We start from the raw sequence: 144,179 nt of genomic DNA, 5'->3' as shown, positions 1-144,179 counted from the left end.
TTTTGGGTGGAGAGAGGGCAAACGCAGCGACACGGACGACATGGGCAAGGTCGGATCTGAAAGTGCAGATTTTAGTAAAGTGAGAGGTGTCACTGCGGTGCTGCGGCCACGTGGCTCGCCAGCATGTATTTGGGATGACCTTCCCATTGTTCGTGAGCAGAGGCTGCCCTGCTCCTGGTCTGGGCTGGGTCTGTGCCCGCGGCCAACCTCATCAGACACTCAGCTACTACCTATCCATCTTCCCTCATTGTGCACAGAGGTGACAGCTGGCATTCAGCTGTTTGTAAAAGGCCTTTAAAAAACACGCAGGGCCTCCATACTCGGCTACATTAAAGTAATTAGCTGCCAAACTAGTAGAAAGCACCCCCCACCAAGTGCCAGCAAGACTGCGGATTGAAGTCGGCATCCTGTTTGACACATCTGGGCAAGGGAGAGTAATGAAAACAGCTGCTTCTGTCCATATGGCATCCAAAGGCTGGCAGCGTGGCGGTGTGCTGTGCCAACCTTAGGCAAATTATCCATCATTAATCCCGGGATCTGACCAGCATACGAGTTGCTGCTAATCAAAACATCTGGGGATGGTGGCAGAAGAAGGGGGGAGGTCTCACTTGAAAGGGACGTATTTTGTGAGTGGAGTCAATTCAAGGCGACTGTTCAACAAAGCACCCTGGGTAGATTACAGGTGCGATATCTGCAGAAAAATAGTGGACAAAAGAAGCACCGAAGATCTGAATTATTCTAAAGTCTCTGAGAAAATCTATCATGTCTCTACCTCATTTTCTCTATAAATAATAAAATGCGACCGTCAATGTTTGCGATTTAACAAGGACCCAACATGACTTTTAAATGTTGTTGTTTTATAAAAATCCTTACACTACAAACATTCAGCTAGAAAAAATCAATTCCCAGCTATTCTGCAAATTGCCCTCACATTTGTTTCTGCATTTGTCTATTGTGTGTCCTTTCCGCTCATAGGCTAGCCTGTTCAAAACCAGCCTTCAAATTCCCTCAGAAAGTCAGTGACATTAAAATGTCCTTTGATGTGCCTTCCCCAAGCAGGGAGCACTAACAGTAATAGTGATTCTGTCACTTAATGCTTTTCCGGGGATCAATAGCTCTTAAATGCTAAAGTGGGACAATTAAAAATAAATAGGAGGTTGCTCTAGTCTAAATCAGATTATACATTGCTGCCCCTAGCAGGTCCTCAAAAGCACAGTATGCCTCCTCAGTGAGTCATCTGCACAGCACCCTGGTTTGTGACTGATGCATATGTAAGTGAGGATGAATTGGAAAGACACAGCTTGTTTTTTTCTTTTCCTATCAGAGGCTCTTTCAGTCAATACAATCACTTCAGATGAAAACCACTAATATAAAATATTGCGTGTTAAAAAGGGCACGCTACTTATATGGTGTATACAAATAGAGATTAACAAAATGCAATTAAAATCAGAGAAACCCCCCAAATGGCAAAATAATGACATAGCTGAGATTTATATTGGCTTTTGAGGATCCGTCAGCCTGAGCCATGGCAGCAAGGTCGCAGGTTGGCTCCCAGCTCCCCTGTGGCTGCTGCTGTAATGTCAACTCTGGCAGTAATACAGCTGTAACTGGAGGCAGAGCATGATAGGAAGCCGCTCCTGACAGACATGACCAAACCCAACACAATTAGCCAGTGACAGCAGGTGCTGCCTAACTCTGTTGCGTTAACACGTCTCAGGTTTCCTTGTAATGGCCACAAAGTGATCCTAACTTTCAATTAACACATCCCCTGCCTCCGTCGCCCCGGCCAGCCACTCATTTCCACATCCCCGCCATTAGCTGCGTGGGAAGCGCTGCTTTGGCACAGGCGAGCTCTGTGCATGCTGACTGTGAGAGGCAACAGTTTTCACAAACAAAGACACTCATGTCCTCGCAGATTCTCCCTTTCTTACACACACACACTCACACACACACACACACAACACAATCACACAAATAGCACTCCATTCTTCAAAGTTTTAAACAAACACCATTCTTCAGAGTTTTACACCACAGATTTGTAGCCACTAAGGCTTTAAGAGGCTGAATATCAGTCTCTGTCCAGCATAAAGGGGAAGTACTGATGTTACCACTCCAGACTAAATCAGGATAAATGGCTGGACCCTCCAGGAGAAGACAAGGCGGAGGCAGTGCTGCTAAGTGCACAAACACACATAGCGCAGACACCTTCTCACACGCAGGAAGAGCTTCATCTTCATTCAATAGTGCACTATCCATCACTTCATGTGACTCCACAACAAAGGCCCTTTGCGGACCACATAGCTGTCTGCGAAGCATCTCTGTGACACGGTGCCGGGGGAATTACATGGCACAAATGACTGCTCAGGTAAGGAGCGGTTTGCTTTCCAACAACAGTCTCGTCTTTAACTCGCTCTCTGCTCTCCATCAGAGCTGAATGAAGAAGTGCTCGGCTTTGTCATTTGAGTCTATTGACCTTTAGTGATTCACTGGCAGGCTGTACCTGAAACAACGGACAAGAGGTGAAGGGTTTGGGCCTAACCTACACACCAACATACACACAACACCCGATGGGTGACGCAGCTCTATAAAGTGTCATTTGCCTTGTCAGCCAGCAGAGACACCATCCATATGGATGCACACGCATCCTCTCTAGGTCACACGTGCTGCGCCTGTGGACGGAATAGCAGATGACCATTTGTGATGCAAGTTCACTTTCTGTGATGGATATCTTTTGTTTATCATCTTTTATAACAACATCTCAATTGAATGGCTCTGAAATGAAGAAATGCTGATATTTCAAACTGACTTCGCCGTGTGACATGTTGCTGTTAAAATTTACATGTATAAGATAATCCACCACGCTGATATTAGAAAAGCATTCTGTCTTACACTTAAACTGATCCACATTTGCCACACGCAGTGCATGTGTGGTGCATAACACAGTGAGCTAAGCCTGGTCTCAGAGGTACGGTACCCAGTAGCACTTGCCATGCGGGCTCTATCACAGTTTCGACCTTGTTTGAGGGGCAATGAGAGTCGTCAGGAGCTCCCTTAACTTCTCAGGGACTCAGTAAAAATGAAATGTCCCTGCAGAGGCTGAATAAACACATGCTTTAGAGAAAGTTGTGTGTAATTTGCTCTTTGCCATCTTAACTGTAGTTATTACTATTTTAAATGGATACATCTGTCTATGTGAAGTCTTTCATTACCTCCACTCATTACCAGCACATCACAGTGCTCCCCAAGGACACGCCTTTTACGTGCTCATCCGCTGATATCCACTTTAATGTTCTGAATGCGACGCTTGTCTCTAAACAAATATGTCTGAAGCAATTAAAAAGTATCACCTCGCAAACAGCCCCCCCCCCAAATGGTATGTTTTACATCAGCTTTTCTCCTACTGTCTGGAAAACATGTGCAGTGCTACATGTTTGACCTCACTTTAAACTGCATATCTGACATGAATAGATTAAAAGTAAAGGCTTGCTTTTGATTTCACGTGGAAAATATGTGAAGTTCAAAACGATGTTTTGATCAATAAACTTGCATTATCTGTGTATTGCGTTTCAGTAGATATACAGGCGCTGTGGGTTTCAGCTATGTTTTGTAAACATATTTTACAAGCTACAAGCCAGGCTCATTGAATGGGATATAAAATGGTCCCAACTTGTCAGCTTGTACTCAATATAGTACTGAAAACAAAAATGCACACGCAAAAAAAAAGACATCTGAAAAATCTGTGAACATTTTGCAAATGTATGCACACACACAGACTTTTAAGCTGGATTTATTCTCTGCATTGTGCTTTTGCAATGACAAATTCTAAGCAGCTGAATACACGGTTCTTTTTAACATGCACATATCCTCCATCAATGTCAAATATAATCCAGCATGCTGTAAACTCATGTTATTACAGCACAATCTCATGTATGTCCACTCTGTATTTATTTCTTTCTTTGCACTATATGTATTGCTTACAATGTACAGAAACACTTGTATATATTGGTATATTATATACATTTTCTTTATGTTGTTCATTATTGTTGCATTTTATATACATTCATATATACAACTATTTTTTCACCTACAGTGCTTGTGTCAGTGTAATAGTTCCGTGTTTATTGGATCTACCTTTGTTCAGTTTTGTTGTCCTTGTTTAGCTGTGTGTGTAAATCTGTCCATATGTTTAATGGAACTGTTTGTACCATCGAGAGAAACTTGAGTCAAATTCCTTGTGTGTTTACGCATAGTCGGTCAATAAAGTTGATTCTGATTCTGCAGAGTTATGCTGTATCTAAGGCTACATGTGAAGGCTCCAAGGTTATGGAACAGGCTACATCATAGTCACCGTGCACCTCTTCTTGAATGTAACTGCATGTCGGGGCTATGCTGGTCATGTGGAGAGCTGTGGTTTGTTGGCATTGCCTGCTTGTGTTTTCTCCTCCAGGCTTCTGATGCCAGTGGAGATTGTTGAATGTAAAATCCATTTTCAGCATTAGTGCTCTAATGTAGGTTTGGATACTAACTTTTATGTTCACTTGTAAATAAGTGGTTTAAATAAATTGTTAAATTGGGGAATTGTTTGTTCAAGCGTGAGCTACATGACTTTACTCCAGTTTTAGAGAATATTTGATATTTCTTAAACCTTTTGTCAACAGATGTATTATTTGTTAACAGAGTGTGTAGTTTTTACTCATTTCTTCATATTTGCTTCCTGAACCATTGCACTCCATCAACTATTCTCTCAAAGCCAAAGAGTTTCTCTAAAGCTGTATTAGTCTTGTGATGTTATATTGCAGGTAAAGATCAGAGGATATGGAAATGCAGACCCGTGAGAACTGAATCTATGAATGCGGATGGGCCACATTTAATAGGTTACATTCACAGGCACTGAGTAGGTGCAGATCTTAAAGTTCCCTTTTGTGCAGATGTCCATACTTTTTGTAATCACAGCTGAAAGCCTTCTAACCTGAACGCTATACCCCACCATGACATCAGACGTGTAAACAGCGTGCCTCGGACATGCTGCCATGCTCAATAAAATCCAGGTCAACACCAATACCAGTTGAAACTAAAAGTAGCGAGAAAGGTCTCGAGTTGTGCAAGTGGACAGAAATATGAGCCTCTGAGGAATGTAAGCGTTTTAGAAGTCATGAAAAAAATGCAGCTGTTGCTGATGAAATCAGTTGGTTCCAGACCTTATTTACAGGTCAGAGTTGACTGAGATGACAATTGTGTAGCATAGGCCTGCGATTTAACATGTGACTGCACTTAACATAATTACATTTTGAAGGTGGCTTTTAGTTCATATTTACTTTTGAGATTGTCACTTGAGTACAGTCCAAAGTACCAAATGGCTGTGTTTAAAACCAGGAGAGCATGTTGGAATTACTTAGGTCAGTTGCAAGCAATTCAGTCCTTGTGTCTTCGTGCGCACCTTACCCTTGATTTTTGGGGTGAATTACGGGCTTCCTTTTGAAAATATTTTCTCAGTTTGTTTGATATTGTTTGCACAGCTGTAATACTCAGTTGCACATACCTGCTGGCAAATGGTTTCCCTGTCTCCTCTAATCCAATGTCTCATGGAAGTCATTGGCTGTGACACAGCTTTGATCCAAAAAGTAGCGCTGATTCATGTGGTGTTCAGGGGGTAGAATGGGATTGTTGTGGTTTGTGGGTGGATGTACTCTGAGCAGTTACAGTAGCCACTGAGTGGTCAACGTTATGGTTGTAATAGTAACATTCATAATTTGGGGAGAATACAGTGACATGATGCAATCCATAAGAGCCGACGTCTAAGTGCAATATGTAACATGTTAATGGAAAATTAATCAAATTTGCTATGATATAAATTTAAAAAATAAAAACTCAGAAGACAGTTTTTTTTTTTCTCGTCTTGTTCCTCCATGAATGTTTAAGCTTCACTGTGCAGAAGGATGTATGTGCAGAGTTGTCAGAGAAATTTGTCTGTCTTTGTCTGTTCTCATTGAAAATCCTGGTCCAATACTCAACCCACAAAATATTCAACTTACACAACCCTGATGTTGTGATGATGAAGCTTAAAGCTTCAAGGGGACGAGCACTGATAATAAGAAGTAGAAGACATCTTGTGTCGAACAGTTAATGTCTGGAAATGAAAAATAATTACATATTCATGTAATCTGGAATTTTAAATGACGGAGAAGGAGTAGATCATCATTAGATAGATCGTATGTCTGGAGGACATCTTTGAGTTTTAGCTATGTTAACGATAATAGTGTTGGGCAAGTATTCAAATTTCTTATCAATTACTCACTGTTTATTACTCATTGAAAAAGTAATTGCACCAGTAATTACTCAGTAATTACTAACAGATGTTAATTACATTAATGTTACACCACTCTTGTTACTGCACAGCACAAACAAAGACCTCTAAACAACACCAAATCCCTAAAACCCACATGAAACATATCCTGTATTTAACATATGTAGAAATTAATAATTAGAAAGCCAGCTAGGACGACACAACATATTTACTACAATGACAATCACCTTCTTTCCCTGCACCAAGCTAACATGTAGCCTAACAGAGCAGTCTGCAAACTGAATCCAGAGAACTCAAACTGGTATCAGCCCTCCAATAAAACCTCCAGGAACGTAGAAGTAACACATTTCCAGTGAGATAACGCTGCAATATACTGCATCATTTAGACAACGGCAACACTTGCACATGCATTCTGATTTTAGCTCAAAGTTTCTTATAAGCTTATTTCCCTGCCATTCTTTTGTCTTTCTGGAGTGCATTTTCATTAGAAACACGTATTTATGCAGAATGGGCTTGTGGGTGCTATGACATATCCACCAATAACCTCTTGCTGTCAGGGAATTGCACCTCGTTGGAAAAAAGCCTGATGAAATAAATGCTGGCTGCTGACTCCTCCAATTTCACGGCACTCCTCATTGTCACCCCGAGTGCCTTTCCGCAGATTGAGATATTTGCAAACTGTCATCTCCCATAAATAGCTGTCTGGTCTGATGCTGCCGGTGCCCCTCTAACTCTGATTCTGAGAAGCTTTGGTGCACCATTTCCTCATCCTCACCGGTTAGTCTATTAAAAGTCAGAGCTGCTGCAAAAAAAGCAGTGACAGTGGCTGACGAGTGATGGAGCAAATACCCTTTTAAACAACACACAAGTACTCACATAGCTATGTACATACCCTTCCTCACTTCATACCTAGTGCTGTCACTCACTTCCCACGACTCCTTATCTGACATGCTGCAATCTTTGAACTCCATTAGTGGAAGCAAATCCCTCTCCCTGTCTTTGGGATAAAATGGGCTTTGGCATAGTTCCATGCTGAGATTAAAAGTTGTCATGTCTTGTGTGGCCACAGAAGCAGAATAAGTTTTCACGGCTCTTTAGGATGTTATCTGGCAGCTCATTATTTCATGCACATTTCCATCTGTATCAGATATAGAAGAGATAAGAATGAACTAATTTTATATTTTCTGGATTACAATGTCATAAAAACTTGAACACCATGAATTTTGAGATTTTCTCCAATTTTCCACCCTTTACTGTCCCAGCCGTTTTTGCTTCCACTCTTCAAATGACAAATGGAAAGATTTTGATAAGGCCAAAGCTGGGATGTTTATAACTCTATGAAAGCGCATACACCACATACGTTTAGCAGCATGATTTGCAATCATATGCCTGAATAAATGCCATGTTATATTGTGCTGTTTATCCTCTGATAGTAACACCTCAGTTTATTGGCAACTGTTCTGGGAACATAAAAGCCCACATGGAACTAATGAGAAGACGTGGCAAGGTAAATGTACAGCCAATGACGAATGGACTCAGTTTGCCAAAGGAATCTGTACATACAAACAGCATGAGGCTAATTGAACCTTACGAAGGGCTGGAAGAGTGTGAATCCTAAAGCATATTTATTTGGCCATACTCTTTTCTGAGGGCCTCATTAGTAATGGCACTATTGAAGCTGAGCAGAAATACAATACTGTATCAAATATGGCAGAGGAAGTTAAAAACAAGGTTAATGAGAGGTTTAACAAAGCACCATAAAGCCATGAAAAATAAACCATAAAAAGCTGCTTTTGCGACCATTAAAACGGTCGTTCTTTCCTGCTTTTCCAGCCAGTATCTCACTGTTACAACAGGAAATGCAGACAGGCTGTTAGGCAGCAACAAAGGCCTTTATGAGCTTAGTTATTACCACTGCTGGCCCACTTTTAATAGCCATATGATCCACCCAGCACACAATGGGCTGTGCCTGATAATATCATAACCAAGTATTTACCATGGAGCCGTTTAAGATTTCCCAGATAAAGCTGAAACACTAGAGCCGCAAATTTGTTAATATCATTAAAAGATGTTACCAGTAACTGAAGCTGAGAGAATATGATCCCTCAAGGCCTCAGTCTGTGGAAATAATTTATAATGTAACAGCTATAAAACATGTATAAGTTATCAAGTTCAAGACCTGTCCCAGTATCTGAAGGCTCTCGTTACACATGGCACTGCCTTTAATACAAGTGGTAAAACAATTAAGGGAAATGGATTTTTCCACTGCCTGCATGTCAGAAAGTGGCCTCCCAAGTCTGTCACAAATGCTCCAATCAGAGTAAGTAAAAGTAGTCATTGAGCACAAGTCATAAAAACGTATTTCACTTTTGTGCATAAGCAGTTTTTATACCTTCTGGGTCAAGGTAGACAACACATGTCTTATTGTAGATTTACCACATGCATTATAAATACAGTGTGTGACTAAGGGTCAAGCATGCAAACATATTACATGTTCTTAAAATGCAGCACAAACATTAATGGAAGTGGTGAAAAGGACCAACATTTAACCTATCACACAGTCAGGGAACAGGGAGCTTGTGTCAATACAAATAGTTTAAACCCTGCCATAAATTAAGTGCATATCTGCACTATCGTCGTATGTATAATACCCATCTGCTTTGTCTAAGGTGACAGTTGTGTGAAACAAATTAGCTACAGCAAATGGGGCATAATGGCCCCGCAGAAGAAAGAAGAAATGGATGGTCATTGAAGCTGCCATAGTGTTTAGTATCTCCTTTATTGTATTCACAGTGGTAATGTGATATGTCACACTGTTGCTAATACACTTCTGTACGCTGTCATCTGGCTGTAATGCTTATCAGGCCTGTGTTGATGATTTGCCCTCTTGTCAGGGCCAATTATGCTTGGATGTGTCATGGTGGCAGGCTGTGTGACTGCTATTACTGGTGCAGGGGGATGACGTGAGGCAGTCTGTCCTCTACACCCAACCCCAGGTTAGCAGGTGCTGCAACTCAGTCTTCCCTACAGCAGGGCGATGTAGGGCGAGAACCCATTTTCAGGTTGACGTTAGCGTGGATTGTTGAATCAGTAAAAATGTATTCTTCATGCAACTGGATGAATCCTTGGCTGTTGTAAAGATCACTGTTTCATCTATTGGCTATACTCTGTCCACATGGCCTTGCCTCCAAAGTAAAGCTATGAGAGAAGAAGAAAACACACGAAAAGAAAAGCATAACTGGTTATTTAAAGCTTTTATTGTGGAGCAATCTGTTGCAAAAGCAAAAATAAATAAATAAATAAATAAATAAATAAAGCTTTAAATGCAGGTATACATGGGCAAATTCTCATTCGGAAAAGCTAATCATATTTCTGACCTTAAAAAGCTCAAAAATAACATGGATGAAACCATATGTGACATGAAATGTTCTCTTTTATTTCACGTTTGATTGAAGTTACACCAGTATGCAACATCTGCCCTTGGCTTTCATCAGTCGGTCACCTGAAAATACCTAAATACATCCAGTGCAATGCAAGCATTTCAAAAAGGTATTTCATTTGATTAAAATTCTGTTGCAAAATGATATTTGCCAGCTCTAATGATTCTTGCCATCAGGGCGAGGATATAGGACATAAGCTGTCAAGTCTACGTTGGAACTTCGAAGGTGTTGAATTGCTTTTAGACCATGATAGTCAATTCCTGGACTGGGACTTTGTAGTGTTTCCCTTTAAGCTTTGTTTGGTTCAGAAACAAGACAGTTTCCCAAAATAAAACTCCTCTCAGTGACCTTCCCTTTCCACTGAGTAGTGCAAATCCCCATTCTCTCTGCCAACAAGGACTCATTACTCCCTGTTTTAAAGAGAGCTTTCTGGTCCAGGAGGCCTCATTACAGCTGGAAAAGACACCCATGGGACATGCAAGGAAAACAGTGAAGACCCCCCCTTGAGTAATAAGCCGGCAAACTTCTACACAAGACTCAGTGAAGAACTTACAAACTGTAAAGCGAGCAGCCCCCCGCTGTTCCATAGGAAAGGTGTCTTTGAGGTGTGCGGATTGTATGGCTCAGTAGTCAGGAGAACTTCCAAATGCTCACAAACTGATTAGTGCTGCACATCGGTTCAACACAGCAAAGCAGATACTTTGACACAACTGATGCCTTCACTGTCAAACACTACTAAGAAGAACATACTTTGAAGCTTTCCTTTTAGCCAAATGTCACCACTAATATGCTGTTTCTGTCCTATCCAATTGTCAGAATAAATTAAGAGTCCACTCATTGCATTAGCTTCATTAGTAAAATAATCTCCCTGGTGAAAACAAAGACAGATCTCTTTGATAGCAAATAACTATACGTGAAAAAAGCACCGTCTTTGCATCTGAAACTACAACAATTGTTGCAACAAGAAATTTTAGAAGGAGTTATTTTTAGCTGGTGTCTATTGAGTGACCTTGTGGGCAGGACTGAAAACACAGCTGCTCATTTCTTTGGACAAAAATGTTATCTGAACTAATAAACTTTGGACAGTAGTTTACTTTAAGAGAAACATTAAGGGACCAATAAAACTCACAATTGAATTTTCCCACAAAGTCTTGCAGACGTTTTTGTTTCAATATTGCTGCAAGCTGTGATTCCCACGTGAAAGGCATCAGCGAGCTGCCTCCTCCTGTCACTCACTGCTAAGGACAGAAAGCCCGGTACGTCAATGTTATGACCCCACGCTCCAGGCAAGTGTATCCACCCACAACCAACTCCATAGTGTCAGTTACATAGTCTGGACCTGATCACCATACTCACTCTTCTACTTTGGGCCACTGAGCAAAATAAACATATAAAATGTACTTGCATTGTGAGGAAGGAAGCTGACAAGTCTTTCCATGTTTCTTGCAGATAACTTCAGCCTCGTAGAAAGAGCTACTTTGCGTGCATTCACAGAGACGTACAGGCAGTCGTTTTGTGTTTCACGCCTGGCAATGAAGATTTCTGAAATTAAAAAAAAGAAGGGACTGTCAACCTGTTTAAAGGCAGAAGTCGGTGAGTCTGCCTCTCAGAATCTGATCAGTTTTGGATGACTTCAGTGTCTACAGAGGTCAGCATTCCCAGCAGTTAACACAGTGGCAGATGGCATCTCCATAAGATTTAGTAACACATGTCAACTGAGGCTCCCTTAAGGGAGCTACCCGGCCCATTTATAGCATCAACTTCAATCTCTCCTCCCTGTAACAACAGAGAGGTGACTGCCGCTTGCGCTCCACATGCAAATGCAACATTCCTTTTTTTCTTCGCTCTAATGCAACCGATATTTATAGGCTCGTCATACTTTACGCTATTCATTTAGTGATGAATCTTTTCTACATATGCAGGGAAATATACATTGTTAATTATATTGTTTATCACCATTGTATTGTATTTTACTGTATATTCAAGGAACAGAGGACATCTTGTGCTGTTTAAGCGTCTGTTCTTTATAAAGGACGACAGCCAGTACAGAAGGTAGAAGGAGATGAAGTTAAAACTTAGGAATTACACTGGTGTACAGAGAGTATTGTGTGACAGCCGTAAAGCACAGTGCTTTACATGCTGGTCTAAGGTAGATTATCTGTGAAATTGTGCACAGTTAATGCATACAGCAGTGCTAAAATTTCTGGCTGTTATCTGCATCATTCACGATCTACAAAAACAGTTAAATGGCTACAAAACACACTTAAAATAATTATTTACTCTTGGTTGACACATTTGAATTAATAATTTGAAATCATCTATGTATAATTTCTCACAAATGCACATAAAAATAATTCAACTTCCATTTTTACATTTGAAACTTTAACCCATCCATGCCTACAGTACAGATGTGGTTTGTTTACGCTGGGTAATAATTGTGTTTCTGACACTGAGGTGCATTGACTGGAAGCAAGTGGCTCTGCACACGAGCCGAATCCACACACTTCAACAGGTAGTGTTGAGTCATAGGGGACTGTTTATTGACAGGCCTTTAAATGTTCAAGTCGTTTTAATTGATCAACCCCGGAGCTTACAGGCTGCTAGTCGGAGGGTGCAGGGGAGCTGCAGGGCAGGAGAACTTAAGAGCCATTAGGCACAAGTGAGTGCACAGTCGTTGATGTGAACAGATTATTGTGGCCGGTCAAGCCTTAAAGAACACTGATCACAGTGATTATCTTTTCACCCGGAGCACTCAAAGTGCACTGACACTGGCAAAACATTTAAGAGATGTCCAGAATGAAGTGCAACTGGAGAGGGTTCCTCTCACCAACACGGATCAATCTGCCATGGCCTACAGGGGTAAGTGGCTTGTTGTTGACAGGTCATGTTAATTTTGCTAAATTTATTAACCCATGAGGATATGATGCCTACTGCAGGCCAACAGCATTACCACACATGTGCCTAACCGGAGTAAAAAAAAATACTTCTGTGCTTTGATTTCTGCTTGCAGGCGAGCTCGGAGTTAAAATAATTCATCCTGTAACAGAAGGTTCAGCAGTTCAATGCCTGCAGCGTAGCATGTCCAATCTGCCATCAGCCGTCAGATATGTTCTATCCTTTATGAAGAGGCTGCATTCATATCTACATTGCAAAGCAGATAAGAATGTTACCTAAAGGCAAGAAAAAGAGAAAAAAGTGAGGATTTCTACAGTTGGCTGTCCTTGAACTAAGATATATTTTTAAAGTCACCACAGTCAAACAGTAATCTTAAATACTATATGTTGATGCATGTTACACATTGCTTTTACCACACCTATCATTTTAAGTCCCGATGCTCTGATGGAGGACACTGTGAGTTATTTCTGTAATAAAAAACAGCTTTTTGTTTGCTGTGCTGTCAGACTTTTTGTTTATCGATACCCATAGCAAATTCTGTTTGAGTGACAGAACATTGCAAAATGCCAAAGTTGGAGAGAGCTTTCAAGTGGAGGGAAATTGAGTATGCAAGACTGACACTGACTGATTTAGCAAATGTCAAGCAGTTATCTTGAGCAACAAGAGCCACAATCATAATCGGAGAGGCTCACTTTCAAGTAGCTGTTGAAAGAGGAGATATTTAAAAAAAAAAAGATGTTTCATCTACTTTCCCGTTCTGCCTGCGTCCATAATTCTGAAGATTTCTGCACTTCTGTTTTCATAATGATAGATATAACCTTGATATTCCAGATTCCTTGAATCACATGACTGGGAAAAATATCTGCACAAACTTTGGATGCCACTGAGAAAAATGTGCACAACACCATTCTTAGTGTATTTGAGCTGTCACTGAGCTGTCAGAGTACAGTGATGCTGACAATTGATTCATGTGCAAATGTCTCCGCTCCCCGGATGGCAGTCAGAGTATATAAAACTCACTTTTCCCTCTGTGAGAATGACAGGATGCAGTGAGTCAAGACAACAAAGCTGTCACAAACAGCTGTCTGCACTGACAATTATCAGATTTATTTATTGACAACGATCGGGCAGAACCACTTCATGAAAAGCATCGTCTGACGACAGGGACATCCTCTCCTGTTAGACAGGATGGACAACTATGATAATACACTGCACACTTACACTGATAGGATGTTGTCAATCACCTCCTCTTTGAAAGGCTATAGACTGATGGCTGAAAAATTCTTTGAGGCACTCCTTCATTACCTTTCACCATCCTCTAAGAGGAGAGAGCTCCCAGTCAAGTCAACGTGAAGTAGCAGATAGCGAACTGGGTCACGGGAAAATAATGGTCATCTAAGTGAATTCAGTGAAAAATAGCCTCAATAATGAAGATCTACTGTGTTAAGCACATAATGATCAAAAGGCTAACACCATTACAGACCCAGACTCACCTCAGTGTCATATCGGCCCTCTGAGGACAGCTATACATGCATCTCAAGAAACACAGAGTGTAGGCCACCCCCCCCGAGTGGCTTATGTACTTCTGGTCACAAATGCAGTGCCCTGCGGTTAATTTAATGATCTCTCTATCGAAAAACCTCCTCTGAAAGGTGAGAGTAATAGTACTTGTAACCCTACTTGTTTGGCGGAGAGCATGTGACTTGGCTGTGGGGGACATGTTTTAATCCTGGCGGCCCGATAGCACTCGCCTCTATCCGGAGGCAATGGCCCTTCATGTCTCATCATTTCTTTGCTGTGCCCCACTGCTACCCATTACATAAAGAGGCTGCACTGTTTGTTCACTGCTGTAAGTGTCAGACCTATCTGAAGAAGTTCATTTGTATTAGTGGATGCACACAGCATGCTCTGACACTCTCTCCTTATGGGATGGATGTATACTGAGGGCCACCAGCTGATTTGGGTAACAAGGTTTTCCAAAGAGCAAATATTTGACTTGAGGCAGCTTCCAAGTGCTGCTGAATAAGGAGTATGTAATGAATAGTATGGTATTGGAGTTTGGCATTGTGTCATGATGCTCCTTGTGGCAAATCCTACTTGTCCAGATAATGTCAAACATTGTAATATGTCCAATGATAGCCAGAATATTCAGCTACAAGCAGGACATGTAATTACTGAATCCAAATATCTGTAAACCATCACTCCTTAATCTTTATATATTTAAATTACAACAAGTGAAAAACACAAAGAGTTTAATAATAATTTTGCTGATCACCGCTCCTTTGATAATTCATTTGCCATCTGTTCCTTGGAAATGCAGTACAAATACTTTCTAAAATTAGTGGTCATATTATCATCATATCCTGTCCCGGTCTAAATGCTAGTCAAACAATGGGAAACAAAGACAGAGATGTGAGATTTAATTTCATTATTCAAATCAGAAAAGCTGCAGTGTAATTGACATAGCAGTTCTTCGCCTGAAAAACCCTCTTCAGTGGAGTTATCACAACTAAGAATATTAGTACATAAAGCCTAAATACAAAACAACTTTGCTTACAGTATGTCTTCAAAAGCACCACCAGTTAAGCCACTGATAGAAAATTAGTGTTGTATTGTATTTTCAGACTTAATTGCTTGAGGAAATGTCAGGCATGAACTGTGCTATAATGTAGAGCATCAGCCGCAGATAAGATGTCGTTTAGCCCTCCAGCCCATCAAACGTGCAGTATCTACCAGGTTACATTTTCATTGTCTTGAGGATGCTATAGTCACCTGTAGTGGCAGATAACTGCCGCAGGGCTGACACCGAGAGCAGGCAAACTTTTGAATGTTATGCTGGACCTCCTGCTCAGCCGAGGCACACAAGTGAGATCTAAACAGCCTGAGAGGATACGGTAATGCTCCGAAGCCCACATAGAAGCAGGAATTATGCCTGTGGTCTGAAGTATACGGGCCATTTTGTGTCTGAGTAATCGTGTGTGCTCGGAATGCTAATTTAGAGTGTTGGAAGTCTAACTGACATTTTTGATGCATATTCCTAGATCACAAGCAGCTGATCCGTCCTCACTGTCAAGCACATATTCACGTCCGCACGACTGTTCCAACATTCCCAGTCTGAGAGGAAAAGAGCTTTTCTTCAACTTTTTCATTTTCTTCTCGCACATACATGCTGTCACGGCAGAATTTGACGCTTTCCGCTTGCACATTTTCATTATGTGTCTTTGAAAACTATGAGTTTAAAAGAATCAGTGTCAAAAAAAAAACCAAACCAATAAAAAACACATTTTCACCCTGAAATCGCTTGATGGGATGTGAGAATCGACGGCCATAGCTATAAATCACTGTTTGTCCTGACCTTTGTCTTGTGTTAATTATCTTATTTAAGAATCTTTTTCTGATTTTCACATAAAACAAGGCAACCACATTAAACAGAAGTTTAGTTCTGCTGCTGCAATCTTGCATTGTCTGGTACAACCAGTGAGAAGACGTTTGCCATACGCCTGAATTACATGTCTGCTCTGCTTGTTCCACTGCTGTATCGTATTTTACTGTGTCACAAATACAATTAGTAAAGTAGTAAAAAGATGCAAATGCATTGACTTTTTTTTTTTTTTTTTGTTTCATGTTTTGGTCAGGTTTCCTAATGATGACTGACTAGAGAATTTTGGGAAATGTAGAAAAGTTAAATATGGATTTTTTCTGCAAATACTATTATGCAAAGTATATATGTATATATGTAGCCGTTAATAACATTAATGATGGCTTTGTTCTATTCATGTGTTCTAGTGAGTCATGACAGTGAGCCATCATGAACAATGCATGGACACTGAACCTGACGCAGAATTCAGCCACCTTTACTTTTAATATTTCCGTCTGTGCTCTTCCTGCTGTGACGTGTCAACATGTCCTGAAAAAGGCCTGTTGTTGAGAACAGAATCTCCACTTTTACATACATCTTGTCTGCCTTTTGACCTCACTGCATGACGATTTCCAGAGTTCTGTAAAAGGTTTGCATTTGAGGGTGAATTAATTAGGATACATGATGAATCTGGGGGTATGATTGTCTCCTGTGGGTGATGTAGATGGAAAATAAAACAAAAATAAACACCTCCAGGACATACATACATATACATGTGGTGCACCTTCTTCACACCAGACATTTACCTTTACTATGAGTGTCAAACAGCACGGTAGTCCGTGCTCTACTTAAGAAAGTTTGCAGTGGCAGAGAGAGCTTAGTACATTTATTACATTGCACTTCAGTGACTTTCGTCTACAGCTATATGGATCGGTAAACAAATCATTCTCAAATTATGCCGGGATGGCTCATTTTCTTATTGAGTCCCAGGTGCCGCTATTTTAATCATTACCTAATTGTCTGGCCGCTCAATCGACAGCATAGAGGCCTCCCACTCTGATTCTGCTGACTCTGGCAGGGCCTCCAAGATCTGGGTTAACCTTTCGATGTCCATTGACGCTCTACAGGCTGATGATGATTGATCGAGGTGGCCCTTGCTGTTAGATAATACCTAATCAGCGTTCAGAGTAATTTGTGTAAATGAGACCTCATTATTGATGGTAGGCAACTTTAGGAGCTTTCATGCTCGCTGAATCTAAACAGAGATTGGATCAGCAATAAAACTTTGCTTTGTGCCTCCTGCATCTCCTGCTTGAGATTGAGGGCAGGCCGGCTGGTTGAACTGTTGAATGGCAAATAAGTGGGAGAAGATGAGTTGACAGAGTGCACATGGAGAATGAGAAAAAAACACATACTATACTGTGCTACTACAAGGCTATAATACGTTGAATGGGTTATTCTCACTATTTAATTCTGTCAATACGATTATCATGCAAAACAATAATAGCAATATCCTCATTAGGCAAATAATGCTCATCTGTGCTGCCTGGAGTTTTCTTTTCCCATTTACATATTCCTCATAATATGACTTAGATTTGCTCCTTCTTATCTTAATTGAGCTATCTGTGATGAACCAGGGGAAAATAATTTCCCTTTCCATAAGACGACTTACTCTCAGAAACCATTCTGTCAGCACCCTGGTGAAATAAGTCCAAGCAGGGTATTAAAATGATAATAGAGCGTGTGGGTGCTTGACAAGCCGTCCATGGTGGAGATTATGAAAAGTAACTATTATATTCAGCTCTTTACAAATTTCAACTCTGGTGGAAATGACTGCCAAAAGACAGACAAAAGTCAGCATCTGGACAGCCGTGCCCATGGATAATGAGCCTGGATTGGATACACACCATTATAATCATATACAGTACCAACAATTACCTTTTGATAAAAACATCTGTCCCATCAGCTGGTTGACGTAGCTCTAATTTTAGCGTTTTAGGTGCTGCTCATGGCAGCATTTTCAAATCAAAGTGAATGCTTCAGGTGCTGCTGCTTCTCAGATGTTGATGTTGGTGGATGGATGGTTGCCCCAAGGACATGGCCCAGTCCTGGCCCCTATAGATGGAGCTCTGCCCCGCCAGTCACAGCACAAGGCCCGGGCTCTGACATGACGACACCAGGCCTTGATGATGATTGATCATGTTGTTTTCTTCATTACTTTAAACCCAATCAGTGCTTGCTGTAATTTGAGTAATGATGGCTCATTATTGGCAATTGCAGAGTTTAAGGGCTTCTTTATTTTACCCCACCAGTGGACCCTTTGGGACAGCATTAAAGGATCAATGATTTTCCTCTTTTTGCATACACATTATTGGCTTGGAAATCCTATTTCAAGTGTGAAGTTCAGATGAATGGCCTGTAATGTATACTAAGGATGGCTTCGTCAATGCACAACACTTGTAAGAGACAAGTAACCAGTGCTACTTCCTGGGAATTATGACAATAAAACATCATTTACTGAATTTGAATGAGAGAGCAGTGGGTCATTGCACTGACTATGATAATCTTGTCCTTGATTCGATCAATACATAATAAATGAGGTGTATTGTGTTAACATACCAGTTAGATAAAGATGCATACTTTTAATCTCATTTCAATATAATTAAGGTAAATGGACTCTAACTCAATATGGAAATACAAAATTTTGGAGTGGTTTGGGCCACTTAATTTCAGAGGTCTTAATGAACAACTCATTAAGCATACAACACTTCAATTATGCTGATTACTGAGGCAGATGTACTTACTTTTAATAATTCAATTAATTATAGACTTGTGTACCATCATATAAAAAACCTAATTTGATCATTTTCTTCAAACCTGAGGCAGACATTTTACCTGTGCTGTATACTTGAATGTGAATGTTACATCATCTTTAAAAGTTTTTAAACTTGCTCATGTTAATACTGCCAGACACACTGTTTTATGTGATTTAGTAAAGATATATCTATCGATCTATTGATCTATCTATACATACACAAGATTCTACACGTTATAGACAATCACCAGCTTAAATTGAAATATGCTTTGCTTTGCTGCCACCTTGGACCTCTTCAGTCAGTATGTGGCCCTTAAAAACACTGTATATTGTAATGCTTGATGTTCAACACTTAAATGGAACATTTTACAGCGACAGTAGATCACCAAACCATAATACTGTCATCATTATTTTTCATGGTCTGGAAAGAGTCTTTAATATTTGTGCAAACGCTCGAGAAGTCCATATTTTAGCCTTTAGCTTATGTTTGATTTTAGTCATGAGCCAGAGACATTTCAAGGCATGAGCTGATCAAAGTGCAGAGAATAAAAATACATTGTAAAATGACTCATACGACAAATACGACATATATGCATATGTAGAACATTAATACACCCGTTTCTGATATAAAGCAATAGTCATACTCATGTTATAAATGAAAATCTGTGCGTTCTTTCTGCTGCAAGGTTCTCAACTTTCTCATCATGGTGTTGCCTGAATGTGTGACTGCGTAAACGAAAACATAATTTGTTCACAGAGCTTCATGTGTTTCGAGCTCCAGCTGGATGTTTATAAGCTTTGACACACATTTTGCGTCGCTGATAATCAGCTATTGATCCCAACCATACAGATGTGACTGTGAGAGACAAATAATCAAATCTCGCAGTTATTAAAAAGGATATGCAAAATATGAAATATGACAGCTTAATTAAAAGTGTGCTGATTACAAAGTGTAATGACATTGTGCTGTGATAGAGAAGGACACCTGAATATCACCACTGTTAATATCTGCAGAATATAAAAAAAATAGCATTTCTAAAGCTGGATGCTGCAGTTGAACACTGTCTATATAGTGGCAGCAAAGTCTAAAGGCATGTCTAAATGAAACTGTTTCTGAGGTAGATTGGGATCATATATTCTTAGATGAGGGAACCAAGGCTATCTGACCTTTGTAATAAATACTGTGCAGGTGTTTAACAAAACAATCACAGCAAAGACCATTTCCAATTTCACTCGATGCCAACAATCAATCATAGATCCAAAGATGGGACATAGCAATAAAGGCACCTGCACAACCATTAATGAGCCTCCCCGGTGCCTGGGAGACACAGATGCTGAGAGAGACCCAAGCAAGGGAATTGTAAAGAAAGGTCATGCCACAACTTTACACAGTCTGATCAGAATCAATACAAAATTTGGACATAGAATATCAGCAGCCCACCAGGAATCAGTGTCAGAGAGGGTGATTAATCATGCTAACAGTTTATTATTACTCCTATTACTCTTAAGGTCACAGCATATGTGCACAGGGCATTTTCACAGCAAAACAAATATTGAAATAAAGCATTGTGTGCACTGAACTATTTTCATATGTTGTTTCTTGAAAGTGTTGCACTTCACTTTGATGCCACCATAATGACCCTACTATCACACGCTGTTATGAAATTCACTGCATAAAAGAATGCTGCAAGGCACATGAAAGAATCTACAGCAAGTCTATGAAGTCTATAACAATTCTTGTTTGTAGCCTTGACAATGTTGATCCTGTGAGGCACTAATGCCCTGAATTAGAGCAGATGAATGGGCCACTCTCCTGGTCATGACAGGGTTTCACTAGCCATCTAGTCTCTCCCTTTTCATCTTATTCCTTTTGGTGAATCCCTGGTCCAAATGTTGTCCCCTTTCTTCTGGTCTCAATTTCTGTTCATCAAAAGAAAGGTGAACATATGTCCAAATCCTGTGGCCTCAGCCACAACATACTGTGTCATTAGAGCTGAAATGGGAGGGATGGGAGGGTTTTGCTGAGAAAACACACACATGCGCACACACACACACACACACACACACACACACACACACACACACACACTCAAATGTATCATAATGGTGGATAAAAACACAAAAATCTACCGCACATATAGAGACACAGACGTCTTCACACACATATACACACACACACACACACACACTCACACCGATAGGCACAAAAACACACACCCAGTGGACACTGACACACACATGCACAGAGGTATTTGATGTTCTCCCTGTTTGAAGCCAAATTCTTGTTATCACTGCTAGCTCTATACCGTGCTCCATTTCCAAGGGGTTTGAGGAGAGTCCAGAGCTTTCATCTGAGAGCCATCGTCTATACAGAAGCCAACAGTCTTAGAACCAGTGACATACTGACTGATGGTTAACATTCCCAAACCCTTGCCTTATATTAATACATGACAGGTACAACCAAAATACCAGGTGAGTGGAAACCACACACAGGCACTCAGATACAGACGCAAGGATATACACACACTCCCTCTCACAGACACATAAAGACCTATGCAAATCTGACTACCCCAGTCTTCAATCGTTAGCTATATTTAGCCTTTTAGATGTCATATATCATCACTTTATTAAGTCTTTCTGCGCCCTACAGCGCACCTCAACCAACAGCACCTCTCCGCTCGCCGCACTAACACCCACTCCTTGTAGCTCTGTGGAGAACCACTTAAAGACAGAGTAGGTAGACATTAGCCATTAAGCCGTGTTGCTGCCATTTCCTGTCTCATATTAGCAGAAGCTTGGACTTTCAGGAGCAGGGACTTGAAGAGGGCGACGGTTCCACTTGTATAAAACATCTGGGGTGTGGGAGTGGGCTTCACGTTCGAGCATGTTCCAGATGCCGAATGTTTTTAATTTTTCTCTTCAGTGAGGGGCCCTTTCGAAGTCCTGCATTTAGACATAAAAGAAGAAAAGGAACCACACGATGATGAACCATACGTGTGGAAGGAGTCAGTGACTGAATCAACAAAAGTAAAAATAACACAATTTAATCAACAAATAGTGTAAATTGGCTGCTATTATACCGTTTCCACTGGTAGAAGTAAAGAAATATAATTACCGTTGTGTTATTTTTTTAATTTCAGAGCACTTCTGTCTGTAGAAAGGCAAAACCAGTTCCAAATACAGCTGATATGTTTGCAGATATATTAAATATATTCTGCTTATTACCCGTTTCAGACTGAAAGTGAATGTAAGCAAAAATATTTTGTAATGCTTCAATTGAATCAAAGAACCTCATTGAATCAGGAGTGAGAAATAAATAAATGTCTTCCAGTGGCAGAGAAAAATTAATTTCTCGTCCTTGCAAAACACACGGATGCTCGGTGAATAGTGAGTACTTGCACTCGCTAATCTGAATGTTTGTTAACACAGTCCATTCAAATGGAGCACATAACTGCAAACCATGCCTTGTGTCTTTTGTGGGGCAGTCTTACTCTTGCAGAACAGGTTTGTATAGAAGTGGATGGTGAAACACAGCTAATATGATAGCTTTCTCCATTTTGGACTCTCTGGCTCCCCATTCCCTCCAGGAAGCACTGTCACGACGCTGTGCAATTAGTAAACACTGTGAATTTGTGTGAAAAGTTGAACCCTATGCAAATTGGCTTCTTCTTGGCAAGCATATTGCAGCGATTCTATCGAAATGGCTTTATTTTAGTGCGAAATTCTGCCGGGCCCTAAAGCTAAAGCCAGCAGTTTACACCTCTCTGTTATGGCAAGATAGTTTCAGCTACAAGAAAGCTCACAAGATGACAGAACAATTTTTTGGCTGTTTGAATTTGCAGAGGCCTGTACCCTCCTTACATTTCTAAACATGAAGAAATAGATAGTCTATGCTGGATCTCCCCTGTCTTCTGAATGACCTACATTAACCAGTGGGCAGTAGGATTAGGGTCAGATCCTTCCCACCATCAATCGTACAGGATTGAAAATCAGCAAACGCCCCTGCTGACCTCTGAACATTGTGTGAAGGAAAGCATGCAAGGAAAGACGTAGCAAGACCCAGAAATATTCCTACTGGCACTGGGCAATATTGTGTAGTAACAGCTATTAATATGGAAAATTTGCATCTTGTCCTCAACAAGTACATTACGCCTAACGTACCATTTGTATGCAGCCTGTCAGTGTGTGTATGAAAAACAGAGAAAATGGTAGAGACAGAAAAATGGAGCGGTAAAGGCAAAGCGAGAGAGAGAGAGAGAGAGAGAGAGAGAGAGAGAGAGGACAGGGTGGGGGTTGAGGGTGTACTTAACTCTATTGTTCTAAAAATGTTCACTTCCTTTTTGAACACATATTTGATTTACTATTTGGCAGGATTTCAATGCACTTTTACCCTCCATTTTCAGCAGAGGAGGAGTTAGTTGACACTCTCAATTCAGAACTCTACCAAAAGCTGAGGGGATCCCTGGAGAATCACTCATTCATTCAGCATTCCCATCAGCCCATTAGACTGGCCATCAGCCAACATAAAGGCTTCCTGTTTCTCTAAGACACCTTTTTCATCCTCAGTATAATTCAGTTGTTTGAGAAACTTCTTACCGGAAGAGGTAGTAGATTACTTTAGCCTGAGGATTCTCATACATTTAACAAACTGAAACTGAACCAAATATCAGGAGAATGGTGGTGCATTCATTCTTGCAATTCATCGCCTACTCAAAAGCCTGGAAAAGGAGTGGATTGAGAGTTGAATCCATGGCATGAGCTGCATTGGAGTTGTTGCAGAAGTGCCTCAATGTGCAGCGTAAGTGAAAAAGTAAAGGGTCAACACGCGTAATTGGATTTCACAGAAGCAGCCATTTCCACTGACTGTCTCTTTGAAAAGCGAAGACCGTGTGAGTGCTTCACTGACTGAAAGTAGACACCTTTTTTATGATATACAGGAATATTAGCGATTGTCATTGTGGGTTATTTCTAGTGACAGTGAGTAAAATATCACACGTATTAAAAATGTTACCAAGTCTTATTAACAGACTCTTAATCATTTGTATTTATCATAATCATTTTGTACTAGAAATCAATGGCACAATTTTAATTTATTTAATTTATGTTATTGACAAACAAATTTTGCAAAGTTCTATGAGGATGTGCTTCACATTAAATACATTTTGCAGTTGTATTACACATCACACGCTGTTTATGGATCCCGACAGATGATCGCTATTACATGTATACTTTCTGCACATTAGCCAAATTGAAGTATAGAGGGTGAAAACAGAGAAACAGAATAGTGTTTTTTTATACATGTAGGGCATAAATTATGTCCGATCGTGCAAGCTTGATGCCACCGTCGAACAGCTAGTCAATGGAGAGGGCAGGGAGAAGCAATGGAGCGAAGTAATGTGTAATCTTACTACTCAATGGGCTGTGCCCAGCAACGGGCCTCTGAATGCTGGAAGTGTCAGAGAGATAAATAGCAGAGTGTCCCCCTCGAAAAACATGATTAATACCCCGCCTGGTGACGCTGCTGAAGATGAAGTGGGAGCAGCTGGCTCAGGCAGCGTAGGCACGCAGGGAGAGGTGGGAGGGGGGACGGGAGCGAGCGCAGCGGAGCAGAGAGGGCAAAGAGTAGGACACACTGGCAGCTAGGGGAAAGGAAGGCAAGGCAAGGGCAATCCGGGCCACCATAGGCATAGAGACCCCTACCTCCCCTCAGCTTCCGTGTAAGCAGCTTTATTTCTTTTTTCCCCCTTTTTTCGTCATGCTTTAGCACTTAAATAATCTTCAGCTGCGCACTTACTGTACATGCTGTTTGTATACATAAACACAGGCACACATGCAGGGCTTCAATGACATCACTTTACTTGCCCATGAAAGCTGAGGCCTGTGTCCTTTAATTGTATAAATCTTACAGGAAATCAAGGCTACCAGGAAAGTCATCTCAATTCAATTAAACAGCCCAACAGTTCATAACCTTGCCATTTATGACATCCGGAATATAACGAAATGTCCCACTAATATACGGCACTCAACCGTTTTCACGAGTGTTATTAACGTGCGCACAGCGGTGAGAGCGTCATGTAGTGATGGACTGCAGGACCCGCTGTACTTTCTTAATGCAAATTTCCATCCCCCCCCACTCCACCCAAAAGTGTATTTTGCATTGTTTAACACCAAATGTCAGCTTTTTTATAGCTCTGTAACAACTCATGTATCAGCCTACACCTTGCAATTGTTACTCAGCAGACAAAGTTTTGTCAGTCAGTAAAAATTCCAGTTACTGTGAAGTACAGTGTCCCCTGCCGAGTGGGGCCTGTTTCTGTAGAAACAGTGGAAACTCTCAAAACACTGTACAGAACACATGGAGTTATTGGGTCTGTTCTGTTGTGTAAGTAAACATGTCGAGGGGTGGGCTACTTTTTCATGGTTCAGGGGCCCCAACCCTCCCCTCACACAATTAACTTTTCCAGTGTAATGAGATGATTGATATGCTGGAAGTGTGTGCTTTAAGGAGATATTAATCATTCCCTCTGGTAATTTTAATCATGCGTTCCATCATCCCCAGCTGCTGAGGATCACCTTCCTAGCAAACAAAGGGCGGCCACGCCACTTGCATAGTCATTCTGTTCTAGTTTAACTTTATTTTATGCTGGTTCCTCCCATCTGTTCGCACAAGCCTCCACAGCCCACGTTGCACGTTGACAAGCTGGGGAAGCAGTGTGTGGGTGGGTGATTGTATGAGTGTGTGTGTGTGTGCATGTATGTGTGTAAACTTTAGAAACACAGGCATCTTTGAAATGGTAAATCTAATCCTCCAGGTCCGTGACTAGTTGGTACACCGCCACCAGCCACCTCCACTAACACGTACATTAATGCATACAAACAGCGGGCACGCATACACACACATGCACACAGTCTCAAAGACACACATTCATTGTGACACACATACTGGTGCGTGCGCACACACACACACACACACACACAGTGACATATACACAAGTGCATATACAAACACACACATCCGCCACATGGTGTGGGCAATATGTCGGAGCAAAGCATAATTTGGCATTTGAACCAGTCACTATTATTGGAAGTATGAAGAAATGCTGCAGGGAAGATTTGTTTAGATGACAAACAACTTGGAAACTCTTTCTCTCCCTTGACTGCCTTGAAAGTCAAAGAGACTTATATATTCCCAAAACACTGATTAGTTCATGTTGAGCGCCTCCATTGTGCCGTACTGTACCTCTGTGTTGTTGTTCCATGTTTTTACCTAAGGCAATGTAAGATTTGGAAGGGTATTCCACAATCAAAGGCATTTCTCCTATGACTTTTATTCAGTTGCTGTTTTGTCACAGTCAAGGCCACAGGGAAGCAAGTGGTGATCCAGCGGTGCATTCAAACACAAAACAGCACCATTCCGACTATACAACAGCAGAAAACGCACCTTCTCAGTGGGAAGCACAGAATCCAGGCAGGTCCAGGAGGTGAAATATAAACCATACAGAGAATAAGCTGATGTTGGAGCAGTTATAGTAATGTTAAATAATGCTGAATGTGAAAATTATTAATGAATCATTATTAGTAGTATTAATGAACATTAATGCAAAGTCTCGTATTATTTTTGACTTTATAAAGTCACTGACCAGCCTCAGTTTTGCTACATGAGGTAGTAAACAAAACATAGAGCCACAACAAGGTTGCACAAAAAAAAGGAAAAAAAACAACAACAACAAAAAAAAAAACGCTGCCTGTGCTCAAACCAGCGACAGCTCAAAACCTCCATTTGACAAGTGTCGTAAATGCACACTTAATCATGTACAAAATTAATGACAACCAGCTGACAGATATTCCATCATCAATGCAGAAGTTTTTGAAAGTTATTGAAGGGGGCTTGTCTGGTTGTGCACAGATTAGCATTGCTTGCATGCAGTCAGAGGCCAATGCAAAGTAGATAGGTTAATCCCCAGGACGAATTGATAGGACACATCCCTAAATGCTCTGAGCTTCGCTGCTTCTAAAGCCCATTAATTGTGCCCAATATGAAAAAAGTAATTTAATTTTACATGAAGTCCAGCCTCATCTGTTATCTGTGGCACACTTCTGCAGAGTACATAAAGGTAATAGAGGTTTTCAGGGGCTATTCCCCACTTATTATCTAATAATGATGAATGAATATGCTGGTAAGTGACAGGTGTTTAGACACTTTGTTGGTGTAGAGGCATCTATTTGCAACTTTGCTGGAAATCAGTTCTTGTTCACTTTGAGGACGTGCAGCAACTTTTAGTCTGTTTCAGTGAAAACACAGCAAATACTGGAACACCTCAAGATATCCAAAGAATCTTGTGATACAGAGCCAAGCATGAAAAAATGTTAATTAGGTGAAGTTGTCTGTTGCGTCAGCTTTGGCACTCTGAAAAACAGGGACTATTTGCTCAAAACATACCAAAGTCTCACATTAAAAATGTCTTTGTAGAACCACTTTGCCAGGTCTAAAAAGTCTTAAAAATGCCTCAGGAGCTTTGACAGAGGTTTGTACTTGGCACAAACTTAGAACTTTTCATGCGAAAATATAATGTAATCCAAACAGGTTTTTGGATGGAGAAACAGGCTCATATAGGGAGTTACCTTGTGTGAAGAACAATATTAGAGATTTATGGGGCCAAAATGAACAAGAAGCAAATCATGTAAGGCACCCTTAACTTGGCAGGTGTGTTTTCATAAGCCACATAGCACCAGTATTATTACCCATGCACTGCCTCATTACAAACAAGTGAACGGTTTGTTGGTGCATTTCATAAACTATCCTCCATTCAAAAGCATTTACACATGTTATTATGACTTGATGCTTATCACCAATCTAAATAGTGTTGATGGAGTGAAGCTCCTTACAGCAACTGTTTTGTGAAGGGTGCTTATAAAGAAAAGCGCTCCTCATTATTTCCACCTTGCTTTACCCTGGCACTCCTGCTCTGCTGCATGACTAAAAGACAATTAATCCTAATAATCAGTGCCTTAGCCATCATTCCTCATTCTGGCAGGCCTCTTTTTCCATAGGGGCACAGAGGGAGTGCCCGAGCCATGGATCTCTGCTGCACAGATGAACCTCTTACAGATGTTGAGTGAGCAGTGCCGTTAATCGCTTAGCCATCTTGTGGCCTTCACACACGTACAAAAATGGAAAACTGAAGGTGGCATTTTATCATGTCATGTCTAGCGCTAAATACGAGACTGGTTGGACCTGGTTTATATTTGGTTTGGTATTCTAAGCAATGTCATAGTTACTACAAAATTAGAAACTTAATAAGAGAAAGACAGGAATGTGGGCGCCTGTTAAAGGCATCGGTCCAACATGTTGGCACTGGTAATTTTAGCCTCAGTTAACAAGATATATACACTATACATACATATTTCATTAAAACATTAACCTTTCTGCTGAGGCAACAACTCTTAAAATAAGCAGGATTGCATGCTGGCACTCGCGCCACAAACATGCGCATCCTTTTGTCAGCAGTGCCAGAACATAGTGACACCCTTTCATATCACAGCAGAGAGGCTGTGATGCAATGTTTGACTTATCAGCATGGGGACCTAATCTTCTCAAATTAGAGCCCAAATGTTTGGTGAATGCTACAGGCCCAGTGTGTGGAAGCAGAGGGAGTGCTATGACCGCCGCAGACAGGAGGCCCAGGCAAACAAGCAGATGCTAAGGGGCTGCTTTAGATGCGGAAGAAGAAAATCACCATCACAATGCAGCAATTATGGCAGTCTCAAATTCACTAGACTGGAGCACAGTGTGTTCTCACAGTGTCTCAGCAGCACTCACAGCATCCCACACAACAAGCTCATTAGGCCAGCACATCCTCCCTCTGATTTAGGGTGGAGGAATTAATGCAACAGCACCTGGTCTCTTGGAGCCATCCATCCTGCCATGTACAGCCGGCCACGCTCAGGTTATGCATTATCTTCTTTAAAAGCGTGAAATGTGGCCACCCCTGTTCACTTTTAAGCTACACCTCTCTCTTTTCCAGAGTGCTATGTGAGGGGTAGGCATATTAATCACACTCACAGCCACTAATGCTAACAATCAGTCAACACAGTTGGCCAGGCTCTCCATCTCTGGTGACAGGGAGGTTTGTCCTGAGGCCTGCTGATTCGTCCTGCTATGTCTGCCTCTAGGACAAAATACACAGCACAGGCAGGCTTTTCTTTCAACAATTCCCTTACATCATGCCATTTTCTAAATGAGTGAAATGCTGAAAATGCACATTAAATATGGTTTTCTGGGGAAGTTAAATTGAAACTGAAATTTCATTCCAAATAACAATATTTATCCATATATCCATTAACATACCAATGAAACACAGCACATTCAAAAGGCTGACAGAGTTTGGGGAAAACTAATTTGTTATTGGAGTGATTTTCTACAACATGGATACAACATATGTCAAACAGTCAAGTTTTGATAAACTAACAGCTGGCTAGTTCAACTGAGAGGAAACTGCCTACTGAGCAAGAATGATCTCTCCCTGAGTGTCATCCGCCAGCAGCATGAGGCAGAACCAGCATGTTTGGATTCCTACTGTACAACAAGAATATGGCTCCTCTTGTCAACTTCAAGCTGACAAGTGTAACATTGACACAAATTAATACAAAACCTGCACAATTAATTCCATCCTGGGCCCCAACCTACAAAAAACAAATAAATTAGCAGGAAATTCTATGAATGTGCTGAATGCAGTTAACTACGTGTGCATGGTGCGTACATGTGTGCGAATGTTTGCGTGTGTGCACGGTTGCTTATGCAAGTCTGGGAGTGCATGTTCTGTTTGATATTTTTTTCCACTGCTCAAAAAGAAATGCTAATTATTGGGCTTCAGGTAGCGTAAAATGTACAGCTGTGGTGACTGTCAGTGCTCGGTGGACTATTGAGCTGGTGTACAACTTGACAGTGGGTGGTGTCTCTCGCTCTCATCCCAAGAATCACCCAGTGGCATTGCCATCTTCTGCCAACGTCAATCAGCGGGTTGCTTTTAAAGCACAAGGGAATCAGGCTCTACCTGCCATTCTGGGCTTAAACCCTTTCCCCCAATTTACTGTCAGTAAAACAATAAGTTACAAAGTCGCTGTTGGTTGACCTCTATTGAATTCAAGGTTTTTGTGTCCCAGAAAATGAGTGTCAAAGATAGGTTAGGAGGTATTTAGAGTCATTTTGATCCTTAACTTGTTCAAGCATCAAGGTTGAGCGTTGATGTTTGCATTTTAGATCACCTCACCTTCGCTGATAATAGCCAGATGGCAGCGACAGTCCGTGCACAACACTTATAAGTGGGGTCTGCTGGCAACAGCTGCATGCTATGTTCCACTGCTCTACATGAGTATATACCACAAGTCACTGCTATTTGTTAATAAAAATGTTTCTTTACACTTCATGTTGAGCCAGATTGCAGGATCTTGGGAACAAACTTTATAGACCAGCTTGACGTCAACTTTGATTACTTCATTTCTGAAGAACTCCAGATGTTTGAGTCTTCACTCAAGGGGATTGTTGGTACCTGCACTGACAGCGTTTGGACCCACGTGCTGTCGCAAGGAAGAGTAAATATACACTTAGGGTAACATTAGAAAGATGTTTGTAGATGTGTCTTTTACCATTTAATTGCTACTTCATAATAATCACTTCTTTTCTCCCGTACAGAATTGATTATGAAAATATGATCATAGGATTTGTCGTGTATCCCTGTGATAAGCAAAAAGACTACTAATGCTAAATTTCATTTTATATTTAGGATATATTGGTGCTGTGAAAAGGCAGAGAGAGAGAGAGAGAGAGAGAGAGAGAGAGAGAGAGAAAAGCGTGCACATTTATATATGTTTAAATATAGAGTCATCAGGCAATAAAGATGAATGCATTCATCACTTTTGAAGAGGTCACAAAGAGTGCCATGGTGCAGAGTATGCTGCTGATGATGTAGAAAACAAGCAGAAATGCATACTGCATTAGACCCACTGCTACTGTTCATTGATGATACACTTTTGACACAGATTGAACTGAGTTGTGTTTCTGACCTCCCCTTCTGAAATAGGACTTCCGACACGACAGTCTGCCACTTCCCTGGCCTTCCTATGTCATGACATTTTCTCCAGGACAGATTTGACAAACTGCATACTGTGTAAAATTGCACATCCATTGTCTCTCAGTATGATTTGAGCATGGATGGTCAGACCTGTTTCAGGTTAAGGCTCTTTTCTCCTGGTTTTCAAGACATTTTCAGAGGGACAGAGTGATGTGAGTGATGTGATGTATCAGGTCAAGGATCTATTGGTCCCCCGTTTTGTCCCGATTACTGCTAGCTAGGGAATCTGCGTTATAGTAGGGTGAATGCACAAACTCTGTAAGGAAATAACAATGTCCCAAGGCTATGTCAGCGTCTAGCCACAGTATGAGTCAGGAGTGTTTTGCTACATGACCACCTTTGAGTCAAGGGACCGGGACGATCTCCTGGGTGCTCCACTGTCTCCAGAGGTAAGCATCAGTGTCTGCATCCCAATGAATCCACAGTCTTGTGGAAGCGAGAGCTCAGCAGAGACAAATCTTCCTCTGTTGATTAGACTCTGCTAGTTCGGCTGAAATGCTCCACACATGGCAAACTCTTGGCCACCTCTGAAGAGTCCGGTCACCGGCGCACGTGTCCCAGAGGATTGTTCCAGGCACTACCTGCAGACACTTAAGTGCATGCCTGGCTCCAGTTGCACAGTGGTGTGTTAGCACTGATGTGTGATAGATGAGCACAGCCATAAGAATCTGTATGATGTCAGCTATCAGGTGCAAGGAAATTGAAGTGGACAGGATCCAAGTTCACAACTTGGTGTGTGTTCCCAAACAATCGCCACTAGACTGACTTAGAGGTGCTGAGGCTTGCTCTGTGGCTAACCTTTGTGGCTTGCCAGGCTACATTGCCACCCACCTTATTACATAACCATCCTTCCATTACAGTTGCACTTTCTTCAGTATTGGCTGTTAAGGTCGGACTTTTGCACATGAGATGTTACATGGAGGACTGGTCTACGGCTGATGCATTCCAAAATGCTTTAGATCGGCCATGAGAAACCTGAAAATCCTCCAATTCTGACAGTGAGCACACCTTTTGCAGACAGTTACTATCAATCTCTCAGCTCTGCAATCACAATAAGCTGCCCTGCCTTTCCACCCATTGCTGAATACTTAGTGGATAAAGAGTTGAACAGGGTTGAAAAGGTTCATCCTGATAGTCAGAGCATGAACATTTTAATGTGCTGTGATGCAAAGAGGAGTAAGTCTATAGAGCCCCATTAGTGGTCAAGGCCAATTATTATAAAGCTACAGTTATAATAGATAACTGTTGTTTCACAATATCAGAATGCATTTGGCCATCACATAATGTCTGTCAGTCATCTTATAACTACAGTAAGGTCTGCAATCCTTTCTTTAGTGGTGGACTGGTAGAGCTCATTTTCTGAATGCTCTCAACATTATGTCATGGTATTACTGTACAATGCATTAAGTTTGTGCCGTGCACCTTTTTTTTTATTGTTTGCCAGCTCACAGTTCACTGCAGACATACGCACACACCGTCGATCATGTACTATAGTTGACTTACGCTGAATCACACTTGCAGAGTCAAAGTGCACAACAAGGAGATGTTAAGGGAAAAAATAAGCTGAAAAAAGGGTAAATGTAAAACATAGCATATGTAGTAGTAGTGTAGCAGGATTGAAACTCACTTGGCTGATTCCGTCGCCCTGGGGGAGAGCTAACACTAGAATGCTCCTTGACCATGAAATGGCCCTGCCCGGTAATGGTGGTTAATGGCTGTATGGTGCAGTGGTGCCGAGGGCAGGAGGGAGACCTAACAGGGGCATCCTGCCTGCTCCAGTAGGCCCCATCCAATGAAGGAAATGGGGAAGGTTGGGACAGTAGTGGTGTTTTGCTTGAAATTATAAATGTCAATGTGCTGTAGTCAGGAGACCCTATGTGTGATGAGTAAATTTAGAGCATCAATAAAAAGGAGGGATATTTGCTGTGTCCGAAATTGAGAGACAACAAATGGTACTGCATTTCCACAAATAAGCTCTAATAAAGGCACGGTGGGACCAAGCTGTACAATGGAAAAATGTGAATTATTTAGAATAAAATAAATATGATTTGCATGATAAAGTCTGCATCCTGAAGCACTTCATAAAATGAATGGTTCCCTAAATGGGCCTTCCTATGTCAAAGAACATGTAAAAAAAATCAAAACAATACTATTATCAACAACAGATTCACTATCATAACAGGTATTTTCCAGGTTCATTTGACTGATTTAAGGATACACTAAGCCAAGCAAACAGTACCACATATCCATGATTGATACCTGCAGATATGATGAAGAAATTTTCATCTGAAACAAAGGTTCTACATACACATTATTTATATGACATATCTGCCAGAATCAATAAGAAAAATCTACTTAACGCTGACCCCAAACGTCTGTGTACACTGTATATCAGATTAAGTTTGATTCAGTTGACCTTCAGATTAGAGCATATATTTTACCCTTTGTCCTCTGACCCTTGACTACTGAACTACAGTTGATGCAACTCATTACTTGTGTCCAGCTATGACTTCAAGTGCATTTGACTGCTGACATATTGCCCTCATCACCACAAGCTTTCACCAATGTGTCCTCCAGCAGAAATCCTGAAAGAGCAAAACCCAGGGGCAAGATGTGGGTATCAAGACCTCAACAAAGCAATGGCATATCACGGGCCAGCCACGGCCACATGAGGTTACTATTTGAAAGCCATCTGGCAACATAGCATGTGACAGTACAGAAGTAATGCATGTAATCTAGCCTAAAAGTGTCTGTCTCTAAAGGTCATTATTAAGAGACACGACATTACACCAGCAGGCCTTGCAGGTAGCCTTGCCCTTGATGGATGGGTGCTTTTTTTTCCAGGTACCTAATCGTATTCTTAATTCGTAATAATTTTCAATGCAAATAAGAACTTAGATGTGAAGAAAATCAAAATACAGAAACCCATCTAATGATTGGACTTTTTCAGCAATGAAATGGATGACTGGGATTCAAAAAAAAACTGTAATATCTAAGTCTAACTCTAATATTCAGTCTCCTTTATCTTGTGCAGTTATGTCTGATGGTGTGACAAACCTGTGGTTTAAACACATTCTGTGTCCTTGAGTACTGTTGACATTGACACTTTGAATAGAAACAGTTAAACGGTCTCATATGTGCATAACCGGATGTCAGAATATTTCAATTTTATGTGGCCAAATAAAGTATGGATTCACACTTACTTCAATTAGTCCACTTTAGTATGTGAAATGTCCTCAAATTTGTCCTTGAAACATCAGATACTGGATTAGCTGGATTAATGCATTAGAAAGCGCTGACAATGACCATTTCACTGGCCTCCAGTGTTGATCTTGCAATTCAGTACTGCCTCGTTTTTCACTTACCAAACACGCAAATGTGCAGACACATACACAAACATACTGTAAGTTGTATTTTTACAAACAGGCACATTTATGAACTAACAAAATTAAGTGCACAGACATACTTACATGTGTCCTAAATTAAGACTCTGATTGTCGAGCAAATCCGGTTTTAATCAGACTTGACGATGAGTCGTTGTAAGGAACTGAGTCATCAGCTGTGGTGGAGACAGTGAGGAAAGATGGAGACAACTGAGGGTTAAGCTGCAAACCTCTTCTGACAAACCTTGTCTGAGACAGCTTTAGTGGACAAAATGACAAGTGAAATATGGGGTCAACTATCAGTCATTCATCAATGAACCCATCCTGTCATCATTTGAATTTTGAGCACTAGGCAATATTAACCTTCATAACCCCAAGTCGCATAGGACAGCTCGGCAATGCCTAAGACTGACAGGCACAGTATCAAAGTAACTGTTGGGCGTCACTGTAATAAATGCTTTCAGTCACATAAAGCCATGGATGAAGTGGTACCAGCATGATGATAGGCACTTGAGGAGCTCTCTATAAAAGTCTTATCCTAACTACTTTACACCGAGGCTTTGGCAACTCTATGTGGACTCTACATACATAAAATCTAAGTGCTATTTTCTTATAGGAATATTATAAAACAATTACTAACTTTTGTTTCATGCACTGCTTGTCCTTTGTGCCCTAATGGATAGTTTGGCCAAGTAAAGCTGCCAAGGGCCATGCCAAGGCTCAAGGCTATCTAATCTAATCCATATGAGTGGACAGGGCTGTGTGGCCTCAGCGTGTAGTGGCTACTTCTGTGACCTCTGCTGGCCTAAAAGTTCACTGGTCTTAAGTAAGTCTGAGATAAAGTTACATCCAGTGGGAGCAGGGTGATATCCACTTACTGCCATCGCCTCATGGGAAATGACTGCGGTTGACACAGGGAAGCGTGACATCTAACACTATACAATATTTACAATGATATGTGATCAGCTAGCTCTGAATGTAAGTGATAGCATTATCATGTTTGCTATCTTTGTAAAATAATAACTGGAGATAAGTCATGCCGTGCTGAAGTTTAAAATGGCTGCTCTCCTTTCCTGCATTTAGTTGGATTATAGTCTCTGTTGGTAAATTACTCCCTTTGGAGAGGGAAATTAACCCAGATTTCCATATCAAAGCATTATGAATTCAGCCATTTTCCCTGCCCTCCCATTCTGGGGAAAAAAGAGAGTGGAAGGAGTCTGTAGAAGTAGCCTGCAGTGATATGCAGGCCGTACAGGGCTCCTTTCTTACAGGAGCAACACTCTAACAGAGAGAATCAGCAGCTTTCTACTGAAGCGAAGAATGAGATCACTGGGCTTTTTGTGCAAGGTCAACTTCGAGGCAAGACACATCGTGTTTAAAATTCAGTCCTATCCTCACCGAGCACTTGAAACACACTGTGCCAGCCGGGGAACCTGCTTGCCATTATGCAAAGAGGCGGTGGGCTTAAAGTAAATACGTAATCTTAATGAATGCTGAGATCTGTGGAGGTGGGAGTGAGGGGAGCCCAAGTCAAGTAGAGAGGGGTCAGAAACACAGGGTGAATAATCCTGTGTGTCAACAAGACCCAACCAGCTCTCTCTATCCCAATCTGTAGACATGTTTACAGTAAACAGAACTCAAAAGTTTTCTGACATCTGACATTGTTGTTCTGTATCGCAGAATAAGCAAGAGACGGCAGACCTTGCACTCACAATTTACTTTTTTCATGTAAGGAGTTGTTGAATACCTGGTCTGATACAGAGGTTGAACAAATAAAACTAATGCTAATCACTGATGGAGATAAGAGAGGTTTATGATAAATCAACAGATGGTAATGGATACTAATGAGGGAAGGTAATTATGTTTCAAGCTCCTAACAATAGCAACTTATAATTTTAGACTCAGACATTAAAACAATTAAACATTAAGTTCATTTATGCAATTAAAGAGCCTGCTTGCATTTGCTTATTTGTCTTATACATTGTGACTATGTCATTGGCCCCAACTTGTCTCGGATGCGTAAGTTTAAAACAAAAGGACAGCCATTAGATGACATGTCACACAATGTAGGGGTCTTGTTCTGGCCCCACGCCTGCTGGCTGTGTCCTTTGCTTTGCCCACTTTGCTCTGCGAGACTGCCAGGACATTGAGCCTGACACATCAGAACTGCTGCTCTCTTGGTGCCCTCTTTCATTCGCACTATCACAGAGTCAAAGCCTGCAGAGACGAAGCTGTCCAGAGACTGAGCCCTGCTGGGTTTGACTGGGCCAAGATCCGATCAAGCCTCGAGGAGAGGGTCATCCTCTTCCCTGACTTCTACTTGCTATGATCTCTGAACCGATTCTAAAAAGGCCTCTGACTTGATTTGAGCAGACAGTCCCCCTTGAAAGCTGCCTTTGGTTTGGCTTCTGTAGCCTGGAACGGGAAGAGCAGGGTCAGGCTACACACAGGCAGGAGAAAGCTCAAGCAAAGGCAGTGTGAGGGGGGAAAAAAACAGAGCTGATAGCCATGCTCCAGGTGCAGATGGCACACTGTTTTATGTGTGGCCTCAATGGATTATGTCAGCCAAGCTACTGGAGGCATATAATATGGAGAGATCACACAAAAACATTGTCAACCAAAATTCAAAGATTCATTAACAAAGGTCATTTCCATGACAGCAAATGCCTATTAGATGGCCAGGACTCTTGAAGTCACCATGAGGATAAAGCAGGCTGCAGAGAGACGCCTTGAAATGAGGATAGGAGTTGTAATTTTACAAGCTCATGAAAGGTTTGTATAGTTTGGATTTTGCTGACAGAGTCTCATTTGGCCCACATGAGATTTTAGTCAGTCATTTTAAACATCAAATGTCCAATCAAATGCTTTACATAAAGCCTCTAATACTGAAACAAATGAAAGATAAAACAGCATTTAAAGGACCAGTGTGTATTTTTTTAGTAGCATCTAGGGGTGAGGTAGCAGATTGCAACCATCTGAATACCCCTCGCCTCATCCCTCCCTTCCTAAACATGAAGGATGGTGGTGGTGGCGGCGAAACTCATGAATAACATGGAAGGCGCTCTTTAGAGCCAGTGTTTAGTTTGTTTGCTCTGGGCTACTGTAGACGCATGGTTGTGCAACATGGCGGACTCCCTCTGTAGATATAAAGAGCTCATTCTAAGGCAACAAAAATCCAACTATTCTTATTTTTCCCGTGATTGTACACAATTATTAATACCACATGTCATTTCTGCCATTTTACTCGATCTCCCTAAATCTTACACGCTGATCCTTTAATGTGTGAATTGAATCAGAATATTTTAGTCAGGGGTCCAATGATGAGCTTAGTAATACTCCTATTTCTGCACATTGTGGTGATATGATCAAGGCAGACACTGCCCCTAAGGAGCCGGGGCTTCAGCAACCCTGAAAACCAATAATGGTCAGAGGTCAGAAAAGGGGAAGCAAAGATCCAAGTCCCATCCTATTGTGTGACATGTTTCCTTCGCCTGCTCGCCCCAAAGGCTTAGTGTCAGTGTTAACACTTCAAACACTCAATATCTTCACAAAACACAAAGGACGCAACTGCTTGCCATCCACATCATTTCTTCCAGGAACAGAGATATGGATCCTTCCCAAAGGTCACTGCCAGCTGAAGTTTCAATGATTAAGCAAAGCTTTGTTGTTTGACTTTTTTCCTCAAGCAAAATCTACTTTTAGGTGCAAATTGAGTGGTTTGTTCAATATTTTGAAATAGAATTGAACCACATTTTATATGTCAAGTTTAAATTGTAATTTTGTTTGATAATCAAAAATAATCAAAATCAAATGTCAATGAGGAAAAAACATATTCTGTCAGATGAAAGAACCCATCATCGCCTGCACAGGGGACGCCTTTTTGACGATAATTCATATCTGAAGTGGTTGAATTATTGTTGCTTGAATGCTACAGAATAATACTGCAACAATGATTCAAACAGTAATAATGTATAAATATGCAGAGGGCAGTTTGAGTGGGTGACTATAACAAGACTTTAACACACCTACATATGTTTCTTACTGTAAGTTCATTTTGTTAGTTGAAGGGTGATAGCTTTCTCGGGAACTTTCCTTGTCCTGCCACTCTTGAACCCATGAACGCTGTGCCTGCAAGCATTTCAGAAAGCTACGCTGCCACTGAGGCTGCTTCAACAGCACGCTCCTGAATCAGTCAAAAGACAGCATTGTTACCAGACAACCGAGTCCACCGTCTACTCTGTTACACATTTATGGAATCATGCACCAGAACACAGACAATGTCGTTGGCTAATCTCACAAGGCCGGGATCCAATTTCAGGCAGGCACGAGTGATTCAAGAATCAATCTGGTTAGCTTTCTGTTTTTAGCTTGCTGCTGTTTTAGTCTGGGTGTAACTCAAAGGGATCTCCAGTTTCCCTGGAATGTGTTCCTGCTCCTAAGGTGGTGATAAAAGACCTTATTTTATGGGTCACTGATTACTCACTGTACCCTGATGTATGTGTGCTGATACTAATCTTAGCAAGCACAAAAGTAGTGGACTCTCCATATTTACAGTATCCTTCAATTTTGCATTTCTTTCCCATTCTTCTGCACAAAAAGAAATAAAGAAAAATTTCACAAGTGTGGCAGATAAATATATAATTGTTTGTTCGAGTGTGTTTTGCACAGTATGAGACCTTCCGATTGCTGCACCAAGTAGAATGCACTGCAGGCAGTCTCTTGAGGGAAGGTCTCATTTTCTGCCTCCTGCCGTGAAATATTCAGTCCGGCCTGAAATAATATGGGACTCGTTTCAAGGCTTAGCACTTTTCAAATATGCTGGCAATAATGGACAGGGCATCAAATGAAGCACAGCCTCTCATAGCAAGGGGAGCAGAGGTTTTGAATCCACAGCCAGGGTTTCACATAACACCATAGACAGTTGAAGTGTTGTCAACATCGACAGTCTAGTGATTAGTTATTGGTGAACCTATGAATTCTTGCCAACAATTGAAATCCAGTCACAGACTGTCTATTGTCAGAAAATGTCACAATATTATTTCTAAATACCTAAGTTTGGATACTGTGGACTGCCAAATTATATTTCCATATTTCTCTCCTGCTTTTTGCATATCAACAGGGGATCTGAATTTCATTCAGTCTTAAAAAGAAAAGAGAGGAAAATCAAGGGTGCACCATAAATGCACAGAGATGGAGTGCAGAAGAATGTTATGGGGGAGAAAGGAGGGGGCTTTGGTGAAAGGATTCAAGGATTTAACAATCCCACATCCTCTCAGCCTGTCCTTCATCTCTAATAATCAAGCTTGGCCACAGAATATCCCTCTGGATGGGAAAAAAACATGTTGCCTGTCCGCCTCTCACTCATCTTTAGACTGCCAGTCTTGGGTCTTCCTCTTGAAGTCTTCTGTCACATTTATGGCTTCAAACACTGAGCACAGCCCTTTTTTTAACTGACTGCCATGTCTTTAAAGCAAGATATCTTTTTTGTGCTACATTAGCATGAGATGAAGGGCAGTGCGTCTGATGCAAAGGAAGCCCTGAGAAGGCTGGACCACAGACACTATGAACTTGTTTGTTGCTATACACCAAAGGCCACCGAAACAAGCTAACCACTCTCTCTTCAGGTGAAGTATAGCGTCCACAGTGTTCCTGCATATTTATTGGCACTCTTAGTGCAACTGAAGGCAAAACTAGTGCCATGTATATATGGTTCCCAGACTGAAGTCCAAATTTTTATTTTTTTTGGTTTTCCAGAGATGGTGCCTGTGCGTAGATCACACAATATTCACAAAATACAGAGCAGGCTGCATGGAGCAAAGTTTTGGAAAAGCTACAGTGTGTTGCAGTGCGAAGGTATGACAGACTGCTCCCATCTGCTCCTCTTTTACAAGTGAGGAGGACACCCAACAGACATAAAACCCTCAAAGCCACTGGACCAACCTCAATGACATCTCAGCACACATGCTCAATTAGTTATAATTGATTCATCTAACAAGGCTAATAAACAGAAAACTTTTGCCATCAGTATTACTCAGAAGTAGATTACAAGAGTTTCTATCTATCTATCTATCTATCTATCTATCTATCTAATGATGATACTCACCTAAAGCAATGGGAATGAAATATGTGTGGACTGCACATTAAGGAACAAATCCTGTGTTTTTCGGTAATAATATACCCTACAAATAATGTTTTCATTTTGTGCGCTCTTGCAATCAAACTTGCAAATGATTAGAAAAAAAAAAAGCCTGACAAAATAATAATAATTAATAAAGTTCAGGGCTTGAAAACTTTAAAAGAGACTTTGTATACTTCATGCATGCTCGGAAGGCTGCCGTGGCTGAGGAGCTGAGCAGAGTAGAGAAAAGGAGCTCCTGAAACCGGAGCGTCCACTGAGCGGCGCCGCAGCCCGCAACTTCCCCATCCATCCATCCAGCCATGCAGCCAGCCAGCCAGCCGGCGCTTCCTGCCTGCAACACGCTGCAGGCCAACCCGCTCTCTCACTCCGTGTTGGGTTACAGTGACAAGGGCCCTGTCTGAACCACGACTTTTACAAAGATAATATTACAGGTAGGTGCAAGCCACGGACCGTGTCACTATCGATAGACAAATTAAGCATTGAAAAACAAGACCGTGACCCAGAAATTCTCGCTTTAATCGGGTCACCGTGCTCGTTTTCAGCACTGAGTGATAATGGCACCTCTCACTGTCCTTAGCATTTGAAGTCCCCTTACCGCAACCTGTAGCTTTTGGGGCAGTGAAAATTGTCCAGCTGGACGCCTTGTATTTTCCCCTATTGGTGTCTTTGTATGTGTTTTGAGCCGTGTACACCTGCCTGCTGATAGCTTTCAACGCTTTTTTTTTTAATCTAGTTGAAGGTCAGTTTACCCCTCTAATGAGCTGCTGTGAGGATTTGTATCAGCAGAGCTACAACCAAGGGTGTAGATAAATGTGCACAGCCTTAATTCACTTGTAACTAATGTAAGTTAAATGAACGGGTGGGAGCATTTAAAGAAACAAGAATGGAGCAATTTTCTGCAAATTTAATCACTTTTTTTAATCATTATTATTATTATTGGTGGCTGTTTTCCTGATCAGCCTCATAATGTGTTGCTCAGTTTACCTTTTTAATGCTGTAGGATTGACCACATTATCCTGACCCTCTTTTTAACCCTGCCATATGCTGCAGGACTGTACTGATTCAAGTCAAGTGAAAAGCTGCAGCAAAAGAAGCTCTTACTCTTGCTGGCCTTTCTTTATTGTTGCACATGGGGAAACAGCCTGAAAAGTCCAAGCAGGCTTGTCGGGCGTCGAAAGGGAAATGCTGAGATGTAAGCTGAAATTTCTCTGAAATAGGCCGAACGGAGAGCGTTTTGCTCCTACAGGGTTTTGTTCAGGGTTCCACTGAGAAAGCCCAATGCAAAGTGGGCCTACAGCCAACTGGGATGGATTCTAGGGTGGAACCCAAACAGATGGGAAATAGTATAAAGGTGAACACAAGGTCAATCTGAGCTTCAGTGATAAAGCTGTGGGCACTGCTCATAGCAGTGTTTTAAAAGTTGACTTAAGAAAACAGATTGTGTGGTCAGAATAAACTCTTAAGACCATATTGGAGCATTTTTTTTTCCAGGCTTCTTTTGTCTAGATTGCCACAGGCGGAAGCAGCAGACACCAAATGGTCAAAAAATTGTTATCATTATGTTTGTCTGGAAATCAGCAGAATGGGGGTGTTGATTTCCAGCGTGCGGGTTTTCCTTTGTCCCCCTTTTTTTTTTTTTTTTTTTTTTTTGTTCTAACCCAGATTTTCATGTTTAACAGGCCCACAGCTGATCCATCTCCCAGCGCACAATTGAGACAGAGGAGGTTAAAGCACTCCGAAGGCACGGGACCATATTGCAGGTAATTAATATGTCAGCTCAATCACGAACTTCGTCAATACATCTATCACCACACTTACTTGAAACTGGAGTAGCTCGTGGGATGCTGCAGAGAGCGCAGACTGAGAGTACATTTGTCCATTAGTAAACACTTCATAGTGTATGTTGTGATTGGGGAGGTGGCGGGGCTCCTCTCTGTCCAGTTGCAGTCATTTTCGCCCGTCACCTCCTCATTGCTGTAAAAACACTTGCTGTGGTTTGGTAGATTAACAGAGAGCCCCCTAATGGAGTAATTACACCGAGCCAAACATCTATTTTTCACCTGTGCTCTGCCATTATTCTCTGTCCCCTATCCACTCCATTGGAAGTCACTTACTCTCCTTACAATGAGTTATCATTGACTGCCATTTAGACGTTCTGGAGCAATTTGTCTTACTGAGGCCACGCGCTGGCCTCATTGCAAAGACCAATCATTCTCCCTCCAATATATAAAACATTCATGGGGAAAAGGAAGAGAAAATGCCCCACAAACAGATAGTAGAGAGTGGCTAATAGATACTATAAAGGTGACAGACAAGGAAAATAATGTAGGAGATTACTGGAGCGGGAACAAGCCTGCACAACCAGTACAAAAGCTTCAGGGACTGTACTGCTGGAGGAAAAACATCCTTCACCAGACAAATGTGTTAAATGGGTAGTATGGCAGCTATTGCTGGTGGTAATTGCTGTTGTCGCAAACAAACTATGACTCTCAATTTAAATCTAAAATCTAAATCTTTAATTTGCCCTTGTAATTTCCTACATTTTCTTTCATTCGGTACATATTTAGTTATGAGATTAGTGAATATTATTTTAGTGTAATACTCTGATTTTTTTTTTTTCTCTTTTTGGTGGACTCTGACTGTATGCTTGTTATTGATTGACTTCCAGTCCTTGATACTCCACCTCTGCTTTTTCAAGCTTTAGATCATTTGTTCCTATGCAGTGTGTGAAGAGGAAACCTTTTTCATCTTCTGCCCTGTAGGTCATTGTCATTTCACCCAGTCGCACTCTGAATTATGCACCAAACTAATGAATGAAACTAATGGGAATGATATAGAGAATATTGCACTGAAGTTTGAAGGGTTAAAACTGCAAAGTGCAAAGTTAGATTTCCTCTATATGCGGGTGCCTTTTTTTTTTTTTTTTTTTAGCTTTTAGTACCTTCATTACAGCATAGCTGCAGCTTAAACACAGTGTTATGGCTGCTGATGGATTATTTGGGATCAGTTTGACACAGGTCTCCTGAAGGCAGACAGTGGCTTTGCCTGCTGTGCCCAGTCCAATACACACCCCACCCGGTCTCACCAGAAAGGGTTAATCATGTTCTTAACTGGCTGTTTTGTTAGATTAGTCTCTCTCACTGCTTAACACAATGACAAATAACCATTATTCTTTTTCTTGCACTGATAATAGGGACAACTTAAACATTTCTTACTAGCACAAGTGAAACCATTAATCCTCGGTGATACTGCTGATAAGTGGTGACTTTGGAGTAATGGCCCTGTCACCTTTAAAAAAAGGAGAGAAAATTTTAACAATTAAAACAATATGACCATCAGGTTTTGTGCGTTCCATCTCTTTGTGTCATTGGAAGGCATCTGCCAGTGGTAATAGGCTGAATAGTTGAATGAGTGGATTATGAATATCAAGGAAGATGCCCTCCATCTAAAAAAACAAACAAGAAAAACAAAGATCAGTTTTTATACTTGCAGGCAGTATGAGGGACTATACTCGAGGTAAATTTATTTGTGTTTCATTGTCATGCCTGCTAATATTGAATGAAAGCTAATGTTCTATCTAGAGTGCAACAATCGGCTGATTTATTGATTGGTTGAAATATTTTGATAATTGATCAGTTTTCCACCAAAAATGCCACAAATTTGGATGGTTTCATCTTCTCAGATATGAGAATTTGCTGTTTTCATTGCCATACCATTTTTGGTAAATTAAATCTCTTTGGATTTTTGACCATTGGTTGGACAACACAAGGCGATTTATGAAACCACCTTGGGTTCTAGGAAGTTGTGATTGACAGTTCTCACTATTTTTTTAGTTTTATAGGCAGAACTATTAATCAAGGAAATAATCCTCCTGTCGGCAACAAACTTGCACATGCTCAATAGCTGCAGAGTCAAAGAGGAAGTCAAAGTGAACACGAACAGCTACAGAAAGCAGGCAAAGTCATGAAAACCACAGGCTTACAGAATAGTGATGCTGCATTCAGGTACATACCAAATAGTAATATGTCTGATACCACACTTAACCTAGTAGAAATGGTGGATGATACAGTCTCATTTTTATCCAGACTGTGATGTTATTCTCTTCAACAAAGGAATGACACACTCATAGATTCACAGCTCTTCGCGTTCCTCTGCCTTCCCGAACATATGGTATATATTTTGCCATTTGCTGCACTTTCATGTCCTCCAGACAGTGCAACTTGACTGCAGTGTGTGTAGTTGTTATGGTGCACCAGTCACACTGTATGACTCACCATGCACCCTCTGACTACTTTCAGTGTGGACTCAAACACCTCACTCAGGCTAATTGAAATTGTCTCAGTTTAATCGTCTTCTCCATCATATGTTCTATTTGTCATTATGACTGCCTCCAGCACTAATCAGTTGTTGATGTAGCAGCCTACAGGTGTTTCACCATAACTGACAGGATGACAATAAACACACATAATTGAGCCTTTGATTGATTGTGATTTTAGATTATTTGCCCATTTTCATTTAATGACTTCAGGTATCGATGTGAAGGAAAAACATTTATTCACCGCACTGTACATTTGGCGAGGTTGTATTGTTGCCCTTATTGTCAATTTGGTAATAATAACTTTGAGCACAGTTGGATTCTCTTGGACATGATCCATTTATCAGTAGAATAAGATGAAAACATGCTTACTTAATTGCTCAAGGCTGCTCAAGATGGGAAAATCTGCTCAAGTTTGAGTTTGAGTGATTTTTGTTCTTGCGTGTTTCATCAAGCACACTGACAGAGACAAAGTAATACTAATTAGCCAGTTGCATATTTAGAGTTAGCACAGGGCATCCTTAAAACAGATGCTTTTTTGCCACCTAATTTGATATTTATATGTCATTAAAATAGATTTTAAAAAGGTTTTATCCAAACCTTCAGCTGAAAATGATTGAAAATTGAAACATCTATAGGCTCAGCATCCCCCTCCGTCTTTGTCATTTTCAAACAAAGAGATGTTGCTGCTCATACAGTACAGTTTAGGAATCTTCAGGTTATGGCGCATATCGGTGCTGAGGGCCAACCCAATGTTGCTCATTGGTTGGAAACCTGGGGATAATAATAAAATGTCATGCTTCTTAACTTCCTATTACACTATATTATTATTTCTATCTGCTATGGAGCATGTAGTTTCTCATCCTACATGCCAAACTCATCATTCTTTAGCAGCGCCACAGTCCCAGGCACTTGATACTTAGTATTTCTATGGTCGCAGCTCTGTTTCGATCAAAGGAGTTCAGGGGCCTAAGTTTCAAATCCCCCAAAGCCCATTTTGGCTACTCTTTGTTTAGCCCATTGGCATTCTGACCCCATGCTTCTCAGACTTTGAACTCAAAGCTTGGAAAAGCCGTATCGCTTCTTTAAACACATTATCAGTGGGCTAGGTTTTAAGAATATCACTAATCATCTTAAGGTTTTAGTGCAGTGTGACAGGATCGTTCAAGACTCAGGGGCCCATTTACTGGCATGGGCACTGTAAGAAATGCCCTGTGAAATATACGGCAACTTAATGGCAGCAAGTGTTATGTAAGTTTATGCATTTCATAATGGAGCAGCTTAAAGATTTCGCTGTAAAAGTGAACTATCATATCAAATTTTTTAAAATTTACAACAGAATTTAGGGGTTGTACCAGGGCGGGTGCATTTTTGAGGAGAATGTGGCACTGTAAAGAAGTAGCACCTTAATGGAGGATGCCCAGTTCTCATTTAACTTATTTAGCTCTGAAAATGTATCTGACTCTGTGTCAGATTCAAACCTCATCAGAGAGCTTGGCTTGAAGTTTAATGTTAAGTGTTAATGCTACAGTTTAATAAATAATTTATGTATTGCTCTCAAGAAATTGGCATTGACTGCGTACACTTTGAAAGGGTGATACAGCACATGCATATTCTACAACGATTATACAAAGTGGAAAAATGAAGAGATCAGATTTCAGTGGAACCTGCGTGATGGCAAGTGTTGCATAATCAGTGCACAGCAACACTTAAAACAATGACCAGTTAAGCTGCTTGATTTTTTTTTTTTTTTTTTGCGCAAGTATAATCATATTCTAAATGTATAGTTTATTGTTTGTCTCAGTGGGACCGGTGGATGATTTATTTTTCATCCTTGTACTCATAATTGTTGGCACATTTCTTTTATGACAACCCAGTGGAAGGAGTGGTATTAAATGTGAAAAAGACACCTTGCCACAAATCTTAAACATAAAACAAAAATGGTAAACGCAGTCTGAATTTTGAATATGTCATTATTTAAATTGACATATGCTATAGTCCTATTGATGATCATGTGCTTTGTCTGAACTAAATTGCTGTGAATTGCATTGGAAATGTTTTAGTTGGTTAAAAAAAAAAAAAAAAAAAAAAAACAACCCACAAAACAAAAAAAACTGACCAATCAGGTATGCTTGTGAACACATTGAGCACTGTCTGGATGAACAATTGTCCATATGTCAGGTGCATCTGCTTCCTCCTATTGAACACTGTGTGCTACCTGCTGTGCCACTTGAAATAGTTGTTGATGATACTGGTGAATACACAATTTAACTTAGAGCATCGCAGACTAAATTTAATAAAATGTCTTATGAGCACATACAGGACAATCCCTTTGTCTTGGAAAATATATGTGTGCACATATGATTGCATGCAAGTCTGTTTGTGCCCCTTAGCTCCTCTCACACCTCTTCAATCTCATCAGCCCCCATGTTTAAGATTTGGCACCTTGCATCACATTGTCTTCATCTGGAAATATTTCAGCTGCATTTCTGCCACTCTAAAGGGAGATGAAGATAAAGGAGAAGAAGGTAAAAACACACCCTGTTGTGTGAATCCTAGAGAAGGCCTTGAACCCTGCCATTCATCCCTTTCACTTCATCAGCTGAGTCTAATTGCCAGAGAGGACAGGATACCCAGGGCCCAATTGTTCCTTATCCTCTTTGGAGCCTCTGAGGCATGAAAAGCGAAAGGCCTGCTTTTGATCTTTTTTTTTTGTTAGTTTTTTTTTTTTTTCTGTCATCCCCTACCATCCTTCCCCTTAGAGTGAGACACTCTTTTCACACTGTGCCCCCTTCTTCAACCACGCAAAATAATTATCAAGCTCTGCTTCATCAAATAATGGCAGATATTGGAGGTCATGATGGGGAGGGCCAGAGGTCTGCAGGGGTGGCCCTAAGACGTGGTGGAGCTCCCAACTCATCTTAGAGGCATGCTCCTTAGCTGTGGCTACCTTTATATACCTTGACCCCGGTTTTCGTTTGTCTGTCCTAATGAGACCCTCTCATGCAGCCAGTGCAATAGAGGTCTTGCAATGGCAGGGTTGGGAGGCCAAAGTACAATGAGGCACAGGGCTGTGCTCAGACAAGGGCGCATCTGTGCTATCTTATTAAGCCTTGGAAAAGAGCTCATGCGTCTCAACGTCCCATAGGCGCTGAGAGCAGATCTATTGACACCTACTTGTCCTTTGCGGTTAACACCTTTCTGTGAGGAGGAAGGCACACCCAAGTTCTTGTTAGAAGTAATTCTTGGCAGAGTATTTAGCGAGGCAAAGTGCTTAACTCGGTTTGGGTGGCCATGTGGCGCGGGGATAAAGAATGCAGTTTTGTAATGATGAAAAATTCCTTGGAACTAAAGAAATGACGAGGGATGTCAGAGACCAGTTTGTCAAAGGCAGACAGTCCTCTTATTTAATGGACATCCAATTCTTAATACTTAACACTTGATTTTTTTTGGTAGGTTAAAAAAAATGCTTTAGGTTATTGTTAATCATCATTTTTTCCAAGTTGTTTATTCTGAACTGTTTCCAGATTTTTTTTTTTTTTTAGTTTTGTTGCTCTTAGTTGTGTGCTTGGCTATTATCCATGCCCAGAAAATTGTCAAAATGGAGGTGAGACGCCAGTTAAAACCTCCTCTGATTTAAACAGTGTAAGAAACAATGATTCTTAAGATAGACGAAGTACTCACCTATCTAACTTACAAACAAAAGGGACAGGAGGATGTACTATAAGTAGAGCAAAATGACAAACAAAAACTCAAGTAGGCAAACAAAAACCTTTAAGCAATCATGTTAAGCACGCCTAACATCTGAGCACTGTGCGAGAACAAAGCAGGGCTCCTGTCAGCGCATCGATCCACTCCTGAAGGCACACACATCCATAGCTCTCTGATTGCTCCCTGCCTCTCGCGCCTCTCTCCCCCGCGCCTCTAACTCTCTGTGCTCCAGCTCCTTTCTGAGAATGTGCTTATCGATCTGGCCTACTTCGTTGGAGTTAACTCAGTGATAAAACCTGACCAAGGGCTTCCAATGGCCTGAAAGAGTTGGGAGAACTGGTGAGAGGCCAAGGTGATAAGAAAAAAAAAAAGAAAAAAAAAAAAAAAAGACTGATCCCTAAATTCACAAGAATTATTTTGTCATATTAAGTTTGCGAGTAATAGTTGCTCAACTTTCAATATGAACAGTTTGAATCACGGTGTCCTACAGCCTTATAGTCCCTAAGCAGCTGATAACCTGCTGATTTGAACAGTGTCAGAAAACCAACTAGACTTGCTTGAACCTTGAAACTAATGAAGCATTGTGGGACTTTTAACTTTAACCAAAGAAATAAATTAATACATTAATTTTAAATTGGCATATTGGGTTATAGTTCAAACCGCACACAAATTGGATGTATTACTTTGAAATGTTGATCAAATATATGTAAACAAGCTATTTTCTTTGGCTCATTCACTTGCATTTGTGTTTCTATACATGATGATCTATGGATGATTTTCTCTGTACGAACACATCCAGTTATGAGTGAGGCATCTCCAGTCAAGGACGTCTACTGTACTGTACTGTTCGCTTCTATACTGTAATTAAGACTGAGGTAGAGTAGTCTGTAAAGCGTTGTTTTCCTCAGTTAGACTCTGGTATATGTATTGCTTGTGCTACTACGTTTCGTTGTCAGAGGCTTATTGTATGCAGAGCTTATGATATGCAATAATGAGTACATTGAGCAAAATGGGGTTGCAGTGATGTATAAAGTAACCTTGGTCATTCATTTGTGTATAATTACGGTGGAGCTGGTCTGATAAAATGCATCTATTGAGTTCCTCGCCTTCACAGAAAAACAGCCTGACTACAGTGTTTGCTGTGTTGAACTAGTGGAATATTGTGAGTGGAATTTCTTCACTGACCTGATCCAGCTGGTTAAAATCCGAGCTGCATTTCACTTTGTGATCAGTGTTTTATTCTGCTCGAGCATGGTCTTTACTGAAGCAGTAAAGAACATTTGTAATGCTATTGTCGTGCGGTGTATTGTAGCTCTATTTATTTTTTGGAGAAAGCACACACAAAGATATCAAAAATCAGTGTTTCTTAAAAAAAAGTGACTCATGTTTTGTGTGTCAGTATGTGTAATCGTGTCTCCAGAGTGTGATTACATTGTATGTCAGTTTGTGTATATTTTTGCAAGTGTGTTGTGCTGTCATGTTTGTAACATTCCATGTGGGAGGGTCTGTTGATAAGTAAGCCATCTGTAGTGTTCTGCCGAACGACATGTTGTAAAGCGAGATTTGAGAGTGTGGAGAGACTTGACTTGACAAATCTTGGCACATAATGAGACAGAAGGGAGTAAAGGCAGAAGTCTGTCCAGAGATAAACAATTAGATTTGTCCCTGAGGTAAAGGCCAGGCAATGCAAGGACTCTCAGACTAACAAAATCAATATGGCTTCCAGTAAGAACACTCAGGGGGTAGAGTGATGAAGAGGTTATCATTCATTTCTCAGATTAGGACACACATACACAATGAGGAAGAGTAACGCTTTAAAAATCAATACGATCGCCAACATGAAAGCTGCTTGTCAGTGATGTATACATTTGGACGTATGCATCTGATAACTATCTGTCAAACATCATCGCTCTAATGAGACATGATAATGTAGATCAACAGGGATACTGAGCCGAGCCAGTCACGCCAGTTTTCTTCAGCAGCCAATTGTGAGAGGATCTTAAAGGAGACAGCATTTGGGAATGATACTTTCACACCCCCAGATAAAACCATAATGGAGCATGAGCCGTAGACAGAGTGGGCAGTCCCTTTGCGTTGCATCCCCTCTTAGGTCCTGCCCAGACTTGAAGGTCTAATCTAACATCTCACCACTGTTCCCAGCAGGCCTCACAAGGGTAGCACTGCCAGGGTAAGGAGGGGTGGACTGTTGGCCGCGTTGTGCCTGCACTGGCTTTAAAAAAGACAACAAAAAGAGACAGTGAATGGTTTTGGGGTGGGAGCGGGGGCGATCACAACTTGTGTGCAACTGCTGTTAGGCAGGGACGGCTCCTCAGAGACGCAGAGTCGCTGACCATAAAGGTGTGAGCCTGAGCCGAGGCCAGCCCGTCGCCTCATCTCCATGGAGACAGCGACGTGGCACCCCAGTGGGCTTGTCTCTGCTGTGGCCCGGAGCAGCAAGAGCACTTGGGGATGTGGCCTGGCCATCACCTGGGCTCCAGGGGACCAGGAGGCACTGCTCTGATGACCTTCGACAACCTGCCAGTCTGTCATCTCGGCTCGGGGAATAACAAGAAAAAAATCAGCTAGGGATTTGGGCAGAGACATTGTTTACTGGGCCGTTGTATCTTTGGAGGAGGCTCTTTGTTCCGGTGGGAGTGAACTATAGCGAAGGACGTACTTTTCACAGCAATACCTCACTTGATATTCTAAAATTTCCTTTGCCTGTATTAACCCTTTCATGTCAAGACAATATAGGGGATTTCAGACGTTACTGTACCTGTGTGTTTTCTGATTGGTTCATCAAATAGAAACATCTGGTTGAGGAGGTGAAGGGTAAAAGTAAATTAACATAATTAAATTCTAATATTATCATACTGATTCCTTGTACTTCAGACTGATTCTTCTCTCAGCAAGTGACAGAACAGTGAAATCACTGTTTGGACATGCCCTGACTCACCACTTTCATCTGAAACACTCTTATTTTAACACAGTCGCACCTGTTGTGATTATAGACAATATCACTCCCAATAATGAAATGCTAAAGAAAAAAATAGTAGGGCACTTTTGGACACTACAGGGCTGCAAGTAATGATTAGCCATGGTGGACACCATTGGCTCACAGCGCAAACCACATCACGTATAAGCTACTTTGTATGTTGTTAAAATACAAAATAAAGAATCTGTCTTATGTTTCAGTAAGTAAAGAATTCAGCATGATTTGATACATAATCAGGACCATCAGAGTAATTCCTGTATAATGTTATAGGCTATTCTTGGTATCACTGTGATAAATTATTGCCAAATGGGATCTCAAATCCCCTGCATTCGAGTGTAAAGCAGCGCCATCCAAACCATTCCCTGGAGACACTTGTGTTGCATTATCTGACAAACCAATACAGGAGATTCTGTGGAAAAATCTGTGCTTTCTTCCTTTCAGCCAAAAAGAAAGAGGATTTTGAATGGAGTGGTGATTCTTTATGCAGAGCTGAGACGCGACACCTTCCAGACGGTGAGAGATGGCGAGCCCTAATAATACAGAGCTGTACAATGGTTCTGACAGGCGAGCAATAAAGCAATCAGGGTCCCAGGCATTCCAAATCTCTTTACCGCCCACCCTCTAACAGACTGAGAGATGGGCGGCTGACCTGTGAGCTGTCAATCATGGGGGATACCTGCTGGAGCCTGATCAGGGAGAGCTGAGGGCACCAGTCCATCAGATCTGTTTTCACACTCCAGACACTAACATTGCAAGCATAACCACAGACACAAAAAAAAAACCCACCGCCTCGCTCTTAATTAGGAGATGTGTGTGTTGTTTGGGAGGGGGGTTGGACTTGTTTGGTTTAAATGGGTATGGGAGTGTCTTAGATATAGGGGGATAGTAAGTGGAATCCCAGTGAGACGGAGAATAACCTTTTCCCTTGATTTAGGAATCAGGCATTGATCTGTCACGCTGTTTTGTACAAGCAAGAGCTCTTTCAGCATTGCTTCTCAGTGTGTGTTGCTCCTCTGTGTGTGTGTGTGTGTGTGTGTGTGTGTGATGGGTGGTGGGTTGAGCGAGGGGAGGGGGGGGTAAAGGCTTGTTCATTAGCTGTCTGTAGGCCATTCCAGCAAATAGATCACCATAATACTGTGGTTAGTTAATGGCTTTCTGGTGTTTCCTCTAGAGTCTTCCTGTCTGAGGGCTGACTGCTAAAAACTCCTCCACTGTTTTCTCCTCCTTTTTCCAAGTGGGGAGTCTTCTGTTCTGCTGCCTAACTCAGACAATTGGCTTCAGCCAGCGGCCAAGTCTGTGAGCAGTCTGGCCGCATGGACTCACATTAGAGAACTAACAGCAACATCACAAAAAACATGCTGATCTGACATTCTGTCTCGCTGATGACTGGAATCATATTCGTTCTCCACAATTGAAACCTAGTCTGTGACAGGAAATGTCCTCACAATAAGGAGTTTTATTGTCGCCTCTGTCATATTTTAGACTTTATGAAATGTGACATTTTCAATGTTTAGAGAAATACAGGCCACATTAAAGTGAACATAAATGGAGGCTATGATGATATTCATTTTCTCCAAGTAGATCATTAAATTCTTTCTTCGCTGAGATATCACATAAATGTAATAAAAACGACTCAGCAGCAGACATCGCATGAAACACATCAGACAACATCGTTACGAAGTGGTCTGTAAAATAGTCATTGCAAGATATATGTGCCATCCGACACTGTGGCTCAGAGCAACAGCTACTGGCTGGATTGTTATGAAATTTGGTTTGGATATTCGTAAATCAATAAATTATGTCCCAATACTTGATTAGATATTGATATTTTTGACAATATTGGGCTCCCCAGAGGACAAACCATTTTCCATTCTATACAGTCCTAAAGCTGTCGTCTAGTGCAGGGGTGCGGAGCCTTTTTCATCTTAAGGGCCATTTCAATTTTTCTAACATCCTCTGAGGCCTTTGCTCAGTGGCGCCCCCAGTAATTTTTCATCGGTGTGGCTCACAAGGGGAGTGGGGGGACATGGAGCCCCTGGCCATACTAAATTATTGAACACATATATCATACTATGGCTTCTCTTTGGTGAGGCATCTGGTGTCAGATGGTAGTGATGATGATGATGATACTGGCAGCTAGTTTTCCAGGTTTGGGAGAGTCAGTCTTGAGCAAAAGAGTCAGTTTTGAAAAGAGCTGCTTTCAGTAGCAGGTTGTTGCTTTGCAGCTCAATGATTTTGTGTTGCAAGTTGTCAGGCACATCAGCTGGTTCCACATTAAATGGCGTAACAAATGATGCTGAATGCCTTTTACATTGACACTGTCCTCAGTGAATCAGCCTCTATTTTTTCAGCTAGCTTGCGTTTTTATGTTCTCCAAACAAAGTAGAGCTCCATTATTTTTGACATTAAATGAACTGACTGACTACCTGTAATGTGACAGGGCTGTTAATAGCGCTAAACCCACTGAAAATTGTCACCTAACTCTGCATTATTAGGTGTTTTAGTGCTTCTCAACGGCTCTCACTAGCTCTCATATATGACACCATACTCAAGTTTAGATATGGCAGCTGCACACTACCTGCCCAAAGTGAAACCCCATAGAACCAAAGCAAATAAATGACTGGTGAATTCAGTCATCTAGCAAGACACATATTGTGTTTTTTTTTTCTCAGAACCAAATCAGGGCTAAATTGAGTTAATGTTGGAGTTAGTCATCAGGTGCCCAAAACAAGGACTGTGATGCCAGTGCTGCTCTGCTTGTGCTGAATCAGTAATGTTAGTAATGACTTATTTCCACACTGAAAAATCAGAATTTAACTGCCCTTTTTGGCTGAGCCTTTCAAGGCTGCTGCATCTCTGCGTCCGCGTCCAGCATCACTGATGTTGGGTGTGGAGTGTGGCCCTGTTGTCATCAAGTCATTAAAACTCATTTATTAACCGTTACACAGGTTTTATGTTAACAAACTCCAGCTTTAGCAGGTCAATTAGGAAACATGTTTCCAACAATTGTTTACAGACGTATTACTTATTACTTACAATTTGTTATATCGCTTTCAGTGGATCAGAAGTTTCCACACACTGAGGTGGTTGCAGAAAATAATTTCCAAGTTCCTGGTAGGCTAATTGACATCATTTGAGTGAATTGGAGGTGTACCTGTGAATCTATTTTAAAACCTACCTTCAAACTCAGTGCCTCTTTGCTTGACATCACAGGAAAATCAAAAGAAATCAGCCAAGACCTCAGAAAAAATATCAAAAAGCCCTGACCTCAATCCAATAGAAAATCTGTGGGCAGAACTGAAAAAAGTGTGAGTGAGCGTGGAGGCCTACAAACCTGACTCAGTTACACCACTTCTGTCAGGACGAATGGGCCACAATTTCAGCAGCTTATTGTGAAAAGCTTGTGGAAGGCTACCCGACACGATTGACCCAAGTTAAACAGTTTGAAGGCAATGCCACCAAATACTTAGTGTGTGTAAACTTCTGACCCTCTGGGAATGTGATGGAAGAAATAAAAGCCGAAATAAGCAATTATGTCTACTATCTGACATTTCACTTTCTTAAAGTAAAGTAGGGATTCTAACTGTTTATGAGGATTAAATTGATTTAAAAACTCAGTCTTGTCTGTGTGTCCGGCACAGTCAAGCAAACACAGGATTTTTCTCCCAGGAAACTGCCGTTAGTGGAACTGAAGGTGAACATTGACCCATTTTAATGAGTGTTATGTACACGTACGTATCAGTAACACACTTATTTTAACCCATGATCTTTTCCTAAAACTAACCAAGCAGTTTTGTTGGCTAAACCTAAGCAAACTGCAACTGCTTCACAATGCTGACAACATGAGGACGCAGTTGACCTGTTCAGTCCTTTAGGTATGAGGCCGGGTTGCTCTAAAGCTGCCTCCTCTGTAGCGATCCACTCGGGGTTTCAGTCACAGGATGTTTTGGCAGGGCAAACAAAGAGACCTCCCTAAAGTGACTCTCTGGTTTGAAGACTTTATACTACGAACACGCAGCTGCTGACAGTAGAATACCTGCTGGTGAACGCCAAACCTCAGTCTAACTTCACCACATGCACATAAAGAGTTACTTGAAATGTGTGCCCAGCTGGTGAGCATTGAGGTTCAGACTTCAGCTCTATAGGCAGCGTTGTTTGTACTGTTTCACATATACAGTAAATTATTTCTAATGCGTCCCTCACTAATTGTGACTTATTGAGCCGTTTGTCTCAGACATTTCCCAGATGGGAAAAACTCAGAGGGGTGTTTGTTTTTTCTCAATAATGGATAGTGCTGTTGTGAGGTTTACAGGAAACGTGTGTAAACTCGGTCGCTCTCATCTGATGGACTTTCACTGTGGGATCAGTGTAGTTCCTGACTGAGGGTCTTGAACAACGACCTCGCTCATTAAATGGTCTTTGCTGCGTGAAATAGTGCATCATCCGAGAAAAGGTGAGTCTATCTCGAGGAGACGAGCTGTGTGTGTCACCTTCTGATTAAATCTCATTATGACATTTTCAGATGTAGCTATGAAATTTGCGAGCTCATTTTTTCTGGCGTGGGACTTTGATTCCACTGTTGCCAGGCAACCAAAAACCAAAAAAATGATGTTGTCAGCTTTTTTTTTTTTTTTAACCCTTTTCTGTATTTCAGCATAGTGCTTTGTAATGAGACCTAAGCAGATAATGGAAGTAACTAACTTCCACTGGCTCAGACTTTAAATTCGTAAGTGTACATCACTACTCATGAACACTGAGCCGTTAGTTATCAGCATCACAGCAGTGGTCAGCTTTGCTCAGCTCGTTGTTAACTAGGCTAAACAGGAGTTGGAGTATCTCGACGCTTCATCTATGTTTTCAACAGCGTTGTCGTCGTAGCTCTGAATCAGCGAGCTCACCAAGACCTTGGGATGTGCATTATTTTACCTCGTCAGTCAGCTTCAGCTCAGGTTAGAATGGACAGCGTTACTCTCATCGGATATCCTGAGCATTATTAATGTGAGACATGGCTGAATATTATCATTATTACCGTGAATGGACTCCATACTGTATACATCATTAGGATTTTTCAAGTACTTCTTTAAGTACTGTTAAATGTGAGCTAAATTGTCTGACTTTTCTGTGGGTAAAATGTTAATACCTGTTGGCAGATTGTAAGCACTTGTTTAAAAAGTCAGCTTGTGGTATTGTTTTATTTTTACATTTGATGGCCGCCTTATTTACTCCATCCAGTGCCAACCTTCAGTATCTGTAGAATCAGAGTCTGATGCAGTGAATATATTGCATCCCTTAAGTGTTTTTAAAAACGTGTCCTGAACAACACAGTTTTTCTTCTTCCACTGACTGAAATTTCATGATTTCCTAACAAAGTAATAGAAGTTTCATATTTGTTTAGCGTGACAGAAAAATATATTCAGATGTTCAGAGTGCAGCCATCATCAAAAATATCTCTCTGTCTATAATCAAAACCTTTGAACCTGCTATAACTGCCAAATTCATTCAGAGGTCTTTTGATGCACCATCTGACAAATAAATCTGTACCACAAAGTTTGTTGTCTCATGTTGAAAATTGTTTGTAGTTTGTTTTGAAAGTGACCTGTATTTGATCGAGAAACACACCAAGTACCAGTTTCACTATTTTAAAGGGGCAGCGACAATATGTTTTTACTGTATTGGTTCTCCTTCCAAAGAACATCTGTGTAATTATATATGACTGTATGTGAGGGGGGTGGGGGGTTTATGTGTGTTTCTGTGTGACTCCTGGTCACTGGTTTTAAAACCAGAACCCTGAAATCTTAAAATCTCTTTTGCAAGCTTATGGGATAGCTGTTTTATGTTTCGGAAAAGTAAACGGTCAATGATAGAAGATGAAAGGAGTGTACGTTTTAGGGTGGATTTTTACCTCAACCATATTTGACAAGGAATGATGAGTTTAGCAGAGTTCTTTACTTAAACTGTCCCTCTGTGGTATCCCCCTCTTCCCCCCCCTGCATCTGGGAAACTAGATCACTTCTGGGGCCAGCAGCCTGAGGTCTCCAGTCCAAAGAAAGGCTTGTCTTGTTCCTTCCATGTCTCTGATGTCATTCTTTACTGAGAACATGTATGTGATCTTCTGCAGCTGGAATAGAGGCCCAAATGCGTTTTACATCACCCAAAGTTATTTTTGGGTCAGTGAGAAGCAGGGTTTACTGGGCCATTCACAATCTGACATCACACTGAGGTCTGGTTGAGACTGGATTTTTCTTCCTTTGCTCCCGTCCACTGACAGCGATATCGTCAAAACACACCACGTCTTTTAAATTTTTATATCATGCTGAATGGCTGAACTTAGATGCCTGAACTTAATGCTTTCACCTGATGTCAAAACTTTTGGTTTGGTTTACCGCCAGCGCGTAAAGTTCATTACATAAACATAATGATCACTGGTTTTATTGCTAAGTAATTTAGCAAATTTCTAAATGTCTTTCCTAGTTTATGTCCATGTAGCAGTAGCTTTGTGAGACATCCACAAGTTAGAAAGTGTATATAGAGATCAACAGTATGTCTGTAATGAGCTGTTCTCTCATCGTACTCAACTTTGACTAAAGCATCAAGTCACATGTAAAGAGGATTTTTCAGACTTCATATATGAGCCTTCATGACCCCGGTGGAAACATTCTGCCCACCAGATATTTCAAATGTACAGAAATGAATCCTGATGGAGCACAGAAAGAAAGTAGATCACGCTCCAGCCCTACTGGCTGCCATCTTGGTGTTGTTTTGTTCATTTTCCCATTTCTCAACTTCAGCACGGACACACAGCAAAACAAACAAACCTGAAAGCCTGCCCCAACAACTTCTTCCTTTTATTGGCAGCCGATACATGAACAAGAGGTTGTCTTGGCTGAAAAAAAGCAACTGCTGAGGCGTTGCTGGACCTCCAGACCTTTGTGACCAATGGCGTGTCATCCCTCACTTTGTCATGTTTAACTAAAACCAATCCCCATTTAAAGCCGCATCCATCAGTGTTAGTTGAGAACAATGACAGATTGCCTTTCTGCAGCACTCAAAGCATCTGGATCCTTTCTCTACTCCCCCTCTTTTATTTATGGTAAACAGCCTGAATAACAGCTGGGCAATGGGAATTTACAAGTTAATCAATTGTTTGTTAGGAGCCGCAGCGATGCCCCGTACCCAACCATCTGCAAGTTAATGTTCATTTACCATGCTAATTTTCCCATAGGCAACAGCATATCTATTGATTTCTCCATGAGAGATTTATCCACACTCTGCTTTATGAAATTCTTAATATAGAAAATGACACCTACATTGCAAATATGGGAGTGTTTAATTTAGTCTGTGAGGAATAACATGTTAAGCCTTTGGCGTAACTGGATTCATCTGGTGCCGATAAACTTTTATGCACTGTGCCAAAACAAGCGCAGAACTGAAAGAGCAGAAACGCTGTGGATCCATGTGCATTTTGCTCTTCCAGGGGGATGTCCTGGAACTCATATTAAGTTTCACACACTGATGGTGCAACTAGGTAATCAGTGTTTACCCTGGACGCTGTGCTTCCTGCCAAAGTGAAGTTGCCTTTGTCTGTCCTCCCAGGTATTTGTGCCTGTGGCAGGGTCTTGGTCTTTTGTTCCCCTCCTGCTCCTCCTCTGCTCCACAGGACGACCCGCATGCACACGGGCCTCAGACAGGTCAGTCACAAGTACTTCTCAACACACATCGGCAGTCCACATGATTGCCTCTTCATCAGACAAAGCTCGTGCAAATATTGTTTTCATTTGTGTTTCAAGTAAGGACTGTGTTTTACAATTTGGCAGAGATGAAACAATAAGATATATTGGAGTTTTATGCTTCAAGGACGCAAACATTATGAACATCTACTTGCTCATGACCCGTCTAACACCAGATGTAAGGAGTGTTATTTAATGTGAAGACAGAAATCAATCATTAATCTGACAAAAAGATGTTTAGAAAACTCATAAATACACAACGGAGCAGCAAAATCTTTCCGCGCATGTAGAAATTGGGAGATATTTTCCTATTAAATCTACTTTACTTGGCCGTGCTATCTTGGCAGCCTTGAACCAGTGTTAGGATAGGGCACCATTTACAACTGTGCTGTGAGCACTGGTATTCACCTTTTCCTATTTCCCGGCTGCAGCACAGAAACCACACGCTACTTTATTTATAATCCAACCAACCTCAGTGTGTAACTCTTGCCCCGTACTCTTGCTCGCATCACACAGTGAGGTCACTTCCCTCTGCACCTCCACCACTGCTCTTGCATTCCAACATGGCTCTAGGACAGCAGCCCAGCAAAGCTCTACACTCCTCAAATCACAAAGAGGCCCAGATCAGAGCCGAGCTGGACGGGAGCCAGGATCCGGGCCCTCACAGCCCAGGCAGCTGGGGGCAGCCTATAATAAGTGGGAGACAATGAGAACTAGCACACCTCCCACGCTTTGCATGTGGATGTCGATCCAGAAATGAAATTAAATGGTTTTATAGGTTTTGCATAGGCCACACTAATTATGAAAACAGGAATTTGAAAACCACTGGTGGTTTCAGAGTGTATATGTGCATTAAGGGTGTATGTTTAACATGACAGACCTCAAAATTAGAGACACATGTATCCTCTGCAAAGCTGGGAAGAAAGCTGGGAAAAAAAGATTTATGCAATACCCATGAAGGCATAAAAAGAAGCTTGCTGGAGGTTTTGATTTTTCTGAAACTTTAAAAAGTGCAAAACTATTTATTCTCTCATGTCGTTGCTTAGAAATTTGTCGTCCAGGTTGCTCATTTAAGGTTGCTGTACAAACTGGGCAACTGAACAGCTTTTTTTGTTGTTTTTTGTTTTCCAACCATCATCAAAAACATGTATGTATATATTTTTTTTCCTTTTTTCACATGGGAAACTAGACATATTAAAGGCCTTCTGTTTTAATGAATAATAATGAACAGTTCACTGTGATGTAGAAGGCGGTGGTGCTTTAATGGTCCCTTGTAGCCTCTTAAGCCTCCGGTGATAAATCTCACACAGGCTCACTCGTATAACTAAAACCCAAACCTCATTCAACTTCACATCCATCAGTATTTGGCTGAAAGCGATGACAAAGCACTTTCAATTACACCAGTAACTGACTCTGGAAACAGTTCATAGCAGGGTCCAGGCTGGAAGACTTGGGGAAAAAACACAAGGCGGGGGGAGGGCAGCGTGGCTGGTAGGGCATCCGTTTGACTCGCTCCCAAATAATAAAAAAGGGTGGTGTGACTCGGTGACACAAGGGATGCCGCCAGCATCGCGAACCCAAGGACAATTCACCTATTTTGTGTGCTGTCACCCCTGTAGTCTGATTTATGGTCGGGACATCCTTCCTATGACCCGTTCGTCCATCAGCTCGGCGCTATAAGGATACTCTGGTGATTAGAGGCTGAAGTATCAAAGCGTCCTCAGTCAGGGCCCTTGTCTCGTACCAGAGGGCCCTGCGCTGCTGAATGGGGAGTGTGGCAGTCGGGAGGGAGAGCGTTGCAGCAGGGGAAGAGTGCCATTCTTAACCCTGAGCACCAGAGGATAGGAGAGCTTTTTGAGAATCCATCAACTGTAAACGCTTCGTTCTATAATGTTGCTGTTTTCTTTTCCATTTTTCATCCCAATTTGTAATTATATTATATGGAGTGCGTGCTCTCTAAAAGTTAACATGGCAGTGTTTAATTGGAGTGATTTTACTCATAATTGCATGATCCTCTCTACCACTTTTGGCTTCCACTTTGTTTGAATAAGCAGGCTAATTTTGGCATCCGTCCTCAAAATTAATCAGTATAGCATACTTAATATTGAAGTTCAAAAGTGAAATAATTGAGAAAATGTAAATCCGCTTTGAATAATGGGAGCCTCAACCATCAACACAAACAGCAAACCCCAACAATGACAGCGCCAGTCGGAGAAACATCTAATGCAGCAGTAGATAAGTGATGAGCTTTTTTTCTCTCTTTTAAAATGCCTTTATTACATAAATAAAAACAGAGGCTGATCCTCCAGAGTGCCTGATCTTTTAAAGCAGCTCTGACTCCAACCCCCCTGATGAAAGGCCCACACTAACATCAGGAGTCCAGAGCCTTTACTCTCTAACTTCAGGCAATTATGACACAGAGGAGATCTTTGCCTTCTGCACTCAAAAAGAAGAAGAAAAAAGGCATCCCTTTTTTCCAAGCTTACTTGTAAAAATAAGCTTGCTCTCCTCAATTGCAGTCACCCCGTGCCCTTTGCAATAGCAGCAAGGATGTATCGGAACAAGCCATGGGGCAAAACAAATCACTTGTGATTTACAGAATTATAAAGATTTTAATAGCTGCAATGTTTCTCTCTCAGATTGGTCTTTATTTCCAGGAGTCAAAGTTTCCTGGGTGCCCCAGGCTTTTTAAAAGCAGTAATTGGCCAACAGAGAGACTTAGGATCTCCCTGAGTGATTGAGTGTATTTGTTGCTGTGAACTTGAGGGTATCACTCTAAAGATCACAAGTCCAGGTTGTGAGAGCCTGCAACTTATCAAGCACAATTCGGTTTGCAGCCGTGGAAGTCAGACTGCTTTTCCATACAGTTTTGTTTAAAGTTTTAACCTTTCTGTGGAACTTTAGGGTTTTTTTTCTTTCTTTCTTTTTCCCCCTGCTCATTAGTTATGTTTCTAAATAATTCAGCATAAACTAAGGAGTTCCAGTTTGTGAACTGAGGACAGCCCTGAATTAATGCGGAATAATCGTTATTATGGAGGGCATGACAGTTATTCTGGCAAGTGAGAAAAAGAGTGGCACACAGACACATCTGAGAAATTGCATTGATTTTTGAAGGGAAGATAATTTTTATTTAATTCCTTGTTTTCACTTGGCAGTGAATCAGCATGCCACCTTTTTTTTTTAACCATATATATACGTTACAGTTTTATTTATAACAGTGCAGCGATAGCAGCAGCAACGGTAACAATAAGGCATCTATGAAGGTTTGCAGGACTGCACCATGAGCTCGACGTTACTAACACCACTGCGCTTCACAATAAATAACAAGTCAACCAGAATTACTGCTGTATGAAACTAATGGTAAGAAATGCACTCACCTCTTCTCTTGACTGAAACTAAATACCTTAACCCTCTCTTAATTAAACAACCTTTGTGCACCTCTCACCTGTTTTTTAGAGCCATGCAGTAAATAGTTCGTGAATGTCAGCATAATTAGTGTCCCTTTCACAATATAAACTAAATACATAATGCTGACAATGTATGAAATATATTAAAATGGATTAACTGACAATTTTTTTCTCATTGTGCAGTCAAGTTATTTGTGGAGTGTATTTCTTTCTTATGCGTTACATTAATTGATGATGGCCAAATATCCCCCCCCCCCCCCCCCCCCCTTTAGATACAGCAGAAAATTTTACTCATCACATCTGCAGAACAACTAATAATGTTGAGAGCATGTGCTTTCTCACTGTTAGAAAAACAAGCCTGGCAGTAGCTAAGCTATATTAAGGAAATCCACCGGGGAGGCATAATCGAGTTTGACTCTCTACCGGTGGTCTCCTTGTTAGTGTTGTGAGTGTCAGAACTGACAGTGCAGGTAGCTCAAATGCCACTTAAGGTTTTAGCTTCAGTGGCTTTTGGAAAGAAATGACCGTGACCTGTGTAGCTTGAGCCCACATCCCACACCCTTTCTGCCTGACAGCTGCTCAATGGCAAGTGTCTGCCAGCATGCCGAGGGGAACGCTGCCAAGCAGCCGGAGATAGAGATGATTACCACATCCCTCTCTCCCTCTCAGTCTGCTCGCTGAAAACTGATACCTACTAACAAACTGCTGTCAACATGTTAGCGAGGCAGAGAGAGTGAGAGCAATAGTATGTGCTGAGAGGGAAAAAAAGGAGAAAAAGAGATGTGTGGGAGAGTCAACGTGAGAAGTCCAAACAAGTTAGGATTAATGACATTGAGGCAAGTTTCTTTCTGTTTCCAGAGGTAACAGTGTTGTGGCAGACTTAAAGAATGCAATCAATGCTATAATGAAAAGCCCGGTTAGGCAGGAACTCACCTACAGAGTGATGATCAAATGATGAATGTCAGAAGAGGTGGTCACAAGGTCACTAGTTTTCAGGCTACTGTAGCTCATCATGCAAAATTATGTACATCCATGTGCAGTGCGTCTGTAGGAGAAAAGATATCTTGGGAAGAAGTTTCACTTTTTTTTTACTGTAACTCTAATTTGTGCACAGCGAATGATACACTGTCGAGAGTTTCTACTTTAAAGTTTTTACGGTGTTGTGCAGACATGCAAATCGCTTTCGACCTTTACTCCAGTCACTTAAGACTTGGGTTTTCCTGCTGAGTAAAGAATGAATGCAGTTCTTCTGGAGAAGAGTTATAAATGTCATTGTTTTTGAATAAATCCCCCACTGCGCCACTTTAAAGTGAAATACAGGCAAAATCACAGCTGACATATATTTTTCTAATTGTCACAGAGGAGCGACAGGAAGCAGCATGGAGTAGCTCGAATTATCGGTAATTAGAATATTGCTGCGTTTAATTACAGAAGATTTTGATTGTCTGATTTTCAGCAGAAGGCCTGTTTTAGCTACTGTCTTAATACACATTTGTTTTTGAAGATGGGGAATGACAATTGTGATAATGCGGATCCCAGCATGAAATATTTTTGTCAAAGACAGCAAAATAGGACATGTTAAGTAGACATAATGCATATGTAGATTCTTTGAAAAATGCTAATTAAAGACATTGTAACAATCAAGTTTGTATTTTTATTTTTGTAATTTGAAAATGAAGCTATTTTACTCTCAGATTATTTTCAGGGCAGCTTTATCGGAGAGTGCTGTGACAGGATACACACTGAGGATTAAAAAGAAAACAAAAGATTTTATTTAATGTGTCATATAAATCCACCATTGTTCAGTTTTGTTTCTTAATCACCCTGCCAGACTGATGTTTTCTGCTAATATGAAGAATGTAAATTACTTTTAAAAAAAAAATGTAAAAACTCTGTATCCAGAGCATCATGTCGCTCTGCTTCATTCTGGGCTCTGCAGTAGTCCCTTATTTACTTCTTATTTGTGTATTTCAGTTATTAAATACCACAAATTAAAAATAAAAATAAAAATCAGGCACAAAATAAAACTGTCTCTCCAGTAATTCACTCTGGAACTTTGTTGAGCAACAAGATAAGTATTTCTGTAAAAATCAATTTTCGAGAAGAGACAATGGAAACAAACCTAAGTGCTAGTTTGAACCAACCCCATAAGGCTTCCAGGGAAACCACCAAGCCTAAGAAGCACTTTATTAGCCAGCAGGGGGGGGTCAGGAGGACCAGCCCTGTCATTGATTGAGGTTGGAGGATGCATCCACAGCTGCACTTTCTCTAAATTTCTAAGAGTAAATATGCACCTTTGAAGTGGGGGGTGCCTGGGAGCACTCCTCTGCACAGATTGTGTGGGTTTCTGTGGGGAGCTGTAGTTACGGGAAAGATCAATGGACAGGGCATTAGGGGGAAGAGTACACTACACTGTCCAGCCCTCCAGCCTGCAGAACAACTCAGCAGCTCCTGGATGGCCAGTATTATTGAGCTCAAGGCAGTTTAATTCTCCATGCTGTTTTCTCAGACTGATAAATTTCAACCTTTCCGGCTGCAAAATGTATTGGAGAAAAAGATGAAATATACTGTGAACTTTATATTCAGCTGGAGTTTGGTTCACATTGCTCTGCTACCTCTTCTTCCTATTCTTGACGTACATCAACTTTTCTTCTAGTTGTGATGTTGAGAAAAACTGCACAGGTTTATAGGATATATTGACGAGGGCTGGCTGAGCAGTATGTAACTCCACTGTAGCACGGTCATTCGGGTAAGGTCATGTGGGTCTTATTATGTGTGGATCTTTTCGTATTACTTTTATCTCGTGATAAGCACAAAGCTCTCCTAATTCAACACTTTAAAGATACACATGCATTGTGTGAATTTTCAAGCTTTTTTTTAGAAAAATAATCAGACCATATATTTGACTGGAATACGCCTGTCTGCATAATTACTGACTGGAAAACTCCTCCGGCCACTTCGTGAAAGCATGGAAAAACCCATATCCTGCTCATTGTGTGGCTGGATATGTGTACTTGTGGCAGGCTTTAAGTGCATTATACTTGTGCTGAACACACAGCTTCCATAATGTGGTTTGTAAAGACTATGGAAAAGCCTTTTGGGGTAGCCCCACTTCCAGATGAGGCTAATCTGCTCGTGGTTGGTGCAGAGTGATAAGTGAGCAAAGATATTTAAGCCTTTTCTCCGCTGCTTATGAATCATAAGATCTGTCTCAAGTATGAAGCTAAATACAGCAAACTGAATTATATATTGAAATCATCATTTTATCAATACATTTTAACGAGTCTGGATTCAGTTCATTTAGTGGTGTAAATGCTGTGCCGTCCCCGAGACGAGGACGAGGAGACAACATGTATCATCTCCACAGAGTGTCAGAGTGTAGCGCCTCTGCGCTCCCAGGTGTCGCCAGGGTTTGGCTCCACCAGGCTCGGAGATGCAGCCAGAGAGAGTTAGCATTTACAACCCCTGTCACACTCCACAAAACACTGTGTCACTCAAGCACAGCCTGCGTGGCAGCTCTGGCATTAATGGAGACGTTGACATCTTCCGACAGAGTGTTTATCTAATACTAATGCTAAGCAACCAGAGCCGGTCGCCCCCACACGGAGCCATCGAACCCCGCCGCAGACCTCGCTGTCTGGCAATCACACTAGTTTTCCCATTCATCCCTCAAGACTTATAGAATTCATAACAATGGCTTTGCTGCTGCTCCGTGTCATGTCTCTGTGTGTGTGTTTTTTTTAATCGTTCAGCCAGATATTTCTTTCCGCCGTCCGCCAGACCCGAGCCTAAATGCTTCACAGGTGCTTGACAAAGTAGAGTAAATTTATGACATATTGCAGGAAGCATCACCTGTCTATGCTGGCATGAATCTTCGGCTCAGGGCCTCAAACTGAAGGTTGTTTACATATTTTTCCCGCAGTGTTATTCTCCGGCATGTTTTTCTTGCAGATTCTTTTCACTACCCCCTCTCACATAAACACACAGACTGGAAGCGGGGACTTAAGCTTGTGTTGAGGAAATATACGTAGACTCAGCATCAGTACTCCAACACTGTATGAACAGTTTTTTTTTTTTAACACTTTATGAAGACATCTTTAAAGAATATATTTTTTCCTGGAACCAATTCATGTACATAATGCACATAAACATTCTCTTATGAGGCTATGCATTATAAATTCAGTTAAAAAAATAAGTTGTCAAGAAAAATAGATAACAGCGAACAGTAGGTGTTTTCAGACTAAACATACCATGCATTATACAATGCACAAAAGGCCGCAAAAATTCCTATATATCACTATATGTATCAGAGACTGATGATGGGTTCATGAAGTGTATGGAGCTATCTTTAGAGGATTGATTTCCCATACTGCCACGCAGTTGGCTGCATTTATATTCCATGCCTGTGGCTCTGTGACCCCTGGTTCTCCTTTGATGTGGCAGGCAGAAGCACAAACCAGGATGAGGCAGAGAGAGAGAAGGCTGAGGGATAGCAAAAGGTGAAACCGTCTACAATGGGAGGGGGGTAGAGATTTTTCTTGTGGTGTAGGTTTCTAGGAGGGATGAGAGGACGGGATGAGGGAGTGTAAAAAAGACTGGTATGAGTTTGCAGGGAGCAGCGCGAACCAATGAAGCCATCATCTGACAGATCTGTGAGAGTTTGCACTGAGGGCGGGTTGGTGGTGGGTGGGCAGAAAGGAAGCCGGGCCGAGGGAAAGGGATCGGGTGATGGTGGGGGGTTGGGAGAGGGCATGGCGGTGGCGCGAGCTGATAGAGACGTCAGCGCCGCTTCAGTAATCTCACGACGGCTGGCCGCAGCGAGGGGCCATCGAGGGGCCCACGAGAGCACAGGCATGATAGCGCAGACCACCCCGACAACACTAGCAGGGGGCCAGGCAGTATGGACAAATCAAAGCGGGAAGAAGTAATTTTTGAGAAATTACAGAAATCTCCATGGAAATTAGCATGAAACACTTTCTAATCTCTTGCTTTTCACCATGGACGATAGGGGTCAGTGCTTCAAGTTCTCCAGCCCTTGCTTTCTCTTTCTCTCTCGCCCCATCCCTAATTTCATTATTCCCTCTTGATTTTTTTTCTTCTCCCTCCTGCTTTTTATGTATACTCATTTTACAGCCTGACACTCCGAAATAGCCCCTCCCTCCGCTCATATTCTTCAACCATTCATTTGCTTGAACCCTTTTCATTGACCACAATTAAACGTTTAGATTTCAAAGGCAAATCAAGGGAGAGCCAAGCCGTGCCCTCGGAGTGACACGGGATCAAGCTGTTGGGTGCTTTGGAGCCTCCGATGGGGTGAATCCCCCAAGATTTGTCCTCTGCACCCTTCCTTTCGTTCTTGTGGTGTCTGTCAGAGCTCGGAACACTGCTCAGATGAATGGGAGGAGCGAGGCACCGTTAGTTGTGACCATGTGGTTATTGGTAATCAACAGCATTTACAGCAATACAATGAGAGACCTAAGCCATAATTCTTCTCATTACAATTGCCTTCGATTTCAACAATATGGGACAAAACACACCTAAAGAAACTGGTTGTGGGGCAGTATTGTAGGTGTGCATACCAGAATTTTCAATTGTTCTGCAGTTTGTTTGGCTCTTTTCATACTTTTCTTGAATTACTTTGATTTGCATTATAAATGAGATCTACGAGGAGTCAACTTCTTAAAACAGTGCACAAGACCTTTGTTTTTATAGAGCATAGCAGCTGCCTGTTCGCATGTTTCAACTATTATTCTTATTATTACCAGTGGAAAATATACTGTTATTCTTACATCTACCATATATCGTATAGCTTACAGAAACCAAAGTTGTATTTTTTTTTTCCTTTTTGCAGCCATGGCAACACAGAGACTGTTGTCCTCTTTCATGATCGTGGTCATATCATCAAACATTGCTCTAAACAGAGCCGCTCCCGCTTCACCGAAGCACTTACGCAGAGAGCGAGACTTTGTTATTGTGCTACATGTAAATTGTTCCTCCTCGCATGTTTTTCTTTTTTCTTTTTCTTTTTTTTCCCCCCCAAGGCTGGACAGAATATTAAACTTATTTGGGTAAAATAAAAAGAGGAACATCACATTTTGACAGAATAATTTAACATAACATACTCTAAATCCTGTTAATAAATAAGTGAAATCATGCTATTTGTCAAATTCGGTATAAAAGAGTTATTATGTTTTCAGATTAATTATTTGATAAATTGTACACTTTAAAATGTTTGCCCGTCCCATTGCCTCACTACTGGGAGACAGCAGAGAGAATGAGTTGCCAGAAAATTCAATCGAGGCATACCCAAAAGAGACCAGGGTCTCTTGAAGCTTCAGTACAAACAAGAGCCAATGAAAAAAAAATTTAATTAGGTCATCTTTCTTTCCCGTTGTTCTACAATATAGAAAAATAATTGCATTCAGTCACCACAGTAACAATTTATCTGAAGTTAACAAAACCAGTTTTGTGATTTTTATCAAGGATTTGAAGTTTTCACACAGTTTTTGTTTAAATTCACACACGGGTATATTCAGGAGAGATAATTCTGGTGCTCTTGTCACTGTCATCCTGACACGTGGCTGAACGATTTTCCTGAATTTAAACTGTCAAATCACTTGCACACATCTCTACCTTATTAAATATAGATGCACACAAATTCACTACAGTAGGCAAGACAGAAATAATGGGTATTAGGACTGTCTAAAACAGTGGCATTTGATTAGCATTACATTGTATGCTGATTCATGGGGAATAGCTATAGAGTAATGGTGGTGGTGACTTAATTAGAGTGCTTGCAGACTTGGCACATTGCAGTGACAACCAGTGGAAATGTATGTAAGATATAGAAACCTTTCTAACCTCTAGTTATACCTTCTCTTCCGTTCTAACAGTTTGCCCTCTAATTAAGCTCCAGAGTTGGATTGTCTAGTTTTTTTCTAAACCATTCACATGCAGCTTTGCTAATTGCAACCATAGGAAATGACAGTATTGTCCAAAATCATAATCCATGGTATTGTCTAACATATAGAAGTCTCAGAAATGGTCAACTATAAATGTATGGAAAAGTTGCACATTTTGTGAAAGCGTGCCAAAGGTAAAACACTGTAAAACTCACAATAGATTTTGTCTTTGAAAATAAGAGTGATAACAGTTATTTGTAGATGAAATACAAATGTATTTGTAAAGCTGTGGATGATATGTTTATTCAGAATCAGATCTTCTTATTCATCGCAGCCTTTCCTTTAACAGATCTTCAAGCCACGGTGCAAACTGAATATGGTCTAATTCCTGTGATGCTGCGGTTAATGTGTTTTGAAGGAATGTAACAAGGGTACACAGATATAAAGCTTGAGACCTCATTTAACCTAGATGATACACACAATTGGCAGGGCCTGAGTGTACCTGCTCCTAGTTGCGGTTCTGCCAGTAATAGATAGATGGCACTGCATCCAAGGTAGAGCAAAGGGCCAGAGACTTCTCCCTACCATCTTTCAGGGTCTTACTCTCATTATCCATCTGAAAATTAACCTGTCAATTTATCAATCAACACCATCTTGAGTTTTCTGCCTCCTGTTTGGCGACTAGCATTGCAACGACGCTGACGCACTGATAAGCGGGAGGTATGTGTTTGTTAGTGTAGTGAATGAGTGCATTATCACTTAAATGACTGCTATGAATCACAATTGCTGCCAGTTGGTTGATAAGAGGTAAATACACAAGCAATTTGATTTTAAAGTATGTATCTGGTTATGTATTCTTTTATGTGTCTAGAAAATAAGGTCAGGACCAGGCGGGCAGTATTTCGTCTTTGTTGCACACCGTTGCACACAAGTCCCATACAGTGTAGGGCCAGGTTGTATTGTCAGGACTGAATTCTCCAGCGCCATTGCCAACACACTGAAAAGGAAGAGGTTTAGACTCAATGACGATCCTGCATTTAATTGAAGAATTGTAAATATACACATTTTGTTGCATTGTAATTCTTTCATCGCCACTGGAAACACTTGAGGTAATACAAGGAAATACAAAATAAAAATCTATACAGAACCATAAAAATGACATTATTAAAAGGGTGGTAATGATGATAATAATAATGAAAATAATGGCTTCCACGAAATTATTATGCAGTCGGTGAATAATTGTAACAGAAGGTGATTATTTTTATGAACGGAATCGATACGAGCCGTATGTCCATAATTATGCCCGCTTCGATCTTTCATTTGTTATTTGAAGAACATAACACTGTTAGGTTTTATTAGTAATTTACTAATGTCACATTATTTATTTCTTGATCATTTCTAGAAATAATTCAGAATTGCAAGTGTAAATATCAATATTATAGTTTAAAAGTGTTTCAAGGACATTGCACACATTGACTAATTCTTCTCTATTGACTTTGGAGTTAATGTTACATCTGCTCTTAGAAATATCTAAAAGAGAGGCGGATTGAAATATGTGTTTGCATGCTCAGCATGCTACAGAGTTATAATAAGCGCTGGGACATGTCTTTATCTCTAAATGGGTTATAATGTGATAAGCTAAACTAGACCCTCAAAAATCCCTACCAAGTGCAACCACGGGTGGGGGACCTCAATTGCTTCAGTTCATTCTTCTTATTCCCCGGTATTCTCTTCTTCTCTGTTCAGGTTATTAGCCGCTACATGACTGGATCGCCCCAAAAATGGAAAGACGCGAACAGAACCAGATAGGGGTTGTGAATAGCGGGAGGGACTTTTCTTTTTCCAATTGTTGTTATTTGCAAATGGCCTTATTGTGTAGAGGTGTTGGAGAGGAGGGGGCGCTAGTGAGGAAAAATGGCGGAGAGTGTTTTAAAATGCTGACAAAAAGACGGGGGAAAAAGGAACACAACATCTGGTAATTTGTTTCAGCAAGCTTAGCCTAATGATGTAAGCAGATTACTTTCCAACAGAGTGGGAAAGGGGCATAGGGGGCTTCTTTTTTTTGTGGCCTTTATGGGTCTTCCCCATTAAGGATCGAGACAGGAGCCACTGTCGTATACGCAGTTAGTCCATACTGGTGACTCTGTGTATGGTCTTTCATGCCATTTGGTAATTCACATACTCAAGAAGTGGATTTTGATCAGATCAGAAAATTTCTTGGCGCACAGTAGGGGCTTGGAGCTTGTTTTGCAGGCTATTTTAATGCCTTAAAAGGGGAAACCTCCCAGACTATCTGAGGTGGGATGTAAGCCACTCGATGCTGTGGGTGCCCCTGGCCCGATTTACTCCCTCTCCTCAGAGAGCAGAGATCAGTGGTATGCCCAGATTGAAAGGGAGGGCAGGAGCCCGGCGTGATGAAGGACACTGGCTCCCTGTCAATGTGTGGAGGAGACTGGAGGATGAAACACACCATTAAGACCAATTTAGAGTGTTGCTCTAAATTTCAGCAGGACTGATCGATCCTGACAGGAGGGCATCGTACCGCCTGCCAGATCACTTAAACCACTGCCCCTTGTCTCACGTTGCTTAATGTCATGTCATTGGCTATCATTCCCAGTCGAACAGTGAGCTGCTGGATTTCGTCTCAATTACTACTTGTAGGATTACCTTTTATTTTTACACATCAGTAATCAATGAGGATTTTGATAATAATGTCATAATGTGATCTTCAGTATTGCATTCTGTTCTTTTTTCCTCTCTTCTTAATCCAAAGTGAAATCCTCTGAGAGTAGCTGTCCCGTTGGTTTATTGATTTTTTTTTTCCATTGCTCTGTGCACATTGGACAGAAACTTGAGAACCTAGGTACAAAAAAGAGACTATACCTTACTCAAGGGTTTAACCATCAGACAGGTAGTTTACATGATAATAACAACAACAGATGATAACACAGTTTATTTATAGAGATCTTTTCATGCATAAATGAAGCTAAAATTGCTTCACAGAATAAAACGAGACAGCTATTCCCAAAATAATGAAATAAAAAGGCTGAACCAATCAACAGTCTCAGCAACAAAGGAGGAATAAACCCTGTTAAGATTAATGATTAAACATAAAACAAATTGTACAACATAAATAAAGAAATGACATGATTATAAAAGCCCTTTCTTTTTAGTATTAATTCCTTTACCATTTGTAAGGTATCACATCTCTGCAGAAATTTCCAGAAATATGTCCTGCTGTATATAAATAGATTGTGTATGTTGTGATATGCAGGGCCCCTGCATACGCTGTGCATTATTATTGCAGCGCTTCTATCTGCCGGCGCTGACATTTTATATGCCATCTATTTATTAGTTGGGATGTTCATTGAGGCAGCTCAGGTTAAGTATCTTGCTCAGTGTCTGACTGGAGATATTGAACCTGCAGCCCTCTTGTACCAAGTTCAGTTCCCTAACCACAACCAGTTTGCCCCTTTGAAGGATGAGGTCTCAGCAAGAGTGGCGCTATGTATACCACACAGACAGTGATCTATTCTGTGTCTGATATCATGTTGCTCCATGTCACTGACTGATGTTACCTGCATCCCCCCGTGATGATTAGATCCATGACTGCGCCTACAGTTCCCTTATAAAATCAGTTCTTTTCTTTTAACCCTCAAGACGCCGAGTCCACTGTCGGAGAGAAAGGGAGCGAGCGAGCGAGCGAGGGAGAAAGAATAAGTGAAGTTATTTTAAAGGATGATATTGCTTCAGTGTGTGCTGTCATTCCATCCTTGACAAATGTCCCTCATCTGAGCTGGTGACATGCTCCACTGTATAAATGGGTTACGAGCGCGAATGTAAGTTATGTAAGTCACAATGCTTTGAGACATCTGCTAAGCACGTTCACATGTAATGAAACATAATGTAATAAAAATAATGGAGGCAACACGGAAGATTTATCTCCCATTATCAGCATCCTTGCTCTGTTTTATTGCAACCTTCCACCTGCGCCTTGACAACACAGGGATTTTTGAAAATGGAGAGCTGCAAAATTTTTAGCACACCATCAAGGGTCTGCTCACTTGGTACCCTTAAATAATTTTTTATTGTTTCCTGACATTCCTCATGCTTTGGATGACTACAGTTTGCAAAAAAAAAAAAAAAAAGTGTGGGCTGTTGTATATATGCAAATATCCAAGACTATATAGCAACATTACAATCTTTATATTAGCACTGTAAATGTTGATGAATTCAAATTTAATTGCCAAGTTGGATATTTTATCCTAATCAACAATGCTGTAAGAAATTGATAATATTTTTTTTTAATCTAAACTTTAATGTGAAAGTGAAAAAGTATTAATCAAGTCCGTTTTGTCCAAATATTCAGCTATCGAGCCTTAAATTTGATTTGGTCCAAGCTGAGGGAAGTGAACTACTAGCCCATTGTACCTTTAATGATTTGTCTGGTGTGTTTCTTCAGGGGCTGTCTGTGCCACCAGCTGAGGCGTTAATACAAATATAGCAGATAATTTGTGAACTAATCTGTTTTTAAGTGGGTTTCTCCAAAAGTGTGACAGGCAGGTGGGGAAACATGGCAGAAGTAATTAGATATTTGCCGTTATTGAACCATCCTGAGGATTCAGATTTTTCAGGTAACACAACTTTTAAAACAGATGATGATGTTCATCTGTTTTTGTTTTTTTTTTTTAATTTTTATTTTAGAATCCATCTGTCCATCCATCCATCCATCTCTCACAATTGTCATAAAATTAAGACAACAAGTAATTCTACAAAAAGAACATCTCGGTGAATAATCTCATTAGCTTTAGCTGTTTTCTTTTTAAAAGAAATACTAGGGCAATTGATAAAGTCTAAGCTCCACCTTCGCCGCCTCTCCATTTTGTAATCACAGGCAGTTTGGCAGCACAACGTAATTAGTTTGCACGCCAGATTTCCCATGAGTCCCAACCCAGCTCAAAGCCAATCCCTTCCTCATCAGCAGCCCAGAGACTAAACACCTACTTTATCTGGTTCCCCCAAGGCTGTCCATCCATGGGGAGTCAGGGTGCCCTCAAAAAACATTGCCAATGAGGGCTCCAATGCCTCAGGCTGATATGGGTGAAACTTCAGATGGCAGATGGCGCAGGGAAGGGAAAAGACCATATCTTTAAGGTAGTACTGCCAAACAAAAGTGGAACATCATATCCTAGAGCCTTATATCCCTGGGCTGAGATTAAAGCATGAAATATATGTTAGAGGAGCCACAAATGTCTTCATTTCAAAAACTGTAAGTGATCAAAGTGTCTGATGTGCGGGGGCATGCTGCAGGGTGTTTTTATGTTTTCACCAGTTGACAATAACCAAGGAAATGTTTCACAGCTTGTTCAAATGTCATCGTTGATAAACAGGGCTGCTGAAGTTGAGTGTCATTTATTACTACGGCTATCTGTTGTCAACTGAGGTATGCTGTGCTGTATGTGCTTTATTTTAGATTATATGTACATCAGTATCACAACATGATCTGGAGATCTTCTAATCTTTGTGATTGAGTTCTGTGTTTGAAAGGAGCCCAGTCCTTTTTCTCTGTCTTATCCCGCTCACTCTTTTCATTGTAAGTATTTTTAGATGTGCATACATCTGAATTACCTCTGCCAGTCAACAGCAAGAAGTGATCGGGCAGTTTTTAATACCACTAGGCCCATCTGGGAGAAGGACCCTTTTCATTCGACATACTTGGCTGCTTGTCGCCTCACCATAATGGGCACGTTGAACGAGCTCTGAAGCAATAGCCAATTAAATGCCTTGAAGGGGATGCCTCGAGGCCCTGCATGAAAGGCTTCAGGTGTGAAATGCTTGTTTTTCAAGAGTGCTGCAAATGTTGGCCGCTTTCAAGTTTGCTATTGCCCTGCTGGCTTCCCCTTCCAGCCCACCCCAACAGCCCTTCTCATGTGGAGGAGGGTAGAGGGTAGAGGTGATGGGCAAGAGAAGACCACTTAAGTACAATTTTCTATTCAGTGTTCCAAACCTGTGCACTCTCATGTTTTTCACCGCTGCCTCGTCACAGCGAACAGTGTTTCAGATGATGCAGACAATAGCTTTTTAGCGCACAATGGAGAGAAGAGGAGAAGCTGAAGGGCAGACAGGGGGAAATATGGATGAGACAGAAAGTCTGTGCGTGAATCCAAACCAGAGGCTGCGGTGGTTGGGTGATGGCGGGGTTGGCTGGGAGGGGGCTTAAAAGGAGATGGATTGTTTGCTAATTGTGGTCATTTCTGACCAGAACATGACGGGTTCAATGACTACTTTAATGCGTTATTGAATACAACAGAAACTTGAAATGCAATTGTGGGAGAAGCTTCTGTTTTAGAATTTGTTTTCAGCCCCTCCACCATGAGGAAAAATGTTCATTCATAGTTCAAGTATAAGAATAGGCTGCCTCATCTCTGTGCAGTAAATGCTTGTTAGCGCCAACATATATGGCTGATGCATTATATCCAGCCTGGTTTGAAGTATTCATCCAAACTGCTGTATTTCTACTCTCAATTCTTACAACATTGAAGTTAAGAAACAGTCTTAGATCATTGAGGAGTAACATTAAAAGGTGCCTGCGGGTTCTTAGAGGGAATAAATCCAGGGGATATTAATCTTATTAGGATCATACATCACCATGGTGTCAGGTGAGGAGACAAATGAATGGGCGCCTGTTTATCTGAGCTAAGCTATGTGGTTTACCTAGCCATCGCTCAGGGCACATATTGCCACTAATAAATTGGTTAAGTCTGAGCAGAGTGATTGTAATGAAGTTAAGGGACTGCCTTGTCCAAGCTCTCACCACTACAGCCAGCCATTCTCGCATCCCCCCTTTTTTATCTGTCCAGATTGGGAGAGCCCCTTTCGATAAGATGAAGAGAGGAGAAATCAAAATAAATGGAGTCCATTAAAAGCAGCAATGCATCAACTGCTTGATAAAGTGATTAATAAACAGGCTGGGATTGTGATTGATTAAAGCATTTAATCAAACTGTTAAAAAGCACTATTGGCAATGGTGCATAAATGCCCTGCATGGTTTAAATGTATAAAACGCGACATAACCATTGTTTTTTCTCTCTGCGGTTACAAACTAATGCTGATCTTTAAAATCATGTGTTGTAGGTAAGGAAAAAAAAAAAAAAAAAGGCTGTCCTCTCACATTTTTACATAATTAATCACAAGTGTGCCCTGATATGTAGACATGGTGGCTCTCTCAAATCTTGCCACATTTTTTTCCCATTGAAACAAAAGTGCAGTGATTGACTTAAGTGGTAACATGGACTCATTAAAGATGTTTTAAATATGCCCGGATACACTTGCATTAGACTTCCAAACACTTAGTAATCAATGACTAAAATCACTTGCAAATTCTAAGGTGGTGGATGAGTGGGCAGTGGCAGGCTGGCAACAACGTCCGTGAGACTTAAATGTCATTCAAATCCACTAATGCAAAGGGAAATACATAGAGCAGATTGACATGTCGAGCTCGGTAAAGTTCAACTTTGATGTATAGCACATTAAGATAGGAAATTACAGATGTTGTAATTATCAGCAATGAGTGACCTCATGTGCTAAAGGCTGTTGGGTTAAAGTATTTGTACTTTGCTTTTAAGATGTGGAACAGAAGAAAAGATTGGCATCTATCTGCAAATGGCATGCTTTTATTGAAATGAATGGGGCAAATTGGGAGAAAGTAATGTGAAGAATAATTTCCACAGTCAGAAGAAATTTATGATGTTAATTCACCTTCATGAGCTGCAGAGTGGGGAAGATGGTGCGCTTGTTCTGCTAGTTATTTTCATAGTTGGAGTATAATCAGTTCACATTTACTACATACATTCACATGAATGCACTGCTTCTGCTCAAAGTATGCATTATACTTTGAAAATGAGAGAACACAAGTAAACTGAATAACAATTTGCTCATTTATAGACCTCAAACCGTCATGTACTGAGCCTCATCTTGTCTGCGCTTTTTCAGTAATGTGTAGCAACAATGTGAAAGAGCTAAAATACCAGAATTGGCTACAACAGTGTATTGTAGAAGACTAAGACTAGAGGCTAAATAGCTGGTGGGAAATACGCACATACACAATTTTATGAGTTTTAATCCAGTTTACGTAAAGCAATCAGACTGTAGTATTAAGTGTTTAAGATTAGCTCTGCTTTCAGTTAGCATTAAACTAGTTGCATCAGGAATAATAATCCAGTTTCTTAATGTTTCAAAATAAAACCATGTATGTGCCATTCTGCCTCCATAGATTGTCTCCTTGTGTATTGTACTATACTGAGCCAACAATTTCACTGAAGCAGGGAAAGTGCCAGTTCTGCCAGTGGGCATGATGGAAGTCCACTACTCTGCTACGGTAAAGAAATCATTGTTGAACCAGCATTCCCATATCTGTGTTAACCTGAGGCATTTCTGGAAAAAAATAAAATAAAATAAAATAAAATAATAATAGTAATATTAATAAAAGCACATGTCTGACCCACAATGTACCCACAATGCAATATTTTGTCCACATGATTGTATATGCTTCTTTGTCCTTTCCCTTGAAACAGCAAAATGCCTAAATACTCAAAAACTTAAATTTGTGTTATTAGAGTAATAATAATTTGACACTATTAGCAGATACAGTGCATGCCGTTTAATCTGAAGTCTCCCACATATGAATAGAAGTCAAATGAATGACACATGAATGACTTGTTAATTATGCAAATGGAGTGCTGCAGGAACCTGGTAAGTTGCGGGAACTCTGTCATCTAAAAGGGTATGGTGAGTGTGATAATGTAGCGGCTTGGCATGGCTCTCTTGATGTAATGACAGGTCAATTTGACTGGCTTTATGCTTTGCACTCTGGTTCTTTTCTCTGGCTCTGGTGTGGCTGCCCGGCCGCCTCCCCCAGCCCCCTCTCTCATGTCCCTTGGACTTTGATTTCTCCTTTGTTCCACTGGCTCCTCCACTGACACTTCCCAAGAATAAGAGATGCCACACAACCATGACCCCTTCACACCACACTGATGACCTCTGTCTCTTCCATGCATGACCTCTCACCTAGAAGCTGACAGCTTGATTAATTGAAGAATGTTATGATTTATGAGTATCTTCTCGGCATGATTAACAAGGCAACAGGTGGTTCAACCAAACAGCTAGCAAGAACATTTCTTAGAGAGGAGAAAACAATGGAGGATTATATTTAGAAGCCATGTTTTGTCCAACAGTGGCTGTCAATTTGGTTAAGCCATATATCATTTTGACTTTTTTGTCCACTGCTGCAGTCAGGATATCATCGCAGAGAGGTTTCTTTTGTGACTGATGTGTCAGCGTGGTCGGATATGCAAGAAGATGCACATCCCAACAATGTGGTGAAGTAAAAAGCTCATCCACAAGTTTTGCTTTGGCCTATGAAGAGTGAAAACCCAGCAGCAGAAAGTAGGTCACTGTATTTCTTTAATTCAAAGATATTTTCTTTCAAGTTGATGTCTACACTGTATCTATGAGTGGCTCTTACTACATGCGATTACTGATGACAGTGTGTTAATGCTTGACTCTGCACAGCAACGAGTGTCATTTCAAGAGCAGCATGTAAGAGGAAGCGATGTCAGTCGTGACACCGGGCCACGTCCAATTGTCTACCCAAAGCTTTGCGAGTTAACTCACCTGACAGCTTCGCAGATAAGTCTGTCTTGTAGTCGAGACACTTAACTGCGTAATGGAAGTTGGTGGTCCAACTCAGGTGACAAGGGGATGGGGGTGTCAAAGAGGTCATATGAGACCTTCTCATCGACTAAGTCAGTCACAGAGAAGGACTATAGAGTGGGATAGCAGTCTCTTGACACAGTGTCACCAGCAGACTGTCCAGCTGAGCGAAAGCGCATGGTAAGATGTGGCCTTTTCTTTTGACATGGATTTGTTCTGACCTTAGCTTCAGGCTGTGACAACTGATGGATGATTGATGGTGCTGTTTCAGCAGTGTCAGTGTTAAAGGCAGGCACCTCAGAGAAAGCGTTTCCCTGACCCACAGTGACCTGGCTCTAACTTGTGCTGGACAACAAAAGGTAGTCGGCTACAGTTCGTGCCTGTCATCGTCCGCTTGTCTGATTGTTATCCAAAAAGTGTTTGTTCTTTCCCCTGTGAGCAACATCCACTGAACTGAAACAGCGGCTCTTTTACATTTCCAACTTCACTTTATTCTTTGCAATTTCGTCTGACTTGATTATTTTAAAATCCTGCTCATTGCTGTTCAGATCAACACTAACTAATACTTGCAATGCTCGAAGAAAGCACCATGTGAAGTTGCATTGGCTGAGAGGCTCTGGGTAAAGAAATGTTGGTGTGTTGTGTTTACAAAGAATTGCCGTCAATGAAAAATTAATTATCTGAGAGTCAGCAAAGGTTAATTTTGGTCATAAACCTTTCGATCTGGAGGAGCTGACCCCAGCAGTGCTGGTCGCTGCACTTGTGCCTAGCTGAGGTGACACATGCAATGACCTGTGACATGGGCAGTGACAGCAGAGTAAACTGAGCCGTGCTCCGCTGCCTCACCACGCCTGGAGAGCTTAGAGGGCTCCCAGCTGAGAGGAGCAGGTTAAAGCACAGCGCTGCTCCCGTGTCACCAGCCCAGCCCGCGATCAGGAGCTCCGTCCTCGACAAACACTCCCCAGTCCTGCCACCCACCTCTGTTGTCTCCTGGAGACAGTGCTGCCCACCGCTGGTTGCCCCATATGTTTGGGCTGCACACAAGGTGGTTTCTCGGATACTGTGGTTGCTAATTATAAATTTAATTTGCATTTTAATTAGAATGGTGGAAAATTAAAGCCTGCCAGCTGGAGAATTTCAAAACGCTTTCCCTCCCTCCTTTTTCTCTCTCCCTCTTCTCTCCTAGTTTAGACTGAGCATGTCCTGTGTTCATTTAAATGAGCACAACAGCAGCACCCTCTCAGTGTGGGACAGTTTGTGGTGTCAATTCTCAGTTATTCCTTATTGATAGTAGTGTTTGCTAAGTTTCTATATCTTTCATCAGATAATGCAGTTAAGCTCGTAAAACTCATTGGTATTTTGTGGGAACTCTAATAAGTTATTGAATATCTTCTTCTTCTGTGGTTTGATTAGTAAAACGAGGTCCAAATCCCAGTCATGGTGCTCAATTGACGTACTTTACACACACTGGGATGTAAGCGATCTGCGTGTGTGGGCTCGTAATATCATTCAGTTTTGGTTATTATTTTCCAATCTCCGTAATTCGTCCCGTTCCCCATGTTGTTCCCCCATGGTCATTCTCATTCCCTCTCTCACCTCCCACGGGCGTCCTTGCTCAATAATTGTCATTAATTGATTGACAGCTCTGATAGACCTAACTAACCCCAGTTCTGCTCTCATGTCTATGTTTTAAATGAGAGCTTGTACATCCAGTGACCTTGCCTGCCCATCAGCTGTCAGCGAATGTGAAGCCAATCCAGAGAATGTCTCACCTTAGCAAAGGAGACCATCCTAAATGATTGTAATTGGTTTGTGAATTCATCTTTTAGTGCGCTGCGCTGTGCATGGTTAAAGCCGGTTTAAGTTTGGTTTAAACTTTTTGTGTGGAGTGTATATCTATAAGCATGCATTCATCATTAGAATCCCAGTTAGAGCTGTTTTAATCTAATTTCCATCACACTTTTGACCAGTTTGTGTTTCATGTGCTTGAGGAAATGCTGCCCAAGCCTGTGCCATTGAATTTAACAGAATTCAAAGATGTGCTTTGAATCCTGGAAACCCATCACAGCAGGGTCTCCTCTCATCACGTAATTTCTCTGTATTCCTGTCAAATTATGTAAATAAGAATGTAGTTACTTTCCACTAAAAAAGACGAGCCTTATCTTCTTTGACGGGAATCCAAAAAATAGCAGCACGTCTAGTCATGTGCGTTAAAGCCATCAGTATTATTATCACATTCCTGATTATTTCTATTAATGATTTTTCTTCTGTTATTTAGCTTTAGAAATAAAAGAGTGAAGCATTTTCTATTAACATAAACATTAGCAGTTTTCCAGGACAGCTGAGTCACTGTTAATATAGGCCATATAATTCTTTTCTCTACAATAATCCATGCATGTGCTGTGTGCTAGGCTCATGTAATGTCTGACATTCTTCCAGGTTGTTTTGGTTTGGGAGGCTGCCAGCCCCAGTTTTGCACCTCTTTGCAGGCCCAGTTTGATGTGGTGTGAATAACATTCAGACATACACACACGCCCTCATTAGCATTCATTCAGGGAAGCAATGCAGGACACCCTCTCTGCTCTGAGGGTGGCATTTGGCAAGGGCCAAATACACCTGGCAAAAAGTCCCCATCTTTCCCCAGCCCATCATGTTCATCACATTTACTTTTCCATCATGCACACAAAAAATCTTTGTTTTATCCAAAACATCTTTTATAGATCACATCACATAGAGAGAATACATGCACTTGTATTATACTATAGCAAGCAACAATTGCACCTTAATACTGTCAAATTGCATCTAAACGACATACACAGCACAATTCATATCAAAGTCTTTGATGTGACGCAGTAGGGAAAATCTCTGTAAAGCAGCGATTAGACTGCTGATTAAATTTAATAAAAAGAATGAAAGCACAACACAAGAGAAGAGTCCATTCAGTGACCCTCAGAAGTCTGGCATTAAGCAGCTTCTCCCTCTAAGGCATGGATCCACCAGCCTTCGTCTGGAGCAACAGTGGCTATGTGAAAAAGGCTTGGCAAGGGGAAGGCACACATTCTCCAGATCTGAATCTGTGGACTGCTGTGTCTGTTACTCTGTATAACAATCCCTCTGTCTCGCCGTGCAGGACATATCCATTCTGCTACTAGATCTGTAACGTTATTGTTCAGGTGGAGCATCATTGATGTTAAAACTCCATGTTGGTCTTGACATCACAGCATAGGCTAATGGAAGGTCTTCAAAGGCCCTTCCACTGTTTTGCAGTGGTGAACAACCCAGAGTAGCTCATGCAACTAAAGTTTTAAGAAAGTCACAAATTGAGGGCTTGCATGATTTTTTTTCTTTATTTTCTAAATCTTTCTAGTGAATAATTTTCCTTTAGCTGAAAAAAAAAAAATCTTAGCAGCTGGCTATTGAAGACCCCTTTTAGGTTTATCTTTGTCAATTGTCAAATATTTGAGTGTATGAAGTGGTGTGATGAGGTGCAGAGACAGATATTTGAAGGGATTTTAACTCATTTGAGCAATTACATGCTTAACTGGCCCAAGATAATCTGTCATCCAAAGCTTCTGTCTCGGGCTCTCCCTCTCTTTTCCGATCCTCCACTCTCTCATACCCTCCTACTGGCACAAGAGAAGCTCAGAATAGTGGGATTTAGAGCACAAAAGCTTACCCTGAATGGAATGAAGGCCTCGGAGAAATTAATTGCTTCTAACAAACAGCATGACTGCTAGCATGTTTTGTGTGCCATTCTTATCAGGCTCCAGAGGTAGAGGGGTGGGCGACAGGTCTGGAAAGGGTGAACCTACAAACGAGGGAAGCAGGCTGTAGGAATGTGTACTTGCATTATTTTAAATGAAGGATAGATATCTGCCAAGTGCTTATGCTGTGTGTTTGTACGTGTGTGTCAAGTAGAGCATATAATGTTTGCAGTTAAATTTGAGATCAGAGAAGCAATGCAAGCAGTTAATATAGGATCTGGACATTAGAGACTTAAATTAGTGCGTTCTGCTAAATATAATATATAATTAAACATCCATACTGTGTGTCTAAAATGCAAAAAAAAGGCTTGTGTATGGCTATATATTGTTTCATTTCAACAAGACTGGGTGATTTTCTCCGAGCTGACAAGGTTTAAACTCATGAATCATTGTTTGCCTTTCATCAGAAAGTCTTGAAGAAAATATTCCTCCTATATCTTCTAATGATATCTCATGTTTATATCTTAATATCCTTCTATTCCAGAGCGGCTATAAACTGCCTGTAAATCATGCATTTCTGCATTAATTGAAAAAAAAAATATCTGTAGCAATTAATTAACTGTATAGATTTGGACAGCGTTCAGGGAACCATTAGCTAAGGCAGTTCTGGGATTTACTTTTGTGAGGGTGTGTGGCATATTTGCCCCAGTTCTGTTCTCTGCTTGCTCCCTCTCCCACATGTCACCATTCTGTCTACCACCACCAGCGTGGCATCTATCATCCACCACAGACGCCGCGGCACCCCACAAAAGGAGGCTGGAGCATGCACAAAGACATTTGCATTTTTGCATCTCATTATGGTTATAATTGCATGCCAGTGTAAGCAGCTCGCTCTCCATTATCTCGCGTAATTTTATCAGTGACGTTTGAAACGTGTGTTTAAATGTCAATTATTGACTACAAAAAAGGAGTGACCTTCTTGGAGTCATCTCTCCCTCTCTCCTCCATCCCCGGTTCACTCGTCCTCTCTCTCTCTCTCTCTGCCTATGGTCTTATCTATTCCTTATGTCTTATTTGAGTCCTCTCACTGTTATGCAAGCTATACGTTGACTAACTTAGCTTATCGCATTTCATGACAATAGTCAGTTGACATGCATGCTGTTAATAATGTTGATATACTCCCTGTCAACAGCTTTTATTAAGATCTCATTAAAACAGCAGCTATAATAACGAAGGCATCCGAAACAATGGCGCAACGCAACACATAGTCAGTGATGAACTTGGTAACATCTTCACTTGTGTTTGATGTTGTGTATATGAGACTGTTTTAGTAATATAGTGGACGCATGCACCATGGCACTGCTGTCATTAATAGATAAAGGTGATCAATTAAAGTGACTGATTCAGGCGCCTCATTTTGAGTACTGCTGGTTTGTTTTCTTCTCAGTATTTCCAGTATTTTGCGTTATGTACAATACTTTGGCGTCACATTTGCCCTAATTCACATGGATTTCCTATATATCATTTTAGAATATAGAATTTAGTCTAAGTGATACATTGCATGATGCTCTACGCAGAACAACCATAAAACTTTAATTTTAACAACAATCACAGTATCGCTGCCAACTATCTCAAATATCTGTAAATAACCAGAAAATGATTTTGTTAAAATGACAAAATCCTTTATTTTACAAGAAAAAGTACAGGCAGTGGTGTCTCACACCACCACAGAAATGGATGAGTGAGTGCGTTTGACAGACCTGATAATGTCTAATTCCCTTTAGGACAAAAAAAAAAAAAAAAAAAGAGACAATTCTTTCTCTATTAGAGCCTTTCTGGTTGTGATATTCAGGATGTTGCTTTATTACTCATTGGACAGCATGTTCTGTCGTCGGTATAACCTTCCAACATCAGTGTAATTTATGAAATCCTGTTCTTTTAACAATGGATAAAGTCTCCCAAAAATGCATCTTATTATATTGAGAAAATGTACTTGTTAAAGTCAGCAACCCTTCCTGGCTTGACGACATATGCGCTTTTTTGTTATAATGAGAGAACTTTTCCTCATAATGAGATACTGTGAAAGTTTGAGGTTTTTTTTGTGTGTGTGAAAGTTTTTTTTTTTTTCCCCTCAGTGTGGAAACTCTGTTTCCATCGTCAGGGAAATGACTGTATATACAGTGCAGTTTAGTGTCAAGGAAGAGAGCAGTTTCATACATTAATGAACAACAAAACCATTTATTTTTCAGTTTAAAAGATGTTGTTTTCCTTGCATTGATAATGACATGAAAAAATGCTGTTTTCCAAACTTCAGTTCCATCTAAAAGCTTTTGAAGAACGTAATTGATTTGTTTATTTCCTTCTGCTTAGACGCTCCTTTAATATCCGCATTATATGAAGGGTCAGCCTTTGTTTTTCACCTGAAAAATGAATAATAAATGAATAGACGATCAACACTCTTCATTACTCATGAGTTCTTATTTGAGTCATAATTGATAAATAGAAACATTGGATGCCTTTATATTCTCCATGTGAGAAGATGTTTCACTTATTATAAGTACGCACCGCACAGCATTGTTAATACAGTGCTGTATAATATATGGAAAAGATGTATGCACTGCGTAGTGCTGCAGGAGAGTGAGCAGGCATGTAATGAACTGACAACCAGAGGAACCACAATCTTTAAGAGTTTATCAAACTACTTGCACCTTCTAATTAAAGGAAGCACAACCCACCAGGATACATTTACATTTGATTTGATCTGGAGCAGAAAATCTCCCTATTAGCATCCTCCTCCCCATGAATATGACAGTAATTGCAGTCTCACTCTGTTCCTGTTGTCCTCCTCTAGTTGAACACATTTAGCAAATTTACCTCATACTGTAGGTTATTATTGTGCCATACAGTCTGGGGAATCAAATAAATCACTTAGGTTATCTTATTAATTAAGTCAAAATAAATGTGCTAGAGCCAATTTATTCCTCTCCAAATACCATGGGATCTCCCACTGCAACTAATGGCATAGTCTGACATTTCATAGTCTTAACAAATAACCTGAAGTAATTCATTTAGATTTTTCCAATTAGAGATCATTTCTTGTGGCTGTAGCTTTGTATATATACGTATGAATTTGCATTGTAAGTCGAGCAGAAATGGCATCAGACTTTTCTTTTCTTTTCTTTTCAAATCCTACTCACACCCTTAATTATGAACTGAGGCTATTTAAAGAAATCTTACCTCACGTGTGAAGTATTTTCACCTGTAACTGCGTCAGTTTTTATAACAAGCGGAATAGTTATTACATAGTTTCACACAAAACGTGCATTTTGCACTTCCTTCACTGATAAACACATTAGTAATTTAGTAAGTGCTCTCCCAGCAACAGCCCAAAGCAGGCAGTGAGACCAACTGTATAACCCAGGCATATGACAGAGCTGAACCTCAGTGCCCCTGCCCTCACCCGCCCCTCAGGCCCTCAGTGGAATAACACTTGATCCATAGCTCTTGAGTCTCTGTCCACGCCTCCCTTTTATGGCCTGTGGGCATGTGAAGACCCCGAGCCAGCCGTGCTTATCTGACCCTAACCTTGGCGTATGGTGACCTTGACCTGCACCTCACCCCTTCCTCATCCTCAGGGCTACATCTGTTCCTTTCCCTAGGACACCCAAGTAGTTAGTGATATTGAAACATCACCTTGGGGCTCCATTTGTTTTCTCTGGAGAGGTCAGTGAGGGGTTGTCATTAAGACTGAACTTGATCCTCCGCTTCCCCATAAATTGGTCCGTCCATGCACGGAGTGAGCACACTGTAAATAATGAGCGTGCAATGCCGAACATGAAACCGAATCTTAAAACCGACACTCGATACTTTTCCTTTTTATATTATATAGATCCACTTGTTCCCAGTCCAACGCGTCTTGGTACCAGAGTAAAACTACAAACACATATAAAGCAGAAATGTAGCTTCCAATGCAGACAGTGTTTCTTAAACAATAGAAGCCCACATTTGATCTCAACCTTTTTTTGATATGGATAGTTCAACCTGACAAAAAAAAAAAACCAAACCTATGCACAAGTTATCCTTTTTGTCACTATTTTGATCAAGTAATTGTAGCCACTTGAAATGTAACTCACCTGAAATGAAGCATGCATTGTGTCAGCCTCACAGTTGTTTTGGGTGCTGTCATTTCGTCTCATTGGTTTGTCCCAGGATGATATCTTGATTGTGATGCCCTTTATTAGTTTGCTTAGTGTTTCAGCAGTTCTGTGATTTGGCTGACCTTTCTGCGATTCTCCCCTTTTTTCTCTCCAGCAGATACAAGCGCCCTTGCCGCACGGCCATACCATTGGAGTCGATATTAATATTAATGAACATACGCTGACAATGTCAGGTTTTAATGGGTAATGAACTAAAGGATTTTCATTGATAGTTAACTATGTGCAGGCTGTAAACATCATCAAAGGCTGGATGCTGTCTTTGTATGAATGATATTGTAATAAATCATAAGACGCACTGAAAATGGTTTATTCTTTCCTGTCCTGCGGATCAAATTCATGCCAGACACACAAAGGAAAGATGTGTTTGGGAAATTAAGGGGAAGAAAGAAGGCCTCATAGCAGTATCGTGTTCACTAAGTACGTGAAAATGTATTTGCCATCTCTATCAGTCTCATGGTATCATATCACACAGGAGTCAAGGGGGAGGCTAAAGGTTACAACTCTGAAACATGGCATTGATCCTAACACCTGACAGCATCTCTCTCTCTGGTTCTCAGTCTTTTTTTTTTTTTGTTCTTTGTAATTATAGCACGTCATTTGCTGACAAAATAAGAATAATATCGATATTGTTGCCTAGATGCATTGTATATCCATGATGTTATCAAAGACTGTAGTTTAGGACAAATTATTCTCTTTTCTTATTCTCTATTTCATCAGCTCAGATGTAAGGCTGCAACCAAAGGTGTTGTCGAGGCTGGTGTGCTCTGCATATCATAAATCAGACCTAACTGACATTTTTTTTTTAAAGAGAATGAATATCCACCCACTCTCTGTGGAAGGGCCATGGTATTTGTATGGTCAATGTGACCTTTCTCAATACCCTCTCAGATTAGGTGTACGACATAGAAAATTGCGCTCTTGCTGCAGTCCATAAATCATACCAGGCCTTTTTTTTTTTTTCTTTAAAGAGGTATGTAAATACCAGTGTACTAGCTAGGTAAACAACACTAACCCTGATACAAATGGCTTGAAAATTGAAGAAAAGCACCTTATTTTTCAGCTGAAATTGCTTTTGAAACCCAGTTCTGGCACATGGGATGAAGGAGCCATGGAATGATTTGTGCTGGGGGAATAGAAATGGGTTGATGATAACCACACTCGACACAGTTCCTGTGTTGGGGAGTTCTAGTAATGATCAAAGATATCATTGTTGCACATTATTTCCCCCGTGCAGACCCCAAATGCATCTGTATCTGAAGTGACATCCACCCCCATGCACTCAGAGTATATTTCGTTTTAGGGGACAAAGGCCCTCCACCACAGTACAGCGAGGGCCGAGCTTAACCAGTCAGTACGGCTGCTACCACACGCGCCTTCAGAGAACCTCCATTAAACATTGGTCAGAATAGTCAAAACATTCAACATTTGCAGTATGTAAACAGTAACACTTCTGCATGAAATGTAAATAGCACAATTGTAATTATTACAAAATGGCATGATGCATAAAACAGAGAGTTTCTAAGTAAAATAGAAGCCAACAGACCAAAGTTTTCCGATACAGTAAATACATTTCAATTTCTGAATTAAAGTTCACATCAGACTAAAAGGATACACTTTTGTTCTGCTACTGAAATTGAAGAGAAATCCTGTGCCAAAGAAAGAGGCTTTAGAGTAATCTGCAACAGCAAATTCATTCCCAACAGCAATCAGAGTAGACCAATGAACATATAGTATACAACAGAAATCTTATGTGTTTGGGGTTTATTTGCAACATTGCTGTGCGATAGAAACGGAAGAAAATAATGGGTTCCATAGAGTTTATACGCTAGATTTGCAGCAAATGTGGAGCCTCCTGCTCCTCAGTCTGTCCCCTCAGAGTCCTTCTCCATGTGGAGCTCAACTTTTCTTACTATCAAACATCGACAAAAGGGTATTCATTTGGTCAGCATGTTCACCAAGCATAATGAGCCAGTCTGCATCTTTGGCTACACTGTGACTGTCTTAAAAGCCAAAAACATGGTCAGTGCAGAAAGCAGTGTAACAGTATAGTTACAATTTTCTTTCCTAAGTACCTTTCCATGGCCTTTTTGGCAATGTGTCAACACCTGCAATCCTGCACAGTGAGTCTCAAGGAGAGCTGCAGGGTACAACCCGTGACAGCCGAAGGGACAGCTAATTCCCAACATCTGGTACAAGCCGGTGCTGTCCGTAGTTATCACCATGATCGTAGTATCACTGTGGTGGACGCTGCTTGGCAGTTTGTGGCATCAGACTGTTGAAGAATCACCCCCATCGTGTTCTAAGCAGAATGGGCGGGGAGCAAACTGTTTCATTTCAGCACGGTGGACCATTGATGCCTGCAGTAGATCCCCTGTTATCTAATCAAACAGCACTGGTCAGTTATGATGCCAACTCCTAAATCCACAGCCGTCTGTAAAGCCGTGGGGGGAGATTAACCGCTACAGCGCCAATGTCCTACATTCAAAGACTTCTTCTTAAGATCTCTTTTCCTGGAAAGTACAGTTATCCATACAAGCAAACACAGACAGACATACACAGACATACAGCCTAAAGTAAGAGTCCTTCATGCTGTAATGGGGCTATCACAAAGACCACACAGCTTGCATTTTGGAAGAAGACTTGATGCTTTCTAAACCCTCTTTGTCTGAGACCACTAGAATATCTCAAAGAGGCTTGAGCCTCTGCCATCATAGAGCATTGGAGAATGTGTTGTTTTGCCATGTAGGTGCTGCCTTGTGTCTAAGATCCCACATAAGTAGAAGAGAATAAGAACTCACAAAGAAAGTTGGCCCAAGACATTTATCCTTTCTGTCTTACGGTCTGCAGGAGCCCTAATAAGACCACGCTTCCTACAGTTAGCCTGCTATGTGAGTTCACTTCATTATAACCCAAGAAGCAGAAGCTCTTGCATAGCAAGCAAAGAGCTCTGGGCACTTTTTTAATATTTATATCACAGTCTGGTGTGGCAGTAATGATATTAGGGAGCTGACGAAATTCTCCACCCAGCTGGACATGTTAATTGAGAAGCCACGATTTAAAGGCAAAGTTCACATTTGTGCAGATGGTGGGACAATGCAAGATGGCAGACCTAGGTCAGTGTCATTTCCAAGCTATACCTTAATGGCAGCATTTTTTTTCTCTCTCGCTCTCCTTTTTTTCCTCAAGTTGACACGTACTAGTCCCCGAGGTCTACAGCAGTCTTTGGGGCTGGTCCCTGTACCTTAGTGCCCTTGACGGAGGACTATATTTTATAGTTGACATAATCGCCAAATTGTCCATCCCATCTCGACTCTCAGGGTTATTGAGTGCATTTGTGTGGCATGAATATGTGATTGTGTGAATTTGTTAGCTATAGAGGAAAAAAGTATTCTAGAAATTAAATGGTAATAATTGAAAAGGAAGAAAAATCAGTGTTTTGTTTTTTACCTTTTTGAATCTACAAATGCTATATCAAAGTTGTCATGATATTAATGAGCTCTGAGAGTGAATTGCACAAATGAAAAATGAGTTGACATGAGCTGCTTACTTGTTATCAGAACCTGGTAGCTGCTGTAGGTTACCACACTGGATATCCCTGCCCTGGAGAACTGTACCTGAACGTTATGGTACATTGTACAAATATCACATGAAACAGGACATAATTTCACTGGAGTCAACTGCCGTAGGGGCCAAGTTTATCTCCCACAAATACTTGTCCCCTCACTCTGGGACCTGTCCTTATAAATTATGTGCTGCATTGTGTGGTGATAATGTGGCTATAAATCAATGATATTTTGTACAATTTATATATTATTTTGTATTGTATGTAATATATTGGATTTAAAATAGATTAACAAGGCTAATTAAAGTAGAAAGTTATATTAAACCTGTGTAAACAGTAAAATAATTACACTACGTGCAGGCATCAGTGAGAGTCACACTGCTGGGAAGCCTAACAGATGGGTTTATCCTTAGCGAGATGGATACTGTCGCAGCACACATCTACATCAAATTAGAGTACCCAGAGTGAGTCCCCCCCCCCCCCACTCTGACCATACACCGGAAAGCAGGTGTCTGCTTAATAATTTGGTCAAAGATCAGTGAGTTAAAGGTTGAGGCCAGGGGCAGAGAGGGCTGGGGTCATCCTGGTGGTAGGGAGGTGGTGAGACATGATCTCCTCAAGTCTGGAACAGCCAAACCCCAAGGTCATCCATTAGTGCTCTGGCCCATTGGTGCTGGAAGACCCACAATAAATTTACTGTGCACCCTTAACCCTTTTAATACTCACCGTGACCCAGATGAGGAGATCAGCTCCCTTAGGGAGGGGCACATTACATTATTAGCACTGTGCATCCATTGACAGCTATTATATTCTAACAGTGTATTATGGGTGACTTCATACTGTAAATACTTCAACACAAATCCTCGACAATAATGTGCATTGCAATCATTCTTTTGATGATTTTGTTTAGTTTTAATTCAGTATATTTTCATCAATGAAGTTGCCTGAATAAGTCTGCTTCTGGGTTGTGTTAATAATACTGCAAGTGAGATTGCATCTTTAATTTAAATTTTTGCAAGATATTTTAATATCTGGAATCCCTCCCCTGGCCATCTGTGATCACTTTCAAACATGCAGATGATAGTGTCAGTGTCTGGCCAAATTTTTAGAGAACATCTGAGTTATGACTGATCATTATCTGGTCTTTCAAACAATGAATAACTTATCTCTCTTTAATGCGATGCATTTTTCTATTCTTACAAGAAAAGGTGAGGCTGCAAGGAAGAAGGAGAGTGAAATGTCAACAGTGTCAACCACTCCCTTTAAATAGGACTCTCCTATGATCCCTTGCTACCATGCTCGGTCAAACCTTTCCAGGTGTCAAGACTGGGCGTCAGAAAAAGAAATTAAAGTGACATAGTGTTGACAGGAAGAAAAGACATTCCAGTTTTCACCCCTCTCAGGACAATGAGGGAGCCATCACCTCGGCTCAGACACATGCACTAATGAATCAAGCAACACCTTAACTTCTGCAGTGCAGGGGACTTTTGGCCGGGGGCACCCATATAGTGTCATTGGTAATGGGATCCTGTATTCGACTGCTGTTGATTTGATGTCTACCGCAACCTCTCCCATGGCCTGCCATTTTGACACAGCTTAATTTTGCCCCTTGCTCATGAAGACATCCTGTTTGAGAGTGTTGCACAAGTGTTAGGTCTTCATCTTTCCTGGTTATAGCTCTCATCTCAGAGCCTGAAGACCTAGCAGTGTTTTATTAAGCAAAGACCGCTCAGTTAAATGTATTTTACCCACAAGGTACATGTGTAATAATGCAGGTGTGGAAGGCAGCAGTATGTTGAAATAAGGTCTTTGAGTTTACTGTATAGAATACACAGGGATGGAAAGAGTACTAGAATATTTCCCCCAAGTAAAAGTAAAATTACTTAGAGGGTAAAACTAGATCAGTTACTGTAAACTTTGTTGTGTTACATTTTTAATTTTAAACTGCTAATAAAATGTTATATAATGAGCATAATGTAATATGATAGAACAGTTAAACAGCTTTAGGCTACAACATTAAGTGCATTAAATGTCAAGGTATACACTAGTGGAACAATATCATGCCACTGTGTCCTTATGTGTAACCCAAGAATAAATTCCTTAATTTAAATTCCTCTGTTAACGGCCTTTGCATAGAGAGGATTATCACTTACAAATTCACAACTGCTCCCAACTAAATAAAAAGATGCATCAAACATAATATAACATAATTTAACATAAATGAAATATTTCTTGTAGAATCAACAATAGAGTAAAACATCACTAACTACGCAGAGATGTGCAGATAATGCAAACCCCGTAATGGCTGCAGCCTACAAACACACATATTAGAGTAAAAAGGGAGCTGCACAGTTTGTACACAACGCGAGGTTGCTAGGCAACGCAGTAGTTGTTGACATTTTCTGGAGAGCACATCCATCAGCGAGTTTGTTGTTGTACTCGCCAGTCTGACCCTGTGTTCTGAGCCTTGTGCATGGCACAGTCCTCCACAGTCTGCCCCCGGTTCAGTTTCTCATTCAGCATTTTCATACATTTTGAGCTGAATGAGCGCTCGCACACCTCATTGAAGGTAAAAGTTCCAAAGTGAACGTGGAAGCCACTGCTGGAGGAGCCACCATCATCAGTTTAGCATTTAGCCAAACCATAGACTTACAGCTCCCGTGTCTGAAAAGAGAAGCCAATGCGTAAGTGCTTTAGACCTGCATTATTTCTAATGGCCAGCAGGCCAGCGACTCCACCAGCCGGAGAAAGTAGTCCGATTGTATGTTCGCTTACAAGAAAATGGTCCTAATTCTCACTTGATTCATTACCTCAGTAAAGTTTCCTGACAAGTTTATGGTCTCAGTCACTAGTTTCAAGTCCTCTCCAGTCCAGCATGATACTCATTTTGTAAATTATGGTTCCATTTAGAGTAAAATAGACGATAAAGCAGGGTATGCTTCAGGGGGTGGCTACCTTGTGATTGACATGTCACTATCACGCTGTGTCCTCAGGTTGTCAGTCAGATCCAATCAGAATAGAGGCATAGCAATGTTGTTGTTCAAATATGGTCACTTCTAACTCCAAAAAATGGCGGTAATGGCAAACTGGAGGCTTCAGAACAGTAGTTCACTAACTAGCGGGTAACTTCTTGGTCACACAACATTGTGGGGGTGTTGGATACAGGTCACTTGCTCGCCAGGAGGTGCATTAGATCAGCAATTAAGGTACATGGAAATTTGTATTTTATTTTATTTTTCCTATGCTGAAATACAGTACTAACCATAGCCCTAACCCATAATGACGTCACACTTAATTGTATTGCTTTGTTGTGGATTTGTTAGTACTGTTCATAAACTGTTTGGCCCACCCCAGGTGTGAACGGACCCCTCACACCCCTGACAGTAATTGTTCACATTGAGCACGTATGCTTTCCAGTGTCACCTCTCTGGACATGGAGCTCGCTGGAGGCTGCAGACACATCAGCTGCTGCTCTTCTGCTGCAGCTTAACACATTTCATTTGTCCCATTCACGCAGTTTATCGTGGCTTTTTCATGCAACTTTTGTTCGTACACTGTAACGATTACAACTTGAAATGTAGCTAAGTAGAATACTTAAAAGTCTAGTGTGTAGGAAAAAGCAAAAGGTGCTGTCTAGAATCAGTGTGTGGTTTGTCCTTTGTGGGCTACTGTTGAAACATGGCAGACTCTTTGGAAGAGGACCACTCTCCCTCTGCAGATATAAATAGCTCGTTCTAAAATAATGAAAACTCAACAACTTTCATGTGATTATACACTAATGAAAACATAATTATGAATATATAAAGTCCATTTTGGGTTTTTTTTTTAAAGATTCTAAGAAAGTACAAGTGTGTAACTTTTGACCGTGTTCCAGAAATGAGAGTAAATGTAATTTGTTACTTCCATCCCTGGAAATTCAATTATAACAACATGCAAAAATGATTCACTATGTACATTTTTGAGGTCAGCATCTTGTTAGTTCCCTCACAGTTTTTTCTCTAATCCACAATCTCTTGTCTGGTATTGTTAGAAATTACTGGGAATCTTCTTAAAAAGAGGATTTTAATGACATGGGAGCTTTTTCGAGCTCTGCATTCTCACTTGCATTCACCATGTGATGCTAGCTACATTAACCTGTAAGCTAATACTGTAAACTAACCTGATTAGCGTCGCTGTCAACATCTGGCACACTGCCAAACTGTTCAGGTTGGAACTTTTATATATTGATGTTCTACATGTTCCAAGTTGTAGATAATTATTGTTTATGTCTTACACTAATAGTGCTGTAATTATTTGGTTGACAGGTTGGACCAAACCAGAAAAAGTCACTTACTTAAAAAACTTCCTGTACCAAATGGTTTGTGATTAATATGTATGCAATTTCACCCCTAATAGTAATAATTTGTTGTGAAACATTTTATGTTTAATACAGATTATGTCTTTGTGGGCAATGATGGACACTAAGTGGTAATAATGGTATTGATGGTAATTGGACATTTATTTTTAAAGATAGCACAAAAACTACTAGTATTATTGTTGATATATACTCTACTCTGTCAGGATTGGGTGTCAGTTACAGTGAATTTCCAGGGAAATGATAAGAAATTGTGGGTTTAGTTCATGCACCTTTTCTTAGGTATAGTGTTGAATATAAAGACATGAGAATTGTCACTGGACAAACAAGTCTTAATGACTCTCACTTCTCTCTATGTCTACCTTCCCTTACATGTCTCCACTTTTCTGTCTTAAGCTGTCACATTTGTCCCCCCACCCCCCAACAGACACGCACCACTCACCCCCAACATCCCCCCGCGTGCAAGGCTGGTGGCTCCATTGTGTGACCTGTTCTCACACTGTTCCATTTCCACATCACGCAGCCAGCCTTTCACAGCAGCAATTCAGCAGCAACAATCACACACTCACGCCTCAAAAAAAGACCTCTTGCTCCCTTTGCCAACCAATTAAGAGCCATCTGGGCTTGGATGCAGCAAGAAAGCTATTACAAAATCATAATTTTCATATTTCCATGATATGTTTTTGATATGGAGACTCAAATATTTTTGAAAAACAGAGCTTTGTTTCCATGATATGTCTTCGCTTCCCTGAAAATACATAATTCCTAAATGGGGATAGTGCACTTGTCAATATTTTGTTAATTTGAGCAGAGCCAGTGGAGGCCACAGCACAGTTTAAAAACACGGCAGAGCCAGCCATTGCTTTTGAAGCTGCCCTGCAAGTGTGTGATTCCTGATGAACTTGAGGTCATAGATTCCCAGTGGCTGCGTAGGGCAGGGAATGGAGAGCAGCAGGGTTCAAGCCTTGGGTCACTGGAGCTTCAGAAGTGACCAGCCAGCTTTGTCCCAGGAGGGATGATGGTGGCGGATTCACTGGTGTTTTCTCATGGTCCACTGAACCCCACAGCAAAGACTCCAACTTAGAGCCTGCAGAAAGAGGGAGCACTCCTCTCATCTCCAGTTCACAGAACTCCAAAAGCGGGGCCATCTGGACGGGCTCCAGGATGCCTCGAGATACACGAAATCCAGCCACAACCTCACGGTGGCACTGCCAAACCTCATTTCATTCTTTCCCTCCACGTATAATCTGCAGTACACATTAGGCCTCTGACATGCACCGCAATGGTTCATTTCCCCATTGTAGGGAAGTGTTGAACCACTGTGTTGTCAAGTAGGCTTTATAAGGCAAAAGATATGAATAGAAACTCCACCCTGTCTTTTTTCTTTTCAATCTAACTAAGTTAAAAGGCTTACTTACCCCTAATCAAAATGACAAGCCCACTGGCATGGTATGTCCCAGCTGTGGCCCTGGCGCAGCATTTCCCTTCTCCCCGTACATTGTCCTGGGCAGCACATCCAAGAGCTCTTGCTGTGTTATGTACTTAACTGAGGTCAGAGTTGTCATTATCTGGGTCTTGTTGGCACTAAGGCCTCCTCTGATGATAGGACTCCCTTTCAGACCTGCAGCTTTTAGCACTCCCTAAGAGCTAACCTCTGTGAAGACCAGGCAATCGACCACCTGCAAATCTAGCCCAGGGCTGGGACTGTGTTTAAAGGAGTATGCTTTATGACATTCTGTTACATGTGTGCTGTTTGCCCTAACCTGGTGTAGGTTTAGCACACATGCTCCAAGATTTACCTCTGATCTTTTTTTTTTTTTTTTTTTTTTGGGGGGGGGGGGGGGGATTAGTAAAGTTTATATGTACAGACAGGAGACTTATGTTCAGTTATTTATGAGGTGACTCACGATGCTGCAGGCCACAGCCCTGTCATCTGTAAGCAAGTCAAATCCAGTGGCTGGATTCAGGCACGATGACAAACTCAGAACACATTGCAGGTGTTTTTCTATCATATCAACATTTTAAAGCTTGCACAACATTGGTGCATATTGGAAAATTGATCCTTAGAAGCATTTTGGCATGGATTGAGGAAAAAACACAACAGGAGATGAGTGTTTGTGGAGGCGTAGGTTTTATTGCTTGATTTAAGCACTGTCATCTCCGTTCTAGCAACACTTCCTCATTCATGTCAGCCCCATGGTGTTGCTCTGTTAGGAATTATTTTTCTGAATATAATACATTTTGAAAAGATATATCTAAGATATATCCCCACGCCTCTCTTGTTCTCTCATTCTCTTGCTCTCCCTCTCGGTTTCTCTGTGTCTTACAAGCACACACAGACACATACACACTGCAACATGCACACAACCAGACATGCACAACCCCTCTTAAAACTGGTTCTCCCCCCCATAGCAATTTTGTCAGAAGTTGACAATGTCTTGATTTAGTTGTCTGGCTGTTCCGGCCAGTTTTCCCTGCTGCGCTAATGTGAACAGGACATCCTGCTGGGCACCAAAGAATACCACTTCACGGCAGCCGCATAGCTGGCAGCTTTTATTTATGGCGCTACCGAAATGAATGGGTATTAGTGTCCAAACATTTCACCATGCTCCTGCAGCCACACACAAAAGCCACTGATTTCCAGCAAATCTGCACTTATTTTATTCAAGAAGACTAAAGCTAAGGAAAAGGAGAGAGAGAGAGACAGACAGAGAGGGAGAGAGAAAACATTTATAATGACTTAAAAGACCTCAAAAGAAGAATAGGAATTGCGTTTGAAAGGATTTACGAGACAGAAATCGAAAAGGAAAAAAAATGGTCCCTCCATTTCACTGCATTGGAAAATATCTATATCCCTAAAATGACTCAACTTAAGTGCTTGTATTCACAAAAACTGCACTTCCTCCACAATCACCCGGTTTTCAGTTGCTCTGTTCTGCCCGTTAGTGCAAAGCATTGTATTTTATAGGACTGTAGCAGGAAGGAAAAAGTATTTTTATCATTGCTAAAATTGTCTTTTCAAAGTGTCTCCACAATTCACTCGTGCTACCATTTTGCAATCCAGGCTGCCTACTGTCTTGTTAACCTATGAATTTTAAGTGGACGCTTCCCATTAGATTGCGGTAGCACTGCTGACTCCTCTTGGCTTTTCTGTAGGGAGCAGGCTGAGGCAGAGTGCTCTCCTGGCCCGTCGCTGCACTTTGCCTGGTCTCTGTGTCCAGGACCTCATCAGCACATAGTCCGCCTGTCCTCATGTCCCTGCCACTCACCTCCCTGCTCTTCATCTGTCATTCCTGCCCTTCTGCAAACACACTCCACTGACATTTTGAAAAACTCTGGCATTCACCCTCAATATGGATTTTTGTTGATTATAGCTTTCTGTCTGTGAAGATTGCACGTATTATTGACTTTGCAATCCCATGACTATTTGCACAGCTTTTTCCTCCCCTCTGCATCTCAGTGAAGTCCAGCAATAATATTCACCCTGGTTTCTCATAACCTCTTTTCATTATCCTTTCTTTTTTCATATTTTCCTTTTTTTCCATATATTTTACTAATCCCCTCTGGCCGCGACCCTTTCTTTATGCCACCAGAGATCAGAGTTTCTGCAAAGCTTCGGTCACTGATGTCATTAAGATTGGGATCTGATACACTAGATGTCCATTGGTTAAATGCCCCTGGCCTGAACTCCCTATTGTCCCCTAATTCCAAGCGGCAGCACTGTTTCACTTGCTGCATAATAGCCCATAGGTTAAAGTTCTGCTGCTTTTGCTTTGAATTTACATCTTTCACAGGCTCCAGTCTCTTGTTCTGAGCTGGCGTCCCCCCCTCCACCACCTTTCATTTCTAGCGAGCCTCATTGCCTGCAGGCACCATTGCTGTTTGTGCTGTAGCTTTCCTGACAATCTCCCACATACAGGCATCTTTTGGAGGGTCAGAGGAGAGCAACTTGACTTAACAGGTCAACGTAAGTGGGCTCCGCCCTTCTCCAGAGGGGAAGCCATGGAGCCCTCCATTAGGGGCTGACCTCCACGTTGCACTGGTCTGGCCCCAGCCAGGGTATCACATGGCTCCGCCTGAGACAGTCTGCTCATTAAAGCTTGCTGCCCATAGCAGGATTAGGCCTTTTCATGGTTTATCCTCTACTCTGACAACTGACAATGGGTGAGGATAGCTGCTTCAAATGGAGTGTGCATATGAATCATGGAATTATAATTGCTCTTTCATGATGAGAATATTGGAAAATCTATCCACATGCACAATGCAAAGAATTAATTGGGGTCTGTTTTCAAGGGCACATTGCAACACTATATGAGCCCGAGAAAACGGGAAGGGTGGTAATGAGGCATTTTCAATACAGCACAGCACCTGTCCACAGACCGCTGTTTGCACACACAGACACACACTCTCAAATACCTTCTGCCTGTAACCTTTACCCGCCATGATACTTTTACTCAAAGTTTCACTGCACTTAATACACAATGGAGTGCCCTGTTTACTTGTGTTTTCAAAGAGCAACCCCATTAACAGTGGTGGCCCGTACCCCGCGACCTGGTGGTAGCTTCCTAAGGGTGTGCAGGTTATGGAGGGCTGTAGCTTGGGCGCCGAGTAGGAAACTAAGATGACACTACCTCTTGAGCTGTGTGGGAGGGAGAGAGCTGGTGATAGCGAGGCAACAGAGCTGCTGTCTGCAGCACCAAGCCCCAGTCATGCTTCCTATTTACACCACAACTCTGTTTTCATTATTCATATTTCATGTGGTATCCTGGCATGAAAGGGAGTTATTTCCTTCACGGTGGAGGGCAGGTTATGGCTGGCTCTCAGGTCGCACGGCTCACAACAAGTTGTGGCAGGGGTCGGCTTTTCTGGATTCGAAGCTTCAAAACAGCCTGCACAAATAGAAATAGAAATATTTCCCCTGAGACATAATGCCCAGTCCTCTGTAATTATCCAGAACATGGAGCTTTACATAAATCTGATGAGTGAAAACCTTAATATAAAAATCAGAGAGATAAAATTGTCACTAACCACACAATGAATTAAAAAAAAATCATTACCTAATTTAAAGTGTGAACAACATCATTGTCATTTACATATGTAGTGAAGCTTTTTCACACTCATCTGTAATAAATGCAAGGTGATAAGGACCAGGTATATTTAAAAGGTGTTAATGAACTGCTGATTTAATACTCTCCTTTCTATTTCAAATTATTCCCTCATCAATACCACCTGTCATTTACTTTTTTTTCTTTCTTTTTTTTTTTTTTTTTTTTTTTAAAAACAATGTTTTTATTTTTGTGTGTTGTTTCCACTTTGAAGTGGCAATTTATGGATAATATATACAGTTTGATGAGTGTGGAGTATAGTTTTGAGCTGTGACAAAATGTATAGATAAATTAATATTTTTTGTCGATTTCATTCGACTATATTTAGCTGATTAAAATTGAAAGAAAAAAACATATTTTACCTGTTTAGCCACGACTCTATAGAACATCATGCATTTTAATTTGAATGACTACAAGGTAAACAGGTCAACATGTATAGAAAATTAATTTTTGCGAGCACCAGAGAAATTCTTTTGGAGAGCTGTCAAAAACAGAAAGAGGCCAGAGAAAAGAAGAACTGAAACTCTGTTAGCAACGCAATTAAACTCTGGTAATGAGGTCAGACATCAGATCCAGTGCAAGTGATATCATTACACGGGCTGAACGGATGGGCCGCTCCAGCTGCCATGCTCTCGCTGTGGGATTAGACTCACTGTCCTGAGGGCAGCACTTCTACTAGGCTGACCCCTGCCTGCCACTGGGGCACCAGCCACCCCCTGGGCTCCTTGGGGCTTTGGCCCACAGTCCTGGTGCCAGTGGCACCAACAGGACTGCGGAGAAGTGAACTGTGCTGCCACGTGGGATGACAGGACTTGCCACTCCATTAGGAATCACAGAGACAGGCAGGCACCAGCACACAATCCACCCTGTGTTGCCAACTGCGAATTACTGGGTTCCTCTATTTCAGTCAACTCATTTGTAAAAACCAACTCACAATGACAAGGTGATAAAAGGACATTGTATCAGTGATTAGAGTGCTGCATTTGAACCTCTTGATGGTTAAGATATGGCTCCCCAATAATACACAACTTTTTCTGGAAATGGAACGCTTTCTGTTTTGTTAAAATTGTGGTTCATACTTGCAAACAAGATTGAAATAATGAAACGTACAGATTGGTAGCAGTCTAATTTTCTTTGCCCATTGTCTAAAGCCTCGTTTGCAAAGTCCCTAGCAGGAGTCGGCTTAATTTGTCTTTTCTTATTTGGTCTGCTTGTGTGTTTTGTGCTGTTCTCTTTTTGTCTCCCATGATTACTTTGAGGATATCGTTATGACATTCAGCAGCAACAATAATTCTTCTGTTCTAATTCATATCAATTAGTAGGGGATGCTAATTCAAACTGACGGCACAGTGTATCTTGAAAGGCTTGCGAGGATGTTGTGGCGGCAGCATCACTGTGCAGCCAAAAGCCACCCTCCTTTCCCCTTTCTTCCCCCTTTCTGTCTTTCAGTCCACAACAAGGGGCTCCAAGCAAAAAGGACAATACAAGTCGGAGCCAGTACTTTGATAATTAGTTATTGATTGAGAACAATGGCATGGCGTACACTGTCGTATTAGCTAGACGCCAGTAGGTCGCGACACCAAGAGCAGCCATCAAGAAACGAGGGCCAAAACATGCCTGACTCCCCTAATAAGATATTCCTTCATGTTTTTCTCTTTCATTTCCCTCCTCTTTTTCCTTCCTCAGGCATGTTAGTGTTCAGGCTACATGGGGTCAAAAGTATTAATGCCTGTGCACAAACGAGTGCCTGATGAAGGAGAATTTAATTAGAGAATGCCCACTCAAGCTTCTCATACCACATCGCCCTGTTTTTCTTTATTGTTTCTTTGTTTGTAGGACTTTTCATCACGTGTCCCCCTCTCCAAAAAAAAAGAAAGAAAGAAAAAGGAAAAAAAAAAGAAAAAGAAAACCAGCATTTAAAAATATTGTGAATTATCTGGCACTGCTAGCATTGTTTTCATCATATACAGAAAGAGTGACTGCCAAATGAAACATGCATAGAAATATTGTGAAACGGTGTTACATATCAAAGACCACCTATCGAAGAAGCGTATGTTTCTATGAATTATATTTCATGGCAAGAGTCTGTTGAGTCGAACGGGTCTAATCTTGGCCTGCATTTAAATGGAAAAAAATAAACAGTATCTGGTATTATTTTCCACATGTGACTGGCCTGACCTGTGCGTCACATTCTTTCTGACAGTGTAGAGAGAAAATAGATGCATCTCACCACACGTATTGATAGCTGTGTGCTTGCGGCGGCTGATGCGTGTCAGAGATGGTGTCATTTGGCAAAAGTTTGCCTCTTAACCAAGCCGTGTTTACACATAACAGAATATCCTCAAATAATTGGTAGGTCTCCTTGCTAAAGAGGGATGTGTCAGGTTTGGCATCAGTGTGAAGGAAGCTCCCTAACTCACTTCACCTGATCCGTGGCCTGTAAAGATGCACCTGGCATTAAACAGACAGGGCAGGAGCGTCAACTGAACAATGGAGGACTGTCAGGACCGACAGCAGGGCACGGCTCTACCATCACTGCTCTGACAGGGAGGGCCTCAGAGGGTAAACTGCTTTGCTGGAACTAATTAAACAGATGAAGTTATGACATGAATATGCAGATGTTGTTTACATTTTACCATATGGTATTATTTCAGGTAATAATGCACAGGAGAGCCTTCCCACTCATTAATGTGAAGGGATGGAGTGAAAACACTGTCTATCAAGAGACACTCGGAGCGTGTTCGAGAAATGTGATCAGACTGACGCTCGGGTGTTGAAATCTATTTCGAGCCACTCAATTAACATACATGTTGATAGCTATTACAGTTTGATTTAAATTGTTAGCAGACTAGACTGAACGTAGAATCTATCAATTTTCTTCAAATCTATCCAAATGTGTCAGATTTTCTTCAATTTAAGCTGTAAAATTAATTATCACAACATTGGCAGTGTCTTGTTACCTCGTTTGACAATATTTTCGTATAACTAATCCGCAGCCTAAATTCAATAGTCGTTTTTCAGAGCTGCTGTAGGCACCCACTCAGAGAAGCCTCAGCACACCTGCCATAAACACGGCTTAATTCTCAATACACAACCTGCATTCAACTTAACTTTTTTTTTTTTTTTTTAAAGTAGTAGAAGTGTCTGAGTTCTTTTTTCCCAGTTTTGTGTGCAGCCTCACCATTCCCCCAGAGCGGGTGCTGAGAGGTTAAGAGGGAAAGGGCCGATGGAGTCGCGTTTAGTAAGAAGTGTGGGATCACGGGGGCCAGCTGGTGGGGTGATGGGGAGCGTAATTGTGCCCGCTGTGTGGAAAGGGTGGGGGGGGGTGAAAGGATGGGGTGAGAAGCCCTGGAAAAAAAGGGAGGGGAGGGGACACCTCAATTACCTGTGCTCCCTCTGACCCCTCTCTCCCTCTGTCTCTCCACGGACAGACCCGCTGTCTGAGAGGCGGGGCGCATTTCCACAGGCAGATGCACATCCCCCTCCTTTGTTCGAGATAGCGTTTTGCTCCTTTTCCTGAGCTGCAGAAACTTAATTGCAACAATCTCCTCTCTAATGCGTCTCTCCTTTATTTGTCACTGTCAAAAAATAAAAAATAAAAAAATTGAATTTCTGTTCTAGAAAAAAAAAAAAAAAAAAAAATCAAAGCATTTTCCTGATGTGTGTTTATGTTTGATCACGCTACTTGGTCAGGCGATATTAGATTAAAGACGTACAACAAAATAAAAAGCGAATTTACCTGAACTGAGCAGTTCTCTCAAACATATTCAGCAGGTTACATGCAGCTGTCAGAGTGTATTTTGGAGCTCCTGCTTGGGCTAATACAGTAAGTGACAGAGACTGGTGTAAAATCAATACTTCACAGGAGTGTGATGTCTTAATAAACTCTCTGTGTTGTTCAGACAGGAAAGCTAGACATGTACGAGAAGGACTACAGCGCAGGGCATTGTGAAGCTGTCAAGTCTAGCCCTCAAAAGCAGATGAAGCTGTCAGATTATTAATATGTTTATACTGACAGGCCCCAAGTCCACCCCTAAAACCCTCCCCTCTTTCAGTGTCTCTCAAAAAATATGCTCAGCTTCAAAGACAGAGGCCACGGGGTTGGATGCAAGGTCAGAGGCCAAATACATTTTGAAAGCAAATTCTCTTCCTTTTGCAACCTGTTTTTATTGCTGTCGCTCCCCTTCTCTGTGGCGACCATTCAGCTGAAACTTAGGCTGAATTGGCAGCAGCTTTCAAAGCGCTTGGCAGCCTGGTGATCCTCAGGAGCTCTCAGCTGACATCTCTCTGGGCTTGTCTATGCTCAGGGGTCAGCGCGAGCCCTGACTCCCAGGACCCACTCACTCAGGCGCTACCATGAGTCAGTCCCGCAGACTGAAATTAAAATGTGAAAAGCTGCGCGACTGAAGGCATTCCTCGCCCCCCATGGCATTTTCCTTTCTCTGTGACAGTTCCTCTGAGACTGCTTTTTCTTTCATGTTTCTTTTCTCCCTTTAGATTATTTAACAACATGCGAACAGAGCTGTCAAGGAGAGACATGCTTGATCGACAGAGCAAGGGAGTGTCTTAGTCAACATGGGGTTAAATTCGATTTTCTGCATGTTCAGTACGCTAGTCTCGAGCCAGTTATTGCCTTGGCTTGATGTTTTTTGATGGATCAATTATCCATTATAACATGTTGCGAAGCCAAACATAACGGCAACTATGACACCTGTCACAATCTTCTATTAGGGTAAGGAAATTGAAATAATTTAATGACAGCTAATTTAGTCTTTGTTTTGAATCTCATTATGGCCGCAGTAATTGTGTTCTAGAAAAAAAAAAAAAAACTGAATGTGAAATATGACTGTGCACTCAAAGTAAAGTACCTCCGACTAGAGCTATTAATTTGATATCTCTCAGTGAAAACACAAGTGAATAAATTGCGCTTTATCAGATTCAGACAAACACAAGTTTGAAAAGACGATGAGATCTCAGAGATTTTTTTTTTCTTCTTGAAAGTCCAGTTTAGATTCAGTTAAAGACGGAGATAACGCCGTAGAAAACAGAGGAAAGCAAAACAAAGCCTCTATATTAAACACGTATACTGTGCAGTTAGTGAACATGTGGAATAATTCAACCACCAAGAAAGAATGTAGCATATATATTTCAGTAGCTTCTTTAAATTCTACATTGATCTGGGCAGCATAGCCTTACAAAACAGCCCAGTCTGAACGACCCTGAGGGTTTCTGACACCCCCCCGGCAGTCTGAAATGTTAATGAGAATTTACAATTATTACCACATCATATTTAGCACCGCACCACCTAACAAGTCAAAGATATTACTTCTGATCGGGACAAAAGCACAGAGAGCTGAATAGATGTGATGAGCTTGTCAATAACACGTATGTGAGAAAGCTGCGTGGGAGCGTCTTATCGGTACATGTGTGCATATACTTGAATTTGCAAGTAAAGAGCCTTATTGGGATTACCCACGGTACATTCTAGTTGGTATCATAAAGAGAAAGAGGGACTAGATGTGTCTCCCCCTTTTTTTTTTTTTTTTTTTTTTTTTCAGGGATTCGGTAAGCTCTCTGTCAATGGTTTGGGGTTGAATTGCCCTGGATAGCTCCCTTCATTCCATGGAATGATCTCAGACCTAATTTACTGGGCAGCTCAGGATCCAAAGCATACAAGGCTCTCCTCTGCATAGAATGTGTGAAATAGATAGAGCAGCCATCCCTCAGATGTGCTGAAGTAATCTTCAGCCAGAGCTGGTCCAGCAGGCCTCACCCCTAAAGGGATTGATGCAGTGTCAAAACCTTTGGCTCAGGGGTCATCCTCTCTTCTTGCCTCCCCAATCTGACAAAAGCTGAATTTCTTTCCCTCGCCATTCGTTTCTCTTTTTTCTTCTATTGAATTCATCAGCGAGGGAGGCATGAGATGTGAGATGTGAATGAAACATTTTCATTAGAAGGGAGGAGAATCCCCGGTCAGAGACAAGGCCGCAGCTGATCTGAGCCAATGACATCCCCACCAATTCTTTCTTCCCTTTCCTTTTTTTTTTTTTTTTTTTTTTGTCCTTCTTACTTTCCCCAGCTGTCACTCTCTGCGGTATGTGGCAAGCTGATTGAAATCAGCACTGTGTCAGGGCCGTCATATCTCAGAAAGACATAAAACATGCAGAAACATCAATAAGCAACAGGCCGCTGACAGCTCTCAGGCACCGATGCCGGCGAGGAGAGATGAGGGGAAGGTTAGGACTCTGGGGGGATGCTGTGCAGTTGAAGTGTCTTCTTCAGGCTTCACTGAGACGCAGGGAAGACAAGATAAAGTCTATCAGGTTATCGCCTAGTTCAAGTTGCTTCTCGGACAGCAAGGCCACTGGGACGCTGGATGTCAGAAGATCTGTGGGCGTGTGTGTGTGTGTGTGTGCGTGCGAGCGAGCTTACGTGTGTACAGTCAGCATGTGTGTGTGTGTGTGTGCGCTCATGCTGGTGTGCAGCATTTGGGGAAAGAGCCGAGACAGACGATGCACCTGCCTGCAAGCTTGATTCTGAATTTGATTAAATTTGAGGGAAAATAATTTTCCACTGCTTGATAAACATGCACTAAATGTAATTTACGTGATATGTTCAAGCTGTCACATGAGTATTGTGAATTATATTTCTTGGTTATTTGTATTTGTTAAAAATATTTTCCACTAACATTGCAAATAAGCCTTTTTTGTCATACGTGCTTGTAAAATAAGATTGATGCTGCTCTCATGATACCCAGTCGTGAGGGCCAAGAGATACTTTCACTGGGATTTTCACTGTGTGTTTAATTCACTAATGGGAGGTAAAGGTGATAGTCTGTTAGATCACAGCCTGACACTAACTCTTACCATTGCTAATTAGGAAGTTTTTAGCCCAGAAAAACTGCTGAATCTCATGTTTCTCACACCTGATAATGGTCACCACGCTGCCCTAACCTACCTGTGTAGAATTATGATCCAGGACAAATAATCAGCCTTACAGGATCTTCACTTTGACGAGGTAAATTCATCAGTAATTAGCATGACACAGAAGCGGATGAAGGGAGCAGAGTTTTGCCTGAAGTTTCCCCAAAGTTGAAGCCCATTATTTTTGTGTTGATGGGTTAATGTTGTAGACAGGCGCCCATCTGCATATCAAATGTGACTCCCATTATTTTATGTTTCTCTCTGCTCACAGCGCCTCGCAGCACTCCTCCATGTTCTCCTCCATCTGCCTCCTGTCCATTGATCAGCCTTCCAGGGCATCAGTCTGTTTAACATCTGCTACAAGTTCCAGCAGCTCAGGTAACTATCTAGCTGCTCTCCACCGCCTATTGATCTTCATGTCCACCTGCAGGAACATCTGTTTCGGCATGTCGTTTGTCAACGCAACCAGCTACCTTGTTTCGCTTCCGTCTTGTCCACTTTCACTCACTCTCACAAACAGGTTTTACTCCTAAATGCTTGTTAAATTGGTGTTTGTGTTCTAATAATGACTGGTAAATTAGTCACTCATAGCTACTGCATCTTGGCAAATCATGGCTGTAGTGCTCTTTTAATTTGTCTTCATCTTTAAAGATTAATTTCCCAGCACAACTGCAACTAAATTTGACTTTCAATTTGAGTTAAAATATATAATAAATTGCAAATTGGGTTGTTATTTACAAGGCTCAAACTGTGCATTTGGAGAAGCTGCCTAGGTTTAAAACATTTACTCTGTCACCTGATTATCTATACAGTGCTCTTAATTAAATATTGTTATTTTTCCTTATAAATCTAAATAATTGCAAATTATTATATTTACAGAAAATTAAATTTAGATAATACATAATGCTCAAAGAAAAAAACACCTAACAATGTATTATTTAAATGTATTATTTGAATAAAATAGATCATTTCATTGACTAGATTCCTGCAAATGTGCTGCTAAATATGCTGTAAATTCCATTTAATTCTATTTATAGCAGCAGTTCAGCTGTTTATATATCATTAGAAGACAAGAGTACACATTTTATTTGTTGTTTTTAATAATATTCTAGGCAGAAAACATGTGAGGAAGAGAGAGTCACGGGCCGAGAAGAGCTCGCATCTTCAAATTTGCCTCCCTCACAGGCTCGCAGAGCTCGGAGGAACCGCTGTTGCACAGTTTAATTTGCTCTTTTGTAATGATGGGGCGTAGGTTAGTTAATTTCAATTTTTGATTTCAAAAGCTATCAAATACAGCTCAGATGAGAAATCAATTTTCCCAGCTGCCCTGGCTTTGTGGTGAAAAGAGCTGCCGCCATTGGTGAACAGCCCGTCACATGACCGAGTCAGGGATTAGTTCAGTAGGCCCATGTTGCCACCACCTCAATTACAGGCTGCCTCTTGTCATTTACCTCTATAACATCTCATTCTCAGACACAACTCATATTTAATTCATGAAAGCCTGCACAAGAGTAATTGTAATATAGATTGTTATAGAAAATTTGTCCAAATTTAGACCGCAACTTTTTGTTTTGCATGCCAGCGGCAGTGATTGTGCCTTTTGCTGTAATTTGAGGTAAACAAAGACAGTGAATATCTAATTTTGCACTGATTAAAAAATTGTACCAGAAAGTGTATAATTTAAAAATCATGCAACTTCATCACACAACTATATATATATATATGTATATGTATATTTAAAAAATAAAAAAGATATGTTGTGAAAAATGCTGATTTTAATTGGAAAGGTAGTGTCCTGTGTCATGTTGTAGACAATGACGATCATCAATGCCATCATTAGTACTGTCATGTGATCAGCCGACTGAAAAGGTGACTGGGTGGTTCCACTGGCTGTAAGCACTCACTTAAATAAACCCTGTTCCATTTGGTTTGCAGCTGATAGGTCTAACTGGCCTTAAAATTGTCATGTATCAATACCACATCGACTATCGAGTATTAATAAATCAGATATTAAAAGGAGGCCTGTTTGCTCACACCGTAGACTTCACTGTATAAACACACGTGTGCTGAATGAGTGCAATGAAAACACTTTTCCTTCAAATGATGGTCTTTAATTCCTTTTTGATACATGTGTCTAATTGTTGACACAACAAAAAGCTCAAAGCGTCCTGGACTGTGCGTGTGAGCGTATTTTACATTCTTATGAAGCTTTGGTTTTTGGAAACTGAATCCGTACCAGCATTTCAGCGTCTCAAACGAAGCCTCTTTTCCTTTGCGCACAACACAAATTGACAGTTTGTTCAGTAATCAAAGAATCTCCTTTTCATATGGATCGGTTCGTGGAACAAAACGAGGAGCGGAGGCAATTTCTGGACATATCGTGAGATTATATCCGTTTGACAGTTGCGTTATTCTATGTGGTTTCCATGACAACCGGGTGAGGCCTCCAATAAAACCAACCTCAGCTGTCATCTCTTCACCTAAAAGCTTTGTAATTGCTCTCATTTGCATACTACAATTAAGTGTGTTAGCTCACAGCAAGAACAATCAACCTCCACTAAAGACTGGGGATAGTATAATTATTATATCAGTGGATTTGTATAAAACATTACTGACGAGCCTTTGTTTGACGTCTGCATTGTGCTGTCAGGCTAGTTTTACCGCTTATTTTCAGAAAATGTACATATATCACAGACAGCGATGGCTATTGCATAGGCGCCAGTTAAGATGTTGTCATTAGCATTTTCAATCAGAGTTTCTGTATAAAGATAAAAGTATTTCCTCAAGAAGCGATCGTTTAGGTTTCTGACTGTCGGTCAAAACAGTGAAAGATATTTTAATCTATTTTTGATAGGAGGCTTTTTGACTCCGTGGTACACTTGACCAGCTGGAGAGAGAATGATTTGCAGTAGTGGGAGACAGTTTGAACCGCTGATTGAATGGAAAGGTTATGTGCATTGGGCTCTAAGCATTGTTTCTCTTTCCCTCAGATGCGCAGAGGCTGTAATGAAGAGCTCTTGAACTCCCAGTTAGAGAAGCAGTGACAGGAGTTCAGGAGGATGCCTCTTTGGCTCTGCTGGACGTACGACACACACACACACACACACACACACACACACACACACACACACACTCAGGCGCACGTACACCCAGAGACAGCAACAAACAGCTAATACAAAAATCAAAATGAAGCTGTCACTCATACATTGTTTCACACATCTGCAGCTTTTCATTTAAAGTGTCCCATGTCCAGTCTTCCTACTAATATTGGAAAAATATCAAAGGAAAATCTACCTCTATGCTTCTGCTGTTTTGGTCTGTGTTTTCCTCTTCGTAATTTTTGCTTTTGGGCGCAGCTTTGATATAAAATTAAAGGCTACAAACTTCGTATGAGAAACATCTTTGCAGAGGCATAGCTCAAGTTTGTGAACTAGAAAAGTGGCCGCAGCTTCTGAGCTTCATTATCAAGCTTGTGATATTGCAGCACATCTTTGGGCAGGTACATTTGATTTGGAGTTTTTGCCTTCAGGCCCTGAATTGAAATGGAAGACCAAATGGCACAAATGGCAAGTGCACCATTCCTTGCTCTCTGCAGCCTCCCAACACAAACTGGTCAAGCAGAAATGAGACCTGCATCAATTTTAATTTGTATTTATCCTGCTGATGACCTGCTCCTTTCACTCTGCCATTGGAGGCACAAATTACACCCATCATAACTCTGATTCTAACGGCCCACGGTGTGCTATCAGGAAATTAACATGGTTATATACCACCGGCGGGTTCAAGGTGTCACAACACAATTATACAATCATGCAACCTGACGAGCTCTGACTGGTCGCCGGTGTATGACAACTAAGCTGGAGGGCTGCACTGTCTGTCACATCCAGGCGGGTAAGATAAGTTCACTGAAGAGTAGACTGTGCCTCAGTGGCTGCTTCTCTCTATCTAAATCAGTTAAATATCACATGGCTGCTGCAGTCTGGGGTGATTTTTTTTTTCTTTTTTTTTTTTTTTGGAGGGGGGAGTGGTGGAAGTATAAAGACCTACATCTGAACTTATCTTTGACTTGTCAGGTTATTATTCGGCACAGAATATTGAGCGTGCAGAATTTGTAAAAACATAAATCAAAGTGATATTATATGGGGTGCCTGTGTATCATTAATAGAATTAATTCATCAATGAGGAAAGTTTAATGCAAACCCTTATACAGACTGCAGTGCTGTGCAGCGGCTGAGTGTGACTTTCAATCAACCCTAATCCTTGTATCTCATAAAACTTCGACCAAAAAAATGAAGGGAAGCTCCCCTGCCTGGATCCCCGGTGTGCTCTCAGTGTCAAGCCATTAGGCTGTGTGAAATGAGGTGCCACTCATGAGTTATAATGCTGCACATCTATAGATGCAATGGTAAAATATAGCCCTTCAATGCTCAGTTCTCTGTTGGGTGTTGGGAAAATAATTCTGCTCTGATAGCGGTCCATCCGGCAATATCCCGATTCAAAGTCACAAAGATATGAAGAGGGCTGTTGGATAAATTCAAAATAATCCACTTCAGGATAGCTGTGAGATTAATGGAAAAAACGTGTGTGTTTGCTTGTGTGCATGAGTAAACGTGTGTGTCTATGACTGATGAATAAAATATATCAAAAAACCAGCGTAGCGCCCGAAACTTTTACGTTCTGCAGGATGATATTACTAATAAGATTATCAACCTTGGCGATGAAAAGAAACGACACACAGAGGAATAGGGAAAATGACAGCAAGCTATTCCTTAAGAGTCAACAGAGGCGGTGGATATAAGCTTTCAGGAAATCTATTTGTGGGGTATAGTACGTTCATTGTATCCAATTTGAAAGCATGTCAATAGAAGACACACGTTTCTATAACCAGTTGTTACAGAACTGCAATCAATGAAAGTTATACTGACTACTGCTATACTTAGAGGCACATAACAAAAGCATGCTAGCTGCTCTCCTGAAATATTTACCCAGAGGTATTGTAGATGTAACAATGATAAGGAAATAAAGCTAATAAGTGTCACTTTGATGTGACAACAAATTATACACGGTTCTATCAGATCTCATTTCCATTCCACAACACAGAGACAGAGAATACCCTGAAGCATGGCTGTTAATGGGAGCCTCTATCAGCCATCGTGGAAAGCCTGCCTCATTACTCACTCCAACACAACTGTGCCCAGGGTGGTCGATTTCCCCAACGGACACTGGTTCACAGACCAGAGCCGCACCGTGCTGCATGCGACTTGTTTTTCAGTGCACAGGGCACAGATGCCGTCATGCTGCAAGCGTGCAAAATCATTTTTATCAGGAAATGTATCGAAGGAAAACTGAATTAAAGAGAATCAACCTCATCAAAAAATTTGAATTGGACTTTTTTTTAATGCTTTATTTTGTGTCTAAGTATTGAGCTGACACATTTTAAGTTGATTCTTTTCCAGGCTGAAGAACAGTAGCCATTGTGTGGCTATAAGCAGCTACCACTCATCTTCGTTTTCATTATCCGTCTGATTCTATACGACCTGATTGTTATTCAGAGAGAGTTTTCCATTCGGGAGGGCGCCAAATACCCACATAACCTTCTATCCCTTCCAACCTGTGCAATGAATATTTTAAAACCTTAATGTATATTGGCCATCTGAATTTTCAGCCCGAGCTTCTCTTTTGTCCATATAATCTCAGGGACCCGCTTCCCGCTCTTGTGGTTGTAAGTGAGAATGCCGGCACTCCGGTTATTTTCTTCACAATTTGCAATCACCGATGCTCTCTGGTTTTACTCTCTACCCCTGTCTCTAGCTTCCCTGACAAAGTCAATAGGGGGCATCCCTCATCTGTCAAAAACAAACATCAGAATACTTCTCATGCTTTTCTCTCCTTGCCTCGTCTTCCCTGTCTTTGTGCACTCCCGCTCGCTGCCTCTCAGCCGCACTGTATTCTCGGTTTGTCCCTCGGTACAGATTATGAGATTATTAGTTGGGTTGCTTGGTGACCCCAATCAACATGAGCGAGTAAGAGCAGTCAAAACGTATGAGGGAGAAAGTCCTGAAGTAGTAGCTGACCCTCTGGTGACTCTCTCACCCAGAGGGGTGGCAGCAGCGCTTGCTGTGTGTGTTTCAGTGCAATCTGTGGAGCAGATGGCTGGAGTCCTGGGCAGAGAGCAGCAGGCCTCAGCCTGCATGTCACCAGGATGATGTGAGCTGGCTCCCTCCGAGCTTTAGTTAATACCTTCCTTTAAAACAGACTTGTTAAAGGTCTGGGCAAAACTCACGGACTCTTTGCGAAAGAACAATATTCTCTCTCTCTCTCTCTCTCTCTCTCCCCCCCCCCCCCCCCCCCCCACCCACCCTCTCTCTCCCTGTGCTGTCTCTCCTGGCTGATAGTAAATGTTTACTGGTAAGTATTGCCCTTAACCTCTTTGTATTTATTTATGTTGATTTTCTGGTTGGGTGGCATTATATAGACACACCTGTGTTTATAGACTTTGAGAGGCAGTAAAGTCTTAGAAGTAAATCTTTGCATTAATCATAATATAATAGATATTGTGTACATTTCATGGAGAAATTGTTTATGGATAAAATAACCAGATGTTAATATCTGTTGTTGTTGTTTTTTTTTTCCAGCTAATTGAGCTTATGACACATGAAGGCATTTCATCACATTGATGTAAAAATTCTCTCAAAGTCTAACACTGCCACAGAAGACAAACACAGAACAGAACAGTCCTTCTCAATGATTTTGAACTTTCCCTACAATAGCCTAATAAATCCAGGAATAAGAATGGGAAGGTAATTTATTAATATGACACAGGTTAAAGATGTAAAGCAATTTGAATTGCTTGAATAGCATACCCTCCAACTGCAATGTCAAAGAGTAATTGTGGACATTAGTGTTTCTCTATTATAAGATAATGTCCCTGACTAAGTGATTTTACATCGACTTTGATTGAGAAGTTTCTGGTTATGATGAAATCATTAAAGCCAAATCGCTTCCGAGGCAAATAAACATTGGCTCGTCTTTTGTTCGTCCAGCTCTCCCTCTGCCACTTACTGTAGGCTTTAATCTTGGTTACTGGCAGGTAGAGCAGGCTAGGCCGTGCCTTGTGAGGTGCTGCCTCTCCTCCTCTCTCTCCATCTCTCTCTCTCCTCATATTATATAAAGAGTGGCAGCAGGCAGAGTGACAGACTGCCCCAAGAGATGACACCTGTCACTGAGGGGAGTGCTGCTAATCTACAAGCCTCATTTTGTTTGAACTCTTTGTCACCTTGCCGTCAAATCCTCATTTTCTCAGTCACTGCCAGCTTCACTCCCCTCTGCTTCTCTGCTCGCTCTGCTTTGCCCAATCTCTCCACAATAAACCTCCACCATCACCACACACACAGCATGCTCCTCCAGACAAACCCATGCTCTCTGGCGTTTCCCGCCTGCACACATTTATTTACTGAATGACTATTGTATTTGCTGTCTGTTATTTTGGATTTATAAATAGAAACATAATGAGTACTTTTTGACAAAGTCCAAAAAAAAAAAAGTAAAACCTTGGCAGCTTGGTGTCTTTTTCAGACGTGTAAAATTGCTTATGTGCCCCCAGCGTATGAGAAGATGATGCGTCCTTGTTCAAATGTTTTTATTTTCCGAACAAAGCCCCATTCATTCATATTGAGATTTGTCTAAGTTAAAGTGATCTGAATAGAAATGCAGTCTGGAGTGGCCCTGTCTCTATGGAGCAGCACACTCCACCCCCTGGCCAAATATCTATATTGTCCACTTCTACAGACTGTGCTTTGTAATTATAATATAATTCATTATGTCTATGCTGCATGTGTCACAAAGGGGGAGTCCTCCCCAAAGTCCTCCTGCGCTGTTCAGGCTGACCGAACACATTCTTGTTCCCATTTTAAAGCCTGCGGCATGGAAATACCCTCTCACACCCCCATAAACAATAGATTTTCCTATTTTGCTTAATTGAGATATCACCCCACAAATCTGACAGCTCACACCAGCCCCTAACTCCGGCTGAGGGAAATCTATGTAGTGACAGGAAATGGGAAGGAAAAAGAGCCAAATAAGATTAAATGACAAACAAATTAATAATAATAATACTAATAATAATAATTGGTTTATATGCCTCATTAGATACCACCTCAGAATGCAGAAAATCTTTGCTGCGTCTATCAAAATGATCAAATCATTAACGTAAAAGCTGTGATAAACATTCATGTAAATGTTAAGTTCCCCCCCCCCCCTTTTTTAAGATAAATTGTGACAGCAGAAAGGGGGCAAAAAAAACATGATATAATCCAAGTTGCAGCGGAGGCATCAGCCAACTTCTTTAAATGCCTCCATTAAGTGGAATTATCTTTTCCAGACACATTTTGTCTGAATGCGTCCAAAAATCCCCATTCCATTTGGATTGCATGGGGTTTAATTTAATCCTTTTGCTTATTAAAAAAATAAGATGCAGCATCTTTAACAATAGAAAGGCTAGTCTGCATCGAACACAATGGCTAAGGTTAAATTGAAGGTTGTGTGTACCCTTTGCTGTATTAGAAGAGCATTCATATTCAAATAAAAGCAGGCATCACTGGTTCATGTTGCATAGCAGTGTGCAATTGTGCATTTGTACGCACAAAGCAAAACGCAATGCAGAGTTACAGTTTTCTGATATTAAAAATGAACAGTCATTACCGTTTTTCATTTTGCAACATTGTGTGAGCAGTAATTTCTTTCTTTCTTAGTGCTTAATGCCTCTATGTCAATATCTAGTACTGCACTATCATACAGAAAAAAATCTGTACTCTGGAAAATATTGTGTTAGTCATGGTTCTTCACACCTTTTCTCACTATCTGATTGTTAGCTGACAACATAACCACAGCACACAGCTCCAGCCCTGTCAAAGGAGCCAGTGGAGAGCGGACACTGAGAAATCCTCCATTGGACAAAAGTCGCTTCATACGCTAAGACATGTCCAGCCTGAAGTGTGTGTGTGTGTGTGTGTGTGTGTGTGTGTGTGTGTGTGTGTGTGTGTGTTTGCTGACAGCTGAGGAAGATGAAAATCAATCAGAAAGCAACTTTTATTTGAACTGCTGCTTCATCGTCAACATATCAATTCATGACAAAATGTCTGAAACTGTTGGAGAAGCACTCTCTGGAAGGCCAAAAATATCTTTAAGATTTGGATAACACTCGATGGTTATTACTTTAGTCAATATTTTATATATAGTCTACTTTCAGACGACATGCATGCCTTTACAATACAACGCTAAAACGTGCAAATTTAAGCTGCTAATTCAATTTAACTGCTGTTTCTCTTATTAATTTCAACACAGATTTTCATAATACCGAAGAAAATATCAGTCAGTATTAATCAAGGTTAACAGATGCAATCCGTGACTATTGACAGTGATAACTGAGAAGCTTTTATAATTTCAGCCATGTTTGCACATCAGACAGCAGAGAGAGGAAAGTGTTTGTAGCCAGCGTGCAAAGCAAAACCGACGATCAAACATTTTTCATCTCGTTTTCATCAGTTTTCTCAGTTATACCGGAAATAAAGACTTCAAAGTTAATTTTTGACATCTGATTGTCGCAAGCAGCGTATGCCAGTGTAAATTAAAACTATAGTCAGACCATGTATTTAAAACGGTCTGGGACTCTCTTGAACATTGTACTGTCTACTCACCTGTTGTAGTCTGACAGTGCAATGCAAACAACAGGATCAGGATTAGTCTGGTAACCAGCAGAGCAACGTCAGCTTCAAGAGACAATCACAAGTAATCATAAAACATGGCACAACTTTTGTAGCTCAGCTCAGCTGCTTCATTGCTGTGTTCAGCTGTTTATCACCATGAATAATAGCAGAAATCCAATTGTAGCCAGAATGATCACAAAATAAGACCCAGCATAGTGAATAAGAAGGGAGAGCATCTTGATTGGCCTAAACCAGTTTAATCTGCAGTGATGGCTGGTGCACTGTACACAGAACTGTTTATTACAAAGATACTCATCAAAGTTTTTTGTACAACCACAGCATTTTTAAGCATCTGCCAAAAAGTTCAGCAGCACTGTAGCAGCAGAGACGGTTACATACATGTACTATAACATAGCAGACTTCTTGAAGTAGCCAATCCTTTGTCTAGAGTCATGCCACTAAGACATAATATCACATAACTCCTCTGATTTTAGCTCATTTTAGACACACTAAGTGTTCTAATTACAAACATTACAGTTACATTCATTACATTTATTAATGAACTAATCACGAATAAGCACCTTGAAAACATTTGTGACTTAATTTCCTAATTTCTAAACAAACTTTTATCCAACTGCTGAAACTCACTTCATATGTTTTTGTTTTTTTTATTGATACAGCATAGAATTAACTGCACACATGCTGAATTGTTCCCAGTCCAAATAAGCTCCATTTTAGCCTGGAGAGGATCTACCTTGTGATGCATTGTCTTTCCCATCCCCCTGTCTTTGTGTCTGGGGAAAGTCACATGGCTGTTGGGAAACAAATAATTTCATTGGCTATATTCAGAGCATGTCTAAGAAGAGCACAGCAGCTTGTCTTGGGAGTCAGGAACTTGGTACAATGTCTTCTGCAATGGGATGGCCAACACAAATGGGCTGGCGCACCTATCCAATTAACACCCTGCCTGCCAATCCCTGTCAGGTCACACACTGACTCCCATGGCATGCTCTACCTGTCTCTGCGGCTCTTAACACATGCCCAGCTCCAATATAGAATTAACGCCACTTTTCACCTGGTCACGCTGACATGCCATAGATTAGACTGGTGCAGCATGGAGATATGCTAGGCACTCCAAATGAGGGCACTGGGGGTTAAGATTTCAAATGCAGTGGGGCTATTGTTTTGCCACTCCTTTAATATTAATTAAACTCTGAGGTGAAAATGTTCTTTTCACCAAACTACCACTTAATTCCTCCACAAGTGAACACCTGATAAGAGATTTTATTTAATGACCACCTAGATGTTACAACTTATCACACCAGTTAAGACCTTAATAAGACCAGCAAGCTACTGGGGCTGAGTGTTTCTTTTGTATGGTACAATTTATGAGACATCTGCATTTTTATACAACTCTGCGAAGGCAAAGATGTTTTGGTGGTGATGGGTTTTTTTCTTCTGCCCTAATCCTTAAACACAACATATTGCAAATGATTAGTAGCCCCGCCACAGAAACTGTAATATTCTGGAATAGTTATCAGATCTTAGCAGCTAATTTCTGCACATATGTTTGTATCTGTAGATTTATTTGTGTTTGCATGAATAATCCAGGTAGAGTTCAGTAGTCATAGTTGAGGAAGTTAATACTCCTGTGCCTTATTTCAAATGCCGCTGTTGTGCATTCCAGCCTGCATAACATCTGTTAGATGTCAAGATAATGGACATGAAGTTGGGTTAATAGTTGATAAATACCGCCAGCAATCAGAATTTCTGGGGTCAAGTGCCCCAAGCAGAGTACACAGCAAACAGGTACAGCAAGGACGAGTATGGTCCACTTACTCTCTGTGTTTTAGTCCTCTTTCTTGTTGAACTAAAGTCTTCTTCGGGTGCCAGTCATCTGTGTCTCAAACAGAAACTCTGCTGTGTGCAGAAGATGAGTACAGTCCGTCTTACTGTGATCTCAAGTGTCATTTACGGTTTCGCAGTCTTTTTAAGGTTGTTTTTCTTCTAATGACATGAACATACATGTTCTTAAGATGTTCTGAGCACTTCTTGAATATACTGTATGACAGAAAGGTTGAACCGAACCGTGTAAGACTCACTCACATGTGTTGCTGGTGATAGTTTAATGAAAACAAATGCAACTCTTTATCTATTACAGACTTTTATTTAATGCTGCACAAGAAGTCCAAACAAGCTGACAGACAACATTGTCATCCCACTGGAGTTGTGTTTCTGGCCACCTGACAAATGTGAATTATTAAATCTCCTCTTTGCTCTGTTTTGGTCTCCACCAACTCCTGAGCTGTGAGACTCAACTCCAGAGAGTGTTGAGTGTCAGTGAATACAGAATATAGTGTTCAAATACAGACCTATGTCCAGAGACACAGATGACTTCGGCTACGTTTGGGTTGCCTGTAAGTTTTTGAGGTGTGCTGTCTAAGGCATAAGGCAAAACTCACCCACTCATAAGTTTGTCTTAACAGATTAATAGCGTTAAATTCCAATCATCCGTAATTGATATCAAGTCATAGCAAAAATAACTTTGCTTTGTACTTTTAAATGCCAACAAAAGCAGAACAAATAAAACATAGTCTTTTAAAAAAGCATAAAAAAATATGTAAATCATCTAGTTATGCAAACAAGTGATCAATAGACCCAAAGATAAAGCTGATTAGCACTACAGTAAAAATAGATTTAACCATTGTATGTGTATGTTTCAGTGTAGTGAATACTAATTGGCTGGCAGTTTAAAAAGCTTTCATGAAAACACAAGTAAGCACAGAAAAAATAGTTTGTTTACTCGATCCCACTTCAACACATAAAACTGACACAGACGCTAGTTAGAAAGGTGTGCAATCCGCATGTGCTGTGTGTCAAAGTCATGCTAACGTACAGATTCTCAGATAGTACAAGTACAAATACTCTGCTGTAGTTTGTGATAAGTGCTAAAGTAGCAAACATCAGCATGCTAACATGTTAAACTGCGATATGATACAAATGAAACCTGCTTAAAATCAGCATGCTAGCGCTGTCGTTGTGGGCATGTTAGCATGCAGACATTGGAATTTACACAATTTACACAAGCACAGCCTTAGAAAGATACTAGCACGGTTGTACTCTTAGTCCTGTTTGACGTTAAAGAGCAAATGAACACTTTTTTAATGCTTGCTTTAATTCACCTCAGTGGTTTAACTTCTCACCATGTTGCACTGCTGAAGAAATGCACTCCAGGATGTGTCTGTGCACCAATAACCTCACTGCTGGAAGCTATCAGAGGCACAACAGACTTGAAACTTTCAACCAGAAAGGGCAGTGAATCTGTTTTTCAGCCTGGTAATAAGTTACTCTTTAATTAAAATCAAGACACAAATCTCAACCAGCTCACAGCCAAAACAATAATAACCCTAACCTTGTTTAAACTGAAGTATGGTTGAAGTAGAGTCCTTGCTATGCTGCATTCACTGTTCCTCACCCTTCGGTTTTTATTAAGTTTTCTGAAATCACTAGTCTTGCACAAAAATCATGAGTTTGTGCTGCTGCTTTTAAGTTGCTTTTAATAGTTAGTTTCATATTAGCAGATTAAATATTTTGACATCAAGCCAACATTAATGTATCACTGTGTTTTAACGCAATACTTTGTCATTCATTAGGTGATGTATACACCCTCAACATAATGTGACAGTTAAGTGAGGTGTCCTTGATCCACATTCAGTGCTGGTCACAACTGTCTGAAAGCACTGCTAATAACCCCAACATACAAAAATGTACAATACTTACAAGCAGCAACTTCCTGACTACAGTACTGGCAGCTTGGCTGTGTGAGTTTCAATAATCACTCTAGGCTTTTTTTATGGGTGGGAAGCTGGTGAGGGATCATGTGCGTCAACGACTGGTTGGTAAGAGTGAGTTCATGGCTGGGGGTGAGATCGCTGGGTAATAACCCCTGCATGTGTTTTTGCCTCTTGGTGAAGCTCTCCATGTGTATCGGAGAAGGCAGATGTCTGTCCACACTGTCCTCAGGACAACGGTTAAGTTAGCAGTGACGAGAACAGGAATTTTTGTCCTCCTTTAATAAATTCTCCTCTGTTGGATTTATTGCTCCAGGACAGAATTTCTCCATGATCTGCCTTGCTCGACTAGAGAAGAACATCATATCCAGGCTGGTAGTTAACAGTTCAGTCTGGTTATATTCCCATGAACTTTTGCAGAAGTCTTTCCGTCTACTAATGGTTTGTCATTAAACTCGGCTGACATGACATGATTGCATAGATTAACAAGCATCAGTAACTCTGGTGTGATATAATCTTGTATCAATGCATCCCACCTTAAATGGTATTTATCCTATTTTGATGAATTAATGTCTTTTGCTCAGATGCACTACAGCTGATTATCAGTCAAGTACAACAGTGATCACAGATCATATTATGTTAGATTTTGTCAGTTGAAAAATGATTGGAAAATAATTTATAATATTTGTTTCCTTCGGAAAAATACAAACTTTTCTACCTTCGACTAGTTCATCTTTCTAAAATGTGATGATGGGGAATAAAAATGATTCCTCTCTAAGAAACCAACATTAAAAGAGTGTTTGCTTGTAGGACGGGTGCCAAAAACGCACTTTGAAACTCATACAACTCCCTCTTGATAAGAAACTATGATTCTTTTGCCAGTAGAGGATCAGAAGTAGCAATACAAGTGTCAACAACAATTTGACCAAATGCTCACACAGTGTTTCTGAGTATCTTAGAGGGCTCTGTGATCATTGCGTTCAAAGCCAGATGAATGAGTTTGTAGAGTTTGATTTTGCAGCAACAGGCAGTATTCAACTGAATGGATATAAGTACACTGAATCAGGACACCCTGCAGATGATCCGACTGCCAGATTCTACTGCCAGGACGTTTTCTGTGGGGAAACTCACAACATGTTGGTTGCAAAGATCATTTTGACACAGCCCACTCACCAGACCAACCGCTGATATTGGACGATTCCTCAAAAACCCAGATTATGTTCTGTGACAACATTTTTCAGTGTTCACTGCCAAAGTTTTTCAAATGATTATTCCTACAGTATCTGCTCATGACAAATACAGTATGGTTAAGGTTTGGTTGGGCAATTTAAGCTCCTTGGTTGAGGTAATGGAAGGACAGTGGTCATGGCAAATAAAGTGGTCATTATTTAAACTTTTTTTTCTCAGATGAGTAGGGTTAGAGTTACATTTGAACCATGCAGTTTTTAACAAAGTATCATCATTGTTTCCCAGGTCACACTATATTAAGGTACACATATTCATAGCTGATTATTAGCGTGCATTCTATTAGCATATTGTCTCTTTATTGGACATTAGAAAGCACTTATTTATACTTTATTCTGGGGGGGTTATTAAGGGTTAAGGTACAATTCATGTACAACTTGCTATCAATATGTAGTAATTAGGGATATGTAGAATAAGGTCATGCAGAATAAGGAGTAATAAGTGCTTTATAAAGAGACAATATGCTACTAATGTGCATGCAACTAGTTAATGGCAATGATGTGTACTTTAATATAAAGTGTTACAGTGTCTTATATACAGCAAATAGGATTTTGTTGCAGTTGAGGGGAACTAAATATCCTGTAGACTTGAATGAGATCAGTTACTGTATCATGTTTCTACTATTCATCAGTTCACTCCCTTTTTGAATACTTCATTTTTGGATTCTGTGTTTCAGTCCAACAGCTTCTGCTTGCAGACTTACGTAAATGAAATGTTGTAGAATGTGTCATATACTGTAAGCTTTAAACATGCTTAACCAGGCAGTTCACTTAAATTGGTTAAACCATTCAAAGTACGAGGCCAGTAAGTGGAACGTAGACAAATCATGAATGAGATGATCAGCAACAGTTTCTTTGTTACAACTATGAAAAATGGCTTTGGTTTATAATTTGGGCGTGACTGACAGTTGTATTTAACATGTAAATTTGATGTTTTGTTAGATTTGAAAACTTCCCTTATTGTTCATTTTAAAGCCAGTCACTGGAGGGCAAGTAAGATAAGTAAGCCCACCTCAAACCCCATCCCCCTAAAAAGCCTCAGGTGGTCCTCTGTGCAGATAAGATTTTGTAGAATTTGATACATGACTCCCTGTGTGCACGTGTAGAAATTCAATAATACTTAACCATGGCTTTTCTCTGTGTCAGCTTGAGCAAGGAAATATCATTAGTGCCAAGTTTGCCAGAGATAAATTTTGCTATCTTGGGATGTTACAAACCATTAACATCAAGCAAAGACGTATCGCTCTCCAGGACTGAGTATTGTATGTGAAAGGCTACACTCACCTCAGTGGATCCCAGCGGATATTAAGCTAACAGTTCTGGATTCCAGTGGGCATCTTAGCAAAGAGATCCTCTTTATTACACTCTAAGTCAATGGCACAAATATGATCTGGTGATGTGAAGCTTTTTAGAGGACTCAACCCAGCAGCTTTGTGGGATGGGGTGCAGCTTGTCTACACTGCATGTAATTTGCAGATTCTTTGCACTGTATTGTGTACACTGACAGGTTTGTGATTTGTTTGCACTTCATGGGTGTCTAATTGATTAAGATTAAAGGAGGACGGTTTGTCTGGCTGTTGAAGAAAATTCCTGGCTGATTAGTATTTGCTATGCCCGTCCTTTTTAAGAGCAAGTACACCCTCTAACTACACACCTAACATGAGCCAACACGGGCCACATGCTGGTCTGCATGCTGGTTCACATGCACTGCATGACACCGCAGCTGAATAAAGCCATCACTAAACAACTGGGCTTGTGGCGTTGCTGTCTGTTCCAGGGAGCTTTACTATTTCCGCATGAACTTGAGAAGTCCTGTTGAGCTTTTTCCTCTTACTTTTATTTACAAAAGTCAATTAAATAGAAAATATCATCTTTAAAAGGCCATTTTTATACATGCATTGTTTAAAATTATAATCTTCCTGAACGTAATACCTGTATTTAGAGGGTGTTTTCTTTTCTTCCTATCACTGAAGCAGAGATTAAATAATCTTCAGGTGGTGCATCAAAATTAAATTACACTAAAAAGCAAAAGTAATTGTATTTCTTGACAGTGTTCACATTTGCAGTTCAGACTCTGTGCTGTAATTATACTTGAATGGACGAAATCCCTGAAACTGTTACTTGTTCTAATTAAACCATAAATTTGAAAGGTGGGAGTGAAGTGGGTTGAATAACAAAGGAAAATATTATGTCAAAGTCAGAGAAGTGGTTTTATTTTCCGCTGCAAGCTAACGCTAAACTACAAAGTACAAGAACTGAATCCTGTCCTACTTCACTTGCTTTGATAGTGGACCACCATGTTATAAATAATGTATTAAAGGATTTACAATGCAGAGAAAGAGAGCTGCTTTCAGAAGAATGAAAGTTCCTTTACTAATGCATGAAAAAAACATGTTAACTCTTTGCAGTCCAGACCCAATCTGAGTTATAAAGGACTTCATATATTTTCTTTTGTATTGTCCAGGTTAAGAGAGTGTTTGGTTTCCTTTTTACAGTTTGTGGTAGCTTATTTTTTCTGCCAAAAGGTGTTTGAGGCCTACTGGGACCACTTAAAAGTTTATGCAGAGCACTAGCCAAGTTGGACAAAAAAGCCTTGAAGTATACACACACTGGCCCCTTTCTCAGAACCTCTCAGCTCTGGCTAGGGGGAGTGTTGTTGGTTTATGAGAGGGAAAATAGCCCCAGCCTTCTGCAAAAGTGAAATGGGATTAAGGCCTTTGTTCAGCCCACAATGGCGAGGGGAATTAGCAATAGTTGTAGGCACTTAGAAGAGCTCTCACACAGAAGCTTATCCCAGATTTTGCACAATAATCATTTGAATATCAACAGTGTTTTGCAACTACAGCGCTAATGTATAAACCTCTCTCTTTTAGATATCGAAATCCCCGAAAGGATTTTTACCAATGGCCACATCACAAATATTCACGCTCTTTATGAAGAATCATATTTTGGAGTATTGTTGCGCTTCATGGTGCAGAACAATTTTAAAAGTAGTGAGGAGAAGTTGAAGTTTGGGAGACAAGTTTTTAACATTTGCATCACCTGTTGTGCAAACTTCCTATGTTTGTTGCCTTAAAATGTCATTAAATCACATATGTGATTAAACAGTTAAAGGACTCATTAGGTCTAATGTTACACCAAATAGGACTGATGTCCTTTTCAGCATTACGACCAATTTATTGCAATATTTTATTGCAAATTACCAGCATTGCTACCATATTTTTGCAACATTTCAGACTAGAGATTATCACCAAAATTCAATATAAACTATAACACTGTGATGTGAACTTTATAGTCAACTTTATATTTCTTCACCTTATTACTGACCCTTTTGTTCAAAACAGCATTAAAACAAACAGAAAGTTTAGAAAGATTAAATATCCAAGTCATCAACATGAAAAAGCTCAGTAGTGCAACATAATATATGACTTTAAGTTTGTGTTGTATGACGCTTTTACGTACTTTCACACTATGAACTTTAGTGAAAATGGTGTTTCGGTCACATCAGTATAAAAACACAGGAGCCCACTCTGTTTGACTGCAGCATTAGACTTATCTGGGATCAGCGGATCCACTGACAAGCATAACTCTCACAGAGGAGGAATAATTCAGAGCTTCTGCCTCAGTTGAGTCTCACAAGACTGGCCTCAAGAAGTGTGATGGCCTCAGCATTTTTGCCCACACAGTGAAAACGTATTGTCCAAATCACAAAACATTGAGTGAGATCAGCAGACTTGTCAAGAGGCCCTGGCTTGAATATGAATGATGAGAGAAGAGCAGGGTGGTCCAAGTGCTGTTTTGGTGTTAGGCAGGTGAAAATAAGCTCAACTGTCCCCGCCAGCTGCCCATCGCTACATCAGAAATAGGAGAGCAGAGAGTTTACCGAATTAAAAAAAAAAGGGGAAAAAAAAAAAAAGCTGTTTAGCACTTTCATGTAAATTAACACCAGTAACGCATGAATCATCTGCAGACATTGGTGTAATTGTCAAAATATGTTGAAAATGTCTGGCGTGATTTCAGTGTTTTAAGCCCCAACATGCAATCATAACACCGTCTTCCTCAGATTCGATGCTTCAGGTTAACCTGCGGGTGCTCAGACCGAAATGAAAACGCTGGAGGTGGTTTTTCAAAGTGAATCCACGCATGCTTTCTGTCAAAATGAAATTAAGACATAACACCTCCCCTTCTTTCCTGTCCTTAACACATGCACGCACGCTAGTTCAATTCACTCGAGTGTCTGCATAGTTTCTGCATTCAACTGGATACAATGATGCACAAGATGAATAAAGTTATCTCTGCAGCTGAATGGGATGTTGCTGGTGGGAGGGAGCAGGGAGGTTCCCTATACGCCGGAGTGAAAGGAGCTCAGCTTTGAGGGCCAGTGCTGCAAGGGTCAGGGCCCAGCTGCTTTTAGGGGTGAAAGGGACACCGGCGGGCTGGACTGACTCAGGAAACCTAACAAAAACGGATCGTGTCAAATAAAGACATCCCAGATTGGTCGTTGACAGATCCCTTCCAGAAGTTGCTGAACACACTTCACACATTCAAACTTTGCTCTGGTTTGTATCATGTGCCACAGTCAGAGTCCCATTTCACTGTTAGGGGTCTAATATAAAAATCTTTTTTTTATTATTATTATTTTTTATTTTTTTTCTGTTCTGTTTTGGTTTTGGGGGTCTGAAATCAACATTTCTACACAGGTAGGATATATTTTTAATCATTTCATGGCGCCAGATATTTGTTGTCATAATGAGGGAACCTCAAAAACAACTTATAGTCAAAGTTATCTTGGTTTTTAACTATTTGTTTGTCACCTTCATTCAATTAAAAAAATGTATGGCCTTGTTGAACATGAAAATTTGATCTCAGATTTAGATGGATAGGGTGTTTCCTCAAATATTGGACATTATGTGCTGTGTTAAAGTGTGTTGGTAAATCCGCCATGCATTGCTCTAAACGTGGTTTGTTGATGGGTTTTACTTACTTTGTAATTGCTATGTTGCTGGTGCTTCTCTTCTAGTCGACTATTTTGAAAAAAAAAAAGAAAAAGATGTTAGGCCTTCCCGGGCTGTGAGTTTACAGATTTCAAAGGGTGCAGAAATCCGCTAAGTTTGAATTTGTGGGGGGTAAGTAGGGTAATAATCAGGCCACATTATAAGGAATTGATGGTTCATTTTCCCTGTCAGCAGTAGCAGAGCTTTGCCCAAAGATGTGCCGACCTGTGCAGATGGGGTTCAAAGCCAATTTCCATGTTAAAAACTCCACACGGTTCAGAAATCCCTCTGACTGACTCTTGTTGATCAGAGTGTGTGACAAGCCTGTCTTATAAAACAGGTCTGCTCGTGTAAGTAGATGGAAGTGAACAAATGTAGAACAATCAGTCTGGCCAGGTTTGAGTGTAGTAATAGTGTTGTTTTCATGCATGCCCAGAGGCAATGACATAAAGACAAAAGATAGCTCTGGAGTGTGCTGTCAAAATGGAAAATATGGCTCATTGTATGTGTCATACAGTAATTACAGAAACTGTAAAAAAAAAAAAAAAAAAAAAAGTTGTCATTTTCTTTTCCTTTCTTTTTTTGTTTTATTCTCCCTTTCATCAAATGTGTGTCAAGTGTCGCTACAAAGCTTTAATTCTTGCCAGAAAATCAGTTCAACCATTCATCATCAACTCACATTTAAATTCATTTTCCTTCAGGCTGCTGCTTTTTTTTTTTTTTTTTTTTTTTGTGCCTATGTGCCGAATTTACTCAGAGACAGAAAATCTGCGAGAAGAATAAAGAGATCACTGGGATGGCGTGAATTTGTTTGATGAGTTATGAGATGAACCAATTTTAAAAAAGGAGAAAAATACATCTGCCAAGTATCATCGCCGGTATCCTGAGGACGGTGGCGTTTACGTCACTCTTTATCTGGCTGTCGACTGCTGCCTGAACGCTGTGTGTTTGCACACTCGCGCAGACACATGCTTGTAGTGTGCATCGTGCAGGGAGGGAGAGTTTTACTTGTAAGTTCTGCACATAATTACCATGTCCCAGAACTGCCTTTTTTTTCTTTTTCTTTTCTTTTTTTTTTTTGGTAAAGCCATCTATCTTAATTGCAATCACATATACTTCAAGAAGAGAGGCAACTGGAGAACAGTCTCATTTTTTAGACTTTGTTCTTGGTTCAGTGTTATCACACGACTCTGTGTAATGGTGTCTGTGCTGTAAGCTGCTAGCCTGCTCCACTGTGCTGGATATATTATATCCATTGAAATGCCTGCTGGCTGCAGAGTATTGAGTATGGTGAGAACACAATCTTGGTGGGGTCTGTGCGACTAACAATAGATAGAGGCATGATGACTTATTAAACACAGCCAACCGGCAGCATGGCTTTTCTCATTACCTTTTTCAATTCCCTGCCTATAAAGCCTATGGGCCTGGTGACAAAACTCTTGCCATGTAATTCTCTCTCAGGCTGCTTTTCATCAGCCGATTTCGTGGAGAAATATGAAGCAGATTTTATCGCACTCTATAAATTCACAAAAGGCCCTCAAGTTGCCCCCATGGAAGACATACCTCATCTCAGTGATGTGCCACCACTATTGCTGATCCCAAGCATTTGATAACAGTGCCTCTCCTTTTTAATGATTTGACAGGCATCAGACATGAGCCCTATAGACACAGCATTTTTTAATACACTTTTCTTTGCTTGTTTACACCAACCTGCTCGGATGAAAGAACATATCTATCATCTCTTTCTCTCTCAATAAGTGATATATATTAAAACCTACAGCAGCTTTCCGATTCTATCAATTGTGCACCTTTGCAGCACGCAGGAAGGTTTCACAGTTGTCAAAATAGTGAACACTTTTAATTCTATAGCTTCAAGTGCATTTTATTTTTACACCAATTTTTTTTTTTTTTTTTTTTTTAATCTTAGCCACCGTGCCTGTTTCGTTTCATCAACACACATATAAATCTCATTCAGAGCGCTCCAAAAGTCTTTGTGCCCACAGAAATGGTTTCATTAAAACAAAAAACAAGTAAATAATAACAATTCACAGCCATCAAGTCAGCTGTAAATAACAAAATGACATATTAGACAAACTACAAATTAGTTATTGGGGAACCAGAGGAAAATAAGCACTAATAAGACAGTTACTGTCATACACTGTTAGAGTTTATGTGTTTGAATTTGCTTCTGCTTTAACCAGTTGTATTCACTCTCCTCTCATCTGATGCTCTCATGTGGTTTCTGGCACGTGTGCAGTATCCTGGCGTACAGCAGGGATTGTTTCCTTTGAAATGTTTTGACTATGGTGTCATTTTTAAAAACTTTCATCATGCATGGGTACCTAATCAATTGAAATTCAGCTGCCTTAGCCCCAAGCTTGGGTGTAACTTAGACCAGCTTTCATCAGCTCAGCCTTTTAAAAATAGAAATCCTGCTCTGATGAATTTTTCAGTTTGAAATGGATATGCGGCTTCTCCACTGCGCTGTATTTAAAGGGAGGGTGATTCAGGCACACGATTATAAACAAAACTTGTCAGTTTTATGCGTACTTTTTACATACACAATTTACACAATTAGCAGTGTGAGGGCTCAATTGTGCTGAGGGTTAAAATTAGGGGAGATGATAATATTTCTGTACATAAACATGCATGCTTCATGTGCCAGTCATGTCTGGTTTTGATCAGTGCATCTTGGACTAACATCCCCCCTCAGTCCTAATTAGATTTCCTGCATTATAATGTTTGATAATGCCTCAAGGTTTGGTCCCTTCTATGAAAACATTTCTGCAAATATTCCCCCCTGTTAACTCTTTGTGGGCCCGCGTTACGTAATTATTTCATATTTGCTATCTTCACCTCCATAGGGAAAATATTATCTGCAATAATCATTGTCATCATCATGATTCTCTTCGTGGTCTGTTGGCTCCAAATAAGTAATTTAGTTGTAAAGCAGCTTCATTTATTTTGCCTATTCATTTTTCTTCCTATCATATATCTAAATACAAATCTTCATTTTATAACTGACAGCTTATTACCTCTGAGCACATGCTGATAAATTTAATTCCAATGAGTTAGCTTCCATTTTCGGATCCCATTATCCACTAATGTGGCAGCAGCGTGTGGGAGGAGAAAACTTACAGGACGAGAACTCTGAAAATAAAATGTATGTCTTTACATATAAATATAAATGTTTGTAGATGATTCTTATTATTGTTGTTGTTATTATTATGATTGTGATTATGGCTGTTATTAATATAAATTTTTGTCCTTAAACTTAATTTATTTGGAATTTCTTGTAAAAAATTAACACAATCTATTCCGGATTTATTTTATATAATAAAGCAACAAAAAAAAAGTATTTTAATTGGACGTTAATTTTAAGAGTGTACAGGTTTCAGACATAAATCAAGCTGCCATTTGTACGTCTTGGTTTATTCCTCACAGATTTCCTTGGGTAGAGAGAAGTTTTTCATTCAGCCACACTGCAGCAGTGCAGTTCTTCAAATCCCCCAAATAAAGCAGACCTGTGAAGCATGAAGTGAGACTTGTAGTGACCAGAGTGTTACTTGGTTTGTATTTCAGTTCATTCAGGGACTTAGGTCTCTTTATAAACATATACCTTGTAAGAGAGCAGCATTATGCCACAGTTGGGTCTATTTTGGCCAAGTAAGGAAGTAAGTAAACAATTATTATTAGCTTTGATGTTGGCCTGAATAGCACTCAATTAACAATGTGGCTAATGAGCCCATTAAGGATGAAAGTGTTCTCAACAGGTATGAGAGGATACTGCTGTTTTTGGAGTCTCAGTTCTCAGCATTGAATGCAGCATGAATAACGGTGCTCTCTCTCAATCGCTTCAAAGGCCAAACCTCTACAGCCCAGAGAGCAGAGTTAAATAAAGGTTTGCTCGCAATTGAAAAAAAATATAGGTAGGTAAATATTTCAAGCACAACAAATTTCACAACGTCAACAGTTACCCCAGAGAAAGTAGCAGAGCAGTGAGTGAAGTCATGCTAATATTGGGAATAAATAAATTCTCCACACATCTCTTTTGATTTTTCTGCAGCATGAAAATTAAATCTTCTTCAAAATGCCTCATAAAACACGAGAAAGCCCAAAATCAATTTGTGTATTTTTTTAAATTTTTAACAAATCTTGCTTTAATTACATTTGAGTTAAAGTAAATACGAGCTTGCCTCAGTCTAATAGTAATTACTCCGCAGTACAAATAGGGCTTGTCTGTTGCAAAGAAAGCAAACTGAAAGAAAAGAGAGACTGAGGCTTTCTGCAGCCCCAGCGTTTCCTCTGAAGGACTTCCCACTGAAATGCACTGAAAGCCTCACGCGTGGATTATTTCCACATTATTTGCTGCTGGATTCCAAAACTTTTGGTTAACTAGCAACAACAATTCTTTTATACTGACTGTCTTGTTTGGCTGTTTTATTCCCGGGAAACTTTTCTTTTTTCCTGTCATTTTACAAAAGAAAATGAAAATAAAAAGATTTTTTTTTGTTTTTCTAAATGTAATGAGTTATTTTTTCACCTTTTCGACTGTAAAAATGTGACCTTATAAAAATGATCATCCAAGCTGGAGCAACATTGTGAGATGTTATTTAATATGTGTGATGATGGCAAAATCTTTCAGTGTCTTTTTATTCTCTGCTGTCCAGCAATTAAAAAAACCCTTCAGCTAAATGCTAAAACCAGCTTTTATTTGTATCCAGGTGGAAAGCAAAATAATTTCTAAAAAAAAAAAAAAAAAAAAAAAACACTGCAGAAAAAGGGCAAAAATGGTATTTAAAAAGTCACTGTGCGACAAAAAATGACAGTAAGTCAAGAAAATGATATAACAGTATGTTGAATGAATTTATCTATTTGTAAAACCTGCTTGTCTGCAGAAGTTTCAGAATGTTATCAGTAGTTTCAGCTCAAGAATAGCTTGAGGTGTTTTGAGTGTAAATCCGTCTAAAGCTGCCAGCACTGACATACACAGCATATGCTAAATACAGATAAGAGTATTTTTAATAGATCTGCAAAAAGTCTCCCCACATAGCTCAATGGATGTGCTTTGAATGTAGTTGATAAGTTGGCTTAAGCTGAATGCTGTATCCCACTGCAACATTGTGCTACTGGGTGAGCCCATCACAAACTAGCCTTCCAATAAAGACCACTTCCAGGGGAGGGATTATAGAAAAGCCTTCGAGATCAGCTTCATGTCTTACTAGAGTTTCTGATTATAAATAGTGCTATGTTACAGGAAAAAAAAAAAAAAAAAACTAGCCATTGCCAAGGATCATATGGGAAAAAATACCTTTAAGCATTTTATTTACCTACAATGTCAAACTGAAAAGGAAGAGAGGTGTGAGGGACGTTTGGATTTTTTTTTTTTTTCTACATTTCCTTAATAAAATAATAATAATAATAATAATGTTATGGTCTTTGATTCAAAATTCTTCCGGTTTAAATTGTTTCCAATATGTTTTTCTTAATTTAAACGTATTTATGAAGCACCAAATGAATGTTTTCTCACACAGGAAACTTTCTTTTTAATAGGAAAAATTCAATGTGACTCTGTGGAAAAAGAGTCCAGCAGAAATAAGTTCCATTATACTCACAAAGATACCATGTGCCCAGACTCCTGTGTATTCATTTATGTCTGCACTCCACGTTGGCTGAGCTCAGGTCGTGAACTTTGCCTCTTATTATTTTAAACGTGAGGAGGGAGTTCTGCTCCTTCCACTCGCATTTCATTACAACAGTTTGTCTCTTCGAAGTCCAACACACATTCAGAGTTAAAGTCTGTGATGTGATGAAATTATCCAGGTTTACCGTGGAATCAACAGAGAAACTAAATAAAAAATAACTCGATAGATAGATAGAAAGATAGAAAGTGGAGTCAGTGTTGACTGGCTTTGTTTCTCTGTAGCTCTCCTCAGGTCATCTGATTATGTGGCTGAAGAAATGAGAGGGGCAGATAAGCCTCTTTTATGCTTCCAAGCCACTTAAAGAGCTGAAGCACCAGCTTCTGTTGCTACACTGCGAAGGAAGAAAACAAGTCATTTGTGTACTACAAAATGGCTTCTCTCTAAAATGTGTTCCCTCAAATCCTAAATGTTCTGCGAGCTCTGGCTCACCGCTTTGACGGCTCATCTGTTTAAACGCCAGGTTCGGCTCTCTCTGCACTTTCACAACTTCTGAACGTTAGAAACCACTCAGTAATATTCAAGATTGCTAAATAAACTCACACGACGTGCTTGATTTATTTTTAATTTAGTAGTTTTAGTAGTTTTTTTTTTTGCTTCAACTCTTATTTTGAGGTTTCAAACCGCTTTCATTATAATGAAATAATCTTTGGGCAATTTTCTTGTATTATTTCTAAATTAAGATGTGCAGAGTAAATGTTTGTGCATGCAGATTCTTTATTGGCTTGACTCTCGGTGCGCGGCAAATAAAATAGAATCAAAGATTGTGTTTTATTCAGTAATATGGAAATGTCCTCAGTTCCTGCTATATGTCACGAGGGCATCTCTTCTCTGCCTTCTTAATAAGGTAGTTCTGCAGGCCTCTACTGTAATATATTTCACCAATAAAGCAATTCCAAAGCCAGCCTGGCCTTTTGACCACCACTGAGAACGTGGAAAGCAGCAGGCCGCCTTTGCTAACTAGGCTTACTCTCTAATATTAGATACCTGTCCCCTGGCTTTTCAGAGGGGGGCTTAACAGTTGATATTTTCATTTGGTCCTGCCAAGATGCGACACCCCCGCTTTAATCTTGTGTTTGACGTTAAGCGCTCTGTTCATGAAAAGTCTCAGTGAACTTCAACCTTAGGGTGGTGCTGTCATACAAAAATGATGTGATGGGGGAGTGAAACTGGCTGGTCTATCCTTGACCTCTCCCATTGGCCTGCCAAAGTCTTTCCCCTGCCCTTCTTAATCAGGTAGGACCCTTCCCTTTTAGAGTGGAACATAGTATATTCTCTGCATCCAGCTGCGTCTTTTATATGAACTGGCACAGATGTCCACGGATAAAGACTCAGCAGAGAAATGTTGAAGGAAGAAAGCGATGCTGCTCTGTGCTTTTTATTGGTGGCAAGAAAAAAAAAAGAGAGAGAGAGAAAATCCTCAGAGGTCCATAAAGAAAACTGTGGATTTAAAAAGTCAATAATGACACGTCAATATCAAGAAATAATTTAGAAAAAGAATGCATGCTTCTCTTTGATACTTAAATTTCTCATTAATGAAAATGTCTGTGACATCATTCATTAAAAAGGAGAGCTAAATCCAACCTTGTAGCGCTCGAAAAATATTTATTGATATGCAAGATTAATGGTCTGAATCGAAAACAGAGTTCACTCCGTCCTGAGAGGCAATTACTTTTTTTTTTTTTTACCATTTCATCTGGGCTGGAGGACATCAGTACATTTGCTCGTGTTAGACATGTTTGAAAATATCAGAAGGGAGACACGGCTATGTAGGAGCTGACTAATGAATTTCTTATGATGGGTAACTACCCCTTCATTCAGCTGCAGGTATTGTGCGCTGCTTCCATGCTAGCATTTATCGTGATGTTGAGGACAAACAAGCCACTTCTCTGCAATCGTTAAGATGAGTTTCCCTACTGATTGATGTGTGGAATCAATTGCTCCCCATAGCATCCATGTCAGTCTATTACCACGCTGCCTGGTAATGATAGGCTGTTCTCCACAAGATTATAGAGCTCTGTCACAAAGCAACAAAGACTTGCTTCCCTGTGTCTGACCTGGTCTGCTATAATTGAGAATAGCTTCATTTTCACTCTGTAGGTAAACAGAAAAAAAAAAAAAATACAATGTTGATGGAAGGATGTCTTTAATATATTTAAAATAGTGAATTTTTATGCTGTAATGCGATGAATTATTGATGATTGAATTACTGAATAAAAATGGATTTTTAGTGCTTTGTGCCCGAACAAATACGTCTGTTTCCACAGTTTTGATGCAAACTTTTTCAACTCGTATAAATTTGCAACATTTTGTTCATTAACCTTGTTAAAGAAACTACTCCAACAGCAGGGATCCCATTCAAAGCATATCTCTGACCAGAATTTAAGAGTCAGACTCTGTGCTTTCCAATGCAAACATATTTGAAGTCATCAAAACAACAGGTGTTTTCTCCTCGAAACACTCCTCTGTGTAACTGTCCTTTTTTTTTTTTTTTGTCATGTGAATACACCACAGCTCTCTTACTGCCAAGCTGACTACCATCCAACCCAGCAAGTGCCAGCAGCATTGCAACTCATTTAGTTTGTGGCCCAGAGATGCAGCACACAGCCCTGATCCTGATTACACATGATCAAAGATGAGTTCTTCAACAATTTGATTATATATCTGAGCTTGAATAAAATCCACATGCCTGTTTTCCTCTGAAAAGACTAATTGAATAGACCGTATACAGAGGAGGGTTTTGAAATGGTTAAATACAATTGCCATTTTTCTTCAGGTTGACCTCAGTCATTTGAGTAGGAATACAGTACGTGCTGCATTTAATTACCTGCAGTGAAATTTGATTATCAGAAAATATGGCACATATCAAGTGATTCCCTGCCCTTAAGTAATATGATTCTGTAGAGTTAGAGTTGGAAAAAGATGACATGGGAACTTCAGTCAAGACAAAAGGCACAAGCTAATGAGACTGGTTAGTGATTCAAATTTATGGAAATTTTATTAATTACAGACACCTATCTTTCATCTGTACCATTTGGTGGTGAAGTAATTAAAACCAACAATGACAGTCCCAGCGGTGGAAAAAGCAAACAAGATCAAAGAAAGCGGAGCAGTCAGGAGAAAGTCCCGTATATACTGAACTGGGCCTGGCCGTGGGCAACGGGGCCTCATTAGAGTCAGACTGTGTTGATCATCAATTAACCTGCTTTGTTTTGCTTCTGATTTGAAACTTGCATAACACCACTTTTCCTCTGCTCTTCAGTGATTAAGGGTTTGTGCATAATGTTTGGCTGGAGGTGACCAAGACGCATCATAAGTGCTGTCTTGTGTCGTGGAGGGACAACTTCTGACGGCCTGATTGGACAGCACGGCTGACCCAGGGGAGTTAACTGGCCTTAGTGCGTCATAAATGATACAATTTTTACCTAAAAATATCATCAAGACCATCTGTTGTTGACCTTATTGTTCTCCAAAACTGCGTTAAAAGAACTTTTTGTCTTTTATTTCCTTGCTGTTTAGCTGATTTTCTCATTTCTACTCCAATAAACTGAAAGCAAAAAAAGATGTTTGAGGTAAAGCAATCAGCAATTTATGCGTTGTGTGGGGAAAGTAAATACGTAGACGCTATGTTTATGATTGATTGAATTTGTTTCTGAGGATATAATCTCGCATTTGTTGGTGGAAATCATTTCAAACTGATAATCCTTTGATGGTTTGTGATGTAATTCACAGCATTCTTCATCTATCAGCTGCATAAACTCCTTTTTGCAGCAGCAAATTGAGCAAAAGTCGACGCTGTCACGTTTTATTTTGCATTGTTTCTCTATGACATGTTTTGATGTTCCCTCTGTGTTGAAGTATGTGAAACAGAGCAAACAGAAGTCTAAAAATAAGACTTTTCCTAACTGAGCAATGATTCAAATCAACGGCTGATCCAGATATTTAAGCTGTTTAATTGACTCAAACTCTTCACTGTGGAGGAATGGATCACTAAATCTCACCCCGCACAAAGAGCCACCAGAGACCCGACGCTGGATGGGCAACAAATGGACGACCAGTCTTAACTTTTATTATGAGCAGTGGAGGTCATATTTAAAATGAGAGATTAGCTGCTCATCACAATATTGGTGGATTATCAACTACCTGCAATGAAAGCAACCTCTGGCTCTGGGTCGATAAGAGTTTGACTGCATTTCAAATTAATTTTCCTCAGCTTAGAGAGCCGGACTCCTATCTTGTTATTGATCACAGCGTTAATCCATAACCAAGCTCATCCTTTCCCCCGTGGAACGAGCAGGAAAATATAAAACGAACACTGTGGAGGACTCTTGAGTCTGTGTTAAAAAAAAAAAAAAAAACTGGAACAGACTTGAAAGTGATTAGAGTTCATCATTTAAAAATACGTTCCCAGAATATTGTTTCACGTGTCAGTTCATTTTTGTTCTTTTTACACTTTTATTCCAGCATTTATTCTGCTCTGTATTCCTTTGGTCTGGGTTGTGTTTATACATGACGATTGATTGATTTCCCCGACAGCAGGAACACTTCGCACCTCAGCAGCGTTCTCTGTTTGTCTTCTCCAACAGAGGGACCTCCACTGTGGATGAAATTTAGTCCCGACCTCTGACCTTTGGGTTCAGCGTTTGTCTCCAGTCCAGTGACCACAAACAACTCCTGGATTGCTGTAAATGTCAGTGCAGCGGCGTCTCCGCCCTCTCCCCTGTGAACCATAGGGCTGCACTCAACCTGCACTAATAGGACACTTTCGCGCGAGCTCCATTATCAGTTATGCTATATTTGATATCTCAGATTTCCTCCTTCTGATGCCTCTATAAACTGAGCGACATGTCATCAAACAAAGAGCAGCGAGGGTCCGTCTCTTGCGCTTCCTTTAAACGTTTTTTTTTTTTTATTCAGCTCTTCAAGCCTTTTGATTTAGTAGCACCCAGCTTGAGGTGCTCTATACGATCCAAAAATATGAATCCTTTTAATCATTTGCATTGGAGTTTGGAATTGGAAGATTTCAGCTGCAGAGTTTTTTAAAAAAAATGTCAACCTGAGAGTGCAGGATGAGCTGCTGGAAGTGACCCATTTAGCACACAAAGCAGCTGGTACCATCTATCATAAGGCTCAGTTATAATAGATTGTAATTCATGTTCTGAAGACACTGGTTGTAATGCATCCCATTTTGAAGCACTTTGGCTCGCCCTTCCCCCACCCATAAACACACACGCTCCCTTTCTCTCCTCTCTGGGCCTCCCGAGGTTGGTGTCTCTGCGTTAGGACTCTATTGTTGCCTACTGCTGGATAATGCCCTTATTAATTGTACCTCTTTGTAAGGTGTCAGCTGTAGCCTCAGATTGAGATGGATGGATCTCTGGAGTCTGCTCCTTGGCCCTCCACAGACGCTCTATCTCTGCACAACACACAGATGCAACAGAGAGTGCTGCCACATTACGACTAAAAGCTGAGATAAAACAGGCATTTTTAATTATTGCTCTGGAAAAAAAAAAAAAAAGAAAAGAAAGAAACATGTTTCAAAACTGAAAAAGCCTATTTCTGCCATTGCTAAGGTGAGCTAGCATGTGATGTGTTTTAATTATCTGGATATCTGAGCATACAAACCATAGCAATGATGAAATATCTTTTTTTTTTATTGATTATTTTAGTGTGTTGCAGGAATACTGGTTAATTAGGTAGATGGAAGCCTCTGTGAGATCAACAGCATTAACATCAAATCCGTTCCCTCTCATTAAAGGAAACAGAGTCAATTTAATTAATGCATATTAATCCCCACTGATGCTCATTTTAGCTTTAAAAAAGTGTGGCAGTGTGGACTTCAGATTCATCCAGTTCAAAATATTCAGGTTTGATCGCTCTCAGAATCAACATATACACATTTTAATAGCATTTTTAAGAATCCCTGGATTTATTAATAGAGTTGTAGGAATAATGGCACATTTGTTGGTGCTTATTTATTAATGTTAGGTGGTTTCAATTTGGGTCAGACTGTAATTCGATAACATAGTTTATCATCTTGTGGTGTAATCGCATGTCTAAATAAATGACAAGTAAAATTTTTGTGGAATTGTGAACATACAGTATTTTTTTTAATCATAGAATTTAATACATGGGAAATGGGATTTTAAATATTTAAGTAAGAAACATAGTGCTGCTGTGTCGCAGTGTAAATTTTCTCCACATCCTCCGCCTTCTAGCGTGTATTCCACTGATACTAGTGGCATCATTTCTGGTTTGAATGTCCCCCGCTGTTTGTTTGTCAGTGAACGCCACTTTAACCCACCCAGTCACCATGATCAGACGGTCAACCAGGGCTGCTGGAGTTATAATAATGAGTTGATCTCTTGCAAAATATATTGTGATAATTTCCCAGAACAAACCAGTTCATAGCAGCATTTTCACAGGAAGGAGGCGTTTCTGATCACTTTCACTCAGCACTCATTTTTTAAAGAAAAAAAATGGTATTGATCTAATTTCTCACTTGTATAATCTCACAGGAGTCCAGTGAATATCCTTGTTTCAGTCAAGACCTCTTCCTTTCTTGCCATTACTGTTACGAATGTGCTCTTGAGCAAGGCAGCTGATGCCTACACAGCCCCGGTCAAGCTGTCTGTATGTTATCCTACTCCTGAGCAAGTCTGGAAATCTAGTTTATAAGATAAAGTTGTTTTTTTTTTTTAAACGCTTTATTACCAAATTTTGTCAAATTATTTATTATATTTTAGATTATATATTTTTTATTTTATTATATTCAAATATTTTAGAAGTCATCAGGAAAACAAAACATTTTTATGTCCTTCGAATGAAGAATTTCCTCTGCGTATTCTAATTCTTTTAAAGCACTTTATCCACAGTTCTTCTCTGAAACAATATGGTAACTGCACGGGCAGGAGAGTGAAGTAGGAGACAGGAAGGGAGGGGGGGGGGACAAAAGCACAGACCAGAAAATGGAGATCCATTCCCTTCAGATCCCATTTAGAGAGGCCCTGCACATTTTTAAAGTGTCAATTGTTTTTGTCTCTTGAAGTGTAGATGGAATGTTTGAATTCCAGTATTAACTGTAGTGCCTGCTGAGTTAAATTATGGTCCCTGGGCTGTGGGGTGGGAGTAATCAATAAGAATACACGAGGCAGTGTGTAATGTGTCTGCTCCTAGCAGCAGGGACACTGTCCCCCTTACCCTGTCCCCCAGCAGGTTAGATAAATATGATACTGAAACAGGGCACACTGGATTATATGATATCAATGTAGAATCAGGGAAGTGCTATTACACTCCCCTAGCCCACTGTGAGTACTATTGACAAGGTTGGCTTTGAACACGGTAGTGTATTGCTCCCTCTCTCTCTCTCTCTCTCTCTGTTTCCTCTCCTTTTTCCTCTCTCTCTCTCTCTCTCTCTGCATAATGTGAAGAACCACAGGAGGAAAGGGATCCATATTTCACTTAGCTTTGATTAAAATGGCTGTTTTATGCCTGCGCCTTGAAGTTCTGTTTATTGCACCCACAAGTTAATCTGTGAAGGGCACGCTGTGATCATTATTTCTAAATTTCCTGATTTTTTTTCTTTCTTTTTTTTTTTTTTTTTTGCATAAACATCCAATAACATAATGTACAATCAATATAGAATTGATCTGATTTTCAACGTTCTGCAATTTTGCTTGTAACATTTTCCTGGTCATATCTTTCTGGTGTTGACCCTGTCAAATGTGCAGCCAATTAAGCAGTGTGCCCATGTTGTTGTTTGGCTGCATGCTAGTCGCTCATACAGTAACCTCATATTGCTGATCTACTCAGACTATTGATTAGCTCTCCCTCCTCAGCGGTGAAAGGATCAAACCTGGCATGTCTAAAAAGGCCATTATCAGGGTCTACTTCAGATAACCTGCTAGAACCTGATACAGCTCTTTTCACAGGTCGCCACCTCTCTGCCCTCTCCAGCCATCTAACCCCTCCACCCCCGCCTCCAACCATCATTATCACTCGTATGTTAAATGACATGCAGGTCAAGAAAACTGCATCGGGTTGATGTCTCACATGTGAATAATCCATGCTGCTGCAAGACATCTCCTGCAAAATGTCATGCTTCTGGTCTATCGAGCAGATTTTAGCATAAAGGCAAATGACGCTTTAAGATGTGCTGTCTCCAAATTAAAACACACTGCAGGAGCAGCTGAATTCTCAGGGAAGTGTTAGCTCCTAAATATCACTTTTTGAGTTTTTTTGGGTATTGTTACCAGAAAGAAAAAAAAAATCTTTCATTGCAGACAGACAAATTTAATTAAGGTTTTACAGCAGCAACCTCTGAGTCTTCATTTAGACGTTCAGTTATTCCTTTATTTCAATTAAAACCCCAACAAGTGTGCTGGGGTCTGGGTTTGTTGTTACACGTTCTAAAGTGCATTTTGCATTCTGGGGAGGAATCTAGATATTAAAGCTTTTTTTTTTTTTTTCCTCGGGCCAGGTATTAGTGACATCGCAGTTGCATTCACACAAAAGGTTTGGCAGAAGCTAATTTGCATAAGGTCAGAGTCAAGCTCCTGATGGAAGTTGTGCAGCATCCCTGTCTCTTAGCAACACTCTCTCTCTCTCTCGGTGTCTGTGTTGAATTGACTGGTCCTTGGCACTCATCTTTTACCAAGAAAATTCATAATGAAATGCCGCCCGACAACCTGCATCTATCACCAAGAGACACTCCTCACTTCGCTCTCAGGCTGCAATACCTTTACAGTGAAATTAATAAATCAGTGCGTTGTTTAATGGCACAGCAGAGGAGAATGTGACTGCTGTGTGTTTGCTTTTGCTCAGATTTTCAGAGACTTTGTTTTTTGGCTTTTTTTTTTTTAAGGTGGGGGGGGGGGTAAACATGTTTATTAAGAATTGTGCCAAGATTAGAGGCAAATTAGCAGGTAATTGGAGACACCTGCAAAACAAAGGGGAGGATGGAGAGGTGGTAGTGTGGAGAGTGATAAAGGAAGAGATTGGGCTTCTGGGCTGGCCTCCACCCATTTATTGGTGGGGGAGGCATTTAAAAAGAGGGGATTTGGTATGTTGAGAAAATGACTTTTGTCCTCCACCATGGTGACAGGATCCAGATGCTGCCAAGAGATGTTAATAGAGGGTCAAATTTTGGACAATAGTATCCATCATTGCTTTCACAACTGCCTCCATCCTCCAAGCTGAACGCTTTCTCTGGTTAAACGAAGAGATGTGCTCCAATTACTGTTTTTGGCAATGGCAGCTAGCCACAAACTATACTGTAATTACCGCTTCGCTGATGATTTCTACCATCTTAGTCACATGTGGTCTTTGCCCAGCACCTTTAAACTTTCTGTGAAAAGGTCAAATCCATACACGGTTATCGCCCACTCCTTTACAGGTGCTGGGCGGACATTAAACCTGCTGCTTTCTGTTTCCGAGTGCGCAGCGTTTCACGACTCATTTCCAGGCAGAGGGTGGCTCTGAGGAACTCCGCCTGAGGAAACGTCTCCGCGCACTGGGAGTGATTTCAGCTGTCCCTGCTGCTGCACCCACATGCGCCCTCCAACTGCCTCATACTGCCTCATACCACTGCAACACCGAAAATGAAACGATGGATATTATTATTATTATTATTATTATTATTATTATTATTATTATTATTATTATTATTATTATTATTATTATTGTGCTATTTATATTTTGTAAATTTGTAGTGAAATTAAAATATTTTGAGATATAAATCATTAGTGTCGGGTTAAAATCTGTTAGATTTAGGTTGCAGATTTATAAATCTAATAAGAATATAAATAAATAAATGAAATGAATAAATGAAATTTAAGGAAAAGCGTCGCTACGTGAAGTCCTTACACCTGGACAAATTATTTACGTGGTGACCACGTGCGCACGCTCATCACATCTGTAAACTAACACCTCCGGATTTTTAACTACTGAGCGCTAAATGAGGGAGTGGTGAAGACAAAGAGAAGCTCTTTTGTCTACATTTATTTCTTTTTGCCTTCATGCAGCTGAAGGTAGATATTTTTTTATATATATATTTGTGTTATTGTAACAGCGATCCACTGCGATGAAGCGACGGAATGTCCTTTCTAAATGATCTCCTACTCTCTTTTTTTTTTTTCCCTCACTGTGTCGGTGGTATAACACATAAGACACGGAACTTTTCCAAACCCTGTGTATTCTGCATGCTTTGCCGCTCTGTGTCACACAGCATCAAGTGAACAAGGAGGGGGTTTCTCCTCTCTTCACGTCCCTCTGCGCTGCTTTGCGCTGCCAGAGGTCGTCCACTTCTGTCGCACGGCTGCTCAGACTTCAACACAACCAAAACCACTAATTGTCACCCTTTAATAGCGACTCAGTTCGCCCCCTCGGGCTCACGCAAAACTGTGTAAAATTCTACCAACATAAATTGTTGTAAATAACAAACCTTTTGTGACGCTTATTGATTGGCGCGCGCGTGCATGCGTGCGTGCGTGCGTGTGTGCGGGGAAAGCACCTGCTCTATCTGTCCATCTCGGGATCATGGACAGACCAAGTAGGTCTAATTTCTGAGACGTTCAGTTGGGATGTGTCTCAATTGGGCCTGAGATCAGAGGCTGTGATTGTGTATTGGTTTAGATTGGGCTGCTCGGTGCAATTCTGGGAACTTTTATTGCAATCCACAGATTGTAATGATGGAGAGCCCTCGATGTGGCAGCGCTGATTACATCAGGCAGCCTCTGTGTCTACCTTTCATCTCAGGTATTTATTCGTTCTGTGCAGAGCCACAAATAGCTGCAGCTTCCATAGGCTGCGTCGTTGGCATTGCTCATATATGGAGGGGCTCTCCGTTACAGACGGTAAGATTAACAATCTGACAGTTTCATTTCGTCCGTTTATTGATCTTAGTGCTTAATTAGAAGGCAAAGTTGTCGTTAAAACGTAACCAGATGTTTACATTAAGCGTTAAAATACGTTTCTCATTTCCGATTGGCTGCTTTGTGATTAGATATACACCATGGAGGCTTCACTTTTTTCCTCTCCTGAGTGGGCAGGGGGCTCCTCCTCACACGTTACTAAATGATGTTTCCATGCAAACTTAGCGGAAGTATTCACATCCTTACTTAATTGACAGCAGAAATACTGCAGTATAAAAACACTAAAAGTCCTGCACTCCAAAAATTTAGATTATTTTACATTCTCTTTGGTGGTTTAGCTTTTTTTTTTGGGGGGGGGGGGGGAATTCTCAATATGTGAAGTAACCACAGCTGCAAAAAATGTGGAGTAAAAAGTATAGTATTCCTTATTAAAAGTGTAGCACAGTTACATTCTACCACCGCTCTATACAGTCAAACTGTGACTTGAGGTCATAATGTTGGTGTACATCTCTGTACACCAGCAAAATCTTCTTTATTTATTTCCTTTTCCCATCTTTCTATTTACTGTTTACTCCAGTGTTTTCTGTCATAGCAGGACAGACTCTGACTGACATGCCTCCAGAGCAGCTTGCCAGTGGGAGATAAGGTATTCAGATCCTGTACTTAAAGTAAGAAAAAGTAGTAATGTAAAACTTTGTGGCAAGTAAAAGTCCTGCACCCAAAGTTTTACAGAAGTGAAAGTGCAGAAAGTGCCATCAGCAAAATGTACACAAAG

General features: G+C 40.7%; 1 long non-coding RNA gene across 1 annotated transcript; it reads left to right on the top strand.

Annotated features, from left to right (window-relative positions):
- Window positions 1-40,788: 40,788 nt before the first annotated feature.
- LOC143322628 (uncharacterized) lies at window positions 40,789-107,408 on the top strand. The gene is made up of 4 exons (XR_013077315.1): window positions 40,789-40,896; window positions 42,145-42,225; window positions 59,080-59,174; window positions 107,370-107,408. It is a non-coding gene; the product is annotated as an uncharacterized LOC143322628 (long non-coding RNA).
- The last annotated feature ends 36,771 nt before the right edge of the window (window positions 107,409-144,179 follow it).

This window comes from Chaetodon auriga, chromosome 6 (assembly GCF_051107435.1).
Source record: "Chaetodon auriga isolate fChaAug3 chromosome 6, fChaAug3.hap1, whole genome shotgun sequence".
NCBI lineage: Eukaryota > Metazoa > Chordata > Actinopteri > Chaetodontiformes > Chaetodontidae > Chaetodon > Chaetodon auriga.
This window is presented reverse-complemented; position numbering and strand designations above follow the sequence as displayed.